General features: G+C 40.7%; 3 protein-coding genes and 2 pseudogenes across 4 annotated transcripts; 2 read left to right on the top strand and 3 right to left on the bottom strand.

The window, feature by feature from the left end:
- Positions 1-630: 630 nt before the first annotated feature.
- Positions 631-73,780, bottom strand: GTF2E2 (general transcription factor IIE subunit 2). Its single transcript, XM_045998089.1, has 8 exons — positions 73,528-73,780; positions 63,737-63,906; positions 44,925-45,016; positions 41,021-41,128; positions 39,265-39,447; positions 30,111-30,204; positions 6,188-6,303; positions 631-4,738 (listed from the first exon to the last, which is right to left on the bottom strand). The coding sequence occupies exons 2-8, from the start codon at positions 63,900-63,902 to the stop codon at positions 4,622-4,624; spliced, it is 876 nt and encodes a 291-aa protein (XP_045854045.1). The 5' UTR covers positions 63,903-63,906; positions 73,528-73,780; the 3' UTR covers positions 631-4,621.
- On the bottom strand, positions 8,500-9,677 carry LOC123932591 (annotated as a pseudogene).
- SMIM18 (small integral membrane protein 18) lies at positions 49,359-57,285 on the top strand. 2 transcript variants are annotated; one of them, XM_045998092.1, is made up of 3 exons: positions 49,359-49,407; positions 56,330-56,411; positions 56,808-57,285. In XM_045998092.1, exon 3 carries the CDS (start codon positions 56,845-56,847, stop codon positions 57,139-57,141), a length of 297 nt encoding a protein of 98 aa, XP_045854048.1. In that variant the 5' UTR covers positions 49,359-49,407; positions 56,330-56,411; positions 56,808-56,844; the 3' UTR covers positions 57,142-57,285. The 2 variants fall into 2 exon arrangements, with proteins under 2 accessions (XP_045854048.1, XP_045854047.1); XM_045998091.1 differs by having other exon boundaries at positions 49,377-49,407; positions 56,311-56,411.
- Positions 73,781-104,870: 31,090 nt separating the features above from the next.
- LOC123936725 (cytochrome P450 4V2) lies at positions 104,871-128,611 on the bottom strand. Its single transcript, XM_045997249.1, has 11 exons — positions 128,358-128,611; positions 123,373-123,485; positions 120,843-120,928; positions 119,856-120,046; positions 119,397-119,466; positions 117,368-117,494; positions 115,037-115,219; positions 112,153-112,255; positions 107,981-108,115; positions 107,709-107,888; positions 104,871-106,086 (listed from the first exon to the last, which is right to left on the bottom strand). The coding sequence occupies exons 1-11, from the start codon at positions 128,569-128,571 to the stop codon at positions 105,914-105,916; spliced, it is 1,575 nt and encodes a 524-aa protein (XP_045853205.1). The 5' UTR covers positions 128,572-128,611; the 3' UTR covers positions 104,871-105,913.
- On the top strand, positions 108,123-111,476 carry LOC123936726 (annotated as a pseudogene).
- Positions 128,612-135,568: the final 6,957 nt, after the last annotated feature.

Raw genomic sequence — 135,568 nt, forward strand, 5'->3', positions numbered from 1 at the left:
AGGAGATGGTTCTTTGAAAAGATAAAATTGACAAACATTTAGGTAGACTAACCAAGAAAAAGATTCCAAGTCAACAAAATTATAAATGAAAAACAAAACATTACAACTGATATCATGGGAGTACAAAGTATCCTAAGAGGCTACTATGAACAACTATACACCAAACTAGACAACCTAGAAGAAATAGAAAAAAACTTGTTTTGTTTTCTTTTTTCTAAATAAGCTCTATGCTCAACATGGGGCTTAAGTTAGGACACTAGTATCAAGAGTTTTGTGCTCTACTGAAACAGCCAGGCTTCCTGAAATGGGAAATTTTATTATAAAATACAACCTACTATGTCTGAATCGAGAGTAAGTAGAAAATCCAAAGAGACCAATTACTAGTTGGAAACTGAATCAGCAATCAAAAATCCCCCAACAGGGCGCCTGGGTGGCTCAGTGGGTTAAGCCGCTGCCTTCGGCTCAGGTCATGATCTCAGGGTCCTGGGATCGAGTCCCGCATCGGGCTCTCTGCTCAGCAGGGGGCCTGCTTCCCCCCCTCTCTCTGCCTGCCTCTCTGCCTACTTGTGATCTGTCAAATAAATAAATAAAATCTTAAAAAAAAAAAAAAAAATCCCCCAACAAAGAAAAGCCCAAGACCAGATGTCTTCAAAGATGCATTTTACCAAGCATTTCAAGAATTAATGCTAATCCTTCTCAAAATTTTCCAAAAACTCAAAGAGGAGAAAACACTCCCAAATTCATCTTATAAGACTAGCATTACAATGGTACCAAAGCCAAAAAAGGACATCACTAGAAAAAAAATAGAGGTCAATATCCCTCATGAACACAGATGCAAAAATTCTCAGTAAAATACTGGCAAACCAAATTTGGCAACACATTATAAAGATGTTTCAGAAGGATCAAGTGGGATTTTCCTTAGAATGCAAGGACGGTTTAATATATACAAATCAGCGTGATACATGACATTAATAAAATGAAAGAAAAATCATTATCTCAATAGATACAGAAAATGCATTTACAACAAAATTCAACATCTATTTATGATAAAAACTCAACAAATCAGATACAGAAGGAACATACCTCAACATAGTAAAGGCCATATATTGACAAGCCCACAGCTAACGTCATACTTAAGGGTAGAAGGTTAAAAGCTTTGCCTTGAAGATCAGGAATAAGAAAAAGGTGCCCAATCTTACCAATCCTATTTGACACAGTACTGGAAGTGCTAGCCACAGCAATCAAGAAAGAAAAATAAATAAGAAGCATCAGAACCAGAAAGGAAGTAAAATTGTCCCTACTTGCAGATGACATGATTTTATAGAAAGAAAATCCTAAAGACTTCACCAAAAAACTGCTGGATCTAATAAACAAATTCAATAAAGTTGGCAGAAAAACAAAATTAACATGCAAAAATCAGCAACCTTCCTACAAACTAACAACAAATCATCTGAAAAAGAAATAAGAAAATCCCATTTTCAAAAGCATCAAAAACAACATAAAGTACTTAGGAATAAAGTTAACCAAGGGGGTAAAAGAGCTCTAGGCTGAAAACTGTAAGACACTGATGAAAGAAATCAAGATAAATAATGTGAAAGTATCCTGTGTTCATGGCTGGAAGAATAAACGTTAAAATGTTCATACTATCCAAGCAATATACAGATTCGATGAAATCCTTATCAAGATTCCAATGTCATTTTCTACGACAGTAGAAAAAAAACACTCTTAAAATCTATAAGGAACCACAAAAGACCCAACAGCCAGAGCAATCCTGAGAAAGAACAAAATGGGAGGCATCACACTTCCAGATTTCAAGCTATATTATAATGCTGTAGTAATTGAAACAGTATCAAATATTATCAACAAATATCTGATAAGAGAGCCAAGAACTCTCAATAAAGAAAAGAGTCACTTCAATAAATAGTGCTGGAAAAACTGGGTATGCATACATAAAAGAATGAAACTAGACTTCTATCTTATGCCACCCCCAGAAATTAATTCAAAATGGATTAAAGACTTAAATATAAGAGTAGAAACCATTTAAGTCCTAGGAAAAAAAAACATGGGAAAAAAGCTCCTTGACATGGGTCTTAGCAATGATTTTTCAGATATCACACCTAAAGCACAAGCAACAAAATAAAAAATAAACAAGTGGCACTATATAAAACTAAAAAGCTTCTGCACAGCAAAGAAATAATCAACGAAATGAAAAAGCAGCATATGAATTGGGAAAAAAAAATGTTTGCAAACCATATATCTACTAAGAGGTTAACATTCAATAATATAAAAATTCCTACAATAGCAAAAAAAAAAAAAAAAAGAAAAGAAAAGAAAGAAATCCAACTAAAAACTGGGCAGAAGACCTGAAATAGACATTTTTCTAAAGAAAATATACAAATGGCCAACAGGCATGTGAAAAAAACGTTCGACATCACTAATCGTTAGGGGAATGCAAATTAAAATCACAATGAGGTATTCTGATACTATTAGAATGGTTAGCATCAAAAAGAAGTAACAAATGCAGGCAAGGATGTGGAGAAAATGGAACCCTTGTGCATTGATGGTGGGATTACAAACTGGTACAGCCACTATAGAAAATACAGAGTTTCCTCAAAAAAATTAAAAACAGAATTACCAAGTGATCTAGCCATCCCACTTCTGGGAATATATCTGAAGTAAATGAAAACAGTGTGTGTCAGAGCTATCTGTACCCCCATGGAAACAAGCTAAGCGTCTATTGGCAGATGAGTGGATAAAGATGTGGACGGAATAGACTATTACTCTATAATGGAATACTTCAGCTGTAATAAGGATGAAATCTGCCATTTCAAACAACATGGACTGACCTTGAGGGCATTACACTAAGTGAAATATGACAAAGGAAAAGACTATTTGATCTCACTTATATGTGAAACCAAAAATATAAGAACTCATAGCAGAAATGTGTTTGTGGTTACCAGAGGCAGGGGTGGGGCAGGGGAAATTGGGTGGAGGTGGCCAAATGGTACAGATTTCAGTTCCAAGGTAAGTAAGGACAGGGACAGGGATGGGACGTACAGAGGGATGGACAGTTAACCCTCCTCTGTGGCATATATCAAGAGTAAATTTTATGAGTTCACATGGAAAAAAATGTTTTTTTCTATTTTTTTGGACCTATAGGAGATGACGGGTGTTAACTAAACTTACTGCAGATATCATTTCCTAACATATGTAAGTCAAATTACGCTGTACACACACCTTAAACTGTGGTATGTCAACATACCTCAATATTACTGAAAAATAAAACAGAAAGATGTATAGACCACCAAAAGTAGGCACGCTTGGAGATAAGCTACCTTCAGAATTTTTACAAGAAAACTAGTTTTCTGTTATAAGACATTAAAAGTTCCTCCTTATTGACTAAACAAACAAAAAACAAACCCTGGTAACAAAGACCCATGAGTTTCCCAGTGTTCTCAATAACCCGACAAGAGCAAAGGAAAACAGGATCATGTAAATGGATGAGAACCAAATCAGAAGGATAAAAAGAACTAAAGCAGCAAAAGAGCTCATCATCTGCACAAAGTACTAACTGCTCTGGGTTACCATCACACCTTTCTTGAGAACACTGAACCTTATTTTTAAAATCCTCTGCAATCTCAGTTTACAATATGAGACTATAACAACCAACCCAAAGGACCACCATACCAAGTAACAAGCAGAGGTAAGGAAAACAGGTAGTCTGCCATCGAAGGCTAGAATAACCACACAGACTTCCTTCCTATATATCACCATGACTGCTAAGAACCCACATCTTTGATAATGGCTCTCCTGAGCTCACCCAGTGATGGAAAGACAGAGGGAGTCTCCCCCAGAAAAAATTCAGGGTCAAATCCCATGAGGATTGGGACAGGGTAAAGATGACGTTCAGGTTGGCAAGAAAACTCTTACCCATCTTTGTTGGAGATGGCATGAGCCCATGACTTGCAAAATCCAAGCAGCTCAATACTGATTTATGCTTTTAAAAAAACATTAAAAATTACATGTAGTGTATCTTTACTGTCACATTTGCTAACAAGGGGCACATGTTGTGTTCCAACTGTGGGATCCATATGCTCAGCACCACAGCACAAATCACAGTCTTCAACAACATCCTAAACATGCATCCTGTGGGAGTTAAAGACCGGAGCTGCCGTCTGCCATTGCCAAGGACAGAAAGAAACAAAGTGAACTCACTAACATCTTAGAGTTCCTTCTACAATGATTTTATTATAAATATGCTCTTTTGGAATAAACAAATATTGCATTCAAGACTATTTATCTGCAAACTTGTTTTAAAGTAATAAAGGAAGAGAAAAGGAACCAAGAACCACTTAGAAATAGAGATAAGTAGCAAAGACACTTGCACGTCATGCTAAGCGCCTTTCCCCCAGAAGTAACAGAAGGTTAACAGGGAATATCACATATCTCATTAGCCCATTCAATTAAAGTAAGCTTTGAGTTTGGTAATTTGCTCTTGTTCTGTAAACTGAACTGCTCCTCTCCTCAGCCCTAAGTAGTAGAATGGGAAGACAGTCTTCAGAGCCCAGCAACAAGAAAGATCTTGACTTTGTTAACTCTTTGCTCATGAACAAACTGTTCACTATTTGCCAGGAGCAATGTCAGAGTAGTCCTTCAACACTCCAGCCAGATGTTCGTTGTGGGTCTTAAACCGTCGCTTTTTCTGTGAAGCTGGCTTTTTCCTTCTCTGAATAGGAGCCTACAAGAAAAGGTAAAAACAGAAACAGCTACTCAGAAAGGCAGAATAGCAAGGATTTACAAATGATGTGTGGAAACCTTTCTTCCTGCTCAGTGGGCCCAGCTTCCTATGCCAACACCCAACCACAGCTCCCGACCACAGATGAGCGCTAGAGTCACAGTGACGTGCACACCTTCCCCGGCATAACAGGGCTGGCACAGAAAGCCCCCAGAACTATCTCAACACTAAGCAGATCAAAAAGAGAGGTAATAAAGCTCTTTTTCATTTCTATCTTTAGGTTTTAAAAAAGATCTGAAGTAAATATGGCAAAACACAGAGATACAGCAACTTGGCAATTGGCTATGCACACAAAGATTTAAGTATTATTCTCCTTTGTTTTCTGTGTCCTTGAAATTTAAAATCACATGAATTAAAAAATCAATAAACTAAGCAATGATAGGAAAAAATAGCTCATAAAGTGCCGCCATTACACTAATTCATGGAGAAAAATTCTTACCTTTTAGGGATGCTAAAAATTCACTGAATAAAACGCACACACACAAAATCATAAAAAAGGCAAGCTACAAATCTGATGGTAGACAAGGGAAAAGGCAAGGGGCAAAGCAGTTACAGTTAGGGTGTTGGTGAATTATTCCCCAAACTGGGTTTGTCCTTGGACAACAGAAACTGATTAAGCTGGTATAAGGCAATTCACAAGTCACCATTCCATTACAAATCCCTCCTTTGATCGGGCTTTGGGCCTATATAGTATCTGGTTCCTAAGGAATCTGAAAGTCAACAAGGACAACAATGTGATCAGGGCTACGGCGGAGTCAGGCACCAAGACCACAGGGGCTCATGGAACAAGGAGGAAGGAGGCACAATTGAGGTCTTAAAGGTCAAGATGACAAAGCAAGCTCCTTTGAGAAACTGGGAGGGCAACATGTGGGCACTAGAAAATGTTCGGTATGGGGGCTCCTGGGTGGCTCAGTGGGTCAAAGCCTCTGCCTTCAGCTCAGGTCATGATCCCAGCATCCTGGGATCAAGTCCCACATCGGGCTCTCTGCTCAGCAGGGAGTCTACTTCCCCCTCTCTCTCGACCAGCTTCTCTGTCTACTTGTGATCTGTGTCTGTCAAGTAAGTAATAAATAAAATCTTAAAAAAAAAAAAAAGAAGAAAATGCTCGGTATGACTTGACCTTAAGCGTAATCCCTACTAGTAGGACAGCCGGGGAAGGGATAATGAGGAAAGCTCTCACATGCCTGGGTCACAGCACCTGGGGGCAGAGATCCACTGGCGCCCAATAAATCAAGCATGATCTGGTTTGCATCTGACCAAGATCACTAATTACAACACCGAGAAAAAACTGGAAGAGAGAACTGACTACCCATTCTTCAGAGAGAACAGGAAGCAGGCTCACAGTTCAAAGAACAGAGATTACTTTTTTTGTTTCCTCAAGAGACTACATACCACTTTCTTTGGTCCGGATTCCTGCATGGAAGAAATACCCTGTCGCTTCAGATATTCTTCAATTTTCTCCTCATCCATTGAATCCACCGTGACGCTCCTCCAGAGCTTCTGAAACTCTGCCCACAAGATAGTAGGGATTTTACAACAGATGTTTACAAGCTATAGCATTGGATAGAAAATCCAGGCCTTGCTATTAACTCCTCTGGTCTAAAGTAGCACATCTAAGACTTCGTGATAAAATCAAAGGAAGTAAGACAAGAACACTCAAATGCTGGACCATGAGCAGCAGAAGGGGCTGGGAACAGCGGTGTTCTATTCTGAGTCCCATAATGAAGGGCCTCGCTGTGAGAACTCCCTGCTGCTGACAGTCTCCTTTTAGTCTGAGAAGCAGTTCTCTCCTGTGAAATAGTTCAAAATTCCTGTACACTCTCTGAACTCATTCTACAATGATTTTATTATAAATATGATAACCATCAGTAAAAAGAAACATGAAGGGAGGCAGGGAACCAAAATTTTATATGGGGATATAAGAAGCTGTAAGAGTTTATTAACAAGAAGACTTTTGAAACCAGAAAACCTGGAGATGGAGGACTAAGAGGTCATCAAGACTCTTATAGAGTTTGGGTCAGTTATTTTACAGAATGGTCTGCAATTTGGGGTTGTCCAGTATTTCTTCATGATTAAATTGAGGTTATACATTTTTGGCAAGAATATCACAGAAATGACGTTGCGCCTTTCTCGGTGCAAAGGGTACATGATGTCAATGTCTTATTATTGAGGCTGATAAACTGACTGCTGGTTAAGCTGGTATCTGTTGGATTTCTCCACCACGAATCTATTATTTTTCCCTCTGTAACTAATTAGGACCTTACAGGGAAATCTACTGAGACTAAGCAAATACTCCATTTCTCATCACACTTGTTGCTAACTTTAGCATCCACTGACAGCTCCTGCCTATAATTATTATTCGTGGGTTTGCCTAATGGCAAATTATTTCCATCACTCCTTCCAGATGCATAAATTAGAATTCTACTGTAAGGAAGGACTATTCATTCTCCATTTATTCAGCTATTTATTTGATATACTATAGACTCATGAATACTTATTTTACAGATTACAATCGACTACTATCATTATTACTCAAACATCCTGGCTATACTATAGACTCGTGAATACTTATTTTACAGATTACAATTGACTACTATCATTACTACTCAAACATCCTGGCTTTGGTCATTGAGAGCCCCTTCAGATTGTTGCTGTATCTTTTTTACTGCTTTCCTTTTTATTTTTTGTTTTGTTGAGCACTTATTTTCTGGTACCAAAAGATGTTCCAAGCTCATCTTATTAGTTCCCCAAACTTAGAATCAACCATTTTCATCAAGGAGTCCTGACTGCTTATATTGGAGAAGGTTATCTAGAAACCAAGACCTAGATGCTCTATGTTCTGTCAGTTCGATGTTTGTTTTCTGAAAATAGCAAATGAGGGGATATCAAATTTAAAGGCAGATGGATATATTCTGGCAGATCTAAGTATCATGAAAGTCAGGCATGCTCTTTATAAATTATAAAAGTAAATAAAATAGGAACAGCTTTAGAAATCTTGTAACAGAAAAGAAAATTTACAAATTCTCAAATTAACAAATTTGAATTTGTAGAATTTACAAATTTGGATTGGATCCTCTGAATTGACGAGATACCTGTCCCGCTTAAGCTAACAATGAAAGCTGTTTAACAAAGTATGCCAGAGAAGAAAGGGAAATAAACAAACTCATTAAAGAGGTTTTTCTTAAATTCCTAAATAACTCATTCACATTTTGGCTATGCCCAGATCCTTCCTGTGAAATGCAAAATTAGCAGACTCATACAGTACAGCCTGGGAACCAGATGGCCTAGGTGTGAATCCAGGCACTCCATTTACTATGTAACATGGGGCAAGTCACTTACCCCTCTGCCTCAGTTTCCTGAACTGCAAAACAGGGATAATAATACCTGCCTCACAGAGCTATAGACATTAGAGTTAATGTATGTGTCTCCCACAAAGAAAAAAAACTAAACCTGTTATAGTTATCACCATATAACTCTATCATCTTTTATTTCTGGATGCTAACCCTTCTAAGGAAAGCAGTATAAAATCCTTAAGAGAAAGGATTGGCTAACAGATACAGGGTCATCTCATTTATGTAAAATAGAAAAAACTAAAATTCTATAAATTTTCTTTTCATTTTAGAGAGCATGCACACACACATCAAAGCATGAGTGGGTGGGGTTGGGGAGAGGATGGGACAGAGGGAGAAGAAAAGGGAGAGAAGCAGAGTCCCTGCTGAACACGGAGCCACACACACACACACACACACACACTATCTTGGTGGGGGGGGCCAAGGTTAAGGTTTTGTTTATTTGAGTAGTTTCTAACCATCAACATGTTTGACCTGGAGAGGCAAGCAAGGGAGAGAAAATTCTTGGGCCCATTTTAGAGTCTAAGGCAGTGAGCCTGAAGTGGGCTCTGGGCAGGGTCAAGGTCACAGCTAGTAGAGAAGACAGCTCTGCAGCTGCTTCATGAAGCTGTGTTCCAGGCAACAGCAGGCCCCAAGCCTGCCTCACACAGCCATGCACAAAGAAATGTGTCCCAGTCTGGGTAGGGATATGGCAGACCCCTCCCACCCCATCTGGCCCGCACCCTCTCAGCTGTACCTTTCCCAATCCCCTTGGGAGCCCACGACCCAGCAGGAATCGGAATGGGGGCTCCCTGTATACCAGTGTGGCAGCCTCACTGGCTGGCCTTCACTACCCTGATGGCATTCACAAGGTTCTGGGCCAGGCAGATACCAGATCTGAAGGAGGGCGATGCCCACAAAGACCCCAGTAACAACAGTAAGGCTGTCTTGCAGCCACTTCTCAAACTGGCCTTTGTATGGACTGGCCTTTAGTATGGAGAGAGTGCTGCCGCTCCAGCTCCAGCGTGAGCTGGCTATTGTAGCCGTACACCAAGGACATCTTCTGCTGGGTCCCTGATGTACCAGGAGAAGGGGGCCTGTCAGCGCTCCTGGTTCAGGTTCAAGTTAGTGCAGCTGAAATACAGATGAAGGTGCCATCAGGCCCTCGGGCTCTACGGCAAAACCAATATTCCCGAGCAAAGAGATTCTTGCCATTGTTACTGATGGAATAAAGCGAGCTGCTCACGAATCCCATACAAAAACTAGGATCCCTGATGCCAGCTCCAGGAAGAAAATGTAGCTGAGAAACATGGAAAAACAAGGAGCAGGAAGGTGTTCTCCCAGAGAGTCCCAATGCCACCACCAAAGCCCAGCACCAACACACTTCCAACCACTACAAACAGCCACACAAGGTCAAGGCGTCCCAGATCCGTCGGCGCTGAGATGTTGGAAAGAACACCCTTCTCACCCCAGTTCCAGAGGCAAGTGGCCACGTACAGGGCTCCCAGCACCCATAAGACAATGTTGAAGAGGAGAGGAGTCAAGATGGTGGAGAAGCAGCAGGCTAAGACTACATCAGGTAGCAGGAGATCAGCTCGATAGCTTATCTAAACATTGCAAACACCTACAAATCCAACGGGAGAGCGAAGAGAAGAAGAACAGAGATTCTAGAAACAGAAAATCGACCACTTTCTGAAAGGTAGGACTGGCGGAGAAGTGAATCCAAAACGACGGGAAGATAGACCGCGGGGGAGAGGGGCCAGCTCCCGGCAAGTAGCAGAACAACCGAGCACAAAATCAGGACTTTTGAAAGTCTGTTCCACTGAGGGACATTGCTCCAGAGGCTAAACCAGGGTGAAGTCCACGCGGGGTCAGCGTGGCCCCAGGTCCCGCAGGGTCACAGAAGGATCGGGGGTGTTGGAGTGTCGCAGAGCTCGCAGGTATTAGAACGGGGAAGCCAGCTACAGAGACAGCCGAGGACTGAGCTCTCAGCTCGGGGTTACCTTGAACCAGTCGCAGGCTGGGTGAGCTCAGAGCGCGGCTGGAAGCCGGGGATGCGGGAGTCATTGGGCGCTGTTCTCTGGAGGCGCCCTGAGGAGTGGGGCCCCAGGCTCTTGGCTCCTCCAGGCCGGAGACTGGGAGGCCGCCATTTTCATTCCCGTCCTCCAGAACTCTACGGAAAGTGTTCAGGGAACAAAAGCTCCCCAAGCCAACCAGAGCGGATTACTTAGTCCAATCCCGGTAAGGGTGGTGCAATTCCGCCTTGGGCAAAGACACTTGAGAGTAACTACAACAGGCCCCTCCCCCAGAAGATCAACAGAAAATCCAGCCAGGACGAAGTTCATCTATCAAGGAAAGCAGGTTCAATACCTAGGACAGCAGCTGAATTCCAGAGGAGGAGAAAGCAATGCACGGAACTCATGGCTTTCTCCCCATGATTCTTTAGTTTTGCGGTTAATTTTTTTTTTCAATTTTTTTTTTCTTCTTCTGCTAAATTTTTCTAAATTCTTACCCTTTTCTTTTTTAACGTTTTTAAACTAGTTTAGCTAATATATATACTTTTTGTTTTTTATATTTTTTGTTTTCTTTTTTAATTTTTTTCTTTTTTTTTCTGAACCTCTTTTTATCCCCCCCCCCCCCCCCCCAAGATTTGGGGTCTCTTCTGATTCAGTTAAAGCGCATTTTTCTGGGGTCTTTGCCACCCTTTTAGTATTTTACTTGCTCCTTCATATACTCTTATCTGGACAAAATGACAAGGCAGAAAAATTCACCACAAAAAAAAGAACAAGAGGCAGTACCGAAGGCTAGGGACCTAATCAATACAGACATTGGTAATATGTCAGATCTAGAGTTCAGAATGACAATTCTAAAGGTTCTAGCCGGGCTTGAAAAAGGCATGGAAGGTATTAGAGAAACCCTCTCTAGAGATATAAAAGCCCTTTCTGGAGAAATAAAAGAACTAAAATCTAACCAAGTTGAAATCAAAAAAGCTATTAATGAGGTGCAATCAAAAATGGAGGCTCTCACTGTTAGGATAAATGAGGCAGAAGAAAGAATTACTGATATAGAAGACCAAATGACAGAGAATAAAGAATCTGAGCAAAAGAGGGACAAATAGCTACTGGACCATGAGGGGAGAATTCGAGAGATAAGTGACAGCATAAGATGAAACAACATTAGAATAATTGGGATTCCAGAAGAAGAAGAAAGAGAGAGGGGAGCAGAAGGTCTACTGGAGAGAATTCTTGGAGAGAATTTCCCTAATATGGCAAAGGGAACAAGCATCAAAATCCAGGAGATGCAGAGAACCCCCCTCAAAATCAATAAGAACAGGTCCACAGCCCGTCACCTAATAGTAAAATTTACAAGTCTTAGTGACAAAGAGAAACTCCTGAAAGCAGCCCGGAAAAAGAAGTCTGTAACATACAATGGTAAAAATATTAGATTGGCAGCAGACTTATCCACAGAGACCTGGCAGGCCAGAAAGAGCTGGCATGATATTCAGAGCACTAAATGAGAAAAACATGCAGCCAAGAATACTCTATCCAGCTAGGCTATCATTGAAAATAGAAGGAGAGATAAAAAGCTTCCAGGACAAACAAAAACTGAAAGAATTTGCAGACACCAAACCAGCTCTACAAGAAATATTGAAAGAGGTCCTCTAAGGAAAGAGAGAGCCTAAAATTAGTAGATCAGAAAGGAACAGAGACAATATACAGGAACAGTCACCTTACAGGCAATACAATGGCACTAAATTCATATCTCTCACTAGTTACCCTGAATGTAAATGGGCTAAATGCCCCAATCGAAAGACACAGGGTATCAGAATGGATAAAAAAACAAACCCATCAATATGTTGCCTACAGGAAACTCATTTTAGACCCGAAGACACCCCCATATTTAAAGTGAGGGGGTGGAAAATAATTTACCATGCTAATGGACATCAGAAGAAAGCTGGGGTGGCAATTCTTACATCAGATCAATTAGATTTAAGCCAAAGACTATAATAAGAGATGAGGAAGGACACTATATCATACTCAAAGGGTCTGTCCAACAAGAAGATTTAACAATTTTAAATATCTATGCCCCTAACATGGGAGCAGCCAACTATATAAACCAATTAATAACAAAATCAAAGAAACACATCAATAATTATACAATAATAGTAGGGGACTTTGTGAAACACTCCCCTCACTGAAATGGACAGATCATCCAAGCAAAAGATCAACAAGGAAATAAAGGCCTTAAATGACACACTGGACCAGATGGACATCACAGATATAGTCAGAACATTTCATCCCAAAGCAACAGAATACACATTCTTCTCTCGTGCACATGGAACATTCTCCAGAATAGATCACATCCTGGGTCCTAAATCAGGTCTCAACCGGTATCAAAAGATTGGGATCATTCCCTGCATATTTTCAGACCACAATGCTCTGAAGCTAGAACTAAATCACAAGAGGAAATTTGGAAAGAACCCAAATACATGGAGAATAAACAGCATCCTTCTAAAGAATTAATGAGTCAACCAGGAAATTAAAAAAGAATTGAAAAAATTCATGGAAACAAATGATAATGAAAACACAATGGTTCAAAATCTGTGGGACGCAACAAAGGCAGTCCTGAGAGGAAAATATATAGTGGTACAAGACTTTCTCAAGAAACAAGAAAGGTCTCAAGTACAAAACCTAACCCTACACCTAAAGAAACTGGAGAAAGAAACCCTAAACCCAGCAGGAGAAGAGAAATCATAAAGATTAGAGCAGAAATCAATGAAATAGAAACCAAAAAAACAATAGAACAAATCAACGAAACTAGGAGCTGGTTCTTTGAAAGAATTAATAAGATTGATAAACCCCTGGCCAGACTTATCAAAAAGAAAAGAGAAAGGACCCAAATAAACAAAATCATGAATGAAAGAGGAGAGATCACAACTAACACCAAAGAAATACAGATAATTATAAGAACATACTATGAGCAACTCTACGCCAACAAATCTGACAATCTGGAAGAAATGGATGCATTCCTAGAGACATATATACTACCACAACTGAACCAGGAAGAAATAGAAAACCTGAACAGGCCCATAACCACTAAGGAGATTGAAACAGTCATCAAAAATCTCCAAACAAATGCCCAGGGCCAGACGGCTTCCTAGGGGAATTCTACCAAACATTTAAAGAAGAACTAGGGGCGCCTGGGTGGCTCAGCGGTTTAAGCCTCTGCCTTCGGCTCAGGTCATGATCTCAGGGTCCTGGGATCGAGCCCCGCATTAGGCTCTCTGCTCAGTGAGGAGCCTGTTTCTCCCTCTCTCTCTGCCTGCCTCTCTGCCTAATTGTGACCTCTCTCTCTTATTATATATATATATATAATCTCTCTTATTATATATATATAAATAAATAATATTTGTTTATTTAAATAAATAAAATATTTTTAAAAAATAATAAAGAAGAACTAATTCCTATGCTCCTGAAACTGTTCCAAAAAATAGAAATGGAAGGAAAACTTCCAAACTCATTTTATGAGGCCAGCATCACCTTGATCCCAAAACCAGACAAGGATCCCACCAAAAAAGAGAACTACAGACCAATATCCTTGATGAACACAGATGCAAAAATTCTCACCAAAATACTAGCCAATAGGACTCAACAGTACATTAAAAGGATTATTCACCACGACCAAGTGGGATTTATTCCAGGGCTGCAAGGTTGGTTTAACATCCGCAAATCAATCAATGTGACACAACACATTAATAAAAGAAAGAACAAGAACCATATGATACTCTCAATAGATGCTAAAAAAGCATTTGACAAAGTAGAGCATCCCTTCCTGATCAAAACTCTTCAAAGTGTAGGGATAGAGGGCACATACCTCAATATTATCAAAGCCATCTATGAAAAATCCACCACAAATATCATTCTCAATGGAGAAAAACTGAGAGCTTTTCCGTTAAGGTCAGGAACACAGCAGGGATGTCCATTATCACCACTGCTATTCAACATAGTACTAGAAATCCTAGCCTCAGCAATCAGACAACAAAAAGAAATTAAAGGTATCCAAATCGGCAAAGAAGAAATCAAACTATCACTCTTCACAGACGATATGATACTATATGTGGAAAACCCAAAAGACTCCACTCCAAAACTGCTAGAACTTGTAGAGGAATTCAGTAAAGTGTCAGGATATAAAATCAATGCACAGAAATCAGTTGCATTTCTCTACACCAACAAGACAGAAGAAAGAGAAATGAAGGAGTCAATCCCATTTACAATTGTACCCAAAACTATCAGATACTTAGGAATAAACCTAACCAAAGAGGCTAAGAATCTATAGGCAGAAAACTATAAAGTACTCATGAAAGAAATTGAGGAAGACACAAAGAAATGGAAAAATGTGCCATGCTCCTGGATTGGAAGAACAAATATTGTGAAAATGTCTATGCTACCTAAAGCAATCTACACATTTAATGCAATCCCTATCAAAATTCCATCCTTTTTTTTTTTTTTTTTCAAAGAAATGGAACAAATAATCCTACAATTTACATGGAACCAGAAAAGACCTCGAATAGTCAAAGGAATATTGCAAAAGAAAGCCAAAGTTGGTGGCATCACAATTCCGGACTTCAAGCTCTATTACAAAGCTGTCATCATCAAGACAGCTGGTACTGGCACAAAAACAGACACATAGATCAATGGAACAGAATAGAAAGCCCAGAAATAGACGCTCAACCCTACGGTCAACTAATCTTCGACAAAGCAGGAAAGAATGTCCAATGGAAAAAAGACAGCCTCTTCAATAAATGGTGCTGGGAAAATTGGGCAGCCACATGCAGAAAAATGAAATTGGACCACTTCCTTACACCACACACAAAATAGACTCCAAATGGATGAAGGACCTCAATGTGAGAAAGGAATCCATCAAAATCCTTGAGGAGAACACAGGCAGCAACCTCTTCGACCTCAGCTGCAGCAACATCTTCCTAGAAACACTGGCAAAGGCAAGGGAAGCAAGGGCAAAAATGAACTATTGGGATTTCATCAAGATCAGAAGCTTCTGCACAGCAAAGGAAACAGTTAACAAAACCACAAGACAACTGACAGAATGGGAGAAGATATTTGCAAACGACATATCAGATAAAGGGCTAGTATCCAAAATCTATAAGGAAATTAGCAAACTCAACACCCAAAGAACAAACAATCCAATCAAGAAATGGGCAGAAGGGGCGCCTGGTTGGCTCAGTTGGTTGAGCGACTGCCTTCAGCTCAGGTCATGATCCCAGAGTGCTGGGATCGAGTCCCACATCGGGCTCCCAGCTCCATGGGGAGTCTGCTTCTCCCTCTGACCTCCCCTCTCATGTTCTCTCACCCTGTCTCTCTCTCAAATAAATAAATAAAATTTAAAAAAAAAAAAAAGAAAAAAAAAGAAATGGGCAGAAGACATGAATAGACATTTCTGCAAAGAAGACATCCAGATGGCCAGCAGACACATGAAAAAGTGCTCCACATCACTCGGCATCAGGGAAATACAAATCAAAACCACAATGAGATATCACCTCACACCAGTCAGAATGGCTAAAATTAATAAGTCAGGAAATGACAGATGCTGGCGAGGATGCGAAGAAAGGGGAACCCTCCTACACGATTGGTGGGAATGCAAGCTGGTGCAACCACTCTGGAAAAAAGCATGGAGGTTCCTAAAAATGGTGAAAATAGAACTACCCTATGACCCAGCAATTGCACTACTGGGTATTTACCCTAAAGATACAAACGTAGTGATCCGAAGGGGCACGTGAACCCGAATGTTTATAGCAGCAATGTCTACAATAGCCAAACTATGGAAAGAACCTAGATGTCCATCAACAAATGAATGGATAAAGAAGATGTGGTATATATACACAATGGAATACTATGCAGCCATCAAAAGAAATGAAATCTTGCCATTTGCGATGACATGGATGGAACTAGAGGGTATCATGCTTAGTGAAATAAGTCAATCGGAGAAAGACAACTATCATATGATCTCCCTGATATGAGGACGTGGAGATGCAATATGGGGGGTCAGGGGGATAGGAGAAGAATAAATGAAACAAGATGGGATTGGGAGGGAGACAAACCATAAGTGACTCTTAATCTCACAAAACAAACTGAGGGTTGCTGAGGGGAGGGGGGGGTTGGGAGAGGGGGAGGGGGTTTATGGACATTGGGGAGGGTATGTGCTATGGTGAGTGCTGTGAAGTGTGTAAACCTGGCGATTCACAGACCTGTACCCCTGGGGATAAAACTACATTATATGTTTATAAAAAAATAAGAAATTAAAAAATTAAAAAAAAAAAAAGACAATGTTGAAGCCAAAAAGGCAGTATTTTCCCCAGACATAACTGACACTTAACACTGAATGAGGTTTAGATGCAGAACACAATGATTTGATACATGCATCTATAACAAAATTACCAAAGTAATATAACACTCATCACCACACAATTACAATTTTTTTTAAAAGATTTTATTTACTTATTTGAGAGAGGGGGGAGAGCATAGAGGGAGAAGCAGACTCCCTACTGAGCAGGGAGCCCAATGTGGTGCTCAATTCCAGGACCCTTGGATCATAACCTACAGTGAAGGCAGATGCTTAACTGACCGTGCCACACAGGTGCCCCTACTATTACCATTTTTGTCCTTATGATAAGAACTTTTAAGATCTACTCTCTTTCAAATGTATAATACAGTATTTTTAACTACAGTTACTTCTTCAAAACAATGGTTTTAGTGGTCATCCTAGGGTTTATAATACACGTTTAATCAATCAGAGCTTAGGTGCAAGTGAATTACACCAGTTCACATATAATATAAAGATGCTTAATAATGGGGCACCTCAGTGGCTCAGTTGGTTAAGCATGTGATTCTTGATTTTGGCTCAGGGTCATGAGACTGAGGCCCATGTTGGGCTCCATGCTCGGCAGGTGCGTAGTCTGCTTGAGATTCTCTCCCTCCCCACCCTGCCCCACTCCCATCCATTCTAAAATAAATAAATCTTTAAAAATAAAAATTTTTAAAAAGATGTTATAATACGATCCTTCCCTCTGATCTTTGAGCTGTCATAAATTTTACTTTTAAATTTGTTGTAAATATTTCCTTTGTAATCAGTTTTTTTCTTTTCTAAGATTTTATTTCAGAGAGAGAAAGCAAGAGAGAACACAAGAGGGAGGGGGCACAAAGGGAGAAGCAGAACTCCCCGCTGAGCAGAGAGCCCGAAGTAGGACTCAATCCCAGGACCTGAGCTGAAGGCAGATGGTTAACCAACTTTCTTTTTTCTTAAGTAGGCTCCATACATGGAGCCCAACACAAGACTTGAACTCACAACCCTAAGATAAAGACCTAAGTTGAGATCAAGAATCAGAAACTTAATTGACTGAACCACCCAGGTGCCCCTTGAGCTCAAAGTAATTAGTAAGAAAAAAATTGTAAGTTTTAATTTTTAATAGACATTTTAAAATATTTTAATTAGAAAAACATGAATTTTTTATTAACCTTCTATTTATCGGTATAGGTCAAAGTTAGTATCTAGTATCACATCCCTTTTGTCTGAATTTCCTTAGTGAATCTAGGAATGCAGGTCTTATGACAATGACTTATCTCAGTTTCTGTGATACCATGAGACTATTACCCTGAAAAGAGATCCTTCGTTTTTAAAAGATTGGTTTTAGGGCGCCTGGGTGGTTCAGTCAGTTAAGCGTCTGCCTTGGCTCAGGTCATGATCTCAGGGTCCTGGATGAGAGCCCTGCATTCCAACTCCCTGCTCAGTGGGAAGTCTGCTTGTCCCTCTTCCTCTGCCCCTCCCCCCACTCTCCCATTCTCTCTCTCAAATAAATAAAATAACAAAAGAAAACCCTTAATAAAAGAAAAAAGATTGGTTTTGTTGGGTACAGAATTCTAGGTTGAAAATTTTTCCCTTTTGGGCACATGGGTGGCTAAGATGGTTAAGCATCTACCTTCAGCTCGGGTCACAATCTCATGGTCCCCTAGGAGCAGGTCCTGCATCAGGTTCCCTGCTCAATGGGGAGCCTGCTTCTCCCTCTCCCTCTGCTTTTGCGTTCTCTCTCTGCCAAAGAAATAAAATCTTTAAGGGGAAAAAAAAAAGTTTTTCCCTTTCAATCCGTGAAAGATGTCACTGCATCGTCTTTTGGTTTCCACAAGTTCAAATGACAAGTCTGCAGCTCTTCTTTTTCCCTTTAACTGCCTTCAGTATTTTCTCATCATCATCAATTTTCAGCAGTTTGAATATAAACGCCTGGGTGCTTTTCTTGTCACTTGCTTTGGGGGATTATCTTGCCTCACTCTCTGAGCTTCCTGGGATCTTTGGTGTGGTGTCTACTGTTAGTTTTTCAAAATCTTTGGCCATTATTTCTTCTGTCCTATTCTCTTCTCTTGAGGTTTGAATTACACATTCAGACCGTGTGAAATAATCTCATAGCTAATGGATGTTCTACTTTTTCAGTTTTCCCTTTGCATTTTATATAATTTATATAATTTATAATTTATATAATTTATATATTTATAATATATATTTAATTATATATATAATTTAATATTTATATATATTTATATATAAATTTATAATTTATATAATTTATATAATTTATAATTTATATAATTTATAAAATACATAATTTGCATGGGCCTATGTTCAAGTTTATTGATTCCTCCTTTGGTTATACTAGGTATACTGATGAGCTGATTGAAAGCATTTTTAGTCTGTTACTGTGTTTTTCACTTCTAAAATTTTCATTTGCAGGCACCTGGGTGGCTCACTCAGTTAAGCATCTGCCTTCAGCTCAGGTCATGGTCTCAAGGTCCTGGGATCAAGCCCCACATTGGGCTCCCTGCTCAGCAGGGAGTCTGCTTTTCCCTCTCTGTGTTTTCTTCTCTTTCAAATAAATAAAAATCTTTAAAAATAAAAGAACAAAAAATTTTCATTTGATTTTCTTACACTATCTACCTTTGAAATATCCTACCTGATTGTGCATGTTGTCTGCCTTTTCTACCAGAGGCCTTAACCTATAAATCAGTTAATCTTAAATTCCATGTCTAACAGTTTCCAGCACCTGTGTCTCAAGAATTTTATTAATTCCCTTGTCTCAATACTGTATCACTTTTCTCATCTTTATCACACACACACACACACACACACACACACACACTAAAAGCAGGATACCCTCTGTAGAACAGCTGAAACTGAGATAAACAGTCTTTGTGTCTGGATATGATCCTGTATTTCCTTATGCTAGGCCTTTACAGTGTGAATGTAGTCATTCTGTTGTCAGAACAGGAGCTTGGTTTAGAATATGTTGCTGCTATGGATACCTGTACTGCATGCACCACAGGCTTCAAATTGCTCTAGCCATACCTTGTGTTTAGGGTAGAGGCTTGTTTGCTAGAGAGTGTTTCTCAGCGTCTACTCAACCTACAGTTCTAGGTCTTCCATTTAAACTGCATCTCATATGGTCTCTCTGCCTCCAAGCTCCTGCAACGCTCACAGAATTCCACTGTTACCAATTACTCTATTTCTCTTAGCCTCATATGGAGTGGGAGTTCTCTGAAATTCTGATTAAGCCTTGGTCACAGTCAAGTACTATGTGCCTGGTATCAGGAATGTGGCCTTCTCAATGTTCCTGCCCATCCCCCTGTGCTAAAGCACATGTTCCTGCCCCTTCCCCAGGGGTGGAAGGTTTCTTACTGTTCCATTTCCACTGCAATTTGAGGCTTTTGTCTCACAGCAGAGAGGCAGGAAGAAGGACCCAGACAGGGCTTCATGTCTTTTCTGTAGATACCCAATGAGGACAGTACCTACCTTATCCAGGGAAGTCTATGGAAGAAAGTCTGCAAGTAGGTATGAATTCACTTCCCATGTGTTCTCAGCCCCGAAGGATTCTGTATCTTCTTGCTAGTCCAATTTAAGCCTTTAGCAGTTCATTAAAATGTTTAACTGCATTCTTCTGAGTGGTGTTCATTTTGTCTGTCCCAGGTAAACAAATACTTGCATCCCATCTTTTCTTGGAGGCGCCTGTCTTTCCTTAGATATCAGGTTAGCTGGCTGTCCTACAACCTCAGCTCTCTGATGGATTCAAGAAAACTATAAATTTGCGCTGTCTAGGATTTATTATTATTGCTGAAAGAGTGCAACAATGCTCTCTCCAGCTTTCTTCATTTTAAGTGGAAGCCAGAAGTTCCCAACTATCCACTTTTTTGGCTAAAGGAGGATATGATTAATGCAACTCTCTCTGCCCAGCTTATGTGAGAGAAAATGCCTTCAGGTCAAACTTCCAACTCAGCAATGAAAACATCATTCTAATTCCAAGAAAGCATACAATATTGTTGTTGTTGTTTAAGATTTTATGTATTTATTTGAGAGAGAGAGAGATCATGAGCAGGGGGGAGAGATAAAGGGAGAACCAGACTCCCCATTGAGCAAGGAGCCTGATGCAGGACTTGATCCCAGGACTGCAGGATCAAGACCTGAGCTGAAGGCAGATGCTTAACCAACTGAGCCACCCAGGCACCCACAACATTGTTTCAGAATATATACCAAAGGTGCCTGGGTAGCTCAGCTGGTTAAGCATCTGACTTCATTTCAGCTCAGGTCATGATCTTAGGGTCGTGAGATCCAGCCCTGTGTCAGGCTCTACCCTCAGTGGGGAGTCTGCTGGAGATTCTTCTTTCCCTTTCCTCTGCCCCTCCCCCTACTCTAAGATAAAATCTTTAAACATAAATAAATAAATACCAAGCCAGAATTTCATGTCAAATTTACCACAGCTGCTGAAGTATGTCACCCAAAAGAGAATAGTTCGGGCACTTTAATCCATGACTTGTTAAATTCTAACTATTAATATGTAAAACTGTCTTTTATCTAGAATGAATATTACATAACTGTATAACAAACTGTATACTTTTCTCTGCATGAAAAAAAGATAAAGAGAATAAAAGTACATATATGATATATATGTGCTGCCGAAGCGAGCACAAAAGTACATATATGATAAAAACATCGTTTACACAATGGTAATTTTCCGTCAATACACTCTTAACCAAGCATCTATATTAGCAGCATTGTCAAGTTTCAGTTCCTTGAAGACTGAAACTACTTTCTACTTGATATGTATAGAGCTTACAGACTTCAGGCCTCTTATGACACAATCATTGAGGCAGTAATATCTAATAGAACAGTGATAGCAATGGTCTAGAAAGCTAGAAAGCTAACAGTGACAGTAGTGGTCTAGAAAGCTAATTAATGCACCACCAAAAAAAAATACACAATATAAACTTTAATGGCACAATGAAACTGAAAGTACATTAAAACAAAATTTAACTACTTTCTTTGATAAAAAACGTGTTGCTTGGGCTATTTTCAGAGGAAAATCCTGAATAAAAAAACTCTTCAATGGAGGCACGTGAGTGTCTCAGTTGATTAAGCACCTGACTCTTGATTTCATTTCATGATCTCAGGGTCATGAGACTGAGCCCCATGGAGGGCTCTGCACTAGGCATGAAGCCTGCTTAAGATCCTCTCCCCCCTTCAATATCTTTTTTCAGTGTCTTTGGGTTTTTTGATCAAACATTTCTATATTAATTCCTGCCTTTCCTTAGCTCAGTGCTGTTTCAGTATTTAAATATTACATGTATTGTGTGAATGTACCAGAGCTGCATAAATACTTAAGATGAACAATGGAAAGCAAGGCCTTTTTTTTTTTAAAAGACTTTATTTATTTATTTGATAGAGAGAGACAGAGTACAAGCAGAGGGAGCCGGAGAGGCAGGCTCCCCACCGAGCATGAAGCCAGATGTGGGGCTCGATCCCAGGACCCTGGAATCATGACCTGAGCCAAAGGCAGACACTAACTGACTGAGCCACCCAGGTGAACAGCACCTAATTTTAAAGGCAAGATATCAGCATCCCAAATTTAATTACATTTTAATGTATGCAAGGACAAAAAATGTATAGTTGACAGAAGTACAAAGAAAAATCATGTTTTTCTCTAATTTCATAAAGTCATTGCAAGAAAATACAAATCCAAGATAATCCATATTTTCTATGAGGCTGGAAAAGTCAAATAAAAACATCTAGTACTGGAGAGGGTACAGAATTGGGTATCTTTTTATATACTGCTGTGAAGGGTAAATGAGTCCCAAAAAATTGGTGCAAACTTTACAGAAGGCAGTACAGGCAAGGTGTTGACAATTTTTAAAATATGCCTTATCTTCTGATCTTGCAATTCTACTTAAAGAAAACTACAGTAAGGAAATAATCAGGCAAGTGCACATGTATTTATGTGCAAATACTACTTATAATAGCATACAGCAGAACAAAAAACAAAAATTACATCTCTATCTGTGGAGCATCAGAAAAACTGCTTTAAAGTACATCCATAAAAAGGAAGGACTTCAAAAAATAATGAGCTAAAACAGCATAAGAGCCCCCAGGAAAAAAGCTTCTGGGAGAAGCCCTGTATTCTAAGGATAAAACTGAAAAGAACAAGTTAGCAGAAATGGAAGAAAATCAGACTGTCACTGGACTTCTCACCGGGAACACCAACAAACATTCTATAACTGCAAAAGATCTTTGCAAATGTGACCTCAGTCTGCTAAACTGGCTCTGATTCTTTATTATCCATTTAACAAAACACAAGACTACAGATCCACTTAGTCAATAACCACACAGCTAAGTAAACATGAATAAATAACCAGTTAAGATTTAAACATCTAGTATTCTGGTACTATTTGGTACTTCCAACTCTTCTGATAATAGCTAATATTACTGTTACTATTAAGTCTTACTACATGCCAGGCTCTGTTCCAAGCTCTATGCACATTTATTTTTAACTCATTCAATTCTCATAAGGACCATGAGACAGATACCATTATTTCTATTTTATAAATGAGAAATCTCAGAAGTACCTTGCCCAAGCTAATAAGGAGCAGAGCTAAGATATAAACCTACAGGTTAACTATTCAATCATCTTGACCACGGCATTTATACTGCCTCTAAATGAATAAGATCCTGAAAAAAGGAAATAAATGCCTTTGTGAAATAAGACAAGTATCTAAGTTCAATTACTCTGTGTTCACGTATCTATTTGATTTTCTAAATTACTACAAATAAGCTCTGTACTTACTTGTATTATACCTTATTTAAGACATTTCCTTCTATTACATATAAAACGAAGGGTGAGTCTTCAAACGTTGACTAAAAGCTTCATCAATCAGTATTTCTTCTTTAGCTAAGACTGCCACCTACTGGGCTAACACAAAAATCTCCATCAAGGGGTGCCTGGGTGGCTCAGTGGTTATTAAAGTCTCTGCCTTCTGCTCAGGTCATGGTCCCCGGAGTCCTGGGATCGAGCCCCATGTCGGGCTCTCTGCTTGGTGGAAAGCCTGCTTCCCCTGCCCCGCCTGCCTTTCTGCCTACTTGTAATCTCTGTCAAATAAATAAATAAAATCTTAAAAAAAAAATCTCCATCAATACAATCAGGACAGCGCATTTTGAGTAAAATATGAACAAAGAGAAAGAGACAGAGAGGAAGACAAATGTTAAGATATGCATCAATTTTCAGTGGATCTTCTCTGGAATCACACAACTTAAATCCTTAGGAAAAAACTTGTGTCTTGAAAATCAGTGATTTATGTCATAATGAGAATTTCAACTCCAAGAACAGTGTCCCAATCCTGAAATTCCTGTGGATCGTGACTTATTCCCCCAGTGTCTACAGTGCTATATGAACCTCACAATGACAGTATGCAAGAACCTCCATCTGTGTTCCCATGTCAATGTTCCCTCAGCTTTGGGAAAGCTTGAGAACAGAGACCTTACTCACTGGGTGACATCCCTCTATAACTGAATGCGCTGAATGAAAGAATTCAAGAAAAGTCTGAAGACAATTTATCTTAATTATAAACATAAACTATACCTTTAATATAATGTTCAACCCAGACATGTTTGCTTCCTGGGGAACATTTCTTTGGTAACGTCTGGATACATTTTTGGTTGTCACACTGGGGAAAAGTATGCTACAGGCATCTAAAGAAGCCTGGGATTCTGGTAATCATCTAAACTGCACAGCAACAACCCCAAGACCAAAAAGTTTACTCAGCTCCAAATTATCAACACCATCGTTGTTAGAAAACCTTTCTTCCTTCCAGCCATCTTTCTTAGAAAGTATAGATATTAATGAAAAACACCAGTTGATAAGAATCAAATTCTGTTTACATATATAAACAAAATATTTCTTACATTGGTTTAACACACATGATTTTCTAGGAACATACAAAGTACAATAAATAGAGAATATGGTATGATTAACCTTTGAAGATCTCAGGAAAACTTCATTTTGTATTTTGCAGACCTTTGCCACGAATTCTTTATCACTTAAGGGAAACACTAATTATGGTGACAGGTTGCACTGCATCACACCTGTACTGGTCTATTTGCGGCCATCACATTCAATGGTGATTATAAATGTAAACAACTGTATTATTTATATCCCTTTTATAATCTAATATAAATACGCTTGAGTAATTACAAACATTAAAATACATTTATAAAATATAAACCAATTTCCATCCCTCCTTTCTGTTACAGTTAGGGTATCATACTTTTTTTTTAGTGGGGGCAGCAGAAGGAGAGAGAGAAAAAGAATCAGGCAGGCTCCACCCCCAGTGCAGAGCCAGATGCGGGGCTCCATCTCAAAGCCCTGAGATCATGACCTGAGCTGAAATCAAGAGCTGGAAACTTAACCAACTGAGCCATCCAGGAGCCCCTATGTTTTTTAAGTAAGCTCTGCACCCAATGTGGGGGCTTCCACTCACCACCCTGAGATCAAGAGTCACTTTCTCTACTGACTGAGGCAGCCAAGCATCCCTATATTATACTAACTTTAAAGAAATTATGTCTCAAAGTAGGCTGTATCATCTGGAAATTTTATTTTACAAGAGCAAAGAACATGTTAGAAAATATTTGTTCCTCAGGCTTCACTGAATCAGACTTAAGGATTAAAAACCACAGGCCTACGAAAAAAATCAAAGTCTTTACTACAGCCTTTGCCTTTATTATACTCTGCTTGAGCCCCGCTTCTTCCACAAGGGTACCCATATCAAGGCTATCTCCATCTCATTCTTTCACAGCCTTCTTCACTGAGTTCCACCCCTCCTAGTGCTTTACCAACTTGCATATACTTCATTTGTCTCTTTTCTAGAATTTGATACAATCTGTCATCATGTTTTATTTTTATATTGTTTATGCTATCCTTTAGAATGTGAACTCTACAAAGGCAGAGACTTGTCTACCTTGTTCACTACTGTATCTCCGGCATTTAGCAACATGACTGGGGCATATAATACAACATCAGTAAATATTTGTTGAGTAAGTGAAATCTTGTTGAATATGTGAATTCATGAATACACAATAACAGATTGCTACCCAAATCCCAGAAAGTGTCAACTAGGAAATAAAAACAAAGAACAAAGTTGATAAAATGATACTTATAGGTTTTTTTTTTAAAGATTTTATTTATTTATTTGAAAGACAGAGATTACAAGTAATCAGAGAGGCAGGCAGGGAGAGAGGAGGAAGCAGGCTCCCCGCTGAGCAGAGAGCCCGATGTGGGGTTCAATCCCAGGACCCTGATATCATGACCTGAGCCAAAGGCAGAGGCTTTAACCCACTGAGCCACCCAAGCACCCCACGATACCTATAGTTTAAGCAAATGAGAGATACAAAGAATCAATATATGACAACCTCCCAAAATTATACTTTCCAAACAAATAATGGGACAATATACCTTGTAAAAAAAAGATAATATAAAATGACACTTCAAGAAGTTAAATCCAACTACATGCCAACTACAAAGGAAATATTTAAACAAAAGAAGACAATGTATATCTTAAAAGGATGGGCAAAAATGTATCAGTCCAAAAAAAGGGAAGGGATTAAAAGAATATAAGATAAAGCCAGACTTCAAAGTAAAAGAACATTAAATACGACCAAGAGAGATGCTCTACAATGATTATAATACAACGCTTAAACTAAAACTGTAAAGAATGTTTATAAACCAAGAATTCTGCAGGAAAACCACCAGGAAGTAACAGCAAAATTAAAACAACAAAAAAAATTGGCAGATTTTAAATGTTTGCTCAGTCACCACTCATAGAAAGTAGTCAAAAACTAGTATGCAAAGAAAGGGTGATCTGACAGATTTTTTTCTTTAAAACAAAAATACAACAACAAAAGTATAATTGATATTCCAACACAGCATAATAAGAAAGTAAGAGGAACATGCAAATACAAGAAGTTGGCAATAAAAAGGGAAAATTACAGATAAAAATTAAATTCTGCAGCTATACTCTGCAAAAAGTATATACTATTAAATCTGAAAGTTAACAATGGATGATTTTAGGAAAGCAGAGATTATCAACATTAATTTATGAGGTGGGAAACTTAATGATGGACATAATCAAAGAAGATACAAAGAATACTGTCCAAGAAGCAACAAGACAGAGACACTCATGGGTGTTTGTGTTCAAATCTTCAAGGAATCGAATATTCTCACAAGGAAAGAATGGAAAGAAAAAGGAAAACTATACTTCCCTTTTGATGTATCCAGCATTACACACAAACCAAACCCTGAGAAAGTGAACAAAAAAAGAAAACTGGATACTAAAGCAAAAACCCTTCAAATACATAGAAAAAGAGTCCAGAAATATATAGTTAAAAAAGGGTTATTTATTCTAGGAGTATAAGGACAGTCAATATTAGGAAACCTAGTAATACACTTCAACACCTATCAAAGAAGTCTACAACAACAAATACTTAGTAGATGCAAAAATAATTTATCAATTTCCCCTCCTATACCTTCTGATATATATGCCTATTTCATTAATAAAAAAACCATACACATCTCCAGCATGTAAAGGGTGTAAGAAAATTTGCTGCAGCATTATTAAGTACTTAAAAAATTCATTCATCGGGTACACTTACATAATGGAATACTAAATAGCCATACAGTCTTAGAGATTATCTGAGGAAAAGTAAACTAGAAAAATAAACATGAAGCAATTTATACAACTTATTTCCAGATAAGTGGGATTTTACTAACAAGCATATATGGTTACTTTTTTAATCTGAGCCTGGGTGGCTCAGTCAGTTAAGCGTTTGACTCTTGGGTTTTGACTCAGGTCACGATCTCAGGTTCGTGAGACTGAACCCTGCATCGGGCTCCGTGCTCAGCATCTTCTTAAGACTCTCTCTTCCTCTCCTTCTGCCCACCCCCTCAAATAAAGGAAGGAAGGGAGGGAGAAAATCCTCATCTTGTCCTTATAAGTCAAGTAATAAGGAGATAGGAAGAGTTTAAACCAACAAAGGCCATACAAAATGGCAAATGAAAACAGGGTAATGTTAAGAAACAGAAATACAGAAAAGGGTACACAAACAGGAAAAGGCTGAGCAAAGTTAAAACAGTGATATCTACAGAAAAATCGCACTGGGGACAGAAAATACCAATGACTTAGTATAACAATTAGTGTGAGGATATAGAGGAACAGAAAGTATTCTCTTAAAATTTCTCCAAAGAATTATTATCAAGAAATCGGAGAGTTTTATCCTGTTGCTAGAGAGCAACCTCTAGCAACCTCAAGAGATGCAACCTCATCTGGCAAGCTGAGCGTCTACAGCTAGGCTGCACCCTACTGCCATCTGCAGAGCACACAATATTAAAATTGCCCTGGAAACATTCAGTTATTTTGATTTTAAAGGTACCAAGAAAATGGGAGAGAAACTTAAACTAGTACTCTACTATATTAGAAAGTGAAGAAGAGAGACAGCAAGTATAATCAGCAACATAAGAATAAGTCATAATACTTCAAGCTGAAAAATCAAGAAATAAAAATATAAGTCTATTATTTAATACAGTAAGGGAACAACCACCCAAAGAATTAAAATAAAACAAGTAGTGCCACAAATCAAAGGGACTCAAATTAGTGAAAGGAAAACATACCTGTTTTTCACTGTAAGATCTTCCTACTTGAACATGTGATACTTATGTTTTTTTAATATTGCACGTTTTTTTAAATGGATTAACTATGCCAAAGAATAAAGGAATCAGCTATTTTTTTAAAACTTATAAGTATCTTAAAGATCAAGTCCACCTCTACATTTTTTTGAAGGGTCAAGTCAATTTGAAAAGTATGAAAGTTTCCATAAAAGTGTAACTGTAAGTAAAGGAGATTCAAGCAACACAAAAATTCCTAAGCCAAACCTTTCTTAAATGAGCACCTATCATTAAAATGTACAAAAGAAGTTCACTACTCCCTTACTTACATACAGAAGCTTACCTGATTTATTACAAAATACAATACAGAATAACTGGAATACTCTGAAAACAATTTTTTAAAGTTACAAATTTACTATTACAGTAAAGTTATTTACTGAGAACCAACTGCATACAAGGTACTCTCAATCACAATTTTCCACCAAAACACAACATTCTATTTCCTAAGATAAATCATGGTCATCTAAGTAACCTCAGGTTGACTGAACTCCTATCTACTAGCACCATAAGCCTGAATATCTACAGCCAAATAACATATGAAAGAAAAAATTACATAGTACAAATTACAAAATCATAATAAAAACTGTGTGGGCTACTAAAGGGACAAGAATTATATGGGCAGGGGCACCTGGGTGGCTCAGTGGTTAAAGCCTCTGCCTTCAGCTCAGGTCATGATCTCAGGGTCCTGAGATCGAGCCCCGCATCGGGCTCTCTGCTTGGCAGGGAGCCTGCTTCCCCCCTCCCTGCCTGCTTCTCTGCCTACTTGTGATCTTTGTCTGTCAAATAAATAAATAAAATCTTTGAAAAAAAAAATTATATGGGCATTTTTTATACAAAATCATTTCTTCAACAGAATCTCTTTTATTCAATACAATAAAGAACAGTCACTAGGACTACCAAGCAGGAATAGCAAGATTTCACTATTTGGAATCTAACATTACTTTTTTATCTTATGTAATTCTATATTATTAGAATTTTTTGATATCTGTTTTACTTCTCAAATTTTATAATTAAGATGGTGTTTAATTAGGTTCAAAATTAATACAAATACGAATACAAATTTACAGTAAAACAGATTTGTCTAAATGAGAATTTCTACTTGTATAGTAGAGATTTCCCATGACTAAACCCTTGTTTATTTTACCTGTCAAATACTGATGAAATTTTTTTTTAAAGATTATATTTACTTGAAAGACAAAGCCCACACCAAATCGAGGTGGGGTGGGTGGTGGACAAAAGGAGAGGAAGAGAGAGCATCTCAAGGAGATGCCCAACCAAGTGGGGAGCCCAATGCAAGGCTCAATTCCACAACCCTGAGATCATGACCTGAGCCAAAATCAAGTCAGAAACTCACCAACTGAGCCACCCACGTGCCCTTGAAATGAAATACCTAAAATTCAAAATATAGGCATCACACATTTAGTACAAGATTCAACAGAAGCTTAGCATCTGACTCTACAATAGTCAGAAAAAAGTAATCTTGCCTCTCCAATCTGATAACCAAAAGACTCACAAGTTATTTAAGAGTATCAGTCGCCAACAAAAGTTTGTTTTTTCCCATTCTGCATCAAGCTTTCATATCAAGATATGAAGTAATATTTGTAAAATAATAGAACTAAAGAAATAAACTATTTGGTACAGCTGAGCTATAAGCATAAGATATCACAACCTACTGATACTATGATTACAAGTAAAATCAAAAATCTTTCAAATGACATATTTCAAACGGCATTCTGAGAAACAATGTTAGTGCTAAGATTATTAGTTGTTCTCCAAGCAGTGATACAGCTAAAAAGCACTACTACAAAATTTAAGTTATAACTGGATTATAAATATAAATTTTGTCACCCTATATTTCTAGCATACTTGAAAATTAAACAGAAAGGCTCACCTTCATCCACAGAAAACTGACAGCTCTTATCATTGAAGAAAAGAATTTTCTTCTTATCAGGACGATTTACAAATAGTATCTGGTCCCCTAAAGCCTTAAAAGATTAAAAAAAAATTTTTTTTCAGTTAACTCCAAATTACCTCACCCCAAAAGATTTTTTTTTAAACAACAAAGGATTCCCATTTATTTTAACCTTCAGTTATAGCATTAGTGTCTAATGTACCTAATTTTAGTTCTTAAGTTTCTATCATGAGCAGTTCTAACTATTTTACATATTGGTATTTTAGAACTTTTATTCTTAGAGATCTTCCAAAGTACAAAAAGAAGTTACTTATTTTGGGGGGGGGACCAAAAAACTCAATTTATGTTTCAGTTATGATTTGGGTCTACTGGATTTTTTTTTTTTAATAATATGAAGGACGTTTTCAATAGAGGTATCTGGATGTTGAAACCATGAATTGATTAGAGGGTATTAACTTTCTAATATGGTGTCCTCAAGCACATCTTCGTTTATATAGGTTATCAATCTATGAATCTGTTGTTACACAGATATTCCTTTTTTTTTTTTTTAAGATTTTATTTATTTATTTGTCAGAGAGTGAGCACAAGCAGGCAGAGTGGCAGGCAGAGGCAGAGAGAGAAGCAGGCCCCCTGCTAGACAAGGACCCCGATGTGGGACTCGATCCCAAGACCCTGGGATCATGACCTGAACCGAAGGCATAGGCTTAACCAAATGAGCCACCCAGGCGTCCCTGAAGTCTTTTTATTAATCTAAGAAAAACTGTGGGGGGGCCCTCCATCATGCTCTCTGCTCAGCAGGGAGCCTGCTTCCCCTTCTCTCTCTGCCTGCCTCTCTGCCTACTTGTGATCTCTTTCTCTGTCAAATAAACAAATAAAATCTTTAAAAAAAAAAAGAAAAACTGTGGGATCTTAGTGTTCTTACTTTTCCTCTACCTTAAAATATTTTGTTACTCATTCATCACTACCAATCAGTTATTTCCAATTATGTTTTAAAAAGCTACAACGGGGCGCCTGTTGTAGCTTTTTAGAGGCAGGCAGAGAGAGGGGGGAAGCAGACTCCCTGCTGAGCAGAGAGCCTGATGTGGGGCTCGATCCCGAGACCCTGAGATGATGAACTGAGCCGAAGGCAGAGGCTTTAACCCACTGAGCCACCCAGGCGCCCCTTTCTGAAATAAATTTTAAAAAATATTAAAAAGAAAAAAGGAACTGACAAAAAGGATTGAGTGAACAAATCCTAAGAGACCTCTGGGGCACCAACAAGCAGACCAAAATATGCACTGTGGGAGTTCCAGAGGAAGAGAGAGAAAAAGTGGCAGAGAGCATATCTCAAAAAATAATGACTGAAAACTTCCCTAAGTTAAAGAAATATATGAACATAATAAACATTCAAGAAGCTCAATGAACTCCAAAGAATATGAACTCAAAGAGACCCACACAGAGACACATTATAAATAAACTTTCCAAAGACAATCTCGAAAGCAGCAAGAGAGAAGCAAACCAGCACATACAAAGAAGGATCCTAAAAAAAATTGTATTTCTCATCAGAAACTTTAGAGGCAAGAACCTCTGGTGGCTCAGTCAGTCTTCAACTCTTGGTTTTGGCTCAGGTCATGATCTAAGGGTCACGAGTTCGAGCCCTGTGTCAGGCTTTATGCTCAGCACTGAGTCTGCTTAAGATGCTTCCCCCTTCACCTCTCTCCCTCCTGCTCTTCCCACCAACTCACACTCGCCCACTCTTTAAAATAAATAGAATCTTTAAAAAAAAAAAAAGAAAGAAAGAAAGAAAGAAACTTTAGAGGCCAGAAAGTAGCAGGCTGCTATATACAAAATGCTAGAAGAAAAATCTGTGAGCCCAGAATCTTCTATCCAGCAAACCTACCCTTCAAAGGTAAGAAAAAATTAAGATATTCCCAAATAAAAAAGCTTTTTTAAATAGTAAAAAAAAAAAAAAAAAAAAAGGCAGAGGGATTTCATTACCACTAGGATCTACCAGGCAAGAAATGTACAAGGGAGCCCTACAAGAGAACATGAAAGAATCAGTAACTCAAAGTTAATATGAAGAAATAAAGATCTCACTGAAGATAAATACTAAACACATGGGCAATTATAAAGCTAGTATCACTGCAGCAAAAGTTTCTAACTATACTTTTTGTTCTCTACAGATTTAAGAGACTAATACATTTTTAAAAAGCAATTATCAGTCTAATAGCTAGTATCACTGTAACTGTTTTGTATCTCCAAATTTTGTCTTCTACATAATTTAAGAGACTAATAGATTTAAAAGAATTATTAGGGGGTGACTGGGTGGCTTAGTTGGTTAAGCAACTGCCTTCGGCTCAGGTCATGATCCTGGAGTCCTGGGACTGAGTACCATGTTGGGCTCCCTGCTCCGTGGGGAGGTTGCTTCTCCCTCTGATCTCTCCCCTCACACGCTCTCTCTAAGAAATAAATAAAAACTTTTTAAAAAGATATTAAAAAATAAAATAATAAAAGTATTATTAGTTTATGGCAATGTGTGGAGATGTAATTTTGTGACCTTTACAACAAAAAGAGGTGGGAATGGAGCTGTAAAGGAGTAGATTTTTAATATGCTACTTAAGTTAGGCTAATATAAATACAAACCAGTACAAATGCTGTAACTTTAGGATGTTAAATATAATCCCCATGGTAACCACAAGGAAAATAGCTACAGAACATGAAGGAAATGAGATAGGAATCTAAACATTTCAATATTAAAAAATCAAGGAGGGGCACCTGGGTGGCTCAGTCAATTAAGTATCCAACTCTTGATTTTGGCTCAGGTCATGATCTTGGGGTTGTGAGATGGAGCCACACAACAGTCTCCATGCTGGGTATGGAGGCTGCTTAAGATTCTCCCTCTCCTTCTGCCCTTCCCCCAACTCTCTCCAAAAATAAAAATAAAAAAATGAAAATACAAATAAATCAGCTAAACACAAAATAGTAATGCAGTAAAAGAAGAACAAAAATGCAAGGAGGCATACAGAAAACTAAACAAAATAATATTCCCTTGTAAGTAATTAAAAAGTAAAACAATTAGGGACTCCTGGGTGGCTCAGTCAGTTAGGCGCCTTCAGCTCAGGTCATAATCCCAGGTCCTGGAATCGAGTCCCATATCGGGCTTCTTGCTCGGCAGGGAGCCTGGTTCTCCCTCTACCTCTGCTCATGTGCATTTTCTCCCCCCCCCCATCAAATAAATAAATAAAATTTTAAAAAGAAAGATTAAAATCTGCAATCAAAAGAAGGAGATTCCAGGCAGCCTAGGCAAGCATCTGAGCCCCTCTAAAACACATCCCTGCACCACCCAGTGGGCAGCTTCCAAAGGCACCAGCAATCTATCCCCAAGTGGCCCCTACTCTGGAGAGGCTAGCCATGCACACTAGAGTGCCTGCAGCCGTTGCAGCTGGGCCTCTCAGCCAGATGTGTCAGAGCCAGCCCCATTCACCAGTGTACCACCAGCAGCTCCTGCTGGGCCTCACAGCCACAAAGGAAGACAGTCCTGAACATCAACATGTTCACACCAATTGTGGCCCAGACACAAATCAGACTGCCCCACAAAGGGGATACCCCTGGGGTACTTGCCTCAGGTGATGAGGGGGGTTTGCAGTGCTGAGGCTCAAAGGACACCTTTTACGTAAAGCCACTCCTTCAAAACAGGGAAACATAACTGATCTAACTAGTATATAGAAACTCACACAGCTAGGCAAAGTACAGAGGCAGAGGAATATATTCCAGAAGAATAAAACAAAGCCTCAAACAAAAAACCCTAAATGAAATGGAGGTAAGTAATCTACCAAATAAGAAGTCCAATGTCATGACCAAAAAAATACTCACCGAACTCAGAAGCAAACCAGGGGAAGACAGTGAAAACCTCAACAAAGAGATAATTTAAAGAGAGCTGAGGGCACCTGGGTGGCTCAGTTGGTTAAGCAACTGCCTTCAGCTCAGGTCATGATCTCAGAGTTCGGGGATCGAGTCCCACATCGGGCTCCCAGCTCCATGGGGAGTTTGCTTCTCTCTCTGACCTTCTACCCTCTCATGCTCTCTCTCTCTCAAATGAATAAAAAAAATGTTTAAAAAAAAAAAAAGAGCTGAAAAATCAGAACTAAAGAATACAATAACTAAAATGAAAAACACAGTATAGGGAATCAATTGCAGATCAGGTGATACAGAAGAATGGATCACTGATGCATAAGACAGGGTAGCAGAAATCACCCAATCAGAACAGTAAAAAGAAAAACAAATCACGTATCTGATTAGAGGTTACTATTCTACATATATAAGGAACTCATGGAACTTAATACCAAAAAACAATCTAATTCAAAAATTGGTAGAGGACTGCAAAACACATGTTTCCAAAGATGGCTTACACATGGTCACCAACGTGCTCAACATCATGACTAGGAAAATGCAAAACCACAGTGAGGTATCTCATCTCATACCTGTCAGGATAGCCACTATTAAAAAGATAAGATATAACTGTTGGAGGAAATATGGAGAAAAGGGAAATCTCAGGTACTGTTAGTGGCAATGTACACTGGAAATTTACTATGAAAATAGAACCACCATATGCTCCAGTTACTTATCCAAAGAAACCAAAAACACTAACTCAAAAAAATATATGCACTCCTTTGTAAACAGCATTATTCACAATAGCCAAGATACAAAAACCTAAGTGTCCACTGATGGATAATCAGATAAGGAAAATATGATATACACACATCTTATGTAGCCATAAAAGAAGAAATCTGCCATCTGTAATAAAAATGAATGGACCTTGAGGGCGTTATGCTAAGTGAAATAAGTGAGACAAAGGAAGACAAATTTGTATTATCTCACCTTTATGTGGAATCTAAAAAAAAGAAAAAAAAACCTTGGTGGTTGCCAGACACAGCAGGTGCAGATGGGGAAAATGCATGAAGTAGTCAAAATGTGCACACTATCAAGTTATAAAATAAGTCATGGGGATGTAATGTACAGCATGGTAACTACTGTTAATAATACTGTATTACATATTTAAAAGCTGTTGAGAGATTAAATCTTAAAAAGTTCTCATCATTAAAAAAAAAATTTGGTGCTGGGGCGCCTTAGTGGCTCAGTGGGTTAAAGCCTCTGCCTTCAGCTCAGGTCATGATCTCAGGATCCTGGAACTGAGCCCGCATTGGGCTCTCTGCTCAGCAGGGAGCCTGCTTCCCCACCCCCTCTCTGCCTGCCTCTCTGCCCACTTGTGATCTCTGTCAAATAAATAAATAAAATCTTAAAAAAAAAATTGGTGTTACATATGGTGACAGATGTTAATCAGACTTACTGTGGTGATATAATTTCACAATATATACAAATATTGAACCATTATGTTATACATCCGAAATATGATGTATGTTTCAAAATTATTAGAATAAAAGAATTCATCAAAGTGGCAAGAAAAACAGGTACAAAGTCAACACACAAAAGTCAACTACATTGCTATATACTAACAATGAACAATCTGAAAAGAAATTACAAAAACAATTCCATTCACAAAAGCATCTAAAATAAAATACTTAGGAATTAATTTAAAGAGGTGAAGGACTTTGCACCATGAAAACTATAAACACTGCTGAAAGGGTGCACCTGGGTGGCTCAGTAGGTTAAGTGCCTGCCTTTGGCTCAGGTCATGATCCTGGGGTCCTGAGACAGAGGCCCAAGTGAGATCCCTGCTCAGCAGATAGTTTGCTTCTCCCTCTTCCTCTGCCCCTCTCCCTGCTCATACACTCTTTCTCAAGTAAATAAAATTTCTAAAAAGAAATAAAAATAAAATACTGCTGAAAGAAATTAGACAACATAAATGCAAATACATCCCAGGTTTACAGATTAAGATGTAGATACTATCCAAAGTGATCTACAGATTCAGTGCAATCCTTATCAAAAGCCCAATGATGTTTTTTGCAGAAACAGAAAAACCCATCCTAAAATTCATATGGAATCTCAAGGGACTCCGAATAATCAATCTTGAAAAGGAAAAACTAAGCTGGAGGATTTACTTCCTAATTTCAAAATTTCCTACAAATCTACAGTAATTGAAAGTGTAGTATTGACATAAAAACTGTGGAAGAGAGAACCCAGAAATAAATCATCCCATGTATGCTCAAACGACTTATGACAAGGGTGCCAGGACATTCAATAGGGAAAGGACAACCTTTTCAACAAAAGGTGCTAGAAAACTCAATATGCACATACATAAAAATGACACTTGACCCTTATCTAACACTATATATGAAAATTAACTTGAAATGGATTAGAGACCGGGGCGCCTGGGTGGCTCAGTGGGTTAAAGCCTCTGCCTTCGGCTCAGGTTATGATCCCAGGGTCCTGGGATCGAGCCCCGCATCGGGCTCTCTGCTCCGCAGGGAGCCTGCTTCCTCCTCTCTCTCTGCCTGCCTCTCTGCCTAGTTGTGATTTCTCTCTGTCAAATAAATAAAATATTAAAAAAAGGATTAGAGACCTAAATATAAGATCTAAAACTATAAAACTCTTAGAAGAAAACTTAGGGCAAAAAACTTCTAATCATTTCCTGGAAATGCCACCAAAGGCAACAGAAGAAAAAAAAAGACACATATGACTACACAAAAATATTGGCATCTGTACATTAAGAGATAGTATCAATGAAGTAAAAAGGCAGCTCACAAAATGGGAGAAAATACTTGCAAATCGTTTATCTAATAAGTAATTAATATCCAGAATACATACATACAAGGAGAAGTAAAACAACTCAATTCAAAAAATAGGCAAAAGATTTGACATTTCTCCAAATAATGTATACAAATAGAAAATAAGCACATGAAAAATATATCCTCAGTATCACTAATTACTAGGGAAATACAAATCAAAACTACAATGAGATAAACCTCACATCCATTAAAATGGCTACTATTAAAAAAAAAACAACAGAAAATAAGTGTTGGTAAGGACACAAAGAAATCTGAACCCTTGTGCACTGCTGGCAAGAATATAAAATGGTAAACCCACTGTGGAAAACAATATGGTGGTTCCTCAAAAAACTAAAAACAGAATTACCATATTATCCAGCAATTCTACTTCTGGTTACATACTCTAAATGGAAAGCAGAGCAGCACCTGGGTGGCTCAGTTAAGCATCTGCGTCTTGATTTCAACTAAGGTTGAGATCTCAAGGTCATGAGATCTGGCCCACCCATCAGGCTCCACACTCGGCATGGAGTCTACTTGTCCCTTTCCCTCCTCCCACTTGTGTGCATATTCTCTCTAAAATAAATAATAAATAAATACTCTTGAAAAATATATTAAAAAAAAAATCAAAAGCAAAGTCTTGAAGAGAGATTTTTTATGAACATGTTAATAGTAGCATTATTCCCAACAGTTAAATAATGGAAGCAACCAAATGGATAAGCAAACTGGTCAATGCAGTACTATCAGCCTTAAAAAGGAAGGAAATCCTGATACAAGCTGCAACATGGAGGAACCTTGAGGATGGATACTGTGCTAAGTGAAATACGACAATCACAAAACAAGAATGTATAATTCTACTTGTCTGAGTTACTTAGAGAAGCCAAATTCACAAAAAGAATGTTGCTTGCTAGGGACTGGAGAAGTGGGATAAGGGAAGCTGTTTAGTGGACTGAGTTTCAGCTTTACAAAATGTAAAACTTCTGGATTATCTCTTGTACAACTGAATATACTTTACACTAATGAACTGTACTCTTAGACATGCTTAATATGTCAAACTCTACTTCATGTGACAGTTTTTACTACAATTTGTTAAAAATTTAACTAAAAAAAAAACCACCTGAGGAGTAGCCCATTCCATACATACCTTAAAAATAAATCCTATTTCAAATCTGAAGAGGGCTCTGCTTCGGGTAATGGCCAAGTCCCTCCTAAGGTAACTTTTTTTTTAATAGAAAACTTACTATACACTCTGGATATTTTCCAAAAGAGTTCAAAGAACAAAAAAGATGTATTATTTGCCACCCACTGCAAAAAAGACAAAGGTGAGAGTTTGAGTCTAGCCAAGATAACTGCCCGTTTATACACAAAAACCAACAAAAACACTCTGGAGGAATCTAACAGAATCTTGAGTCTTTATTACACATATAATTCACAAAATTTAAGACTCAACAGAAATTTATTAGACATACAAAGAAACAGGAAACATGACCCATACTCAAGAAACAAAGTGCAGACCAGCCCCCAAAATGACCCAACTGTTAAATTAGAATAGGAAGATTTTAAAGCAGTTGCAAGAAATTTACTCAAGAATGTACTGGAAAAAAGGCTTATAATGAATGAAAAAAAAAAATCTCAGCAAAGAAACAGAAAACATAAAGAATGAAAAGCCCAGAACTGAAAAATACTATCTCTAAAAAAATTCACCATTGGGAATTCATGACAAATTAGAGGTAAAGAGGAGAAGTCCACTAACTTAACAACAGATCAAAACAAAACAAAAAAAATTAAAAAAATAAATAAATAAAAAGAGCCTCGATGACTTGTAAGATAACAGATGTCACTTAATTACAAGAAGTACGAGAGAAAGAAGTAAGTTTTACTCCAGAGGTAGCAAGACAAATGAACCATCAACAACTAGCATCAATCATTAGCAACCGTGCAGAACAGAGACTAGCAGCCTTTCCAACTGAGTTCCAACTTTAAACTGGAAATGTTATCTGTACGGCTTTCTCTGATAGACTTTTAGGAATTAAAACAGCGAGGTTAGTAGTCGATGCTTTCGTGTTTAATACCTCTGGTTCCTCAGGTTAGCAGTGTCTACAAGCATTGTTGAAGCAGCTCTTGTCTACAAACATAACAACTTCTGAGAAAAACTCTGAGATGTCTTTGAGAAAAACTTTCCAGAACTATTCTGAAGACACAATCATACCCAAAACAACACAAAAGGGAGATGTCAAATTTACACAAAAATGGCTGCGCTCTGCCCTGCTCTGTAGAACAGGACCCAAATTTCAAATCTTCGACTGGTTCACAGCAACCCCAAGTATATATAAAGGAAGCTATAAAAATAAAAATTTAAATTACCTGTTTTCTTAAAACAAGACATTATTAATTCAAATTATACTAAGGGATAGAAAGAAAAGAGAGGTTACCTTGACAGCTTTCTGAGAATTGGGGAGTCCTTCCTCTATGTCTTCTAAAAGAATTCCTCCTAAGCCTCGCTGGTCATGCTTATCTAACAGCCTAAGGAGGGCTTTCTTATCTTTCAAGTTGTATTTGGGCTTGAAGGCATACTTCCCATCTATTACTTCAATTTTGGGATTATTGACTAATGCCTGTAACAGTGACATAATTTGGATATATTAACAAAAGGAAACCCCATATACACGTTCTTAAATTCTACTAATTATTTTAAAAATATTGATACCAAATATAATCATAAATTAAAAGTTATCTTGTGAATATCAACTAGCAGATCTAAAATACTGGACATCCAAGATCCAAAAACCAACAGGTAGAGATCAGCAAGTTGCTCACTTTTTATAAAAGAAACTTTTTATTATTATGTTAATTCTTTAGATGAGTAAAACCATTTTATCACAACTGACTGAAACTGCACCCATATTCTTTTGAAAATAAAAGATAAAAAAGAATAAATGCCAATTAACATTAATATACAAAGTGAACTGGGTATTGCTTATCCCACCCTCAAAGTATAGCTTATCACATATAGACATTTTGTGTGAAACATAACCCTGGGATGAATATACCAACAGTCTGCCCCACCTGGTATCACCAACAGGTGTAGAAGGAACTGAAAAGCACCAGACTAGTGCATATAAGAAATTTACCTATAGTGGCAGCTTGAGAATGAAACTGAGTAGGAATGCAGGAATTACTGAATATAATTATATTCCTAGTCAGTTCTGCTGTACAGCTACTACTAGAAGGAAAGCTCTTCAAGGAAGAGCTACCCTATTTATTTTCTTCTGCAGCTGCCAGCCTGACCCTGGAAAGGAGAAAGAGAAGAACATAGAAGAAAGGAGGGAGAACAGAATAGTAATAAAAGTCATTTTTAACTAATGTTGGTAGTCTATGAAATTTGAAGATTAGGTAAAGCAACAGGATTTTTATGACTATATATCATTAAGACGATGTGCTATAATGTTACTAATTAACTGTTGATTTTATATTCTAAAAATCAAGAACAATATTTTGCTCAGTAAAATAAATTACTGAATTACATTTGGGAATTTTACATTTGCTCTTTAGACTACAACACTGGTCACAGAACGTATTGTTCTTAATTGTCATTTCATACTCAAATAGAAAAGATGAAAATGCTATCTTAAATGCTATTCATTTCCAAATTAGCAGGGTCAGTGATTATTGTGGGGTTTCTTTTCCTCCAACGATGTGTGTACAAACACAGTGTAAGGATTAGTTTTCCAAGTAATCTGTCAGAGGCAGTAACATCACCATCAAGTCATAACAGTAGTGTGAGTATAACAAATATCTCACTATCCCTACACTACCTCATGATTTAAAAGTTCAAAAACATATACAAAAACAATACAATTCTAAATATAGCAATTAAAGTATCAATTATTCTGTAAAAACTTAAATGAAACTGGTATAATGACTGAATTCTTTATAATTTTTGTGGTATAATGACTGAATTCTTTATAATTTTTGTGCTAAGTCTTTGCCATTTTAAATAGATACATAAGTTTTTAAGAAAAACCAACAAATCAAACCACCTCAAAAAATGTGTATGTTAAAAACAAAGAATCTATACTGGTTCTTTTAAGAAAAAGTAAAAATAATTATCAGATTAAAAACCTTAGTTACATAACAAATATCTCATGGTAACTAATTTTTTTAACTCCATTTTAAGGCTATTCTTACCTCAGTCATTAGCCATTGTTTCTGCTTGAGTCCTATATCTAAATGTTGTGTTTCATCCAAAATTTCTTCTAAAGTGAGAGGATGTGTATCTCCTCGCTGATGCCGTGTCTATTGAGGGAAGAAACGGTTATTAGAGATAGTTTTAAAATGCTAGATGCATAAGTAATAGATACAAGTAAGTGAATCTTTCAGGAATGGAGAACATGTATTATTTGACGCAATACAATTATAGTGATGAAGAGAATGGACTGTAAAATCAGAATCAGGTTCAAACTCGTAGTTCTATAAATCAAATGATAAACTGAGAAAAAGTATTTTTAACTCATATCACAAAGAGCTTGTCTTCCTAATATTTTAACAGCCCCGAAAACCTAACAGGAAAATGACCCAAAGACAGGAACACATAAATCACAGAAATCATACAAAGGTGGCTGGGTGGCTCAGTCAGTTAAGCTTCCAACTCTTGACGGCAGTTCAGGTCATGGTCTCAAGGTCTTAATATCAAGCCCCAGGTCAGCCTTTGCGCTCAGCAGGAGTCTGCTTGAGATTCTCTCTCCTGAGAATCTTGAGATTCTTCTCCCTGCTCATGTACTTTCTCTCTAAAATAAGTAAATAGGGGTGCCTAGGTGCCTCAGTCGATTGGGCATCTGCCCAATTGGCAGGACCAATTCCAGGGTCCTGGGATCAAGCCCCGCATAGGGCTTCCTGCTTAGCCGGGGAGCCTGCTTCTCCCTCTCCCTCTGCTGCTCCCTTTGCTTGTGATCTCTCGCTTTCTGTCAAATAAGTAAATAAAATCTTTGAAAGATAAGAATAAAAAATATAAAATGAAAAAATAAATCTTTTAAGAACAAAATCAAAGAGGGGCGCCTCGGTGGCTCAGTCAGTTAAGTGTTCAACTCCTGGTTTCAGCTTAGATCATGATCTCATGGTTCATAGGATCAGCCTCATGTGGGGCTCTGTGCTTGGTAGGGAGTAGGCTGGAAGAGTCTCTCCCTCTGCCCCTCCCCCTGCTCATGCACTCTCTTTCAAAATAATCAATCTTTTGGGGGCGCCTGGGTGGCTCAGTGGGTTAAAGCTTCTGCCTTCAGCTCAGGTCATGATCCCAGGGTCCTGGGATCGAGCCCCACATCAGGCTCTCTGCTCAGCGGGAAGCCTGTTTCCTCCTCTCTCTCTCTCTGCTTGCCTCTCCGCCTACTTGTGATCTCTGTCAAATAAATAAATAAAATCTTAAAAAAAAAAATCAATCTTTTTAAAAAAATGAATAAAAATGGAACTCTATTGCGTATTATATACAGAGTGAATTTTATCAATATTTTAATATACATGAGTTATCTAATCAACTGTGTGCCAATAATAATAGCTGTGATAGTACTCAGAACTTATGGTCACAAGAAAAACATTTCTAACATATATACTATTGCGGCAAAAAGTCTGACAGATGATGACTGAAGTATTTTCAGGGATAAGGGCGCCTGTGTGACTCAGTCAGTTAAGTGACTGCCTTCAGCTCAGGTCATGATCACCGGGTCCTTATCTCCCTCTACTCCTCCCCCTTGCTTGTGCACATGCTCTATCAAATAAACAAATAAAATCCTTAAAAATATAAATACTTCGGGCGCCTGGGTGGCTCAGTCGTTAAGCGTCTGCCTTTGGGTCAGATCATGATCCCAGGGTCCTGGGATGGAGGCCCACATCGGGTTCCCTGCTCAGCGGGAAGCCTGCTTCTCCCTCTGCCCCTTCCCCTGCTTGTGTTCCCTCTCTCTCTGTGTCTCTGTCAAATAAATAAATAGAATCTTTAAAATATATATATATATATATATATATATATATACACACACACATATTTCAAGCATAAAAATACACAACATTAGGCTAAAATGCAGTGGGAGTAACAAAACAGATTTACAAGTTCAAAAGGAAAATAATTAAAATATCCAACCATATGTTTGTTTTTACAATTTCTTTTAAAAAGATTTATTTATTCTAGAGAGAGAGTGCATGCACGTGGGGGGAGGGAAGAGGGAAAGAGAGTCTTTTTTTTTTTTTTTTTTTTTTAAAGATCTTTATTTGAGAGAGAGAAAGCACAAGCAGGGGGGAACGGGAACGGCAGAGGGAGGAAACTCCCTGCTGAGCAGAGAGCCCAACATGGGGCTGCTGAGCCAAAGGCAGATGCTTAACCAACTGAGCCACCAAGTGCCCCGGGGAGAGAGAGTCTTAAGCAGACTCTGCGCTGGGCACAAAGCCCAACGTGGGGCTCGATCTCACACCCCTGAGATCATGACCTAAGCCAAAACCAAGAGCACGTTGCCCAACTGACTGCACCACCAAGGAGGAGTTTTTTGGTTTGTTTGTTTTTGGGTTGTTTTTTAAGATTTTATTTATTTATTTTACAGAGAAAGAGTGAGAAACAGCGAGAGAGGGAATACAAGCGGGGGAGCGGGAGAGGCACAAACAGGCTTACTGCTAAGCAGGCAGCCCAATGCGGGGCTCAATCCCAGAACCCTGGGATCATGACCTGAGCCAAAGGCAGACGCTTAACAGCTAAACCACCCAGGCGCCCCCCGGAGAAGTTTTTATATTTTTAATTAATAATGGGATTTAGATCCCCTTAGATAAATGTAAAAGAGGTATTCTGTTGAAATATTATGATATGTCAGAAATTCCATCCTTTGTCACTATTTCAACTTTTGCTGAAAAACTAATGGTCAATTTAAATATGTGCAGAGAGATACATAATTTCTCAAAATTGTTTCAGGAAATAACTGAGCACAAAAATCGAAGGTTACAGTCCTAAAGAAAGTTATGAAAGTTAAGGATCATCCAGATTAGTGACGACTGTATTAGAAGAGTAGCAATAACATGACATTTGAATGTCAATCTCCCTCAACAGACTAACAGCCATGGGGGAGTACTTTTTTCCAAGTAGTCCCAGTAATAGTGCTATAAATAGCATACAGTAATTGTTTATCACCATGGGGGAATGGGTGGATGGAATTAATAAATAGGGAATGTGTATCAAATGTATTATTTGATAATAGGAAATTATGGATTTCTACCACAAATCAAATATAAACTACAGATTTCAGACCCGGTCAGACATTAAGTCTCTAAAAGCCCTAACATAAAAACTCGATTTACATTTTAAGCAATCTGTAGCTGAAATCTGAAGTAACACATGCAGTACTTTCACTTTTTTCAAGGGATACAACCAGTAACTAAACAGGAATGAGTGTGGCAGAGGAAGGGGGCAAATCTGAAATCATTTAGCCATTTAGTAACAAATGAAATTTCACTTTAGTAAGTTAGGATTCAGTCTCTGGTAAAGCCAAAATGCCATATCATCAAAACTTCAAAACTTACTTCAAAAAATAGTAAATCTTCCATCGTATCTTAAATTCTAAGGTCTTCTGTAAATCAATGTTTTCCTAAGACCCTCAGTAATTCTCTAGTTTTCTCCTCCAGAGATGCAAAAAAACCATCACCACCGTAAGTCTCAACTATGTAGTTTTCACTTTTCACCTCAGTGGAAGTAACAACCTGCAAATTGTTCACCTCTTCCTAGTGGTTTTGACAGCAAGTATTGAGTAATTAAGAAGTAACTGTAATCTACTGCCTGGGCATAATTTGTAAGTGAAATGGTGGGCTTAAATTGGATACTTGAATTAATGTAAATTAAATATACATAGGTGACTCACTGCAGTACTAATCTGATATAATGTAAGAGGCTTGAAGCATTACTTTTTTTTTAGTTTTACTGAGATGTAATAGGGATACAACATACCACACATACTGAAACAAGCAATTTGATAAATTTTGACATGTACATACAAATTAACTTCTGAAACCCCAATCCTCTTCCTCTGCCAAAAACTTAAATAGGATGCGTGTTGAGAAAAGTACTTACCTTCATGTAATTCACAATCTTAGCAAGAACACCAAACTTATATCCAGAGCTTCCTGAAAGAGCTTTCAAGTTAAATGATCCATTGCTATGATCTGGAAATGAGGTTCAAAAAAGAATGATAACATTGTCATAACAGATTTAATTTTGACTTTTAAGCAACTAAGATGATTTTTAACTCTAGCAAAATATTTGTTTTGCATTTTTCCATCTAGTGAATTCTACCCTGTAAAACTTTGGTAAAAATTCAAATCTATGAATATATAATAAGCTTATTAATTTTCCCACCAAAGATAGAAACAAAGGATTAAGAATTTAAAAGCATTAAAATACATTTCCTCTGGGGTGTTTGGGTGGCTCAGTTGGTGAAGTATCCGACTTCATCCCAGGGTTCCTGAGTCCCACATTGGCAGGGCGCCTACTTTAAAAAAAGTAAAATGCAGTTCTTCCATAAGTACCTGTGTCTCACTGTTCCCTTAATTATGATTAGATTTATCCCCAAGATTAGAAGCATGGCTTTTTAAACAAGAGGACAACACAAATCTCAAACTGATCCAAAATGCTTTTCTAACAGACTTAAAACCATGAGAAATGAGTCAATTACTTCCAAGGGATAAAAAGTTCCACTTATCACCTATTACATCAATTTCTGCTTCTCAACTTAAAACAAATGGGAACTAATGGGGATTAATAAAAGAAATGATACCATAACTAATTAAACTTTAGAGATTAATTAGGGAAAAATATTTTTAAAAAGGAAAAAATTCATAGGCAATGACCTTGCATAAACATGGATGCTTAAAAAAGGGCGATAGCATGAAACAAGGAGCAATCTGTATTGGCGACAATTTATTTCAGAACTTGTATCATTCTGTTGCATTTTATAGGCAGAAATCCTTATGCTACCATGAATCACAAGCTCATTCCATTAGTCATAAGGAGGAACAGTTAAAAAAAAAAACCTCATAATTACTAGAAAAACATTCAGAAGTACACATTCTATTAACAAACCATCAATTCAGATATAGTACGTTCTCTTGTGGCTGTTGATCCACAAAGGAAGAGGTTAAATACAAGGTGGGGCGGGGGTAACTCTGGCACCCGTTTGGTGGTAATAATTAAAAAAAAAAAAAAAAAAAAAAAAGGAATGCATTAGAACAATGCAAGTCATATGTAACAATTGTCAGAGAGCCAAAAAAATAGCTTTTAGATGGCAACATAATACTTCTTTGAGATTAGTTTGTGAAAAGACTTTATTAAATACACTTTTTGAGACTAAAATGAGGCTTGATATGTAATTTTCCTTTAAAAAAAATTACTGTCATAATTTGACAACTTAATTGGCACATGATATCCTACTATGTTTCCAAAAGTGGTATCATGGATGCCTTACAGGTATGCTTTCACATTCATTATTTCAATTATGAAATACTACCTACATGGTTCATTTTCCCAAGGTGTTCAGAGCACTTTAACAATAAAAGTAACCTTAAGGGGCACCTGGGTGGCTTAGTGGGTTAAGCCTCTGCCTTCAGCTCAGGTCATGATCTCAGGGTCCTGGGATTGAGCCCCCCATCGGGCTCTCTGCACAGCAGGGAGCTTGCTTCCCCCTCTCTCTCTGCCTGCCTCTCTGCCTACTTGTGATCTCTCTCTCTCTGTTACATAAAGAAATAAAAAATCTTAAAAAAAAAATTAAAAATACATAAATAAATAAAAGTAACATTTACTGAGAGCACTTATTATTTGCCACGTGGCATGCTAAATATTTGACTTTTTCATTTAATCCCTCTGAAAAACTCCCATTTAGGAGGTACTGTCCCCTTTCAAACATAAGAAAAGTAAGAGTACTAAGCAGAAGAATGCAGATTCAAATTCAGTAGTAAACACTGTGATACTGCCTTGTTTAAGAATCATTAACTAGTCTTTAATATAGACTATGCCATCTGAAACTAGCTATTATTTTGTCAGTATAGAAATTCATAAATGCAGATGTTTTCTTATTTAACTTTGATAAGATATTAAGTTTATCCTATATAAACTAACTGGGAACACTGTGAAGAGCAGAGGACAACTATGCTAAGGACAGGCACTATACAAGTGCCCAATCATGAACTACATGCACTTTTATGTATCACGGAGTCCTGAACATTCAGCTCAATGACAAGCAGAGTAAACAGTAAATATTAGCTGAATGAATGAAGATAATAAGAGTATTTTTATGTACCCCTTTATGGTCCTAGAAACGAATATGCTAATTTATCTGTAATTTTACAATATAATGTGGTGACACCTGGGTGGCTCAGTCAGTTGAGTGTATGACTCTTAATTTTGGCTCAGGTCATGATCCCAGGGTCACGGGATTGATCCCCACATTGGGCTCTGCACTCAGTGTGGAGTCCGCTTAAGATTCTTCATGCCCCCCCGCCCCACTCCTCCCCCTGCTCACACTCTCTACCTTTATAAATAAAATCTTTTTTCCCCAAAGATTTTATTTATTTATTTGACAGAGAGACAGAGAAATCACAAGTAGGCAGAGAGGCAGGCAGAGAGAAGGAGGGAAGCAGGCACCCCGCTGGGCAGAGAGCCTGATGCGGTATCGATCCCAGGACCCTGAGATCATGACCTGAGCTGAAGGCAGAGGTTCAACCCACTGAGCCACCCAGGTGTCCCTAAATAAAATCTTTAAAAAAAATAATGTGGGTCACCTGGGTGACTCTGTGGGTTAAAGCCTCTGCCTTCAGCTCAGGTCATGATCCCAGGGTCAGGGAAGGGAGTCCCACATAGGGTTCTCTGCTCAGCAGGGAGACTGCTTCTCCCCTCGCTCTCTCTGCCTGCCTCTCTGCCTACTTGTGATCTCTGTCAAATAAATAAAATCTTTTTTTAAAAATGTAAACTATAAAATAAAGTCTGCACAGCAAGCATTTACTCAGTCTGCTGTTGCTATAATAGCCACTCCATTATTTATTTATGTATTTATTTATTTTTAAAGATTTTATTTATTACAGCGAGAGAGGGAACACAAGGAGAGGGAGTGGGAGAGAGAGAGAAGCAGGCTCCCTTCCAGGCAGGGAGGGAGCCTGATGCTGGGCTCGATCCCAGGACCCCGGGACCATGACCTGAGCCAGAGGCAGGCACCTAATGACTGAGCCTCCCAGGCGCCCCTAGTCCATTATTTAAAACCCTGATTCTGTTATGCCTGGACCACACACAACTTTAAATAATACACCTTAAATAAAAATATTCAATCTTCAAACATTCCCATTTGAAGATTCTTTCACCATTTTTAAAAAAAAATTTTGAGGGGTGCCTGAGTGGAACAGTCAATTGAGTGCTGATCCTTGGTTTTGGCCCAGGTCAGGGTCTCAGGATCAGGGATCAAGCCCTGCCTCAGGCTCCATGTGGAGTCTACCTGACATCATCTCTCCTTCTCCTTCTGTCCTTCTCACTCATGCTTTCAGTCTCTCTAAAGTAAATAAATAAATTTTGAAAGAAATTAAAATTCAGGGGCGCCTTGGTGGCTCAGCGTGTTAAAGCCTCTGCCTTTGGCTCAGGTCATGATCTCAGGGTCCTGCGATCCACCCTGCATCAGGCTCTCTGCTCAGCAGGGAGCCTGCTTCCTCCTCTCTCTGCCTACTCGTGATCTCCATCTGTCAAATAAATAAAATAAGTAATCTTTTAAAAAAATTTTTTGTTGTTGCTGAAAACAGCTGACAAAAAAAGCTACATTAGTTTCAGGTGTACAGCATAAGTCACTGCTTCTCTATAGATTATGCTATGCTCACCACAAGTATAGCTGCCACCATAAAACACTATTATATCATTAACTATATTCCCTATGCTGTGCCTTCTACTCCTTTTTGACCATTTAAATTTCACAGACTGCTTTTTTAATATCGGTGGTATACCTACCAAAACTAACCCTCTCCCAATGAGTAGAGCTGAAATCTTTCTTTTCCCTTAGAATTTCTCCTAATTCAAACCACCACATGGAAATAATCACTTCCAGATGACAAAATTTATATGTATCACAAGTATGAAAAGAAAATATCATGAGATTTCATGCCCACTTCCTAGAGGAAATATCAAGCTGGTAAACCTGGACTGTTTGTTTCCTAGGTTACTACCTCTCTCAACATTTCCTTTTAGCTCCAGCAGAGAAATACTCACTGAAGGATCTGAAATTTTATGGTTAAATACTAAGAAATCATCAGTTTGTTACTAACTCAAATTCCTCTGCAGAAATTTAGCTTAAGGACAAAAAAATAGGCAAGAAAAAGAGGTGTCAGTTGATATCCCAGACAGCTCTATTCAAGTTTATGAATGATTTACACTTAAGGGTGGCAGGACTTAATGCAAATGAACGAGGAGGAAACTGTCAGCTGCATTGTGGTTCAACCAATAGAAGCACAGCTCCATCTTGGATGTGCACTGGACTGCATTACAAACAGACGATACCATCGCTTCAACAGCAGCCTTCAGACAAGAGGTAGGTTTATACGATCTCTTTCATTTAGTAATACATGTTCTTGTGATGAAATATAAAAATATTTTACTATAAAAACTAAGCAGAAAGCTTTGTTCCTACGAAAGGCCAAAAAAAGCAATGTATTCATTTCACTGCTTGGTAGGATTTTATTATGAAAATGTGAAGACTGCCTTGTGCTATTTGATAAGCACCCTTACCATCTGTGCCTTATGGAAAATTCATGAGATTTTCTATGAACCTGATCTATATCCAGACCTTAGAGTAAACCATAAACATTTAATGTTAAGTGGTTACTTGCGAATTTATTTTTTCTGAGTTATTTCCTTTCAGCAGTTTGGTCTGCCTTAACAAAGGATTTTTCTTAAAGAAAAATCTAGACTCAAAGCGAATCCTGGACTAAAGCTTTCTGATTGTATGTGGAAATTGTATTGGTTGGTAAAAAGCGGTTACTTACGGGAAAGTTTGTTATATTTTAACAAATATGAGAAAATAGTTTAAAACTGTTCATTTGACTTTGAGAGTAGATGCAGTGAATGCCAAGAAATTTTAAGGATTGTGATTTTTACATAAAATTAATAAGACCGTAAAGGTATCATTAAATAGGCTGCATTATACTACAGCCAAAGAGATCATTTGTAGAGCTTCAGACTTTCCTAACATTTTAACTAAAATAGTTCTTTATGGTTAAATTTTAAAATCTATATTACTGTAATACACAAGTCATTCTATTATTAAATAATAACCTTTTTAAATAGCCTTTCACTTTTTATATGCCACAAAAATATTCATAACCATATTTCAATATAATGTTGAAATTATTCTTCAACTGATTCCTCAAAAGAAACAGAGACCAATTCTTTCTGATAAACTACATATAAAAATAAAAATATGTTTTAAGAAGAACTGGTTAAGGGAGGAAGGTATGGTACCTTTCAAGGGTAGGTAATAAGATTACTTTGATGACCCAGAGTAACTATTCATGTCTACTAAAAATTGGTATCAACTACTGACCAAATTTCTAATTTTACAATAGTCGAGCATGAAAAATATTATTTAGCAGATGCCAGAGTTCCAGGATATTACCCACACATACCAACCTAAAGATCCAACTTCTGCCTTTTCTTTGCTGATAAATCTATTTAAATATTAAAAGACTATTTTCATAATTTTTATTCCTTCTATTTCTTATTCAGCATTCAGTCAGCATGAGTAAACCATTCCTTAAAAACCTAAAGATTGCTGTAAGAAGAAATTAAATTTCTCCAGGTTCAGAACAATAGGGTTAATTACCTAGAAAATATTCCTGCTTGCTGTACAAAGTATATGGGAGCCAAAAGAAGTCTCAGATAAATAAACACATCTTGCCAAATAAAAGAGTTAACTTGTAACTGAAATTTCAGGTAAACTGTAAACAGAAACAGCTCTACCACCACCACCACCAATTATTAGCACTATAACCAGCCCACATTTGCTGGTGATGTATTTATAGTTAGCAGAGATGTAGGGTTATTGCTCTTTCACCAAACTGACTAGACGCATGGCCTATCTCAGAGAGCTCCAGGGCTGGGTGAGCTGCTCTATATTTAAAGGCCAATATGATAAATTGATCATATTTCAAAGTTATATGTTTAAAGACACTAGAGAATTCAACACAAGGGCTTTTACCATAATTAGAGCAAAAGCATAATCTTGTTCTGATCTGACAATTCAAGGTTCCAGAACAGTTTGAAGTCCTATCCCTATAAATATTTCACTAGGATCTTCTGAAAATAGGAGGAAAAATAGGTGAAGAGAATATATAAAAAAAAACAAAAATACGGTATTTACTTTAACTCTCCCCATTTCTGTAATGAAATTTTAAAGGGGTGGGGATCTAAAAAAAGTACACAAATGATTTTTTTTTTACCATTTCGTCTTATTTTTCATAAAGCATGTTTATAGCAGGTACTTGATATAAATGTGTATTTTAATTCCAAAAACAGTGTTAGAATATGAGAAAAATCCTAATAATACCATCTTTCTGCATGTCTAATTATGTCTATTCCATTAAAGTAAGTTTTAGATTTTACTCTAAATTTAGCACAAAAAATTGCTAGAGCTCTACTGTACTTAAAAAGAATGAACCACATTAAATTTAAGGTACAAAATGACTCTGTATTTCACGGTTTACTTTTTTCAGATATGCCCAGAAGCTAACTAAAGATTGAATGTTTTGAATTGCTCATCAGTTATCAATACACTCACATAAGAGGCAAACTGTCATCATTTACAACATAAACTGTCATCATTTACAACACATGTATACTCTTCCTTAAACTGCTTAGACACTTCTAATCAAAATGAGTGTTTACTGATTCTACTTTTTTTTAGAAGTAATCCAAAAAACTCAGTAAGTGTATCAAATAGATAGAAAACACACACAAACACACACACACACACACATATATATATATACATATATATATATAACACAATGTAATGCAATAGATACATAAAACCAAAGGCAAGAAATATTTTTAAAGTATATTAGTTAGGGTTTTAGGTAAGTACTATATTCAAATGGTTCAAAAACTGAAATATTACAAGATGTACCTTGTGAAATCTCACACAGATCCCTGTTTCCCAGCTCTACTCTCCAACCAACCACCCAGGCAATCGTTGTTATTAATTTCTTACATAACTCCTTCCAAAACTTTTGTGCAGAATCAAGCAAATAAAAATGCATATTATTTCCCCCTCTTCTATACATACTGTTCTGCATCTTGGTCTTTTGACTTAACAGATCCTAGAAATCTTTCAGTATCACCACAGTTACCTCATTAACACACAATTATCAACTGTATGGATACACTAATTTTAACCGGAAGAACAGATCATCATCAAGTTAACTTCAAATACCAGAATTTGGTTTGTGTCTGTCTGCCTGCCCCACCTTCTCCCTTCTTTTTCCTCCCTCCACTTTGGTGGGGGGAGGCGCATGAGAGGGCTTGAAAAAATTTTAAACAGTTCACTTGTACCTCAAAAATAAATAGAATATAAAGTCCCTTAAACCAACTTTCCAGTAATTCTAAAATTTCGTTTTTTTAAAAAAGATTTTATTTATTTGACAGACAGAGGTCACAAGTAGGCAGAGAAGCAGGCAGAGAGAGAGGGAGAAGCAGGCTCCCCGCTGAGCAGAGAGCCTGATGCGGGGCTCGATCGCAGGACCCTGAGACCATGACCTAAGCTGAAGGCAGAGGCTTAACCCACTAAGCCACCCAGGCGCCCCTAAAATTTCATTTTGAAATAGAAACTTTTATTAGTCTTTAGAACTTCTCCTCAGTTTTAAAGTCAATACAAAAAAGAAATCCCTACTCATAAAGAGTTAAAATACAAAGTAATAACTGCAGTATAATTTCAACCAGGTATGAGTTACAGACTTAGACAGCCAACTTCTAGAAGAAACAAAAGTTTACGTTAGGGAGACAGGATTATTAGTGAAGCTTTTCACTTCTATTTAAAATTATTAAAATGTAAAAAAGGAGAATGACTATAAAATTTCTGAAATCAATAATGAAATGACATTTTAAGTTAACATTAATTAATAAGGTACATTAAACTGGGGTGCCTGGGTGGCTCAGTGGGTTAAAGCCTCTGCCTTCGGCTCAGGTCATGATCCCAGGGTTCTGGGATCGAGCCCCGCGTCGGGCTCTCGGCTCAACAGGAAGTGAGCGTGCTTCCTTCTCTCTCTGCCTGCCTCTCTGCCCGCTTGTGATCTCTGTCAAATAAATAAATAAAATCTTTAAGAAAAAAAAGGTATATTAAAGTAATTTTTTTAAGATTTATTTACTTGGGAGACAGAGAGAGAGAGAGAGAGAGAATGAATCCCAAGCAGACTCCCCACTGAGCGCAGAGCCCCACCCAGGGCTCATTCTCACAAATGGATATCATGACCTGAGCCTCAGGTGAACCCAAGAGTCGGACGCTCAACCCACTGAGCCACCCAGGTGCCCCTACATTAAACTAATTTTAGGGACATAATGTGGAAAGAAATTCCCAGATTTTAAAAAGTAATCAACCTGGGGCACCTGGCTGGCTCAGTCAGGCACGTGGCATGTGACTCTTAATCTCAGGCTTATGACTTCAAGCCTCACATTGGGTGTAGAGATTACTTAATAAAACGAAACAACGAAGGAATCAACCTGAAAGGCCTGAACAGACAAAGTCTAAGGAATATTTGCATCAATACTGAAGAGGTCCTAGGTTAGCCCAGGTAAAATTATCAGATAGACCCTCCAGTGATTTTTCCCCTGCTCTTTACCCATACAATAAATGGCACTGTTCTCTATTTCCTCAAGATCCTATTCTTCCTCTCCTCCTCTATATGCTGTTTTTTCAAAAGGACCTGAAACTTATTCACACTTAAGTAAAAAATAACAATGTGTGCTACCCCTCCCAGGAATGTCACATTGTAGTCATACTAAAAATTTTAAAGGAGTTCCAAAGCTAAATATTTTTTAGGCATTTGTGTGTGCGTACACACCCATCACTATGCTATTATAAAGACTAGGTCCAAAAAAGAACTAACATTCTCTCCATTTGAGTCAGTTTCTATGGGTTACTTGACTACTTATGGCCGTGGTGATTAGAATCAGAAGCAGCAACACTGCTGAAGTTGGCAGAAGTGGCCTATCAGGATATCCACATTAGACTCCACGGTGCACCATCTACAGCGTATTCTATGTGAATGGCACCCTACAGTACAGTATGAATGGTGTTCCCTGGAGGTGTGCAACATAGTAGCCCCATTTTCTGTAAGAATGCACTGAGTAAAAGAAAAACTTAAGGGATAAAAGAGGGTAACTCTAAAAGGCAGGGTCCCCAGACAGTTTGAAAATACTGTAATATACTGGGAAGTTCCTCATACACCAGCATTCCACACAATGTATTTTTGTACGTCCCCAAACTAATAAAAGCAACTGATTCAATTATTGTCCATTAGTCTGTTGTCCCTTGTTTCAAGATGAAGGATGACCACAAACCATGAAGCTGAAGGATTCTTAAATCCAAAAAGAACAAATAAATTTAAGCCTTTACTTCTGGCCTCAGATCATCGATTTAACGTTCAAAATACACAAAAGAAACCAAGTCCACCCAGAGAGGTGAAGTTATTGCCAAGCAAATGTGATTTAAGATAAAAACAATAACCTTTGGGGTGCCTGGGTGGCTCAGTCAGTAGAGCATGTGACCCCTGATCTCGGGATTGTGAGCTCAAGCCCCATGTTGGGCACAGAGTTTACTTAAAAATAGATAAAAACAAACAAAAACCTTAGAAAATATTAACTTATTAATGTCAAAGTTTTAAAATTACATTTATAAAGAAAAATTAATGATGGCTTTGGGTTTTTAAAGTCATGGAGTTGGGTTTTTTTAAGTCACCTTTTCATCTTTTTTTGGTGTGAAAATGATAATGTGGTTATGTTTAAAAACAGAATCCTCACCTTTCAAGGGATATACACTGAATATGTGTAGATGAAGTGACGATGTCTACAGTTTCCTTCAAAATTGTCTACACGTGGAAGCAAATGGGTATTGATGAAGTGATAATTGAAGCTATATTATGAGCACACAGGGGTTCATCATACTTTTCTTTTTTTAAAGATTTATTTATTTACGGGGCACCTGGGTGGCTCAATCAGTTAGAAGTCTGCCTTTGGCTCAGGTCATGGTCCTAGGGTCCTGGGATAGAGCCTGCATGGGGCTTCCTGCTCTGAGGGAAACCTGCTTTTCCCTCTCCCACTCCCCCTGCTGTGTTGTTCCCTCTCTCGCTGTCCCTTTCTGTCAATTAAATAAATAAACTATATTTTTTAAATATTTTATTTATTTGACAGAGAGAAATCACAACTAGGCAGAGAGGCAGGCAGAGAGAGAGGAGGAAGCAGGCTCCCCACGGAGCAGAGAGCCTGATGCGGGGCTCGATCCCAGGACCCTGCGATCATGACCTGAGCCGAAGGCAGAGGCTTTAACCCACTGAGCCACCCAGGGGCCCCAATAAATACAATATTTTTTAAAAAAGAAAGAAAGAAACGTACTCACACACACAAGTATCTCTAGCACTTAGAAAACTATTTGGTACACAGTAGGTAATCAATAAACATCTGTTTACAAGAATGAATGAAAATCTACTTACAACTATGTAGTAAGGAAAATCATGCAAACTAAGTCATTTCTTTAATAAAATAAAGCAAACTGACAATAGTCACTGAATTAACAAAGTGGAATTTTTTCCTCTTATTTCCAAAACTTTCTTAGTATAAAAGCATTGTATAATTTCTTAAAATAATTTTAAAGGAAACTTCTGAAGGATCAAGGTAATAAGATCTTCAATCCTTTGGTGCCATTTAAGGTCTAACAAGTATCAGGTCAACAAGAGCAAAACTTAATGCAAGATACTAAAACTTTGGGATGCCTGGGTGGCTCAGTTGGTTAAGAATCTGCCTTTGGCTCAGGTCAAGATCCCAGGGTCCTAGGATCAAGGCCCGCATCGGGCTCCTTGCTCGGCGGGGAGTCTGCTTCTCCCTCTGCCTGCTCTGCCTGTTCTCCCTGCAGCTCTCCATGCTTCTAATTTCTCTGACAAATAAATAAATTAAATTTTTTAAAAAAGAATACTAAAACTTTAATTTACTGGTTAATTTTGTGAAATGGAATAATAATTTATTAATCAATACATCTGGGATACTGTCTGTTTAAAATATTCATGTCCATAAACTGGCTATATGAAACAGTTAACACGATCAGATACACAACAAAAAGAAATCCTAAGATTAAGGTCTCCTCTTAGGCAACTTGAACCTAAAATTTTATTATCTTTATTCTGAAAATTGCCATTATTTAGCTTTTCTTTCTTTAATATTTTTCACTCAGCCACTATTTCCTGATTCAGGTCACCCGTCCTTGAAGTTTAAAAGACTGGAAATAGGAGAGAGAGATACACTGAGCCAACAACCTGAGAAGGAGCCACACAGGTAATGAGAAAAGCTCTTCAGGAGGCAGTTTGAAGACCACCATGTTAAAATGCTACAATTTTTTGTAGTTAACAGATCACTGACCACTGCTTTAGTCAAATTTTAAACCAATTCAGCTTCTTTTTTTCCACTTCTATTAGCAATTAACCTCTATATAGAAATCTTAAACATATTTGTCCAGTAAATGATACATGTAAATATACAGTACAGTTTACGGAATATATGGCCACAAAATACAGAAAAAATTCAAAAATATCATTTGGGCATTTAATTCTGGCAGAAAATAAGATGACTCATGTTACCTACAAAAATTTACTATCAAATATTAGTACTAAGACTTGAATTGACAAATCTTTAGAATTTGGTTACATATATTCATTTTTTACCTTTTCGCAGATTCAAAAGAGCAATACAAGAAGTAGAATTCCTAAGAATGGCCTCCCTGAGCTCCAGCCTCTGGAATGAAACCACTACGTCTGTTTATCAGTACCTTGGTTTTCAAGTTCAAAAAATTTACCCTTTTCATGATAACTGGAACACTGCCTGCTTTGTCATTCTGCTTTTATTTATATTTACAGTAGTATCTTTAGTGGTGTTGGCTTTCCTTTATGAAGTGCTTGACTGTTGCTGCTGTGTAAAAAACAAAACTGTGAAAGACTTGAAAAGTGAACCTAACCCTCTTAGAAGTATGATGGACAACATCAGAAAACGTGAAATTGAAGTGGTCTAGCACTCTACGAAAATGAACAAAATCTCTGAAAACAGCCTTCAACTACTGAGAAAAAAGGAAAATTTTCTGAGGCCAACTGTTATTATGAAAATTGACTCTGAATGATTAAAAGATTTCTAAAAGAAGGGAAAAACAAGTCAAATATGCACTTTGTGTGTGTGTGTATCCCTTTCATTAAATGTACAGTAAAACCTCACAAATGTAAGTTACCAATCTATTTAAAATGATAATTCAAAAACTGGGTAAAAGATTCCCAGATTTCAATATTAAGCAACAAAAGGTAAGCCAGAAAACATCAGCAAGATCAAATAACCCTGATCTAAACAAACCATGTGGACTAAAAAATAAACTTCCCTCCATATGTTTGGGTAATAAAAATGCTATTTAAAATGTTTACCTAAGTCCAAAGTAAATAATTCCACTTATACATAAAATCCCTACTTATTAAAAAGAAGTATATTCTAGGTTACTGAGGACAACTTATACAATTTTTAAAGACTTAAGTTTTATTTAGGGATTAGTGTGGGGAAAAGTCTCAAAATAGAAAGATCACAAGTGTACTTGCATAAAATTTTCATAAAACTACCTTACTGTTTAATAAGAAACATGTGGTTTAAGAACGGCCAGGCTATTTTCAAACTAAAACTTACTAGCATACCCTCTAAGTTGTACTTCCTGAGTTTATTCTTTCATTTTGCTGCTATATCCATATTCTCAAGGGCTAAGATACCCTATGCTGAAAAGGCTATCACCCCCCAAAGGTGGTGAAAAACAGGACCATGTAACACCTATTAAGAAACCCTGTAGTTTTATTTCTTAGAATTACAAGAGCTATACAGATATTGTATTTCATTGCCCAAAAACTACTTTGCCACGACCCATGAGCAAACCTAAGCACGCTCTTAACCACCACAACTGCACTTAGCAAGAAATACCATTCCTGGAAATTCACCCTGACAAATTCGTTCAAAAGGAAAAAGCTCAAGACACAAAGAGATTTCTAAAAGCATTACTCAAAGTAACAACAAAAAATGGAAATAACACCTTTAAATACGATAAATCAGCTTAGCTTATTAAGAAGCTACTGAAAATTAAGGCACAATTAAGGAAAGAGAAAATATTTGATACAGGAAATGAAAAATACACATCTGGGGGCGCATGAGTGGCTTAGTCAGTTGGGCGGCTGACTCTTTGGTTTCCGCCCAGGTCGTGATCTCAGGGGTCTAGGATGGAGTCCCACGTGGGGCTCGGCAGGGAGTCTCCTTGAAAGATTCTTTCCCTCTGCTCTTCCCCCAGCTCTCCCTCTCTCTTTTTCTCTCTCTCTCTGATAAATCTTAAAAAGAAAAATACTTATCTGTCATTTTCAACTTAGAGAACCCTGTCAGTTTGGAATCACTTTTCCACAAAATGTTTTTTCTATCATTAGAAATAAAAGCAAATAACGTAACCAACTTTCAAAGGACTTGCAAAAACTGGTATACAAAGTACTGTGGTAACCAGGAGATATTCTGAGCACCGTTAAAACCACATTTTCATAAACCACAAACTCTGGAGTCCTTGCCATAAATGGGAAGCATACAGATCTTTAATTGCTAAATTTCTTGATAATGGACACCATTAACTTTTCCTACCTTATGCTATAATGTATTTAAATTCCACAAACATGTATTGAGTGCCTCTATGTGTGACAGATTGGGTTACGATGGCAAACAAGTAATCATGCAATTACTATGACACACGATAGCTTTGTCAGAAATAATGAGTGCTTTGGGAATCAAAGGCTAAGCACTGAATTCAAATAGGAAAGTAGAAATAATATGACTTTTAAGCTGTAACCTAAAAGAGGAACAGGAGTTAACCAAAGGAAAGAGGGAAGGAGCTAAGAAAGAATATTCGAGGAAGAGGACATAATATGGGCAAAAGTCAAGAGGCAAAAGGGAGTAAAGCATGTTAAAGGAGTTACAGGACAGTATCACTAGGACAGAGTAGATGAAAAATAGTGAGCTATGGGTATAAAAGGTAATGGAGACCAGATCAGGTAGGGCATGTAGACAGCAGGAAAAGATGGGCTTCATCTGAAAAGCAATGATGATCAGCCTAAAGACAGTGATATCAACAGACTGATGGTTAGAAAAATCACTGACTGCCGTACAGAAAGAGTTGTCTAAAGAAGTTAAGCCAGGAAACCCTGTAAGCACCCAATCAGACAATCCACTGGTAGTGACCCAGTCTAGGATGGTAGTCTTCAGTGTTTACACCCAGTAATTCCTGCTCTCTCTTCTTAGAGCACTTGGGACCCCGTGTGTCTGGGTACAGCCCTGTGACTAGCTCTAGACAATGAGTTGTAAGAGAAAGTAAGGTCTTACCACCAGGAGAGAGAATTTTAACTGCCACGTAAGATATTCCAGAGTTCTTTCTCCCTCTGGCACTGAGACCAAAAACATCTGAAATATCAGCTATTCTATCAGCCTGGGTCCTTTGAGTGACTAAAGAGACAAGAGCCTTGCCAATGCATGATAAACGTGTGGTATGAAAGAGAAACAACAAATGTTTGTTGTTTTTAAGACACAGTTAGATTTGGTACTGTTTAAAAAAAAAAAAAAAGGTGGCCCAAATCAGTGTCACTTTGACCAAATTCCAAAACTGGTGTTTTATACATAGTTTAACCGCAGTTTCAAACTCCCTCAGAAATGTAGTCTTATCAGGTCAGTCAGGAATTTTTCAATCAATGCCAATGAGTATGCCACAAGGACCCTTCTCCATCCCCCAAAGAAAGATGAGGTCATCTGCATAAAACCCCTAGCTTTTCTCCCTAGAAAAGGCCTGGCCTAGAACAGTCCTTTTCTTTTGCTAATAACTTTCCTGCCTCCGCCCTCCTTCTATAAAAACCTTCCATTTTGCTGGGCACCTAGGTGGTTCAGTCCTTAACCCGCTGGCTTCCACTAAGGTCATGATTTCAGGGTCCTGGGATGGAGCCCTGTATCAGGTTCCATGCTTGGCGGGAAGCCTGCTTCTCCCTCCACCCACTCCCCCTGCTTATATTCCCTCTCTCACTGTCTGTCAAATAAATAAACAAAATTTTTAAAACAAAGGGAAGGGGCGCCTGGGTGGCTCAGTGGGTTAAAGCCTCTGCCTTCGGCTCGGGTCATGATCCTAGGGTCCTGGGATCGAGCCCCACATCGGGCTCTCTGCTCCGCGCAGAGCCTGCTTCCTCCTCTCTCTCTGCCTGCCTCTCTGCCTAGTTGTGATTTCTCTCTGTCAAATAAATAAAATATTTAAAAAAAAAAAAAAAAAAAAAGGGAAAAAACCTTCCATTTTGCAAAATTCCATGGACTGCCTATTTGTTAAATAGGATGCTGCTGATTCATAAATCATTTCATAAAGCCAATTAGATCTTTAATTATTTGGTTGAATTTTGTTATTTAGGAGGAGCAAAGATTGTGCATGTGTGTGCATGTGCCAAAAGGCAGTTTTATTAAAGCTTGAGAACAGGACCCTTGGGCAGAAAGAGCTACTGCCAGGAGCAAAGATATTCTTAAGCAGATCAAAGAGACTAGGTCTAAGACTGGGTCTGTGCTAATGTTTAAACAGTGTACTACTAATGTACTATGAATTAATTCAATGTACATTTCATTGGAATGAAGACAAAATCAACTTAATGTATGTATGTGTTAATAAGACTGACAGCCCTACCTGATAAAAAGATTACTTCTACTTTAACATCAACTAGTAAAACAGCTTGCAAAACATCTAACAAAATGACATCCACGAAGATTACTATTGCTGCATTTTTAGGTAGGTAAATAACTTCTTGCGAATTACAATGGACTGACCTTGTTGTTTTAAAGGTAATGGTCTTAAGACTAAACTAAACCCAAAATAAGTAGAAGAAAGAAAATAATGGTGAAGTAGAAAAAATAAAAAATAGAAAAACACAAGAGAAAAATAAATGAAACCAAAGTTGATCTTTTGAAAAGATCAACAAAATAAAACACAAATTCCTAAAATCAGAAATAAAAGAGGGAAGGTTATCACTACTGACCTTACAGAAATCAAAGGATTCCAAGGAAATACTTTGAAAAACTTTAGACAGTGTAGATAATGGAATGGAAAAACTCCTAAAAAGATACAAAGCACCAAAATTAACTTAAGCAGATAACAAATAATCTGAATATATCTGTAAGAATTTCTACAAGAGCTTCCCACAGAGGAAAGCTGGGTACAGCCCTGTGACTAGCTCTACAGCCCAAATGGCTTCACTAGTGAACTCTACCAAATATTTAAAGAGAAAAATGTATCAAACCTTCACAAACTCTTCCAGAAAACAGTGGAAAAAAGAACACTTCACCAATTATTTTATAAGGCCAGAAACACCCTGACAGGGATCACAAAAAATCTACAAACCCAACCCTCATGAATGCAAACACAAAACTCCTGTACAAAATACCAACAATCTGAAATTCCACAACAAATAAAAAGGATTATACATCATGACAAGTGGGATTTATTCTAAGATTGCCAGACTGGTTTAACATCTGAAAAATCAATGTATTATTAATAAAGAACAAGAACATGATCTTCTCAAAAGATGAAGAAAAAGCATTTGACAACCTCCAATACCCATTTAAGATTAAAACCTCTCAACAACTGGGGATGCCTGGGTGGCTCAGATGGTTAGGCATCTGCCTTCAGCTCAGGTCATGATCGCCAGGTCAGCGGGGAGTCTGCTTCTCCCTCTCCCCCTGCTTGTGCTCTCTAATAACTAAATCTTTTAAAAAAACAAACAAACAAAAAACAAAACTCTCAACAAACTAGTCTGCCCTGATAATGGGCATCTACAAAATCCATGTATCTAAGATCATGCGTTAAGGTGGAAGATTGACTGCCTTTCCCCTAAGATCAGGAACAAGGCAAAGATGTTCACTCTCACCACCTGTATTCAACATTCTATTAGCCAGTCCAGGGCAAAAAGGAGGGAAGGAAGGAAAGTAGAAAGGGCATTCACACTGGAAAGGACAAAGTAAGTCTGTCCTTACTCACATATGACATAATCTTGTATGTAAAAAAATCCTATGGAATTCATACACACACACACAAAAATAACCTGGAAAGAATGAATAAGTTCAGCAAGGTTGCAGAATACAAGATCAATGTACCAAAAACCACTGTATTTCTGAGGCACCTGGGTCACTCAGCTGATTAAGCATCTGCCTTCAGCTCAGATCATGATCTTGGGATCCTGGAATCAAGCTCCACCTCAGACTCCCTGCTCTGCCCAATACCCCCCCAACAGCTGGTGTGTACTCTCTCAAATAGAATATTAAAGCACACAATGATACCACTTTCCAACCACTAGAATAGCTATAATCAAAATGACAAGAAATAACAAGTCTTAATAAGAATGAAAAAAAAAAACAAAAACGGGGTGCCTGGGTGGCTCAGTGGGTTAAAGCCTCTGCCTTTGGCTCAGGTCATGATCTCAGGGTCCTGGGATCGAGCCCCGCATCAGGCTCCCTGCTTCCTCCTCTCTGCCTGCTTTTCTGCCTACTTGTGATCTCTGTCAAATAAATAAATAAAATCTTTAAAAAAAAAAATAAAAAAAACTAAAACCCTCATGTACTGATGGTGAGAATGTAAAACTGTATGGTCATTTTGATAGCTTCTTAAAAAGTTAAAAATAAATTTACCACATGACAAAGAAGTTCCACTCTTATGTTCTCTATCCAAGAGAAAAGAAAGTAAGTCCACACAAAAGCCTGTACATTACTGTTCATAGCAGTACTATTCATAATAGTCAAAAACTAGTAATAATCCAAATGTCTATTAACTGATGAATGGATAAACCAACTGTAGTATACCCATCCATGGATTACTCTTCAGCAATAAAGCAAAATAAAGTACTAACACATAGATGAATCCTGAACAAAATACCAGCTAACTGAATCCCATAACAAGTAAAAAGAATCATACACCACAACCAAATATGATCTATTCCAAGAAAGCAAGGGTTGGTTTAACATCTGAAAAATCAGCTAATGTGATATAACATGTTAACAGCATAAACAACAAAAAGATCACCTCAATAAATGCCAAGTAAAAGAAGCCACATACTAAAGACTACACATTATACAATTCCATTTATATGAAATGTCCAGAAAAAGCAAACATATAGAGACAGAAAGTAGACTACTCATTATCTGAGGCTGGGGTGGGAATAAGAAGTGATCGTAAATGAGCACAAAGCATCTTTCTGGGATGATGGAAATGTTCTACAATACAATTATATTAATAGGCGTACAATTCAGCAAATTTACTAAAATCTTTGAACTGTACACGTAAAACAAGTGAAATATATGGTATATAAAATAAACTTCAACAAAGTTATTTTCTGAAAAGAGAATAACCTAAATTCTAACTATAACACAAGACTATTAACATCTTAAGAACAATATATTCTCTTATCATCACATTCCCTTATACTTAACAAAGTGTCTACCAATAAATCCAACTGTTGAACTGAAAAATGAACTTGCTATGACTAAAAGGTTTCCTAAAAAAATAAAAACTGGACAGTCCTAAAGTCAATTTTACTAACCAGAATTCTGTTTAGAGCCTGATGATCCTCCATGTTCTAGCTTTGCTTTCTTCTTCTTTGATGAGGATGATGATGATTCAGAAGACACTGAACGTTTTTCTACTACAGGAGTGGAAAGAGCTCGTTTTTTGAACAGCTCCCGTTCTCTCAACAGGCTTGGATCCATAATTCTGCAAAGATATAAGTATTTTTAATACAGATTCTAACCACTCAAACCTATAGGCCAAATTCATAGTCCCAAGAATTACTTCCAAACAAAATTACCTTTACTATTAGCTCTCTATTAGAATTTGTATTCATTCACTTAAAAATCTTTACTTAGTACCTATTGTGTGCCAGGCATTGTGCTAGCCAGTAGTAAAGAGAAACAGAATTATTCTCTAAAGCTCTAGAACTGCACTGCCCAATATGAGAGCCACTAGTCACATGAGTCTATGGAACACCTGAAATGGGGCCAGAGCTGAGATGTACTTTAAGTGTAAAATATACACCAGATTTACAAGGCATAGTACAAAAAACTTTTAGAATTACTGATGAGATATTTTAGATTGTTTACATGTTGATGTGATAATAATTTGGATACACTAGGTTAAATAAAACATTAAAATTAATTTCCCCCAACAATATGATCATCTTAATACAGAAAAAGCATGTGAAAAAATAAAAATCTGTTTAGGATAAAAACTCTCAACAAAGTGGGTTTAGAGGGAACATACCTCAACATAATAAACACCAAATATGAAAAACTCAAAGCTAACATCACACTCAATGGTTAAAATGTAAAAGCTTTTCCTCTAAGATCAGAAATAAGACAAAGATATCCACTCTCCCCACTTTTATTCAACACAGTAGTGAAAGTACCAGAAGCAGCAATCAGACAAGAAAAATTAAAAAGCACCCAAACTTGTGGGGTGCCTGGGTGGCCCAGCCAGTTAAGTGTCTGCCTTCGGCTCAGGTCATATCTCAGGGTCATGGGATTAAGCCCCACACTGAGCTCCCCGCTTAGGAGGGAGTCTGTTTATCCATCTCCCTCTGCCCCCACCCCCATGTACACACTCACTCTCAAATAAAATCTTCTTTTAAAAGGATTATAAAAAAATAAGCATCCAAACTTGTAATGAACATGTGAAACTCACTATTTGCAGAAGACATGATACTACATATAGGAAACCCAAAGATTCCACAAAAAAATAAATAAATGAAGGAATTCAGTGAATTGCAGGATACAAAATTCATATACAGGAATCTGTTCTGTTCCTATACACTAAAAACAAAGCAGTAGAGACATTTTTTTAAAATCTCATTTACAATTGCACCAGAAAGAATAAAATACCCAGGAACAAATTTAGCCAAGGAGGTCAAAGACTTACTCTCTAAAAACTATTAAGACACTGATAAAAGAAACTGAAGATGACACAAACAAATGGAAAGATATTCCATGCTCATTATTAAAAGAATATCATTAAAATGTCCTTACTTCTCAAAGCAATCTTCATATTCAATGCAATCCCAATCAAAATACCAATAGCACTTTTCACAGAACTAGAACACATAATCCTAAAATTAGTATGAAACCACAAAAGACCCTGAATAGCCAAAGTAATTCTGAAAAAGCAGCACAAAGCTGGAGGTATCACTATCCCAGAGTTCAAGATATACACAAAGCTATAGTAACCGAACAGTATGGTTCTGGCACAAAAAGAGACACACAGATCAAAAGAACGGAGAGCCCAGAAATACACCCACACTGAAGTGTCAATGAATCCATGACAAAGGAGGCAAGAACATACAATGGGGGAAAAGACAGTCCCTTCAGGTGGAAAAACTGGACAGCTACACGCAAAAAAAAAAAAAACAAATGAAACCGGACCACTTTCTTACACCACACACATATATAAACTCAAAATGGATCCAAGACCAAATATGAGACCTGAAACCTTAAATATAGATAACAAAGACCGTAATCTTTTGGACATTGGCCTTAGCAATATTTTTCTAGATATATCTCCTCAGGCAAGGAAAACAAAACCAAAAATAAACTACTGAGACTTCATCAAAATAAAAAGCTTGTGCATAGCAAAAGAAACCATCAAAACAAAAAGAAACCCTACTGAATGAGAGAAGACATCTGTAAATGATATAACATATAAGGGGTTAATATCCAAAATACATAAAGAACTTACATAATTTAACACCAAAAAGAAAACAACCACTCAGAATAAAAAATGGGTAGAGGACCTGAATAGACATTTTTCCAAAGACATACAAATGGCCAACAGATACATGAAAAGATGCTTAATTTTACAAATCATTAGGGAAATGCAAATCAAAATCACAGTAAGATATCACCTCACAGTCAGAATGGCTGGTATCAAAGACAAGAAATAACAAGTGTTGACGAGGATATGAAGAAAAAGCAACCCTCATGCACTGTTGGTGGGAATACAAACTGGTGCAGCCACTGTGAAAACAGTATGGAGGTTCCAAAAAATTAAAAATACAAATACTATATGATCCAATACTTCCACTAGTGGCATTTATCCAAAGAAAACAAAAATACTACTTCTTTTTTTTTTTTAAGATTTTATTTATTTATCCAACAGAGAGAGTGAGAGAGAGAGAGAGAGAGAGAGAGAGTGAGAAAGGGAACACAAGCAGGGGGAGTGGGAGAGGCAGGCTCCCCACCGAGCAGGGAGCCCAATGCAGGGCTCGATCACAGGAGCCTGAGATCATGACCTCAGCCAAAGAGAGACACGTAACGACTAAGCCACCCAGGCGCCCCATAAAAACACTAATTCAAAGAGATATATGCAGCCCTATGTTTATTGCAGCATTTACAATAGCCAATATATGGAAGCAACTCAAGTGTCTATCAACAGATAAAGAAAATGTGATATACACACATACAATGGAATATTAGCCATTAAAAAAAGAGAGAAAGATCTTGCCATTTGAGACAACACTGGTGAACCTAGAGGGTATTATGCTAACTGAAATAAGCAGAGACAAATACTATATGATATTATTTATATGTATAATCTAAAAAAAAAAAAACAAAACGAACAAACAGATTCTTAAATACAGAGAACATACTGGTAGTTGCCAAAGGGGAGGTTGGTGAGGAGATGGGAAAAATTGGTAAAGGGGATTAAGAGGTATCACTTCAGTTATAAAATGCATAAGTCATGGAGATGAAAAGTACAGCATTACAGAATATACTCAATAATAATTTTATAATGTTTCATGGGAACAAAAGGTGAGCTTATGGTGAGCACTGAGTAATGTATTTGTTGAATCAATATGTTGTACACCTAAAAATAATATAACATTCTTTTTTTTAAGATTTTATTTATTCATTTGACAGAGAGAGATCACAAGTAGACAGAGAGGCAGGCAGAGAGAGAGAGAGGAAAGCAGGCTCCCCGCCGAGCAGAGAGCCCGATGTGGGACTCGATCCCAGGACACCGAGATCATGACCCGAGCCGAAGGCAGCGGCCCAACACACTGAGCCACCCAGGTGCCCCTAATATAATATTCTATGTCAATTATACCTTTTCTCCTTTTTTTAAATGTAGGCTTTTTTCAATGTAGGCTCCACTCCTTTTTTTAAATGTAGTCCAACACAGGACTTGAACCCATGCCCCGAGATCAAGACCTGTACTGAAATCATGAGTCAGACAATCAACTGAGGCACCCAAGGACCCCAGTCAATTATACTTCAATAATGAAAAATTTTAAATACAATTTTAAAAATGAAAACATTTTAAAAATTAATTCACCCTAATTTTTTCTGTTTTTTATTTTATTTATTTTTTAAGTTTTTTGGTTTTTTTTATTTTTTTTTTTAGATTATTTATTTATTTATTTATTTGACAGAGAGAGATCACAAGTAGACAGAGAGGCAGGCAGAGAGGGAAGCAGGCTCCCCGCCGAGCAGAGAGCCCAATGTGGGACTTGATCCCAGACCCTGAGATCATGACCTGAGCCAAAGGCAGAGGCTTAACCTACTGAGCCACCCAGGTGCCCTATTTTTTAAGATTTTATTTATTTATTAGACACAGTGAGAGAGGGAACCCAAGCAGGGGGGAGTAGAAGAAGCAGGCTTCCCACCAAGCAGGGAGCCCGATTTGGGGCTGGAATCATGACCTGAGCTGAGGGCAGATGCTTAACGACTGATCCACCCAGGCACCCCTTTTTCTAGTTTTTAAAAAAATATGGCTACTAGAAAATTTTGAATTACGTGCAAGGTTCACATTTGTAGCTCACATTGTATTTCTCCTGGACAATGCTACTCTAGAAATAATATCAGAACGACCACACAGAAATAAGGCAGATGTAGGCTCACTGCAAAAAAAAAAAAGAAAAAAAGAAAAAGAAAAAGAAAAAGAAAAAGAAAGAAAGAAAGAGAGAGAGAGAACTAACAGAATTACTTTTAATGAAAAGGCATGTTTTAGGGGCACCTGGGTGGCTCAACAGGTTAAGGCCTCTGCCTTTGGCTTGGTTTGTGATCCTGGAGTTCTGGTATCGAGCCCCGGTTGGGCTCTCTGCTCAACAGGAAGTCTGCTTCCCTTCCTCTCTCTCTCTGCCTGCCTCTCTGTCTACCTGTAATCTCTGTCTGTCAAATAAATATATAAAATCTAAAAAAAAAAAAAAAAAAGTCATGTTTTAAAACTGGTGAACTGTCAGGGCATCTGGGTGGCTCAGCTGGTTAGGCATCCACCTGTGGCTCGGGTCATGATCCTGGGGTCCTGGGATCAAGCCCCACATCAAGCTCCCTGCTTGGTGGGGAGCCTGCTTCTCCCACTGATGCTCTCCCTGCTTGTGCTCTCTCACTCACTCTCAAGTAAATATTTTTTAAAAAATAAAAATAAATAAAACCAGTGAACTATCATTAAGTGATATAAAGACTGGATTAAAATTTGTTAGAACTATGTACAGAATATTCCTGATTTAGAGGGAGGTGAGACTAGATAGACCTCTTTTGTTTTTTTCCCAGTTGGAAAACGCCACAGTTCTAAGCTACTTCAGTCAACGAGGGAAGCCACAGATCACTCAACAAGTATTTTATTTGTTTTTAAGTAGGGGCTTGAACTCAGGGCCATGATATTGGTACCTGAGCGTAGGTCAAAATGTTCCTCTCTTCTTTTACAATCCAATAATCACATTACTGGGTATTCAAACAAAGAATATAAAAACTTTGGGTGCCTGGGTGGCTCAGTGGGTTAAGCCTCTGCCTTCAGCTCAGGTCATTATCTCAGGGTCCTGGGATCGAGTCCCGCATCGGGCTCTCTGCTTGGCAGGGAGCCTGCTTCCTCCTCTCTCTCTCTCTGCCTGCCTCTCAGCCTACTTGTGATCTCTGTCAAATAAATAAATAAAAATCTTTTAAAAAAATTTAAAAAAAAAAGAATATAAAAACTTTAATTCCAGGGCGCCTGGGTGGCTCAGTGGGTTAAGCCGCTGCCTTCGGCTCAGGTCATGATCTCGGGGTCCTGGGATCGAGTCCCGCATCGGGCTCTCTGCTCAGCAAGGAGCCTGCTTCCCTCTCTCTCTCTCTCTCTGCCTACTTGTGATCTCTCTCTGTCAAATGAATAAATAAAATCTTAAAAAAAAAACTTTAATTCAAAAAGATATATTTACCCCCATGTTTACTGTAGCATTATTTACAACAGTCAAATTATGGAATCAGCCCAAGTGTCCATCAATAGATGAATGGATAAAGAAGGTGTGGTATAGGGGCACCTGGCTGGCTCAGTCATTAAGTGTTTGCCTTCGGCTCAGATCATGATCCTAGCATCCTGGGATGGAGCCCTACATCGGCTCCCTGCTCTGTAGGAGTCCTGCTTCTCCCTCTCCCACTTCCCCTGCTTGTGTTCCCTCATTGTGTCTCTCTCCATCAAATAAATAAATAAAAATCTTTAAAAAAAAAAAAAAAAAGATGTGATGTATATATATACACACATGCACATAACGGAGTATTATTCAGCCATAAAAAAGAATGAAATCTTGCCATTTGCAACAACATGGCTAGATCTAGAGAGTATAATTCTAAGCAAAATAAGCAGTCAGAGAAAGACAAATACCATATAATTTCATATGTGGCATTTAAGGAACAAAACAAAGGAGGGGCGGGGAGGCAAACCAAAAAACAAACTCTTAGCTATAGAGAACAAACTGATGGTTACAGAGGTGGGTGGGAGGGATGAGTGAAACAGGCGATGGAGATTCGGAGTACACTTGATGAGCAATGAGTAGTATGTGAAACTATATTATACTTCACTATAAGTCACTATATTATACACCTGAATCTAATATTAACACTGTATGTTAACTATGCTGAAATTTTTTTTAAAAGTTCCTCTCTTGAGATCCATAAGCACAGAATAAACTCATGGTTGCCAGAGAAGGGGGGATGAGTGGGATACGGGGATGGGTGAAATGGGTGAAAGGGACTGGGATATACCAGCCTCCAGTTAAGGAATAAGTCATGGGGACGAAAGGTTTAGTACAGGGAATACAGTCAATGGTATTGTAATAGCATTGTATGGGGATAAATGGTAAGCACAGCATACGGTATTGAGTTGTAAAATCACTATTTTGAGGGCACCTGAATGGCTCAGTTGTTAAGGGGCTGCCTTTGGCTCAGGTCATGATCCCAGGGTTCTGAGATCAAGCCTGGCATCAGGCTCCCCGCTCCGTGGGGAGTCTGCTTCTCCCTCTCCCTCAGCCTCCTGCTTCCCTTACTTGTGCTCATTCTCTATCAAATAAATAAATAAAATCTTTAAAATAAATAAATAATAAAATAAAATCACTATTTTGTATATCTGAAAACTGAAGTTAACACTGTATGTCAAATATCCTTCAATTAAGAAAAGAGTTCCTGGGGCACCGGGGTGGCTGTGATGGTTAAGCATCTACATCTGCCTTCCACTCATGATCTCTGGTCCTTCAATCAAGGCCCACGTTGGGTTCTCTGCTCCGCAGGGAAACTGCTTCTCTCCCCTCCCCACTTCTGCTCTCAATCGCTTGCATGCTTGCTCGCACGTGCACGCGCTCGCTCTCGCGCGCGCGCTCTCTCTCTCTCTCTCTCTCTCTCTCTCTCAAATGAATAAATAGGGCACCTGGGTGGCTCAGTGGGTTAAGCCTCTGCCTTCGGCTCAGGTCATGATCTCAGGGTCCTCGGATCGAGTCCTGCATCGGGCTCTCTGCTTGGCAGGGAGCTTGCTTCCTCCTCTCTCTCTCTCTCTCTGCCTGCCTCGCTACCTACTTGTGATCTCTCTGTCAAATAAATAAATAAAAATCTTAAAAAAAAATTTTTTTTTAAATGAATAAGTAAAATCTTTAAAAAAGAAAAAATTTCTCTCTTGTTTGAACTCTCCTAGAATACCATGGAAAGTCTAGGAAGCACAACAAGCCGACCATGTAAATGGTCTTTGCATTCTTCACAAGCAGGAAAGGAAGGTCTGGGAGGAAAAAGACTCTATCTTAACTTTTTCTTTTTTTACTTTATTTTGTTTTGCTTTGTTTTTAATAGGTTACATGCACAGCGTGGAGTCCAACACGGGCCTTGAACTCACAACTGAGCCACCCAGGCGCCCCTATCTTAACTGTGAAAGTCTTCATGCACTGTGTAGCTCAATAAATACTTGTCAAATGAATAATGAACACAAAAACATCTTTAAATTGCTTTAGCCTTATTATAGGTTTTACAAGCCTTTATTAAATGCCTTGTGTTTGTGACTCTAAACTTTGTGTACTTGTCTTGTGTTTTTGTACTCCAAGCTTTGAAGAATGCCAGAAGATAAACCCTTGCCTTCGAGCAGCTTACATTTGAGAATATTTAAGAAATGGGCAGTCTGCTTAAAAAGCAATGACTAAAATGTGACTTAGAGTGCTAAAAGTTAAAAATGTAAGCACTGATAAGAAATAATCAGAGTAAACTTTAGTTGAATGAGTAAGTCACTGGCACTAGTATCAAAGACCTGACTTCTGGAACCCTCAGTACTAACCTCTAACTGCAACATGACCCCAGGCAATCCACTAGACTTCTCTAAAACCAATTTTATCATAAGCAGAATGAAGACACTACCAATGCTTTCTACATCGAGCCCAACTTTAAAACGAGACAGTGTTTGTGAAAAACAATTTTTTAATTTTTTTGAAGATTTTATTTATTTATTTGACAGAGAAAGAGACAGTGACAGAGGAACACAGGCAGGGGAAGTAGAAGAGGGAGATCCAGGCCTCCAGCTGAGCAGGGAGCCCGATGCGGGCTTGATCCCAACACCCTGGGATCATGTTCAGAGCCAAAGGCAGACGCTTAACCACTCAGCCACGCAGGCACACTGAAAGCAATTTTTTAAATAATAAAGCTATACAAATATGTTATCTCACTGCTACTATTCTGAATTGGATCAGAAAAGTAACAAAAGGATTATGCTAGGGTGAGGAAGGTGGGGAGGGGGCGGGGGAGGGGGGGGAATCACCAGTGATAAAGTGGGGGCAACAAGCCAAAACCAGGAAACGTGTTTATTTCACCTTGTAAAGACAGGTAATTAAATCAGGCTGTTAATCAGAATTTTAACACAGACTTAAACAAAAGCCTTACAGTTTACAAAAACCTAAATGCTTACAGCACTTGAGCCTCACAACTCTAGAAGACAATAGGTATTAGTTTTATTCCTTATTTTAATGTGTGAAATCTGAAGTGAAGACGTACAGTTAAGGTCACACATTTGTAAGTATGTAAGTACTCAGGCCCAGGACACGAATCCCCTGCCTCCTGAATCAAATGCTTCCTTACTCCAGACCTGGAATGCTGGTCAAGGCCTCTAAAACAAAGGCGACCTGTGTGCTACGGGTAACGTTCAATGGCACCTCGAGCAGAAGGCTTAATAATCTCTCTCTCTCTCTTTCTCTCTCCCACCATCGCACGCTCCGCCTAACTTTTCCTCCTTTTTCTCACACTACTCAAAAAATCCGTAGAGCTTTACATATACTGACCATGCCCAGTTCCCATTTAAAAAAAAAAAAAAAAATCATCACAACTCTGGGAGTTAACGTGTTCCTCCACGGATGGTCCCTGAGAAGCCAAAAAAATTAAATCAAAATTTTCTGGCTCCAAAGCACACGTTCTTTCCACTCTACCATACGACTTTTTTTTTTTTTTCAACCTTTCTACTTTTGCTCTCTTTTGCCTTTCCCTGCGTAAGCCTCAGAGCGGCCACTGAGCACCCAAGAACACCGCAAAGAACAGCCAGCAAGGTAAGAAACGAGCCTGTTTTCCTCTTAAATCACAGGAATGGAGAAATGACGAGGTATCGTAGTGTTTTGATTTGGAACATGTCTCTAGACTTTGCAGACAAAACGACTATAATTCACTAAAGTTTAGGGATCATTACAAACCCAGTCTCCAAAAGACAGCTTAAAAAATAATAATAATAACCCGTAAAGGTGCATCTAAAATCACAGCCTTTAGTTAGACACTGTGGTTCCCTAAACTCCACACACGTCTCGCTCACCTACTGCTAATGTAAAGTCCGGGGCTAGGAAGAGACACAATGAGCTCTGACTGCGAATTTCCCCTCTTTCCAACCCAAAAGTTTGCTCCATAGACCTCAGGCCTAAAAGACAATGCTCCCAAGAAGTTGTTACTGTGTTTAGTGTTTCGCAAAGAGGACCGCAGCCCCGGCCTCCCCACAGCTGGAAGACGCGCTCGCCCCTCCGGAGGAGCCGGTCCGGAGGAACAACAGGCCGGGGCTCCGCTCCCCTCACCCGGCGGCCGCTGCCCCTACCTGAGCGAGGAGGGCCGCCCCACGCGACCGGCCGCCGCCTCCCTGCGCCTCCACCTGCACCCGCCGCCCACGCCCGCGTGGCCACCGCTTCCTGCTCCTCGTCAGCGCCCCCGCCTGCCCGCACGCACGCCCAGCGCAGCCCCGCCAGGTCGGGGTCTCGGCACTGGCGGCGGCGGCAGCAGCTGAGGCGGCTAAGGCGGCGGCGCGACTTGGCCGGGGGCTCCGCCCGCCACTTCCTGATCAGGCTACTAGGAGCTCCGTCCCGGCAGGCACCGCGGCGCCCCCGCCGCTGAGGACGCGCGTGCGTCGTCACGTGTCCCGCCAGGAGTACCGCGGGCGGGGAAATCAGCCCGTGGGGCGTCCGGGATTTCTATGACAACGGAGGGCGGGGAACCGGGGGGCCGGGGAGAGGAGGAAGGGCGGAGAATGAGACTTAGGTAGGAAAATAGTAGCTGTTGCTACAATGGAAAAAAAAAAAAAAAAAAAACAACCTTTCCTTTATGGAAGCTTAAAGCAGCCAAATCCTCCTCCAGGTGTTTGGTACTTTACTTCAAAGGCTAAGACAGCGGCACCTGAACTCCCAACAACGTCGATCCAGCTCTCTTTTTTACAAGTCAGGAAACAATAGGCCAGGTGACGCTCAATGACTTGCTCAAGACAGCTAGCAAAGGCAAATACGGACGTGCAGCCCAGCTCAAATTCCCAGCCACCACACCTGTGAACCCCCTTGGACAAGGATTTAGAATTCAGCAGCAGCATAAAGACAGGAATAAGGCCACGACAAAGATAACTGGCGTTGCCCACAGCCTTCAAGGTATTGGAGTGTGTCCATTCCCTGTGGCGCTCCTTCCTCACTCTTATAACCTGAGGTGGCAGCAAAGCCAGTGCTCAGCTGTTCTGTAGCTATTGTTTAATTACTTCGTACTGGTTAGTCAAGTTACTTGTGCCTCCGTTTTCTCATCTGAGAAATGGGAATAATAATTGTACTACTAAAAGACGGTACTTGAATTGGACTGTTGTGAAGACTAAATGAAATAGTACATAAATCTTTATTCAAAACTTGGAAATAAAGCCAAAAGATGATTGAGATATGGCTTTTCTTTTTAAATATTTTATTTATTTGACAGAGAGATCACAAGTAGGCAGAGAGGCAGGCAGAGAGAGAGGAGGAAGCAGGCTCCCTGCAGAGCAGAGAGCCCGTTGCAGGGGGCTCGATCCCAGGACCCTGGGATCATGACCTGAGCCAAAGGCAGAGGCTTTAACCCACTGAGCCACCCAGGTGCCCTGGCTTTTTGAAATTAGTTTCACTCTAGAGGATTTTTCCAAGAAACTCAATGTTCATCTGACATACTCAGGAAATGTAACTTTGCTGGAATATTACAACCCAGTAAACTCAGAGTTTGGTTTAAAAAAAAAACAAAACTGATGACGTGCAATGGAGAGAAGGAGCAGGCAAGTGAAAAAAATTATCCCCGCAGTTAAAATTACCTAGTCCTGAGGAACATGAGCCGTGTTTTGTATCAATATATTAATTTTTATTTCATTATTCTTTTCCCCAATTATTATATAAAGCCTAGTTTCTCATATCCTCTTGGAACCAGTTCCATCATTCTGCTGGCTTTTTTTTATTAATGAGTGAGAGATTTAATATATAAATAGGACAGTGACTAGACCATATGTAATAATAAAACTCTGACCCACATAAGAAACCACCTTCTGCAGCAATCAGCTCAAGATGGTCAAGATTTGCTCACAGGCTGCCAACTTCCCCTACCCCACACACACATACACACACACACATCATTGCTCACCCATATGAGGCCCAACTAGAGAAAAACAAATACATATGCTCCCCAAACCAATCACATTGATGGCCCTACTTCTAGTGGTTCCACCTCCAGATTCCCCTACCAACAACCTTTAATCAGAAACATGGGGTGCCTGGGTGGCTCAGTCGGTTAAGTGTCCCACTCTTGATTTCAGCTCAGTTCATGATGTCGGGGTCATGAGAGTGTGAGATGGAGCCCCACATCAGGATCCTCCCTCAGAAGGGAGTCTGCTTGAGACTTTCCCTCTCCCTCTGCCTTCCCCTATGTGTCACATGTTCTCTCTCTCAAATAAATAAATAAATCTAAAAAAACAAGAGCCTACCAGAAGCATTCCCCCTTTTTTTCATTAGAAAGTTCCAGCTCTACCTAACTGCCTTTGAATCTCCACCAAATACAAGTGATAATGGCGGACTCCAGTGTTATACAGTACACTCTGTAATCTCTTTCACTGGTGTAGCCTTCGTTTATTTCCACTTGTGTTAAGTAAAATTTTGACATCTGTCACTTTCTAGTTACTTGACAATTATGAGTTTAACAGTTAGAGAATCATGCTTTTATAGAACTAGATCTACCACAAGTAAAGAGCTCAGTGAACTGTTCAAAGATAACCTGAAGTACACTAAAATTTTGAAGCGTTTATTTGAGCAAACATTGATTCAAGTCAGACAGCCCCAAACAGAAAATGGTTAGAAGCATTCCACTCACAGGAGCTAGGGGAAAGGTTTTTATAAAGAAGATTCCGGAGCAAATCAAAAGAAGTATTTGAATAAGCAGTTACTCAACTTGGGAAAGCCTACTTGGTTTGTGATTAGTAGTTATTAAGTTTCATTTTCTCAGATTCAAGTTCATTGACTCAGGCTTAGGTTTCAGTTTGCTTATGTAGGTTACCAAGGCATTAGAGCATCCCTGGTCTTACAGCCTTCTTGTTAAATTTCTTTAACAAAATGTCCACTATTATTACTTTATTTCAATGTTTTCTCTCATTTCAGCCAACTGGGACGGATATTGGACAGGTAAGCTTTCTAACACCAATATTAGAATATGTCATTTACAATTCAAACCCTCAAATCTCAATTGCCCCTTCTTTACCCAAATATTACCTGTTATTATCACTGCCCAACTTAAAACACTCCCATACACATCCTGGCAAGTCAGTAACATATGTAAATGTTGAATCTGGCCAACCCGTGGTATTACTACTGTTTATACTGCCTATGACTAGGTCGTGACGCTGAAAACCATGACTGCATTCATTCAAGGCACTTTTGTGTGATATACTGTATTCTGACAGTACTCCTCAAGTGAAGACAAAAATCAGCTCCCTCTATGACCAATAACTAGGCTGTTTTTGTGTTGGAAGTACTTACACAAGAACACCACACTATAAATGAACTAAAAAAAAAAAAAAAAAAAAAAAAAAAGGATTCCATTTGTTTGCTGGTAATATTGACCATGACAAACTTAACTGTTTCCAAACGGATCAACCTAAATCAGCTTGAGTTCAGAGAATTCAAGATTCGGGAATAAACATACAGATTTTTATTCTACCTTCTCATCCTTATTACACCATGTAGATGCCATCTGGATTCATGACGACATGGAAAAACTATCCCATAATGAGGGGAGGGACTTAACTATAGAGACATGACTGTGCAATATGCTTGAAGTCTCCATGATGGATACTTAAATAACTCTTATAATAATTCAAATCACCTACGTATTGGCAACCTCAGTACTTCCAGATCAGAAAGGTGTAGCTAGTGTCAAATTATATGAACAATGATCCAAGCCACTAATACAATAGCCATTTATGTCTTATCTCATGAGTGATTATAATATCCTGCCTACTCTTTGGTAGAAATAATGGTGACTTCTTCAAGGAAACATAATTTGTATATTTTATAAAACACTCTCTGTCCTGACTTACCCAAGCCCTCCTAATCCAACTCAATATAACCACAGGATTCGAATATAATGGATTAATTTTTTTTACAATTATATTTGTGGTATATAACATAAAATTTGCCATTTCAACCATTTTATTTTTTTAAAGATTTTATTTATTTGACAGATAGAGATCACAAGTAGGCAGAGAGGCAGGCAGAGAGAGAGAGAGAGGAGGAAGCAGGCTCCCTGCTGAGCAGAGAGCCTGATGCAGGGCTTGATCTCAGGACCCTGGGATCATTACCTGAGCCGAAGGCAGAGGCTTTAACCCACTGAGCCACCCAGGTGTCCCTCAACCATTTTAAAGCTTACAACTTGGTAGCATTAATTACACTCACAATATAGTATAATTATCATCACTATTTCCAAAATTTTTCATCACTCCAAACAGAAACTCTATACTCATTAAGCAATAACTCCTCATATCCTCCTCTCCCCAGCTCAATAATTTCTAATCTACTTTCTATCTCTGTGAATTTGACCTAATTCTAGATATTTTATTTGAGTAGAATAATACAATATTTGTCTTTTAGTGTCTGGCTTATTTCACTTGATAGAATATTTTCTTTTTTTTTAAGTGAGTTTTTTTCTTTTTCTTTTTTTAAGATTATTTATTTATTTATTTGACACAGAGAGAGATCACAAGTAGGCAGAGAGGCAGGCAGAGAGAGAGGAGGAAGCAGGCTCCCGGCTGAGCAGAGAGCCCGATGTGGGGCTCAATCCCAGGACCCTGAGATCATGACCCGAGCTGAAGGCAGAGGCTTAACCCACTGAGCCACCCAGGTGCCCCCCAATTTTTTTTTCAATTAAAGTTTATTTTTTTATTTGAGAAAGGGAGAGAGTACACATGGTGGGGGGGGTAAAGGGAGGGGGAGACAAGCAGACTCCCCACTGAACCCCTGAGATCATGACCTGAGCAGAAATCAAGAGCTGGATGCTCAAGGGACCAAGCCATCCAGGCATCCCCTGATACAATGTTTTCAAGGCACATCCATGTTTTAACATGTATCAGAACTTCATTCTTTTTTATGTAGTAGTTTAATTTTAATTTTAATTTTTTATGCAATGTAATTGCTTGAAAGAGGAAAACTACAGTAAGGTAAATTAACTTACCTCATTCTGGAATCAAATTTTAACTGCTGTGGTTTTGTTTTGTTTTGTTTTGTTTTAGGAAAAATAACTGCCTTTCAACTCCCCTCGCCTATTCATCTATCTCAACAAATGAAATAGACACCTAAACTCTCATAATAGCCAAATTAACAAATTAGCTCAAAAAAGCAAATTAGCTCACATCCACACAAATCAAGAGCTAAAGTAAGGATTTTGCTTATTGCCTGTCCTGAAACTCCCAAGCATTGATGCTCCCTTAGAGCCTTTCCCCAGCCTTCTTAGGTAGCCTATCGAATTCTGTAAATATCTTTCCAGGACCCTGCTTCCTTCCCAAATCTTCATCCCATGAAGAAGGAAAGTCTCCCCTCCTACCACCACCCATCTAAGTTCTCAGGCAGGGTCCTGTAATTAGACTAACAAAAGAGAGATTAACGAAAGAAAAACAAACAGAAGTTTATAGTGACCATCACACATACCTATGGGAGTACCTGGAGATGAATAATTCAAAGGAGATGGGTAGAACTTGAGCTTATTCAGCTTTTTTTTTTTTTTTTAGGATTTTATTTTTAAGTAGTTGCTAATCCAACATGGGCCTTGAACTCACCACCCAGAGATCAAGAGTCCCAAGCTCCGTGAACTGAATCATCCAGGTGCCCCATTATTTAGCATCTTAACAAAAACAACAAGGGGATCCCTCCTGGCTCAGTCAGTAGAGCATGTGTCCCTTGATCTTGGGGTTGTAGGGTTTGAGCCCCACACATTGGGTATAGGGATTACTTAAAAATAAAATCTTTAAAATAGATTAGATAGATAGAAAGATAGATAGATATGTCTCCATAAATAAATTTGTCCTTCCTCGTAGGGAGAGTAGGGAGAACATCTTCCTACTTTTAAGCAAATAGAGGGGAGGGCAGGAAGCTTTCTTCTACCTGCCTCTCAGTTATCTCCAGTTCAAAATAATCTTTATGCTAAAGTTGCATATTTTGTGGTGGCATATTCTGCTACCCTACAATCCTTGCTCTCACAAATGTTCTCCAAAAAGAAAACATTTGCCCTTGCCTCCATCTAGGACCCTTTACTCTGCAGGAGTTCATACACTGGCCTTGGGGCCGGATAGAACTGGCCTGAATCTCTGCTCCACCACTTACTAGTCCTATGACCTTGACCCAGCACCTGATCTCTCTAGTCCTCATTTGTAATGGAAAGGATTGTCTCAGTCAGTTTGGGCCCCTATAACAAATTACCATAAACTGGGTGGCTTGGTTTAAGTAACAAACATTTATTTCTCAAAGTTCTGGAGGCTGGGAAGTCCAAGATCAAGGTACCAGCAGATTTGAGATCTGGTGAGATCCTGCTTCCTGGTTTGCTGATGGCTGTCTTCTTGCTGTGTCCTCACAAGGCAGAGAGTGGGGTGGGGGTGGTGAGAGAGAGAGACAGAAAGGAAAGAAGCAAGGAAGCTCTCGCCTGTCTTTTTTTTAAAGCACTAATCCCGTCCTGAGTGCTCCCTGCTCTCAACCTAATTGCCTCCCAAAAGCTCCACCTCCTAATATCATCCCATTGGGGGTTACATTTCAACATGCAAATTTGAGGAGGAGCACCTCACAAAGCTTAAAGTGAGATAATAAATATAAAGCATTCACCACGGTATGTAAACTATAGCAAGTAATCAGTACATTAGAGCCATTTTTATTATTACCCTACTCTCCCGTTAAACTCTTCAAAGGTCACCAAGGCTTTCCCAATTGCCAAATCCAATGGCATCTGTGGTAGCTTGTATAATTGTTCATAATTACTCACTTCCTCTTCCTCAAGGAGGATTACACCACCTACCGAGTTGAACATAGGAGTGGCATGTGACTTGCTTTGGCTAATGGAATGTGAACAGAATGACATGTGTGACATCCAAGGAGAAGATTTCACTTAAGAGCTATCTTTAGCAAAGCACTGTCTTGCTCTTCCTTCTTCCATAAGACCCTGCCATATTTCAGATTGGGACACTTTATCAGCGGGATCCTGGAGTGAAGAAGATATGAAGCATAGCTGTGGTCCATCCACAATAACCTGAGTGAGAAATAAACTTCATGAGTGAGAAATAAACTTCATGATTGGTTACCACTGAGTTCATCCCAGCCTGATAAAGTGTGAGTGCACGGACACTTTTTAGCTTCTGCTCCTTTAAAGCTAAGTACCAACCTGTGTCCTACTGACTTCATCAAGATTCCTCCTAAGAGGTCAACTGGTCTCCTAACACAATGTCTATCGTTAGTCTCTCTCTACTTTCAACACCATCCTTTTCTCACTTAGGGCCTCTTAATAAGCAGTCGGATATCCCAATACACCCTTACCTGACAGCATCCTCACTGTCTTTCTGATAAGAACACATAAAAATAATGCATCCCTCAGATCTAGCCAGTGACAATCTTTGCTTTCTTTTGACAAGATTGACTGGATTCATTCATTCTCATGCTTTGAATTCACTCCTTCTTCTGGAGCAATCTGTTGGATCTAATCCTTTTGGAGTTAAGGTACTGGCCTCTGGAGTCCTGATTAACCCTTTGGGAAAGAGCTTCCCACCTACCATGGTGCTCAGCGCTACCTAAAAATCTCATTCACAGATCCCTTACAGACCTTTTTCATCCAGTCCCTTCCTCTTCATCTGAGATTCAGGCTAGTCTCCTGAAACCCATCCACAAAGCTGGGAGAGAGCCACCACTCTCTCCAGGAATCTTTCTTTTTTCTTAAAGATTTTATTTATTTATTTGACAGACAGAGATCACAAGTAGGCAGAGAAGCAGGCAGAGAGAGAGAGAGGAGGAAGCAGGCTCCCCGCTGAGCAGAGAGCCCGATGCGGGGCTCGATCCCAGGACCCTGGGGTCATGACCTGAGCCGAAGGCAGAGGCTTTAACCCACTGAGCCAACCAGGCACCCCTCCAGGAATCTTTCCTACACAAAAATCATACCTTTCCTAGACATATATCTCTATTATAAAATCCTGTCTCCTCTGAAGGGCCTACATCCCAACCTGGCCTGCTTTCCAATATCATCTCCAATCCCTTTAATTCAGTACTCCAATCATCATGCCCATCACCCCATGCCATGTTCTCCCCATTCAACAAATGCTATGATCTAGGGTCTATTATTGTGTTATTTGGACACATAGATGAACAATACAAAGTTCCTATCCTAGTGGATCTGTTTTAGTGGGGAATATAGACACTCACAGATATACCTATATACCTATGTCCATATGTAGGCATATAAAATGTGTATTTGTATATATAAGTATATAAGCTATGTATTTGTTACTTTATATATTCATATACTTGAAAAACATGACATAATTTGGATAGTAATATGAAGACTATAGTAGGACCAGAGGATAGGGAGTGACAATATCATAGAAGGTACCTCTGATAAAGTGAGAACTGAGCAGAGAGCTGAGGCAAGAGGAAAGCTGAGCCATGGCAGGGATGGGGGTGGGGAGAGCTTGTTTAGGTAGAGAGAACTGCCCCCTTTTTTAGGAACTGAGAGGAGGCCATTGTGGCCCAGAGAAAATATTATAAAGCTTTGCAAGTCACTATAAGGACTTTCACTTAAAGAGTGAAGTCAATAAAAAATAAAAATAATAAATAAATAAAGAGTGAAGTCAGGGATGACTACAGATCTTGGCTTTGAGTAGCAGTGAGTGGTGATCCATTAAATGAGACAGGCTGTGCTAGGAAAGAAGCAAATTTGGAGGAGGATATTGTTCTGTTTGGCAATATCAAGCTCACAATGCCTACCAGATATCTTGGTGGAGTTGTTGGGTAGGGAGTTGGGTGTAGGAGTCAACTTAGAGATAGTATTTAAAACCACAGAACTGGATCAACTCATCTACTGAGCAAATGCAGATAGAGAAGAAAAGAAGGCCAGGGAATGAACTTTAGGTCATTCCACTCAGAGATTTAGGTCACACTCAAAGGAAGACCACCAACGGCACAGAGAATGTGTCAGTGAAGGAGAAAAAGAACCAAGGGGCGGGGACCGGTGGTGGCGGTATCCCAGAAGGCAGGTGAAGAAATTTGAAGAAAGAAAAGGTTGACAAAATGATAAATACTGGCAGGATGTCATGCAAGAGGAAACTTGAGAATTAACCATTAAGAGAATTAACCATTTCGAATCATGTAGCCATTAATGACCTTCACTAGGGCATAATGTGGTAGGGTGAATGCCAGAGAATTGAGGAATTAGACAGAAGGTCTAGATAATTCTTTTAAGGATTTTGCTAGAAATAGATGGCAAAGTAATGAAGCAAGAGAGGATACAAAATCAAGGAAAGATTTGGGTTCAATGGAAGCTAATTACAGAATTGTGTATGTTTATAGATCTGATCCAATAAAGAAAGAAAATGTATGATGCAGAGAGAAAAGGAAAGTCCTCAAGTCCAAAGCCTCCTTGGACCCCTCAGTGTGGGTTGCTTATGCTGCTGGTTTGCTCCACAGCTCCTGGCTGCTTCCCCAACACAGTTCTCACTAAACTTGTTCACTTGTCAGCTTTCCCTCCCATAATCAGCAATTTGGTGAATGGATAGGGCTACACTAAGGAAGAAAAAACAAATTTGTCTGAGGATAACACAGAGGATGTGTGCACTTTTAAAATAACAATTTAAAATTCAGGACACCTAGGTGACCAGCTGTTAGGCTTCTGCCTTCACCTCAGGTCATGATCCTGGAGTCCTGGGATCAAGTCCTGCATCAGGCTCCCTGCTCAGCATCAGGCTCTCAGCTCAGTGGAGAGTTTGCTTCTCCTTTTGACCCACCCCCAACTTGAGCTCTCTCTCTCTCCCCCTCAAATAAATAAATAAAACCTCTTTTTAAAATTTTTTTTTAAAGATTATTTATTTATTTATTTGACAGACAGAAATCACAAATAGGGAGAGAGGCAGGCAGAGAGGGGGAGGCAGGCCCCCTGCCGACCAGAGAGCCCGATGCGGGGCTTGATCCCAGGACTCTGAGATCATGACCTGAGCCGAAGGCAGAGTCTGTAACCCACTGAGCCACCCAGGTGCCCCTAAAATCTCTTTTTTTAAATATGAAATTGAGTAACTTTTAAGGCCTTCCCCTACCTTCCCCTCCTTTCCATTAACACAATAGGGCCTTTGCCCTGTATTAGATACACCTCTGGCAGCAGATGGCCTGACACAGAGCCAGAGAGCAAAGGTCAAAGACACAGAACCTGTCAGCTTCAAAGCACCTTTTGCCTCCTTCCCCTTTCTTCCCACCCCTCAGCTGGAGCTTCCAGCATTGAGTACAAGGTCTTTGCTTCTTTCCTGACCCAAAGCTTCTATCTGCTTTGGGGTCTGGCTAATAGAAGGAACATAGCAAATATTTTGAGAATATTAAACCTGTCCCATGGTTCCCTTAACTTCCCTTCCTCTGGTCTCTAGCATAACCCCATTCACCCTTCAAAGACATGTTCCAGTGAGGTACCATGCATGAAGATTTCACTGGCCTGACAAAAAGAATAGCCGTGGGTAAATACAGCTTAAATAATAAGTAGTTTTTCTTTTCTTTTCTTTTTCTCTCACAGAACAAATGTGGAGATGGTATTTGTAGGTCTCATAAATTCAACAAAATGGCATCATCGCAAACCCATCTTCCAGTCTACTAACTTCAGCATGATTTGCCCTTAGCCACAAGATGGTTGAAGCAGTTCCAGCTGCTAGATGCAGACAAGAAGAGAGATCATTCCTCGCTGGCATCATTTAAAAAATTTTTTTAATTGTGGGAAAATAGAAATAACATAAAATGTACAATTATAACCATTTTTAAGTCTATAATTCGTGGCACAAAATGATGGACCTTCACAATGCTATGCAACCATCACCACTATCCACTTCCAGAACTTTTTCATCATCCCAAATAGTACCCATTAAACATTCCCCATGTCCTCTATCCCTTAGCCCCTGACAATCTCTATTCTACATTGTATCTTTGAGTTTGCCTATTCTAGATACATCACGTAAGTAGAGTCGTACAATATTTGCCTTTTTGTGATGGACTTGTTTTACTCAGCATGATATCTTCAAAGTTACTCCATGTTGCAGTATGTGTCAGAACATTTCCTTTTTGAGGCAGAATAACATGTAAGTACAGAACTCTATCATGAGATACCACTTCACCTACTTCACCGTTGTTTTTTATTGTTGAGTTGCGGAAACTCTCCCTCATCGCTTTTTAATTGTACCAAAAAATGTAAGATTTACCATTTTAACCATGTTTAATTTCACATTTCAAAATGTTAAGTATATTATTGTTATAAGTGTATGTTGTTGGGCAACAGATCTCTACCTCTTTTTCATCTCTCAATACTAAAACTCTATGCCCACTAAACATTGATTTTTTCCTTCCTGTTGTTGGTAAACACTATCCTAATTTCTGTTTCTAGGATTTTGACCACTTTACATTCTTCATATGAGTGGAATCGTACAGTATTTGTCCCTTCGTGACTGGCCTAGCATCATGTCCTTAAGACTTATCCTTGTTCCAGCCTGTGACAGAATTCCTTCTTTTTAAGGCTGCATAATATTCCATTCTGTGGAGATGTACATTTTCTTTATGTATTCACCTATTGATGGACACTTAGATTGCTTCCTCCTTTTGGCTACTGTGGATAATGCTGCCATGAACATTGGTGTACAAGCATCTGAGTTCCTACGTTCAATTATTTTGGATATATACTGAGAAGTAGAATTGATGAATCATATAATTCTATGTTTAATTTTTTGAGGAACCACCATGCTGTTTTCCGCAGTGGTTGTAGCATGCTACATTCCTACCAATAGTGCACAAGGGTTCTATTTCTCCATATTGCCACCAACACATGTTTTCTTTTGTTTTTCATCTTGATAGGCATGAGGTGATACCTTATTGTGTTGTTGGGTTTTCTTTTTAAGATTTTATTTAGGGACACCTGGGTGACTCAGTGGGTTGAGCCTCTGCCTTTGGCTCGGGTCGTGGTCTTGGGTCCTGGAATCGAGCCCCATGTCAGGCTCTCTGCTCAGCGGGGAGCCTGCTTCCTCCTCTCTCTCTGCCTGCCTCTCTGCCTACTTGTGATCTCTCTCTGTGTCAAATAAATAAATAAATAAAATACCTTAAAAATTTTTAAGATTTTATTTATTTGAAAGAGAGAAAGAGAGAGAGAGATAGTGAGAGAGGGAGTACAAGCAGGGGGAGTGGGAGAGGGAGAAATAGGCTTCCCATTGAGCAGGGGGCCCAATGTGGGCTCCATCCCAGGACTTGGGGATCATGACCTGAGCTGAAGGCAGACGCTTAACTGACTGAGCCACACAGGTGCTCCTTTATTGTGGTTTTGATTTGCATTTCCTTGATGATTCATAATGTTATCTTTTCACGTGTTTATTGGCTATTTGTATATCTTCTTCAGAGAAATGTTGATTCAAGTCCTTTGCCCTTTTTAAAATTAGGTTGTTTTTTGTTGGTATTAGTTTTAGAAATTTCTTATATATTCTGGACATTCACTCCTTCTCAGATATATGACTTGCAATTAGTTTTTCCCATTCTGTAGGTTGCCTTTTTCGCTCTATTTCCTCTGACACACAGAAGTTTTGAAGTTTGATGTATCCCCATTTGTCTATACTTGATGTTGTTGCTTGTTCTCTGCATTACTTTTAATGGAAAAAGAAAACCTCTTTCAGAGCTCTGATCCCCCACCCCTATACACACAGACTTCTTCCTAGGTAGCTATTGGCTGGGATAAAGCCATAAGTCACTGCCTAAACCAATAAATCCCTGTTAAATGGAAATAAACCACTGTGATAACCTCAGACAGCCATGCCTCACCTGTGGGTAGGAAGGCAGGAGCCTTCTTTGAGCACTTGGGAGTGAAATCAGAACAAAATTCAGGCTTTTCAAACAGAAAGGAGAAGAGGGGTAATTACTGAGTAGACAACCAGTGATTTCCTGAGTTCTCATGGTATTTTAAATGAGTTCTCATGAGCTTTCTCAATCTAAATCTCATGAGATCTCAGCCCAAATCTCGTGATAAGTCAAGCTGGAGTGTCAATTACCACCACTGGAGGCAGTAGTGAGGTGCACAGTGAGAGGTGCTAGAAGATGTGACACTGCAGCTTGGCGCCACTGGAGGCAGTGGTGAGCTCCAGTGTAAGAGGCTGGAAGAAGTTACAATGCGCTTTCAAACCACTGCATGCATTGGTGATCTGCAGTGCACGACCTCGGAAGGTATAGCAGTGCAGGTTCCTGCCACTGGAGGCAGTGGTCACCTGCATGCAAGCAACGCCTGAAGGCTTTGCAGTGCTGCTTATAGCCACTAGAGGCAGTGTTGAGATGCAGTGCAAGACCATGGACAATGTGGCCATGCAGCTTGTTGCCACTGGAGGCAGTGCTGAGCTGCCATGCGAGATGTCAGAAGGAGTGACAGTGAAGTATCCCGTCACTAGAGGCAGTGTTGAGCTGCATTTTAAGACTTTGCAAGGAGTGGCAGTGCAGTTTCCTGCCACTGGAGGCAGTGATGAGCTGCAGGGCGAGATGCTGGAAGGAGAGTCAGTGTCTGTTCCTGCCACTGGAGGCAGTGGTCAACAGCAGTACAAGGGAAGCTGGAAGGATTTGCAGTGCTACTTACCACCATTAGAGGCAGTGTTGACATACAGTGCGAGACCATGTATGGTGTGACTTTGCAGCTTGTCACCACCACTGGAGACAGTGATGAACTACAATACGAGATGCTGAAAGGAGAGTGAGTGACGTATCCCCACACTGGAAGCAGTGGTGAACTGCATTGCAAGACGCTGGAAGGAGTGGCAGTGTCGGTTCCCTCCACTGGAGAAGTGATCACCTGCAGTGTGAGGGTTCCCTGAAGGCATTGCAGTGCCGTTTACTGCCACTAGAGGCAGTGTTGAGATGCAGTGCAAGGCCAGGTATGGTGGAGCTGTGCATGTTGCCACCACCAGAGACAGTGGGAAGCCTGACCCATGCCCCCAACTCAGCGCCACGGGGAACTCACATGAGCACTGGCAGATTGGGCCTGCAATGTCCCTAGGCCCTAACCCTACTTTGGGTTTTCCGGCTTTTGTCCTCAGAGGCTGGCACACCAGGTCTCCAGATTGGGGATACCTGAGCCATACCACAGGACTCCACCTGCCACCCAGAAGGAAACTGTGCTTTTTGGAACTCCACAATGGTTTCAGAGCTGGAGAAATATGCATGCCCACCTGAGGCCACTCCTACTTTCAGCAGCCCCCTGGACACAAACCCGGAGCCTGACACTCAGCCTGACATATGCCCTCAACTCAGCAACCCCCCCCCCCCCACCCCACCGCCCGGGGAGTTTTCCTCAGTGCCGGCAGATTTGGCCTTCCATGCCCCTATGTTCCAAATAGGAACCCTTCCAAAACCCTAGTTTGGGTTTTCAGGCTTCTGTTACCAGAGGCCTGGCACCCAAGCCCTCCAGATTGGGGACACCTGAGCCAGACTGGAGGACTCAGCCTGTTCCCCAGAAAGAAACTGTGCCATTTGAAACTCCAGAAAAGATTCAGAGCAGGAGAATTCTGATGGAAATAATCAACAAATCCCTGTTTATGTCTATGTTTGTTACCATACTGAACACAAACCCTGAGCCTAATACTCTCCCTACCTATAACCCTCAAATCGGTCCTCTGTGATATTCTCCTGACGTCAGCAGATCACACCTTCTATGTTCCTGGACCTTAACCCTAACCCTAGCTGAAGACATCGGTGAAAACCTGAACAAGCATTCCCTGTAGACCACATACAAGTGACTAACAGACACAGGGAGGAGTGCTCAACATCACCAGCCATCAGGGAAATACAAATCAAAACCATGAGATACCACTTGACACATTAGAATGGCTAAATTGATAAGTCATGGAATAACAAACGTTGTGGAGGATGCATAGAAAGGGGAACCCTCTTCCACTGCTAGTGAGAATGCAAGCTCGTACAGCCAATCTGTACAGTGGTACTGAGTTTCTTCTAGAAGGTAAAAATAGAGCTATCCTATGAGCCAGCAACTGCACTATTGGGTACCTACCCCAAAGATACAGATTGAGTGAAAAGTAGTGGCACCTGTGACCCAGTGTTCATTGCAGCAATATCCACTATAACCAAACTATGAAAAGAGCCCAGATGTGCACGGACAGATGAATGCATAAATACAATGGAATATTACTCAACCATCATAAAGGATGTATACTTACCTAGATCACACTGGAAGGTATTATGATGAGCAGAATGAGTCTATCAGAAAGGAAATTGTCATAGGGTTTCACTCATACATGAAATAGAAGAAACAGCACACAGAGTCATAGGGAAGGGAGGGAAACTGAATGGGAAGTCATCAGAGAAGGAGAAAAACCATGAAAGACTCTTAACTACAGAAACAAACTGAGGGTTGCAGGAACGGAGGTAGATGGGGGATGGAGTAACTGGGTGATGGGCATTGAGGAGGGCACGTGATGCAATGAGCACTGGGTGTTATACACAACCGATCTATTATTGAATACTACATCTAAAACTAATGATGTCCTCTAAGTTGGCTCATTGAATTTAAATTTAAAAAAGCAAAGAGCTCAAACACCCCTAAAAATTGGTATGGAAAGATACTGAACAGCCAACGCAATCTTGAGAAACAAAAAGCTGGAGGAGTCAAAATTCCAGATTTCAAGTTGTACTACAAAGCTGTAGTCATCCTAACAGTATGGTCCTGGCACAGAAATACACACAGCAACCAAGAGAACAGGGTAGCAGCTCAGACATAAACTCATAATTCTGTGACCAATTAATCTTCCACAAAGCAGGCACGAATATCAAAAGGGAAAGGACATTCTACAAAAAAATGGTGTTGGGAAAACTGAACAGCTACACACAGAAGAATGAAATTAGACCACTTTCTTACATCATACAGACAAATAAACTCGAAACAGTTTCAAGACCTCAATGAAAGACCTGAAACCATAAAAATCCTACAAGAGGACACAGACAGTAACTTCTCCGACATGGACCATACCAACATTTTTCTGGACATGTTCCCGGAGGCCAAGGAAACAAAAGCAAAAAGAAACTACTGGGACTACATCAAAATAAAAAGTTTCCAGACAGCAGAAGAACAACGAAAAAGTAATACTCATAAGTCAACCTACTGAAAGGGAGAAGATATTTGCAAATATCCTATGGAATTAAAGGATAATGTCCAAAATATATAGAATTGATAAAACTCAACACCTGAAGAACAGAATCCAGTTAAAAAAATAGATGATATGAACAGACATTTCTCCCAAGAAGAAATACAGATGGCCAAATGTCCAGAAAAGTTGTTCACCATCACCCATCGTCAGGAAAATGCAAATCCAAAGTACAAAGTGATATTACTTCACACCTATCAGAATGGCTCACATCAACAGCACAAGAAACAACGGGTGTTGGGCGGATATGGAGAAAGGGAAACCCTCGTGCACTCTTGGTAGGAATGCAATCTGTTGCAATCACCATGAAAACAGTATGGATGTCCCTCAAAAAATTAGAGAAGTACCCTAAGATCCAGCCGTCACATGACTGGTGTTTACCCAAAGAATAGGAGAACAATAACTGAAAAGGATATATGCAACCCTGTGTCTTGAAACATAATTTACAATATAACAATAGCAAAGAAATCCAAATACCTATTTATAAATTGATAAATGAGGTGATAGATATGTACACACACACACACACACACACGATGGAATACTACTCAGCCATAAAAAGAATGAAATCTTGCCATTTGCAGACACATGGATGGAACTAGAGAGTGTGATCCTAAGTGAAATCAGTCAGAGAAAGATAATACCATAGGATGTCACTCTTATGTGGAATTTAAGAAAGAAAAAAAATAAAGGAGAAAAAAGAGACAAACCAAAATACAGAATTTTTTTCAAAAGATTTTATTTATGTATGTATTTATTTGACAGAGAGCTAGAGAAAGAGCACAAGTAGACAGGACATCAGGCAGAGGGAGAGGGAGTGGCAGGCTTGCTGCTGAGCAGGGAGCCCCGCAAGGGGCTGGATCCCAGGACCCTGGAATCATGACCTGAGCCAAAGGCAGAGGCTTCACTGACTGAGACACACAGGTGCCCCACAGATTCTTAACACTAGAGAACAAATTCGTGGTTACCAAAGGGGAGGTGGATGAAGGGATAAGTGAACTGGGTGAAGGGGATTTAGAGTCTGCTTTTCACGATGAGCATAGAGTAATATATCAAATTACTGAATCACTCTATTGTACATCTGAAATGAATATACCACTGTATGTTAAGTCAACTGGAATTAAAACAAAACCTAAAAAAAGATTTTTCTTTCAGTAACCTATTTGAAAAAGCTTTTGCTGTTCAATGTTCATAAGCCCTACTTGGGAGTATTTCCTTGACGATATTTATTTACTCTATGTCTCGAATTCAGATTTCACTAAGTTCTTACAGTTTGATTGTTAATCCTAGGAGACATGGTCCCTTTCTGTCCCGGCTCTGCACCTAGGCATTCAACAGTGTAAATAGAGACAGAGGCCACTTCACAGTCCAGAAAGCGATTCCTCTTTCTGTCTTAGTGTGAGATAGTCACGGAGTACGGGACAGGTTTCAGAGCAGGTTGGTTCTCTATCCTGGATCTCTAATTCAATGGTCGTTCCCTGGATCCATTTGGCTGATAGGTTCCCTGTGGGTGGGCTTCCTCCCAAGCACATCCATGGAGGATGCAAAGGTGGGTGGGCTTGGTTCAGGGCAGGAAGAGGTCAAAGTGCAGACAAGGGTATGATCCCTCCTCTGATCCAGGAACTGCCATGAGAGCGGGTATGGGAGGTATAGGGAACAGGAGACCACCGAGGTCACCAAATGAAGGCAGGAGGCACAGGTCATGCAATCTTGAGATGTGGGGCTTGAGGGCTGCTCTGAGCTACCTCTGGGCGGGGGTGGGGGGGGGGTGTGTGGTGGTGAAGGAATGAGAAAGAGAAACTGTCTGCCTCTGACCCATGCTAGCTGCTCATCGCTCCTGGCACACATCTGTCTCCACAGCTGACACAGAGCCTGGGCTCAGGAGGGGCTGGCTCAGGTCCCTCAGCTCTCAGTGGGACAGGTGGCTCCAGGGCTCAGGAACATGCTGAGGGAGGTGGGAGTGTAGGCTGCCCCTCCCAGGTCATCTCCTCTTTGAGCAGACAGCCCTGCAGGACTGCAGAAAACCCACTAACAGGTTTAAAAGACGTGCCGTGGATGAACTAAGGCATGGAGAAATAGAAAAAAAAAATATTGACTTTTAAGGTCAGAGCTGTTAGCTCGGGAAGTAGGGACAGCTTCCCTGAGGAAGACTGAGGGGAGGGCAGGCCAGGATGAAAAGGGAGATGTGACTCTCCTGTTTGGGGACCTGAAGCCCCCTTCCAGGGCAGGGCATCATCCTCACTCACAGGGGATCCATGGAAGTGTTCCATCAGGGGACAGACCTACCCTGGCATCGGCTTGCACAGGGCTTCAGGGAGGAGGGCCAGATGGAGGGAGGGCAAAACCCCAGGGGCCATGGGGAAGAGCAGAGGCTCATGACCATGAAGATGATGAAAAGAAGGAGGCAGCAGATGGGTGCCCACAGGTAGATTGGCCAGAAACCTCCAGCAAACTCACTTCTGATGGTGGGGCATCTCAGGGCAATCGTGCTGGCCGGGCCCGTAATCCTGCGAGGTCTCAGTGGGGTGGCTTCAGGGGGCATGTTGGTTTCTCCCCCCTGAGGGTTTAGCACAGCTCCAAATGGTGCAGTTTCCTTCTGGGGGGCAGGCGAAGTTCTGTGGTGTGGCTCAGGGTTCCCCAGTCTGGAGGGCTTGAGGGCCAGGCCTCTGGGGACGGAAGCCCTAAAACCCAACCTAGCATTAGGGTTAGGGCCTAGGAGCTTGGCAGACCCCATCTGCCCAGGCGGGAAGATCTGCATGGGCAAGCTGCCCGGGGGCTGAGTTGAGGACTGCGGTTTATGTCCGGGGGGCCACTGAGTGTGGGGGATTGAGTCAGGGCGGCATGCAGTTTTTTTCCCTCTCTGATGATTTTGCGCAGCTCCAAATGGTGCAGATTCCTTCTGGGGGGCAGGTGGGTTCCTGTGTGTGGCTCAGGGGTCCCCAATCTGGAGGAATTGGAGGCCAGGCCTCTCTGGATGGAAGACTGAAAACCCAATTTAGGATTAGAGTTAGAGCCAAGGGGCATAGCAGGTCCCATTTACCAGCCCTGAGGCGAGCTCCCCAGGGGGCTGAGTTGAGGGCAGGGGTCAGGCTGAGTGTCAGGCTGGGATTTGTGTCCAGGGCAGTCACTGAAGGGTGGCGGTGGCCTCAGGGGATCGTGCAGGTTTCTCCCGCTCTGAGGGTTTTTGTGCAGCTCCAAATGGTGCAGTTTCCTTCTGGGGGGCAGGCGGAGACCTATGGTGTCGCTCAGGGTTCCTCAATATGGAAGGATTAGGGGGCCAGACCTCTGGGGACGGAAGTCTGAAAAACTGAACCTAGGGTTAGGGTTAGGGCCTAGGGGTGTGGCAGACCTGATCTGCCAGCACAGAGAGGAGCTCCCGGGGTGGTGGTGGTGGGGGGGTTGAGTTGAAGGCAGGGGCCAGGATGACTGTGAGGCTTCACGTTTGTGTGCAGGGAGGCCGGGGGCATGCATGTTCCTCCCACTCTGCGGGTTTTGTGCTGTTCCAAATAGCACTGTCTCGTTCTTGGTGGTAGGTGGAGTCCTGTGTTGTGTCTCAGGGGTCTCCAATCTGGAGGGCTTGGGGGTCAAGACTATGGGGACAGAAGCCTGAAAACCCAACATAGGGTTAAGGGTTAGGGCCTAGGGGCATAGGAGATCCGATCTGCCAGCGCTGAGGCAAGCTTCCAAGGGGACTGAGTTGAAGGCAATGGTCAGGGTGAGGGTTTGTGTCCAGGGGTCCAATGAATGTGGCGGTGGCCTCAGCGGGGCATGCAAGTTTCTTCCGCTGTGCGGGTTTGTGCAGATCCAAATGGCGAGGTTTCCTTCTGGGGGGGGCAGGCGGGGTCCTGCAGTGTGGCTCAAGGGTCCCCAATCTGGAGGGCTTGTGGGCAGGGCTTCTGGGGATAGAAGCTTGAAAACCCAACTGAGGGTTAGGGTCAAAGGTCAAGGGAGGCTCGATCTGCTGCCGCTGAGCCACGCTCCCCAGGAGGCTGAGACGAGCACGAGGATCAGGGTGAATGTCAGGCTGCAGGTTTGTGTCCAGGGGGCCACCAAAGTTCTGTATGGCCTCTGGGGATCATGCAGGTTTCTCCCACTCTGAGGGATTTACGCAGCTCCAAATGGCGCAGTTTCTTTCTGGGGGGCAATCGGAGTCCTGTGGTGTGGCTCAGGGGTCCCATGGGCCTGGCCCAGATGGCTCCCCTAAGGGCCCCCACTGCCAGAAGCGTGTTCTCCAGGGGTTTCCAGCCAATTCTCATGATCTGTCTGCTCAGGAGACTTAGCCGGCATTCTGCGGGGATATGGGAAACCCGCGCACGGTGTTTGGAGCGGGTTCTCGGGAGGTTCAGGTCGTGACCGTGTGGGACCATGGGCCGGACACAGGAGGCTCTGCTTCCGCTGCCGGTATCGAGGTAACCAGGAGTTTCTGGCCAATTCTCTCAAGCTTTCTGCCCAAATCGATATTGATTTGGGGAGAAAACTCATGAGAATTGGCCAGCATTGTGCGGAGATTTGGGCCACATGCTCAAGCGGCGTTTGGAGCATGTTTTTGTGAGGTTCTGGCTGCGACTGTGGGGGACCACGGGCCAGGCACAGGAGGCTCCCCGGAGGGGCCCCACTGCTGGAAGTGAGTTCTCTGGGGGTTTCTGGCCAATCTACCTGTGGGCACAGTGTCCATGGTGCTTTCAAACTTTTTAATTCTTGCCACCTTTCTACCCAAATTGATATCGAGATTGGCCCTTGTCTGGCAATTCAGGCCACATGCACTCAGTGTTTGGACGTGTTTTTGCAAGGTTTGGGCTGAGACCTTGTGGGATTATGGGCTGAGCCCATGCAGTTCCCCTGAGGGCCCCTTGCCCTAATATTTTTAAAAAGATTTTCTTTATTAGAGAGAGAGAGAGAGCAGAAGCAGAGGGAGAGGGAGAAGCAGACTCCCCGTTGAGCAGGGAGCCTGATGCGGGGCTCAATCCCAGGACCTTGTGATCATGACCTGAGTCAAAGGCAGATGCTTAACCAACTGTGCTACTCAGGAACCCTGCTTTCCCCTCTTTCCAAGGATGGCCCTGTGAAACAGGGTCCCGTGGGGTCATGGCCCTGCAATGACTTTCTGTCACCCTACTGTCACCTTCCTGAGGTCAAGTCCTAAGCTATCTCCTGTAGTCACAGGGCCTGCTTGCTGCTCCTGGACCTACCTGGTATGTTCCTGTCCCAGGGCCTTTGCATATACTTTCTCTTCCGTTTAGAAGGTTCCTAATGTGACATCACTCACCTTCTTTAGAACTTGAATCAAGCATCACCTTCCTAGTGAAATCCCACCTGGCCACCTCCGAGCTGCCCTTCAAAAGGCAGGAACAGGTCCATTTAGGCAGACCAGCTGAGTGACTCTGTGTGTGCAAAACTCAGACAACATCCTCCGTGAACACTGACGCTTCCAAGTCCAAGCTTCAAAACCTCACTCACTGGGCACGGAGCACCACATCAACATGAACCCTGCTCTTTCAAATCTCTGGGCTCCCATTCCTTCAAATCAGACACGAAGCTCCAGTCACTACCCTATTTTCCCTTCAGAGAAGTAAGGAAAAGGATAGAATAAAGCACTGTGTGTACACAGCACACTTCTATCCAAACAGAATTTCCTGTTCTTTCTCATCCGGGCAGCCCTCCGTTGCCCATACTCATTCATGAGAGGCACCACAAGCGCAGCCCTCATGTATATATTGGACCTTATGTTGTTCTTTTTGATATTGGTATCCCGGAGTCAATGTTGGCTGCTTTCTTAAAATAACAAGAAATGTAGATTGCTTCCTTAAAATAACAAAAATAATAATGACATGATCACGTAAAGGTCTGGATCTCCATAAACAGAAGACATGGTTCAGATAAGGATGAACACACAGCCTCTTCCCGGGAAGCAAAGCCCATACCCTCAGGCATCCTGACATGCCTCACGGGTGATGGTTTCCTTTGCTCCATGGAGTTGTCTGAGTGCAAAGGATGCAGGCCCCCTCCAGGGCTCATTCTGTTTTCTTCATAAATTCCCCAGGTCAAGTCACAAGTGACTCACTGAGTCAGGTTTCAGAGCCCAGGATGGGCTACCAGGTGAGCAGCAACCCCACCCCGCAAGGAAGGCTAACCGGGGCTTGTGCTCCATTGGGAGCACAATGAACCACCCCCCAGGCTCCTAAACAACCTGCACTCCTTCTCTGTTTCTCCCCTCACAAAGGGCACTGCACCCTGTTACAGCTCTGAAGCTGTGCTTTAAAAAGTAATTTCTTTTTTTAGAAAAGATTTTATTTATTTATTTGACAGAGAAAGACACAGTGAGAGCGGGAACACAAGCAGGGGGAGTGGGAGAGGGAGAAGCAGGCTTCCTGCCGAGCAGGGAGCCTGATGTGGGACTCGATCCCACTGAGCCGAAGGCAGATGCTGAACAACTGAGCCATCCAGGAGCCCCTCAAAAATAATTTCAAAGATCAGAAAGTGGTTCATAGAAGAGAAAAACATGAACCCCCCAGAAAAGATTCTTTGACTATTTCAGAAGACTGTTTTCCCATTGTTTAATTAAAACAGGAAAAGGAAAACACACAGATCGCCCCTTCCACTTGCAGGTCTGATTCACTTCAGTGACTGGAAGAAGAGCAGGGAATGAAAGAGGAACAGATGTTCTGATGACCCGTCATTCCCACCATCTAACTTTTGAAACGTCAACCACATGCAGAGAACGAAGCACAAACCAACATCTCGGCCTGCCAATGTGGAGAGGTCGGAACTGGAGTGACAGGGACAGACGACGAGGTTGTGTGTGTTGGGGGAGGCTGGTGGCCCAGAAGCAGGTGCTCTGCCAGCTCTCCACCTGGGCCTCATCTCTCTGTCCTCAGCCAGGAAACTGCTCACAGCCCTGATCTGTCACAACTGTCACACGGGGGACACACAGCCACCCCTGGAGCCAGCCCTGCCCACACCCCCTCCTGCAGAATGCACTCTGCTCTCCCTTGGGACCCCTGTCAGCTCTGCCCAGCCCTGGAGTTCCCCTGTCTGCCGCAAAGCTCCAGGATCCACACCCCCGCTTCCAAAATTACACTGGCCCAAACTGCTAGAACTTGTACAGGAATTCAGTAAAGTGTCAGGATATAAAATCAATGCACAGAAATCAGTTGCGTTTCTGTACACCAACAACAAGACAGAAGAAAGAGAAATGAAGGAGTCAATCCCATTTACAATTGCACCCAAAACTATAAGATACTTAGGAATAAACCTAACCAAAGAGGCTAAGAATCTGTACTCAGAAAACTAGAAAGTACTCATGAAAGAAATTGAGGAAGACACAAAGAAATGGAAAAAATGTTCCATGCTCCTGGATTGGAAGAACAAATATTGTGAAAATGTCTATGCTACATAAAGCCATCTACACATTTAATGCAATCCCTAACAAAATCCCACCCATTTTTTTTCAAAGAAATGGAACAAATAATCCTAAAATTTATGTGGAACCAGAAAAGACCTCAAATAGCCAAAGGAATATTGAAAAAGAAAGCCAAAGTTGGTGGCATCACAATTCCAGACTTCAAGCTCTATTACAAAGCCGTCATCATCAAGACAGTATGGTACTGGCACAAAAACAGACACATAGATCAATGGAACAGAATAGAGAGCCCAGAAATAGACCCTCAACTCTATGGTCAACTAATCTTTGACAAAGCAGGAAAGAATGTCCAGTGGAAAAAAGACAGCCTCTTCAATAAATGGTGTTGGGAAAATTAGGCAGCCACATGCAGAAAAATGAAATTGGACCATTTCCTTACACCACACACGAAAATAGACTCAAAATCACACTGGTCCAAGGCTTTCATGAGAAAGGCAGGCTCCCTCCTGAACGGTTAACACCTTCTGTCCTCTTCTGTCCTATTTCTCTGCACTCATCTTCCTACCTGGGCAAACCATAAGTCACATAGCAATGGAACACGAATGTGCTCTGAGATCTGAATCTTTCATGGCAGCTGTCCGAGGACTCCTTATGCAATAAGAAACTAGTGTATCCTACCACAATGTGTTTGAAAGCTATCATCTACAGAATAGGAGAGTGAAAATCACTCCATTTTAGCCTCACTCTTCATGAAGCAGAACATGGTCTTTTTCTTTTCTTCGTTGACTTAAATTCCAGTTCGTTTCCATGCAGTGTTCATTCCTTTGCTTCAGGGGTAGGATTTCATGATTCCTCACCTGCGGACTGCAGCTGGGGCTCATCACAACACGTGCTTTCCCTAATAGCCGTCACCCATTTATCCTGTCCCTCCCATGTACCTGCCCTCCAGCCACCCTCGGCTTGTGCTCTAAGGTTGTTTCCTCATATTTCTATCTTCCTCCCCCCACTGTGTTCTTCCGTGTTCTTTCTGAAATGCCACAGGAGTGAAGTCAGTGGGGATTTGTCTTTCCTTACTGATTTTCCTTAGCTTAATCCACTCTAGATCCATCCACATCCTCGCAGATGGTAAGAATTCATTCTTTGTGATACTGGGTCCTATTGTATATATGTCCTATTGTATATATGTATATATGGGTCCATTGTATATATGTCTCCCACATCTTCTTCCTCCATTCATCAGTGAATGGACATTGGGACTCCCTCCATAGTTTTGCTGTTGTTGATAATGCTCCTATAAACATCCTGGTGCTTGTACCCCACTGAATGTGCAGTTTTGTGTCCTTTGGGTAAATGCCTAGGAGTGAAATTGCTGGATCCTAGGGTTGTTCAATTCTTAGGTTTTAGAGGAATCACCACACTCTGTTCCAGAGTGGCTGTAGTGGCTTGCATGCCCATAAACAGTTCAGGAGGGTTCCACCTTAAGCACAACATTACTTGCCAGCAATTTCCTAAGGAGGAAAAGGAAAACCTGTGGGATAACCTGACTGACCCAGCATCAGGCAAGCAGTTCCAGAAATTCACCCCAGGGTTCCTGAAGCCAGGCTCCTTGGAGCCACCAGCCTGCCTCTATCCAGGAAAATGCCCAAAGACTCTCCTTCTGACTTTACCACAAATGAAACTACAGAGAAAATATGGCGTGTCCAAGTATCTAGATGATCCATTTAGTGAAACAAGAAAGTCAAGCTTCACTTTTAAATTGTAAAGGACTCCTTGGAATCATTCTGAATTTTGCTCCACCCTCAATGTAAATCTTTGGATGAAAAGATGAATCAATTATGAACATCACCTTTGACAAATGACAAGACATCATCCAAGTCTCTATCTGACCACAAACAGCCACCTAACTCTAGATGCCGGCCATTCCACCACAACCTCGGCCCAATGGAATAAACACTGTTAGAGAAGAAACAAATTATATATTAAAAATACACACAGAGTGGGTGCCTGGGTGGCTCAGTGGGTTAAGCCGCTGCCTTCGGCTCAGGTCATGATCTCAGGGTCCTGGGATCAAGTCCCGCATCGGGCTCTCTGCTCAGCAGCAAGCCTGATTTCCTCTCTCTCTCTCTGCCTGCCTCTCTGTCTACTTGTGATCTCTCTCTGTCAAATAAATAGATAAAATCTTTAAAAAAAAAAATACACACAGAGTAAATCTCATCTTCCCCTTCGAATCAAAGTGATTGCCCAGGAAAGAGATGTTCTAAATACCTTCAGAGCCAGAAATGAACAGAGAAAATGGGATCCCCTGCCACATTCTCCCTGCAGGGAAACTAAGGAACTCTTGCACCCACTCTAGATTGCTGACAGCTGCTTCAGTTTGACTTTGTGGCTCCACTAGAGACAAGAGAAAAGCCCAGGAGGTTTGGAATTAAAGAGAAGTTTTTACCTCCTGTCCTGACATGGATGTGACATTGCACTCAATGTACCTGCTTCTTCCTTTGAATGCTGACGTCCTGGGACAAGCTGCATGACTGACTCAGATGTTGATTTCAAGACTTTGGGTCTTGTGGAGCCAGAGTGGAGAAGTGCTGTCAGGTGGGGATAAGAAGGCACCTCTGGGGGCACCTGGGTGGCTCAGTGGGTTAAAGCCTCTGCCTTCAGCTCAGGTCATGATCCCAGAGTCCTGGGATTGAGCCCCGTGTCGGGCTCTCTGCTCAGGGGGGAGCCTGCTTCCTCCTCTCTCTCTGCCTGCCTCTCTGCCTAGTTGTGATTTCTCTCTGTCAAATAAATAAAATATTAAAAAAAAAAAAAAAAGAAGAAGGCACCTCCAACCTAAGGCCTACACACCTGCTCCAGTTCCTGGGAGAAGGGGAGATACATGCTTGTTTCTGAAGTAGTAATTAGCTTCATTCTAAAGTTGACCAATGCCACTGTCCTTTTTGGAGAAGCAAAGTTACTCTTTCAAAAACAAAACACGCTCAACTCATCGGTTCCAAATGCAACATGAGTCGGGTCGGATTTCCTCCAGGCTTCAGACCCCCACCAGGAGGTCCCTCCTGCACCATTCTACAGCCCATTACCACCAAACCTGGGGACACGGGGCAGAATGCTGAGTTGGTGGACGGCTCCAGAGGTTGTTACTACCACTCTGGAACCTGGGGTAATAGAGGCTATAAAGCTCACTACTGCCTCCTGGAGAAACAAGCTGCAGTGAGTTGCCTCTCAGGGTCTCTCACCCAGCACCTTGCCACTGCCCTCATTGCCAATAGGCTGCACAGACTCATCTTCCAGCGTCTTTCACACTGCAGCTCGCCACTGCCTCTGGTGGTGGCAAACAGCATTACCATGCCTTTCAGTGACTCTCCCACTGCAGCTCACCACTCCTTCCAGTGACGTGAACCTGTACTGCCCTGCCTTCCAGTGTCTGACAATTCAGCTCACAACTGCCTCCACTGGTCTCAAGCTGCACTGGCACGTCTTCCACCATCACTCAGACTGCAACTCAGCACTGCCTCTAGTGGCAGAAAGCCACACTACCTCTCCTTTCCATGCCTTGCACTGTATCTGTCCACTGCATCCATTGTCGGGAAGCTCCAGCAGCACATCTTCCAGTGTCTCACATGCTGCAGCTCTTGGAGGCAAGCTGAGCTGCCCCATCTTTCAGCATCTGTTTCCCTGGAGCTCAGCATTCCCTCCAGTGGTGGAAAGCTGAATGATGAGAGCTACTTGATGGCTTGGCAGTGCAGAAGTCTTTTACTGGAGGCAATGCTGAGCTGCACTGTGAGAGCTGCTGAGAGATGTGCCAGTGTAGCTTGCAGTCACTGGAGGCAATAGAGATGTGCATTGTGAGACCCTAGAAGAAATGGAAATGTTGTTTCCCACCACTGGAGGCAGTGGTCAACTGCAGTGCAAGGGATGCCAGAAGGTTTTGCAGTGCTCCTTACTGCCTTTAGAGGCAGTGGTGAGAGACAGTGTGAGACCATGGGCATTGTGGCTTTGCAGCTTGTTGCCACTAGAGGCAGTGTAGAGCTTCAATGCAAGACTGCAAGAGTGGCCATGCAGGTTCCTACCGCTAGAGGCTGTGGGGAGCTGCAGTGGGAGACTCTAGAAAAAGTGGCAGTGTCAGTTCCCGCTATTGGAGGCAGTGATAAGCTGCAATTCGAGATGCTGCAAGGAGTGGCAATCTAGTTACCTAGCCCTGGAAGCAGTGGTGAGCTGCATAGTGCAATGTTGGAAGATGAAGTCATGTCGATTCTTGCCACTGGCGGCGGTGGTCAGCTGCTGTGTGAGGGATGCCTAAAGATTTTGCAGTTCTGCTTATGGCCACTAGAGGCACTGTTCTGCTCCAGTGCAAGTCCATGGCAACTTGTCTCCACTGGAGGCAGTGGTAAGCTGCAGGGCAGGATGCTGCAAGGAGTGGCAGTGCAGTTTCCTACCCCTGGAGTTAGTGGTGAGCTGCAGGGTGAGACACTGGTAGAAGAGGCTGTATCCATTCCTACCACTGGAGACTGTGGTCAGCTGCAGTGTGTGGGATTCCTAAAACCTTTGGATTGCTGCTTATGGCCACTGGAGGCAGTGTTAAGATGCAGTGCAAGAACATGGGCGGCATGGCTGTGCTGCCTATTGACACTGGAGGCAGTCCTTAGCTGCCATGCGAGAAGCTGGAAGGAGTGCTGGGGATCTATCTTGCCACTGGAGGTAGTGGAGAGCTGCAATTTGAGATGCTGCAAGAGTGGCAGACTACCTACCTATCAGTGGAAGCAGGGTGGGCTGCAGAGCAAGACACTGGAAGAAGCTGTGTTGATTCTTGTCACTGCAGGTAGCAGTCAGCTGTAGTATGAGGGATGCTGGAATGCTTTGCAGTGCTGCTTACCACTAATACCACTAATACTAATACCGCCACTAGAGGCAGTATTGAACTGCAGAGCAAGACAATGGATTCCATCAGTGTGCAGCTTACCGCCACTGGAGGCAGTGAAGTGCTGCAGTGCGAGATGGTGAAAGAAGTTGGAGTGCTGTTTACCACCACTGAAGGCAGTGGTGAGCTGTGCAGTAAGTGGCGCTGGAGACAGGACACTGCAGCTTTCTGTTACTAGAGGCAGTGGCGAGCTCCAGTGCGAGACTCTGGAAGAAATTGCAATGCACTTTCAAATCACTGGATGCAGTGGAGAGCTACAGTGCAAGACCCTGGGAGAAGAGGCAATGTCGGTTCATGCCACTGGAGGCAAGGGTCAGCTGCTGGGCGAGGGCAGCCAGAAGGTTTTGCAGTGCTCTTTACTGCCACTAGAGGCAGTGTTGAGCTGCAGGGCGGGACCACGGATTGTGTGGCTGTGCAGCTTCTCTCCACTGGAGGCAGTGGTGAGATGCAGTGTGAGACGCTGGAAGGAGTGGAACTGTCAGTTCCCACCCCTGGACATATGAGATCTCAGTCCCAAATCTCATGAGAACTCAGACAGTTCTCTGAGATTTTTGCCTAAATATCATGAAAATGCATTCCAAATATCGTGAGATGAGAACTTATTCCAAATCTCGAGATATCTCAGTCTCTCTACCAAGTGGGTAGAAATCTCATGAGAACTCATTTCAAATATCTTGAGAACTCAGGGAAATCACATGATCTGGGTCCAAATCTCTTGAAATCCCAGTTCAAATCTCATGAGAACCTTTTCCAAACTCAAGAGACCTCAGTGCAAATCTGAGAACTTGAGCAATTCTCATGAGATTTCTACCCACCTGGAATGGGTAGCATCACCTGGAACATGGAATGTGGACCCTCCAAGAGTCTATTTCTTTCCTCTGCTTCTCCTTTATCCATCACCTTCTTCCTATCTCCTAGTCTCTGCTCCAGCAGCTCAACTGCCAATTGATGCCCAGTCTCACAACTTGAAACCTCCACCAATTCCCAGGGGGAGAACACTGAATTGGCCCCTGCTTGGATCATTCAATGTAAGTCAAGAGAACAAGATTGCTTAAGAACATGGCATCACCAATTAGAACTGTGTATTTACAGTGTGCGTATGTTGGGGAAGCAAAAAGGTGAGAAAAAAAGGAAAAGGGGGGAGGTATTTATCATTGGATAGTTCCAAAGATACAGAGGGTGCTGTTCCTTAAAAAAGAAAGGGGGAGGTTTCCGGATAGACTAAAAAATTTTCATGTGCTTACAGCATCTTATTAGATGCTGGAAAGAAAAACATTTTGGTCTTCCAGATACATTCCAGGGTAAAAATTGACACCCCCCCCCCCCCAAGCCTCTCTTTCATTGTGAGATGGGTCACTTGGTTGAGAAATTGACATTCTTTAGTTGTCTGTGACAATGAATAGAGCATCACTTGGTTTGCTAGTCCATCGCCTGGGAAGGTTCCCAGACTATAAATGCCTGAGATCCAGTGATGCTGATAGTTTTGCTGATTCCCAGGCCTCTATGGGGGATTTCACTTTTTGCTATCAGCCGAGGGAAATGTGTTGGTATTTCTATTTCTCCTCTGGTTCATTCTTCAGAGTCAGGAAAACTCAAAATCAGTCTATGACAAGGGCACAAAGAACATTTTGTTAGAAAATCTCAGTAGCACTGTTGACATCAGCTCAAATGTGCTATTTCTTTTATTACTCGTTATGAATTAGTCACCCACTAATTTGCCTTTAAACCTATCTATATTTAACTTATTTTTCTTGAGATACCTCTTTTGAGCAGTAGTAAGACAGGTAGTAGGGTCATAGATATTAGATCGTCCTCTTATTAAAAAAAAAAAAAAAAAGCCAGCACCTGCATTTTGATATCACAGACCATAACATAATTTCTCAATTCTACCTCTAATGCGGTTAAGAGAATTTCTAATTAAAACACGAATAACAAATTATTCCAAGGCTACTTGAAGATCTTGGGCCAAAAGGTAACATTAAACAGTGTTTGATTTTAAATTTAATTTCACATCCAATGTAGGGTCACTAAGAAAAGAAAAAAGAGAAAAGAACAACAACAACAAAAGCAAGGTTTATATCTAAACACATAAAATTGAGAAGTAATATTAATTTCCAAGAATAAAACTTTGATTATCTATAGTCATCTGGGAATAAGATTTTCTGCCTATATCCACTTTCTAGATAATAAAGTTAAGCATACAATGGGAATCTTTCCCAATTGTATCATATACTTCCTTGACTTTTTCTCATCAATTTAGCAACTAGGTTGTCTGCACTAGGGATTGTCTACTTGGGATTGCAGCGTGGGTAGAACTTCTGACCCTGCCCTAAATGACTCAGCCTGAAGTGCTTGCAAATGGCTTTGGTTTTGTAATCACTTCCTCTGATATCAATTGAAGAATAGAAATTCCATCCTCTTAATTTTTTGCTTCTATCTGCTATTGCCTTGGGAGTATTGAAGAAAAAATCTTGTTTTTTTTTTTAAATTTTTTTTGACAGAGAGAGATCACAAGTAGGCAGAGAGGCAGGCAGAGAGAGAGAGGGGGAAGCAGGATCCCTGCTGAGCAGAGAGCCCGATGTGGGGATTCGATCCCAAGACCCTGAGATCATGACCTGGGCCGAAGGCAGCGGCTTAACCCACTGAGCCACCCGGGTGCCCCTCTTATTAAGTTTATTAAAAGTTGTTTTTTAAAGTCACTGAGGGAGTAGAGATACTAACTATGGAATTAAAATTCAGAGAATTTATGTCAGTTATCATATTGATAGTTGTGCTCTGGAGGACTGAATTTACTCAAAGTCTGACCTGGTTACTAAATATAGATGAATGGCTTCTCTTTTCCTTTAGTGATGGAAAAATTCTAGAAGAAATATTCAAAATCAGAGGCAGAAAACCTGTGTTCTTTTTTTTTTTTTTTAAAGATTTTATTTATTTATTTGACTGACAGAGATCACAAGCAGGCAGAAAGGCAGGCAGCGAGAGAGGGAAGCAGGCTCCCTGCAGAGCAAAGAGCCCGATGCGGGACTCGATCCCAGGACCCGAGCCGAAGGCAGAGACTTTAACCCACTGAGCCACCTAGGTGCCCTGAAAACCTGTATTCTAATGACAAACCTAGTTACAGACCTGAGTTCCATAAAGTAAAAGTAGACATAGTGAAGTCTATTGCATTGGGCCTGGTGAGATATAGAATACGGATCTCTGTTTCCAGCCCTATCGTCCACTAGTGGCATGGCTCTGGGTAGAAACTTGCCTTCTCATTGATCTCATTCCCTTCTTCTAATGAAAGGGAGTGCAACAAGATAAGCAATAAGGACCTTCCCGCCCCAAAAGCCATTATTTAACCTGGATGCAATGTGCAGGATTGGATATTACCAAGAGGAATCTTTCCCAACTGTATATGATACATACGGGTAGCTGTGATACTATGAAAAATGAAGTCATGGCTACAAGCACGTAGTCAAAAGGGAAGTAGGAACAGAATCTATGAATCAACTGAAAAATTATTTACTCTAGGTGATAGAATCCCAAAAGTGCTGTAATAATAATTCTTCTCATAATTGATGTCACTTAAATAATTTAAAAACTTAAGCTTCTTATGCCTAAGTACTTAATTACTCACCGTTTTCAAATTAAATGCATATGTATACGTGCATATATATGTTCCACAGTCAATAAGAATACCTTTAAAAAACTCTGGAACTTTAAATTATATCTTTTGGATCTGCCAATTGAAATTGAGTTGGTCGTGGATCCCTCTGCTGAGAAACTTGTCCTATGTTTATTTGGGTGCCATCATCAGTTAACTCTACTTTTGGGATCAAAACCAAGGATAAGATCTATGGTGGTGATGAAAATATAAAACTCTTTGGTGGACTTGACCGCAAGGCAAGCAGGACAAGAAAGAAAGAGGTCTAGGGACTAAGAGTATTGATCTCCAACCTAGAAATTGCAAATCCAGTTTCCTTCAAGAAAGACCTTTTACATGACAAAGGCACAGTCCAATTACACGGTTAGGATTCATTTGCATTTCTCCTCTTCAACTTGATCCAGATGCCATTAGTTGGACGAAGAATCAGCTCTCCTGCTAGACCAAGTTCTTCTCTTTTCTGGTTGGATTCTACCCAAAAATGCCTCAGGATGCAGGAAAGAATGCTCTTTTCTTCCATTATGGCGAATTTCTGACCTTCAAATTAATGTAAATAACATTACTTTAATTACACATTTATTTCAAATCTGAGAAATCATAGGTCCTATTAGAGGAAGCAAGCAATTTCATATTTTCACAGTAAGGACAATCAAAATCACTGGGGATGTTTATTAAAAAGGAAGATTCTTCTGGGGCGCCTGGGTGGCTCAGTGGGTTAAGTCTGTGCCTTCGGCTCAGGTCATGATCTCAGGTGCTGGGATCAAGCCCCACATGGGGCTCTCTGCTCAGCAGGGAGCCTACTTCCTCCTGTCTCTCTACCTGCCTCTCTGCCTACTTGTGATCTCTCTCTGTCAAATAAATAAATAAAATCTTAAAAAAAAAAAAAAAAGGAAGATTCTTCAGTTCCCTTCCCTGCTCCTACCCAGTGCATCCGAATAGGTTGGATGAGGTAGGTATCTGTATTTGAGCAATCTCCCAGATAAATTCTGGGGTCACTGAAGCATGAGAATCACTACTTTAGATGGCTTTCTTATTGGGCCTTTAATTTAATTTACTATAGAGTCACCATATATGCTTCAGATTCGTCATTTAAATCTGACCTCATTTTACTAACACCTGCGTTTACATGGATGATAAAATGCTAGAGATCCTAAAGAGAACCATAATACATAGTGATATGCATTATGTTGGTTAAGTAATTCAGCCGGCCATATGGTAAGCATTCTTTGTTTTCATCTTGCATGATGCAATTCTTAAAGCAACAACCACAGATATTAGGTTAAATACAGCTAATCATTACAAATAAATTTTCCACCATATAAAATACATTCTTCTTTGGTCCAAAATCGACATTTCAAAACTCTACCATGTAACTGATTGTGTTTATGTTATGGGCTGAACTGTGTTCCCCCCAAATTCCTTTGTTGAAGCCCTAACCCTGTACCTTGGAATGTGGCTGGTTTTGCAGATAGGGCTTTTACAGAGGTTAATTAACTTAAAATGAGGTCATATGGATGGATCTTAATCCAATCTGAATGGTGTTTTTATAAAAAGAAAAAATCAGAGTGCATGGGTGGCTCAGTTGGTTAAGCATCTGCCTTTAGCTCAGGTCATGATCCCAGGGTCCTGGAATCAAGTCCCGCATCAGATTCCCCTCTCACTGGGAATCTGCTTCTCCCTCTACCCTTCCCCCCTACTCATGATCTCTCTCTCTCACTCTATCTCAAATAAATAAAATCTTTTAAAAAATAAAATTAAAAAAAAAAAGACGAAATCAGGACACAATACACACAGGAAAGACCCTGGGGAGATACAGGGAGAAGACAACCGTCTACAAGCCAAACTTTAGAAAGGGCCCAGAAAAGACCCACCGTACTGACACCTCGATTTCAGACTTCCAGCTTCCACAATATGAGAAAATGATTATCTGTTGTTTAAGCCACCCAGTTGGTAATATTTTGTTATAGCAGGCCTAGCAAATTAATCTACCTTATGATAGTCTTTTGTGAGAACAATAACGTATAGCAAGGGGGAGGAGAAAAGAAACCAGTTTTTTAAAAGACTGTTGCCTATGAGACACTACATCTCAAAGAAATTACTGTGAGAAACGCACTACCATGTGGGCTGGAAAGGTGAAACCAATTCTGATGGATACAAACCTATACAGTTTCTGGGTCCCGCAGAGAAGGGCACGTATGCATACGGATGGCGTCCTTGTGAATTCTCAGGAAAGAACCTCTCAGGCTGGAACTCCTCAGGATTTGGGAAGTATCTTGGATCTCTATGCAGTGCATAGGGAACAATGATGACTTGAGAGCCTTTCACAATTTTGTAGCCCCCTGCCAAGAGGTAGGCAATATGCCATAAGAATGGAGTAAGACGGACATTTAAGAATCCATTCTACCTACTCTCCTGATCACAGAGTTCTTACCAACTTCACAATCTTCATTAAGATTACGAGCGAATAAAGGAACAGAAGGAAAAAGGCGAAGGCTTTCCTTAATGACACATTCCAGGTATTTGAGTTTCTTCAGGTCCTCTAAGGTGGCAGGACGATCAGACTTCCCTGGTTAAAGGAAACACATGAGATGACAATGAAGGAACTCTATGGGCTTGGGGAATGGGACATCCAAGAAGAATTAATCAAAGCACCAAATGTTAAATACTTACAGCCAAAGTAGGATTTCTATCATACATCATCAAAACAAAATGAGATGTGTTAAGTGAAAGAAAGAAAGACATGAAAGGTCATGTATTGTATGATTCTATTCATAGGAGGGGCTCAGAACAAGCAAATCTGTAGAGACTGAAAGTAAATTAGTGGTTGCCAAGGGCTGGAGGAAGAGGGAATGGGGTATGGCTGATTAACAGTACAGGGTTACCTTTCGGGGTACTGCAAATGTCCTGGAATTAGATGGAGTAATGGCTGCACAACATTGTGAATGCACTAAATCATACACTTTAAAATGGTTAGTTTTGAGTTCTCAGAGAATCCAGATATGCATCTTCTCTTGGGTCAGATTCTTGGACTCTCTCCCTAACATGGCCCCTCAAAGCCTTTTGTTCCTGGGTCAAACAAAGACAGGGAGATTGCCTCCTGCCTCCAGGCCAGAGGAGACATCAACCTCTCTGGGCTTGCCACAGGAAGAAGAGGAGCAAGGAGCAAATGAACACACTGATGAGGTACAAAATGAAATAGACGGACTTGAGGAAAAAGCCAGCGAAGGATTTTGAAGGGATAACAGAAATATAACAAACACCCCAATCGTGTTTCCAAAGGAGGATGGAATTGATCACCCGAATCCCAAATTCTGGGGTAATAGCATCTGTCAACCACTCACAAATCTGCTGTTACTTGGAGAGGAAGACAAAAAGGCACTGCATTATCTGACCGGAGTCGATGTGACTGAATTTGAAGATATTAAATCATTATAGAATAGGTGTTCATTTTGATAAAAACCCTTCCTTCAAAACTAAAGTTCTCTCCACAGAATTTCATCTGGATCAGAGTGTGATTCATCTTCAAAGCCTACTGAAGTCAGATGGAAATCGGAAAGGATTTGAAGAGATGCTCCAGTCAAATGCAAAATAAAGCCAGTGGGAAAGGGAGCATGGGAAACCAGAGAGCTTCTTTTTCTGGTTTACTGACCATCTGGATGCAGGCCCAGATGAGTTAGGAGAGGACATCCAAGATGGTATTTGGCCAAATCCATGACAGTACTTCTTGGTTCCCGACATGGATGATGAAGAACGGGATGGAGGAGAGGAATATACTCATGAAGACAGGAATGGGAATGAAGGAGAAGATGAGGAAGTGGGGGAGGGAGGAGATGGAGGAGATGAAAAACGGAAGACTGATGGAGTCCAATCTTCTTGTTTTAATTTTCTCCAGTCCCCTTGCGCTCAGTCATGCTATTCTTGAAATCTCTCTTCTCTCTCCTTTACACCCTGGGTCTCAACCTATTTTGGGGGGGCAATCTGAGCACAATACACTGGGAAGAGAAACTCTACCCTTTTTGATTCCAAATTTATTCTTATCCCTTTCTGTCTCAACCAAAACTTCATATAAACAACACTACTGTGCTCTCTGGGGGACAATAAAACAAAACAAACAAAACACCCCATCTGCTCCCTTAGCTTTGCTAGAAGATGGAGAGTGCTTGGTTCCCATGTGTTGGTGCATAGATTCTAGCTTTTCTCCTTTTCCTATTGGGCTCGGATATTACATCATGTCTTTATGTGAATATGGACAGTTAGCATTTACCAACATGTATATGTCTACTTTCTTGTGTTTTTATTTACTTCTTTTTAAATGGGTTTCTAGAAGATCAGAGAAGGGTGGGTTAGAGATGCTTGGGAAGGTGAAATGGGCATCTTTACAGCATAGTTTCTCCTTTGGCATGTTTAATTGTGATGTTTAATGGGCATCCTTGAAGTTTAGGATGACACTTTAGAAATAAAATCCTCTCCTCATGACTTGAGCCCTACCACTGGAGAGGAGACTCAGCGAGCCTATAAGACTTTATCTGGAATTGACATTCTCTAGTGCAATTTTGTTCCTGTTTATTTTTAAATTTTCGTTTTGTTTCACTGGGTGGGGGGGGGGGGATGGTCAGTTTTAAACACTAACAGTGTATACGTTGCTTTGTTATAAAACAACTAAACATACACAAATAAATGTTAATTTTATGCGTAACAAGAGGAATTAAAACTTGCAACTTAATACCCAAAGATTAGTTGCTCATGGAATTTTAGAGCTAATACTGGGGAGAGAAGAAAAACTGAGGCACCATCACAGAAAAAAAGGAGAAGCACCAGAATAAAGTGTCTAGAATAACGGCATTTTTATTATGTGATACCAAAAAGTATTTGTGAGACCAGCAACGAGCTAGACATTGTAGAGGATACAAAATGTGAACGTATCCACAAATAAGGTGTGAGTTTTTCAAAGACCAGATTAACGCACTGTAAGCAATATGAGAGAAATTAAAATCAATACAGAAAAAAATAAAGTGACTACAAAAGCAGAGCGAACAAGTTTAGATTGTCTCCGTTCGACAAAATAAAAGTCTTCCCTCTTGGCATAAAATTCCAGTTCTGACATCATATGAACACAAAACTACTTGTCCAACCTCATCTCTCAATATGTTCTACTATAGGTTCTAAATTCTAGCTGCCCCTCACTAGTCACTACTGTCTTCCAAATGTTTCCATTTCCGTGCCATTGTCCATCTGTTCTCCTCATTCTAGAATGCCTGACCTCTCCTCCTTTTACCTTTGTTTTTCCCTTCCTACTTCTTTTTTCTATGCACCTGTATCAGGTACCACTGTTTTGGTTGGCTGGACCAATCTTTTATTTCCTTCTCCCAGCTTTGGGAGCCACGTGATGTGTGATTAAACAAAGGATAAAATTGATGGCATGATGCATGGCCTCTTTGTGGTCGGCCAGCAATGGCCTCTGTATGTGTCAAGTACTAATCCCAGGACCTATAAATGTTCCCTTACTTAGGAAAAAGGTATCAGTGCATATCTGATTTAGTTAATGATCAAAAAATGGGGAGATTATCCTGGATTAATCAGGTGGGCTCTGAATGCCACCACAAATATCTTTATAAGAAAGAGGAAGATCTCTCTCTCTCTCTCTCTCTCTCTCTCACACACACACACACAGAAGAGCAGGTAGTGTAAAACATAGAGGCAGAGGTTTGATGGACCATAAACCAAGGAATGCTGCCAAGCACCAGAAGTGAGAAGGAACAGAGTGCCTGCTGGGCTTCCAGAAGAACAACCTGTCAGCACATCGATTTAGGCTCAGCAATACTGATTCTGGATCTCTGGAGTTCAGAACTGTGGAAGAATACATTTCTGTTGTTTAAGCCATCCCCACCCAGCCTATAGAATTTGTTATAGCAGCCCCAGGAAACCAATACACCCTTCATTACCCCTCTCCCTTTCCTCTTGTCTTGAAGACAAACACGAGACCTAGAACAACAATCAAGAAGACAAAAGCCACGATGGTGAAGAACAGAGAAAAAAAGAGCAAGACTAACAACATCCCTGTTGGCTTCTGCCTGGGACTCTTTACTTATACTCTTACACCTTGTATACCCAGCTGAACAAGCAGATTGCTGGATGTGTAACAGAAATGATGTCCACCAGTTTAACCCACCTTTCCTCTATTTGTGGCCAGATGCAATCCAATATGGAACAGCTTTCCTGGATGCCCTCTAATATCACCTGTTCCTTGCTGCTCCCAAAGAGCATCTTCTTCCTATCACTCAAGTGCAAAGTCAGGATTCCATGCACAACGGCTGGTTCATCTATTAAGCAGTGAGGTCCTCAGAGACAACAGCATTTATCTGTGCGTCCCCAGCACCCAGCCCAAAGCAGTCACATGCCAGGCAGTTACGAAATGCCTGTAAGTCAGCAGAAGAGGCCCTGCAAAGGAGACAGTACTGGAAGGGATCCCACAGGCGGGCTTTCCTGCTTATGATGGTGTCTTTACAACAGGCCCTACTGCACATCCTTGATGAGTGCTTTCAGTGGCATTTGTTTCAGGGGACTTGGGACTCACGGAGCAGCTAAGGATGGGGCCAAACCTACCAAACACTTCCTCCAGTTCACTGTCCACTTGTTTCTGGACTTCTGGGTAAGAACCCAATAGATACAAGGACCAGTTTATTGCCGCCGCTGTTGTATCATGGCCCTACAAATGTGAGAAGAAACATGGCTTAAAAAGCAGAGTTATATCAAGAAGATCAGGAAAGAAGACTCTGTTCTGAGTTGTCTCTGGATCTAACAGCTGCAATGTGACTCCAGAACATAACAAATTCATTCCACACAGCATCTCACCTTGGTGAGAAGCAAACAGATAAAATAATCCCTTCAAGGCGGAGGTTCATGCTTAGAGAGACATTTCTCTGCTACGTGGAGCTGTCTACCTGGTGAGAAGTGGTTCGCTGTGCTGATAAGGGGCATTCCCAGGAATGGGGCACACCAGGCAGTTTTGAAGAGGTAAAATTCCAGGGGTGCCTGGGTGGCTCAGTCAGTTAAACATCTGCCTTCAGCTCAGGTCGTGATCCTGGCGTCCTGGGATCAAGTCCCACATCAGGCTCCCAGCTCAGTGGGGAGTCAGCTTCTCCCTCTGCCCCCCCCTCCCAGCTTGTGCTCTCTTTCTCTCTCTCTGAAATAAATACAATCTTTAAAAAAAATAAAGGGGGGAAATGTGTGATTTTTATAAGCCAGCTTTGCCAGATCTGTACTTCTCTACTTTCCCCCACTTGCAAGGTAGGTTTTTACCTGTCCATGTGCACACGAGGCAGTATCGATGCAGTCTGAATATTCTCCATGCAAGAAATTGATCAATAGCTTCATTTAACATGTGCTGAGTTCCAGGCAAAACACTAAGTACTTTGCAGAAACCAACACAACTGTTCTTCACAAAAACATCATGAAATACTTGATACTGTTATTCACATTTTTGAGATCAAATACTGGAGGCCATAAGTCCTATTTCATTTTGTCTGCTACCCAGAGAAAGCAGGATGAAACGAAACAAAGCACAGAATTCACCGGAGTACACTGCTGGGCTAGGGCAGTGGCAAAAACCTTCCCATCCAGTGCCTGGCAGCCAGGCAATGGAAGGCCAGGCACTGAGAACCTGCAGCTCCCTTAGGGAGGAGGTCTCACTATTACAGTCTGGGGCATGTCTCCTTTTCCATGCAAAGAAGAAAAAAAAACTTAGGATTTCAAAGAATGTTAAAACTGGAAGAAAGACAGCATTCACTGGTCTGGTTGTTTTCATGGTGTGCAAGGTCACTGGCGGGAGACGGGTGTGTGTGTGCCATATACAGGTACATATGTGTAGGGATAGGTGCGTGGATGACTGTGTGTGTGTGTGTACACGTATGTGTAAGTGCATGCGTACGTACATATGTGTGCAATTAGGGTGGTGATGGGAGGAGGTCTCTCCCCTTCGACATCAAGTAACAGCCAATATCTGCTACATACTTCCTACATGCCAGGCACAGTTCTTGGGACATTTTAAAAAATTATTGGTCTAATCTACAAGCCCTGTGCTCTGACAATGAGGATGCTGACACCCAGAAAGGCTGGATGAGGGGCCCGAGGTCACAACTCTAGGACGACGGGTTATGGCTGGGACTTGGCCCCAGAGCCCACATGCTGAAACCCTCTCCACTTTTTGGATAAGTAGATGTCCATTTTTCTGTATAATATTTCTTTTCAATAAAGTGCTCTACTTGAAGAAGTTTGAAATCACTGCTCTATCCCATCTCTCTATTTTATGCAGAAAAGCTGGGACAGAGATCGGGGATGACTGAAACCATCTCACAGGGCCAGTATGAACCAGAAGAAGCCAAGTCGACAGAAGCGTAATGCTACCTGCTTACTGCTCCAGGGCGCTGACTGTCCTCCCTCAGGAAAAACAGACAGACCGACAGACAAGTGCTAGCACCACATCCCGACGGCTGCAGGCAGAGCAGTGAACACACCATTGAGCTATGCTGAGGCATCGAAAACTACTGATGCCTTCTGCTTTCCTCCACTTCCAAAATATTACCACGTGGTGCTTAAAAAATATTTCCTTATTTGGCAAGCCACATATTGAGACTCACTCCTTGTAATATTTAATATAGTTAGAATTATCTCTGTAAAAAGTGCATCTTTTGGGCACCTGGGTGGCTCAGTGGGTTAAAGCCTCTGCCTTCGGCTCAGGTCATGATCTCAGGGTCCTGGGATCGAGCCCCACATCGGGCTCTCTGCTCAGCTGGGAGCCTGCTTCCTCCTCTCTCTCTCTACCTACTTGTAATTTCTGTCTTTCAAATAAATAAATAAAATCTTTAAAAAAAAAAGAAGCTAGTGAAGAAACAGACTCACGGGTTTTAGAGATGAAAAGGAAGCGTGAAGCGATATAGAGAATGGATAGTAATTTCTGGCTGCTCTTCTGCTCAGGAAAGTCTGATAGACCTTAGATTTTCTTGAGGGAAAAAAAATGTATCTACTCTGTAACCACCATGAATCAAAGATTTTCCGAACAAGGAAGTTGATCTGATACTTAATTATAAATTTAATTATACTGATACTTAATTATAAAATTAAATTTTATAATCTTTAATGCTAATCTAACGACTCTTCCTTAATTATATGAAGCTACTTTAAAATTCCATTAGGGGCACCTAAGTGGCACAGTCCATTAAACATCTGACTCTTGGCTTGGGCTCGGGTCAGGACCTCAGTGTCATGGGATCGGGACCCACATAGGCTCCATGCTCAGTGTGGAGTCTACTAGGATTCTCTCTCTCCCTCTGCCCCTCCACCCCCTCTAAAATAAATCTTAAAAAAATAATAAATCTTTGAAATAAATACATAAAATTTCATTAAACTTCTAAAAACAATGTTAAAGATTCTCCAAAAAACCTGAAATTTATTTAAAGGTATCGGAAAATAACATGATGATATAAAATACCTCAAACATGAAAGTGTCAACTTCTTCTCGAATATCTTCATGACTTAGCTTGTTCCCTTCATCATCAGTCACATTTAAAAGTAAGTCGAGGAAAGCCCTGCGTTTATTTTTGGAAGATGAAGAGTCCGTGTCGGCACTTCTGTGTTCGTCTCTCTTCATTTCACCGGTCCGCTCAGTGATGACCTATGATTTAAACAATCACATGCTTTTGTTTGGAATTTATTATAACCTAACCATACGCTTTCCTATGGAAATACACTAGCTTCTTTCACTTATTTTTTTCTAAGCCTTTCCTATCCTTGCTATCGCAGTAATAACTTAGGCTCTTGTAAAAATATAGTCAAGCTTCCTCTTCAATTTTAGAGCATTATTTGATAAGACTTCTAAAGATGAATTTAATGTCAGGCAACTTTGGAATTTTCGAGGGCTCTTTTTATAGTCTTTCTAATGGGGTACAGCCTAACCGTCTCCAGAGGTCTGAATGAGCCACGGAGATAAAAGTATAGGTGTGGAGAGAACACAGTTCTTGTATAGTAGATTCGGGACCCATCATTATAATTACATGTTGTACTGGAAAAAAGAAATAGCAAGTTGATGGTCAGTTCACCTGTTTGCTTGTAGTTCCTTCTGGCGAGACTACTCCTTCCTCCGCATGGCTGGCTCCCTCCTTTCTTTCAAGTCTCTGCGCATCATCACACTGTCAGAAAGACCTTCCCTGATCCCTGCGACACTAGTCCCTAGCACTGTCTTCCCAAGCCTGCTTTATTTTTTTCCCATTTCCCTGGCCATCTGGCATGATGTTACACTTTGTATTTGGTGTCTTTCTCTTCTAATTCAAATGTACGACCCACATGGAAGCAAGTTTGTCTTTGTTTACTGATGTATTTCTAAACTCTAGAACACGGCCTGGCATTTTGAGAACGCTCGTTATTTGCTGAGTGAATGGAAGCATGAAAGCCACCAACTCAACGTTTTTTTCTCCTATCAGGCAATTGACTAAACCAAGTGGTTTGAATGAATAGACCCCAAGTTCTTTGAGGGCAAGATGTCCTGATGGAACCCCTGGTGCTTCAGATTCAGTATGCGATTTTCAATATTTATTAACTGAATAATACTGTTCATCTGGTTTGGAATCCATTAATTATTGATACTGATATTCATGCATGAAATTTGAGGAAAAATTCAATTGTATCCATAAAAGACAAACTATTGGCCAGTCTCCAAAGCCAGGACTCGTCTTTAATGCAGACTGATATCCTATATCGGAACACAACATCACTATTCTCTTTGTTAGCTTTGAATTAGAAATAAAATGGTAATATCCAGTTAATTTTTATCTTTTCTGAGTTGAAATACTACCAAAAGGCCCTTTGCTTTTGAAAACTGTCTATTCCAGACATTTTCCCAGAAGACCCTTATAATCCTCATCTCTTTATTCTCGTAATACAGCGCCCTATTAATAACTATTCACAGTTCATACTGCATTTTGTCATTTTTTTAAAAAAAGATTTTATTTAGTTATTTGACAGAGAGAGAGATCACAAGTAGGGAGAGAGGCAGGCAGAGAGAGAGGGGGATGCAGACTCCCCACTGAGCAGAGAGCTCGATGCGGGGCTCGATCCCAGGACCCTGGTATCATGACCTGGGCCGAAGGCAGAGGCTTCACCCACTGAACCACCCAGGCGCCTGCATTTTGTCATTTTTTAATAGATAACCTCTGTTTCTAAACAGAACTTTTTAGGAGAGGGAACATACAGGTCCTACTCATTACTATATTTCTTTTTTTTTATCTTTTTTTTTAGGATTTTATTTATTTATTCGACAGACAGAGATCACAAGTAGGCAGAGAGGCAGGCAGAGAGAGAGGAAGGGAAGCAGGCTCTCCGCTGAGCAGAGAGCCCGATGTGGGGCTCAATCCCAGGACCCTGGGATCATGACCTGAGCTGAAGGCAGAGGCTTTAATCCACTGAGCCACCCAGGAGCCCCTCATTACTATATTTCTAACACTAGGTAAAGCATTTGGCACTTAGCAAGTGTTTAATTAATATTTACTAAATACAGAATTGAAATGTAATCATGTTGCCTACTTTTTTCTATTATTCCATTCAAGTTTTATAAGGCACAGGCTCCATGGTCCTGCACTGGTTATATTCACAAAACACAAAGATCATGGATTTTTAAAAAGTTCTAGAAATGGACAGTGGTGATGGCTGCACAGCACTGTGAATGTATTTACTCCCACCAAACGGGACCTTTCAAGCTTCAATGGCAAATTTTTATATTATGTATCTTTCACCACGACAAAAAAAAAAAAAAAAATAGAGGACTTACATTATTGGTAAAATTATGGAGGATCTCTAGGCTCCTTTTGTGTTCCCGCCCTTCTTTACACATGAGAAACAGAAAGTCAAGCCAGAGCCAGGGCATCTTCATTCTTCGATGTATCGAATCACTCATTCTATAAACAGGATAAAAAGACATCAGCTGATACATGAAAAACGTGTATTTCTTTAGCATCTCTTTGGTGCCTGCTCTCAACAAGAGTAGCATATGGAAATGAAGATGATTTGTCTTAGAGGCTACTAAGATCTTAGAGGCTACTAAGAGCTCCGTGCTTCACACTTAACATGAAGGCATGGGCTTTTTCATGCCCAGGGAAGCTTAAAATTTTAATGGTTTCCTTAGTGGAGGGAAGAATTCCTTACAGAACATCCTTACTAGATGGCCATCTGATGTCTGCTTTTGTTTCTTCAGAAAGAGTTCTTGACCTCCCAAGGCTGCTGTGGCTCTTGGATCGCACACTGGGATGAAATCTGCCTCTTTTTAATATCCTCTCATTAGCTTGATCATTCCTCTGGAGTGAGAGGACACAAGTGGTTGCCCTCTTCCAGAGAGAAGTGCTCACCAAGCACTCAGGTCACACAGCTGTCCCGAGGACCTCCCTCGTCATTTCCAGTGATAAAGAAGCAAGACCTCAACAGGTTCCCCTCCTTTGGGATGGACTTAGACACCTGTTCTTCAGAGAGGTGTTTCCTGAGAGTCATCCGTCAGACATATCCCTGTTCTCCTTTCCTTTCCTTTTCTTTTTTTTCTTTTTTCTTTCCTTTTCCTTTTCTTTTCATCTCTTCTTTCTTTCCTTCCTTCCTTCCTTCCTTCTTCCTTCCTTTCTTGAGAGAGAAACAGAGAGAGAGAAAGCTCGAGCAGAGAGCAGAGGGAGAGAAAGAATCCGAAGCAGGCTCCATACTCAGTGCAGAGCCCACGAGGGGCTTGATCTCACAACGCTGAGATCGTGACCTGAGCCAAAACCAAGAGTTGGACACTTAATGGACTGAGCCATCCAGGGGTCCCCACCCCCTATTTTTCCTTTCTCATGTCAACTCGATCTTTTCTTTCTAAGCAATTATTAGACTTTATGCTGGCACCCGTTACAGTGTGTGTCTCCCCGCTATTCTCCCTGTTTGTGTGCTGTGATAAAACTAGTCAGCACCTAGGGCCATTATGGCGGGTGACAGATGCTCAGTAAGTATTTATGAAAATAAAGTGAAATGAGCAGTGAACTTAAAGATAGGAAACATCAAATCAAATCCTGGCCCTGACTCTTACTCGTTGAATACCTCCAAGCCAGTTTTAAAGCAAAACTGATTATTTCAATTAAAAAATAATACGTGGGGCGCCTGGGTGGCTCAGTGGGTTAAAGCCTCTGCCTTCGGCTCAGGTCATGATCCCAGAGTCCTGGGATCGAGCCCCACATCGGGCTCTCTGCTCCGCGGAGAGCCTGCTTCCTCCTCTCTCTTTCTGCCTGCCTCTCTGCCTAATTGTGATCTCTGTCTGTCAAATAAATAAATAAAATCTTTAAAAAAAAATACATGCTCAGAGCAGAAAATATGGGAAAGGAGAATGAACAAAGGAACAACAAAAAAAACCCCAAAACATTGTAAGAAAGAGAAGCACACACACAAAACAATAATGACTGCAGATAATATTTTGGTATAGTATCTTCTAGGTTTTTCTTTCTATAAATATTTTTTATACCTACTGGTAATCCTACTAAAAAATTGTTTTTATCTTTCTCACTTACATCATAATGTAATTTTTCAATATATTATAAAATCATTTTAAATTATGGCATAATCTGGGTGTGTCATCATTTACAAAACCATTTCTCTCCTGGCCATATACGTGCTTAAATGACTAGTCCAATTTTAGTATCAAGTTTTATTTTGAAACAATGAAAAGATTAATAATTAATTAATAATTAATAATTATGAATAATTGCAGAAATTATTAACACTAATTTTTAAAAAATGTTTAAGCCCTAATCAGTACCCATTTTAAAGATAATTAAAAGGACTTCATTTACCTATAAACTGCTCGGACATACTCGGAATCATCATTACTTTGAGCACCAATACTCTTCCCCATAGCTGTTTCTGCAAAACAGGGGCAAGAAGCAACCGTTCAGTTCGAGCACATATCCTCTATTTTCCAAGGGCAAACACTTAAAAAAAAAGTCATAAGTCCTGTTCTGTTCTCATAGATTTTAAAATTGTTCTCTACCCCTTTTGCTTCTTGTATCTTCTCCTACTCCCTGTTCCTGCTCCTTCTTCCCTCTGCCCTTCTAGGCATGTTGGCTCTGTGACTGTCCTGCTCAGAGCCCTCACAGTGGCTGCTGCTTCTCAGGGGCCTGAGCCACAGGACCCCCTGAAAAATCCAGTATCCTTTCCGATGCCCTCATTCACCTTCCCACTGCTGTGTTAATTTCCGTTTGGGCCATTCTATCTCTACACCATAACTTTAGAAACAAATCAGTGAGACTTACCACAAATTATATCTAAGGCACAGAGGGTGATGTAAAAAAAGCAGTTAAATGCTCCTTGGTTAACATGCTTTTCAAGCTTATGGACCAATATATTTGCTTGTTCATTCATGACATCTAAGAAATCTTCCAGAATTGTAAAATGGAAAGTGGGTGTTAACATTTTTCTCCTAGATCGCCATTTGTTTCCAGTACTAGAAACACAATACACGGTCACGAACAAGAGAGGCAACATTGGAAACAAAGTATAAATTTAGCCAAGTCAACAAAACTCTCCTGAAAGAGATTAATCTATACATTGTCAAATGTTTTGGTCAGAAAGACAAAGATTCATAGATAACTACTGAATGTGCATCGTTTAGATATTATTCTATATTACTAATATTTAAAGGGGCACTCATAAGAATTGAAAAATTTAAGAATTTTTCTAAATTTCCAAGTTCCAGGTTTCTAAAAATTAGAATTTTTTTGTCCTCCCCTCTATTAAAAACCTCAGTCCTCCGATGATCCCTGTGGTCCGTGATTCTACTTTGATCTCTCCTATTTTCAAATTTTCCACAGACCCCACAAAGGTTTTTGCCTTTCCCTTGGCAGGCCTTCTCTCAGAGGATGGAGCCTGATGTCTGGACACGGTTCCCGGATGGAGATTTTGTGCTCCATAGTCTTCTCTGGGGCTGACTGATTTTTTTCACTGTATTTTCAAGATCTGCCTGCCCTGAACTCTCCGTCCCTTTCCTTTTCGTACACCAGCACCTGACTCTTCTTGAAACACTGGTCATCGTCATTATTGAGTCCCATGGATGGAGATTACCACACATGGACTCCTGTCAGAGCCCACTGTTCTCCACAACTTTCCTTCCAGTTCCCATACTTCCTGGTAGCACAGTCTTGCAGACAGGAGAACTACTTTGTGTCAATTCCTGATGTAACAAATTACCTATTGGAGTAACTGTTTCTGTGAGACAGCTTTACAGATCTACAATGACATACCTTGTAAGAAGTCCTAGGCCAAGCCATGGTTCCAGAAACTTGTACATATAAGATTTATCAATTTGCTTTGAACTAGTTAAAATTACCTTTGGAAAGAGAAAAAAAAATTGAGAGATATATAGACATCGAAACAATTTCAACTCAAAGTTGAATTCTACCTGGCTAGAACATTACTTTTTTTTTTTTTAAGATTTTATTTATTTATTTGACAGACAGAAATCACAAGTAGGCACGGGGTGGGCGGGGGGAGGCAGACTTCCCACTGAGCAGAGAGCCCAATGCGGGGTTTGATCCCAGGACCCTGAGATCATGACCTGAGCTGAAGGCAGAGGGCCACCCAGGCACCCTAGAACACTACTTTTTAAAGGTACATCTCATAGGGGCGGCTGGGTGGCTTGGTTGTTAAGCATCTGCCTTCGGCTCAGGTCATGATCCCAGAGTCCTGGGATAGAGCCCCGTATCGGGCTCCCTGCTCCACAGGAAGCCTGCTTCTCCCTCTCCTTCTGCTGCTCCCCTGTTTGTGTTCCCTGTCTCGCTGGTCTCTGTCAGATAAAAAATAAAGGAACATCTCATAGCTATTATTTCTCTGTGATTCATTTTTATTCCTGTGCTTTAAAGGAAGTCAAGTTGAGTTTTGAACATGTAACTGTCATTCAGTCTTGGGACGAAATGGAGTTGAGAAAAAGGAAAATGTCCAAGATAATGCTCTGGTTACTATAATGAACTAGGAACAAAGTGGAGTCATTTATAGAGCGTGGGAGGATAGGAGAGAGAAGATAAATGAATCCAAAGATGATCACGTCCAAGGAGATAAAAATCAGAAGTTCACTTCTGGGCATGATGACTTGGAGACATTCGAGTTGCTATGGTCTGAAATAGGAATGATGCTCAGGATAAGGACTTGACCTAGAGGTACACATTTGAGTATCTCCAGCAAGTGAGTAACACTGAAACCCATGAATGTGATCGGATCACCTGGAATCCAGGTGAAGTAGAAGGGACGAGCCTTTAGGTCTGAGCACAAAATCCTCGCCAGGCTCCTAACTCCAGTCACACACTCTAGATCTCTCACATACATACCAAACCTGCTCACACCAAGTCCGCTGTGGCTGAAATCCTACACCCGTCTCCTCACTACCTGTTCTGAACCAGGCTGGTACAGTGTGGTACAAGAGAAATCCAACATTTTCACCGTAGTAACTAAGAAAGACATATCCCAGGATTAATGCCTAGGAAGTTATATTTAACTGTGTTTCGAGAAGCTCTGTTTATATCATTCTTACTCTCTGACCCCAATGCTTTTCTCATCAAACCACAAGAAAATCTCCCGGGTATCATAATGATAAGTAAAAGGTATACAATCGTTTTGAGCAGTTATTTCAATAGCATGGACTAATGATATCTGCCCTATCAGTATCACAGGCACATTCTTTTTTTTTTTTTTTTTAAAGATTTAAAAAAAAATTTATTTGTTAGAGAGAGAGAGAGCACAGGCAAACAGAGTGGCAGGGAGAGGCAGAGGGAGAAGCAGGCTCCCCACCGAGCAAGGAGCCCAATGTGGGACTCGATCCCAGGATGCTGGGATCATGACCCAAGCCAAAGGCAGCCGCTTAACCAACTGAGCCACCCAGGTGTCCCAGGCACATTCTTTTTTAAGAAAATTAATGTGGAAGAGTAAACTTATAATGGATTGGAAACTCTAATCTCTTGAGAAAAACACTCATATTTTATTAGTCTTATATTTTTGAACTCTTGAAACAGAGCCTGACAGATAACATGTCCTCTTGCCTTCTGGAATAACCTACTTGTAGTTCTATAAAACTATATCCTTATGGGGTACCTGGTTGGCTCAGTTGGTTGGGCAGCTGCCTTTGGCTCAGGTCATGATCCTGGAGTCCTGGGATCGAGTCCCACATCAGGCTCCCTGGTCAGCAGGGAGTCTGCTTCTCCCGCTGACCTCTCTCCTCTCATACTCTCTCTCTCTCATCCTTTCTCTCAAATAAATAAATAAAATCTTAAACAAAACAAAAACTATACCCTTATGCAGACTTTCAAAAAAAAATTAATAATAGGGGCACCTGGGTGGCTCAGTGGGTTAAAGCCTCTGCTTTCGGCTCAGGTCATGATCCCAGGGTCCTGGGATCGAGCCCCACATCTGCCTCTCTGCTCAGCGGGGAGCCTGCTTCCCTTCCTCTCTCTCTGGCTGCCTTTCTGCCTACCTGTGATCTCCGTCTTTCAAATAAATAAATAAAAATATTTAAAAAAAATAATAATAAAGAAGACCAAATATCTTGGACCTGATAACAAATGTGTCCAGAGGCTTCTTTGTCCAGAGGTTGCCACCCTCCCCAGGATTTAGACAACATCTGGAAAGCATTAAATGGCACCTACAGAGCCGAAATATGTAATGAGCTGCTCAGTATGCTGAATTCCATTAAATATAAGAACATTGCTGCCATATTTATTCTGATGAGACTCTCACACAGTCGGACGTGAAGGGGAACAGAGGTCAGACTGACCACACACTCACCTCCACATTTTCTGCTTTATAAACGGCCACTATTGGCATGATCCCAAGCCAGAGTTTCAGTAGTGGCTGGTGTTGGTGTTTTTCGGTATAATAAATGAGCTGCTGAAAAAATTCTGGGAGAAAATATTTAATTTTCAATGAGTTTCTTCTGTCTTTGGGTTTGGGTTTTGTTGTTGTTGTTGTTGTTAATCTGTTTACTTTAGGCAAGTCACTTAATATTTCCCACATCTCTCACATCTTCAAGGTAAACCACACAGTTTCTATTAAGTGATGTAATAATTGCATGGTGAAGGTAATTTAATTATAACACCCAAGAAACGTGCACCTCCAAAGGACCCAATCCCTACTCTGAAGGAGCTTCTAAGCATGGGAGATGCTGACTTCTGTAGCACCAGAGAAAATGAAATGGTTGCTAAAATCGAAGTTTTAATCTGAGGAGTTACTGATTCTCATTGGGAGGAAGGGAAAAATTTCATGATGGAGATGGCATTTGAGCATTAAAAAATGAGTTGTATTTTTATAGGCAGAAAAGGGGGAAGTAGGGGTTGAGGCAGAATGTAAGCCAAGCAGCAGAAACAGCAGAGCAGAAGTGCAGAGGTCTGGAAATTCCCCGAAGGTGCAGCCAAAGCTAACATGGGGTGATGCCATTGGAAGAGGAGACTAGAGCATTGGAGGCTTTGATTTTCTTGTATATGCTCTGAGGAGTAACTGGAAGTTTCTGATGAGGACTAGCATGACTGGAGTCATAATTTAGGGCAGTAACACTAATGTAGTAAGATCTGAGAATCACCTCGGGCCACTGGAAGCCTCTGGGGGTGGGGAAAAGGCTGGGATTCAATGCTGCCAGGGTTAGGGGCATTGGCTGTGCCGTACAGTGGGTCTTGCATTAGGTGTGGGGAAATGGTGATCGTCAATCCCAACTAGCATCAAAGAAGTGTGGAAAACCTGGGAGTCAACACTTTTCCATGTTGCAATCCATGAGGCCCTTGTCTGGGGGAATGCAGTATGGCCTTACAAGAGATCAAGCCATGACAAAATTCTCTGTGAGTGTTTTCTGAATGTCATCTGGGTAGAAACAAACGACAGTAGCCAGGGACTAAAGAATTAAGTTACAGGGTCCAGACCTCAGAGAAAAGACATGACAAAGGTTAGACATGCTTTCGGAACACGAATCAAACAAGATGAGGTTAAGGGAGGATTTGAGTCCTAGCTGGGGAACTGATCACATGTCAGGAAATGGGGCAGAAACCTTTTTACACTGCTGGGAAAATCTAGGTAGGGAGGAGTGGGGGCGGGGCAGGCTAATTGGTAGGCATATGGGGATTATGGGCTTCTTTTGGGCCAAGGGAATGTCTGATTGACAATAGCAAGGCTAATTCCAACCCCACTGTGAGGCTACGAATAGGGTCCTTAAGATTTTTTTTTTTTAAAGATTTTATTTATTTATTTGACAGAGAGAGATACAAGTAGGCAGAGAGGCAGGCAGAGAGAGTGAGAGGGAAGCAGGCTCCCTGCCGAGCAGAGAGCCCGATGCGGGACTCGATCCCAGGACCCTGAGATCATGACCCGAGCCGAAGGCAGCGGCTTAAACCACTGAGCCACCCAGGCGCCCGGGTCCTTAAGATTTTGACAGAGCTATTTGACATGGGAATTTGGACACCAAGGACAAATGGACAAACGAACCATTCAACTTTCGGTTCTTTTTCAATGCCAATAAATGTGCGCATGCTCAGCCCATCTTTGCTCTTTATTCACCTGTAAGCTTCATCCATTCCCAGGCTTCAGGGCAAGCTGCGCAAAATGCAGTGGGAGAGGAGCTAAGGCTCACAGATGCCCGTTGTGTTGATGATAATTAAACACTAATGATTTTTTTTAAGTGTTTGCAGATTTCCTCACATAAAACTTAGTGATAGTTATCCCCAAATAGCTAAAATCCATTAAGTCGTGTTCATTTACTGCAGCAAGTTATTACATGTCGGACCTAGTGTTAGGATTTTTAGATGCATTGTTTTTTCTGCCTCGCCATAGTTAGAGGAAAGGCACTATTATTACTGTCCCTATGGGGGAAATTACGCACCGCTAAGTAACTTGCCCAATATCACAGAGCTGGTAAATTATAGAATCTGGCTTTGTACTTAAGGCAGTAAGACCATACAAGGTGCCATCTTAACCATTGCACCACATTGCTTGAAAATATCTCCTGGTCCAAACAGTTGTCAAAATTTCTGTGAAAAGAGCTGGGTCAAATCAACAGTGTCAAAAGACCATGCGTGGTGATACTAACTGCCTGCCTTGGCCTGATCTGACAGAGGAGACAGGGAAGTGTGAGCCTGTGGTTTGAAGGTATTGGATCCAATATCAGGGAACAGTTGGGAGAGGCAGGTGTTGACGTAATGAAGTACAGAGCAAGAGTTTGGTTTGCAAGACCAATGAAAAGCCAACTGCAGAACTCCCGGTGAGATTACTGAGGCCGGCCAGAACTGTGGCCACAGATCCAAAGCACAGCCTCCTGCCCAAGAGACAAGGTCACTGAGAACAGGGAATATATCTTCGAATGATCTGACATCAACCACTTTGTTTAGCTCAATGTTGGGGACAAGGAGGGGCTCCAAGTTTGATTGACACTTAAGGAACGTACTCTAAACAACTGCTAGACAGTGATCTAGAAACAGCATGCATTGAATTTAATCCTTAAAATAACTCTGTCATAGTTACTTTTACAAGTAAAGAATAAAAAGAATAAACAAACAAACAAAACCCAAAACCTTCTAACTTAGCTTTAATATTTGCTTTATATATTTTGGTGCTTGTTGGATATATATATATATATATACTCTATCTTCTTGTTGGATTGACCCCTCTGTCATTATGGAATACCCTCTTGGTCTTTCATTACAGTCTTTGTTTTAAAGTCTATTTTGTCTGGCATAAGTATAGCGTTCCAGCTTTCTCTTGGGTTTCCATTTGCATGAAACATCTTTTTCTATCCCTTCACATTCAGTCTGTGTGTGTCCTTATGTCTAAAGTGAGTCTCTTACATGGAGCATATAGGTGGGTCTTGTTTTTCTATCCATTCAGCCACATCATGTCTTTTGATTGGAGAATTCAGTCCATTTGTGTTTAAAGTAATTATTGATAGGGGCGTCTGGATGGCTCAGTGGATTAAGCCGGTGCCTTCGGCTCATGTCATGATCTCAGGGTCCTGGGATCGAGCCCCACCTCAGGCTCTCTGCTCAGCAGGGAGACTGGTTCCCCCTCTCTCTCTGCCTGCCTCTCTGTCTACTTGTGATCTCTCTCTGTCAAATAAATAAATAAAATCTTTTAAAAAAAGTAATTATTGATATTGCCATTTTGTTCAGTGTTTTCTGGCTATTGTTGTATTTCTTCTCTGTTCCTTTTTCTTCTCTTGCTTCCTTCCTTTTCGAGAGTTTGAAACAACTTCTCAAATTTAAACAACTTGGTAGCAAAGTTGGAAACTGAGCAGAGCTTTGTCTGATGCCAAAATCCAGTGCTTGCTGGATTAAAAAGTCCCTTTGTAAAAGCCAGTATATTGTCATTCTCTTCACTCATAAAGTAACTCCAAGGAGAATTACCTTAAATATTCTAATCAACTAACTCATCATGTATTTTGAAACACGTCTCATTCACTGGAGACTTCCATTCTTAGAAAAATTTCCCAAAAGAATATGATGAGATTTTTAAAGCATGTTATTTCTTATTGGGGGTGGGAAGTTAGTATTTCTACACAATTATTTTTTCATGCTATAAAGCCTCGGGGTAGAAGGAGAGATTAGCTCTGCTTTTAGTATTAACCAAGACAATTTTTACAAACATGGTTTTCACATATCTAAACACATTATTCAATCTCTTGCAACATTAGTCACATTGATGTTTAGGTGGTGAAAAGTTAACTTGGATTTCTTCTGCCTGGAAACATTTTCAATATTTTGATAAACACTCCTCCACGAGGCCTTACTTATTTCTGTGAAGTTGAAATGACAACATTTTGGGGGTGGGTGTGGGACAGAGCTGGAAAAGAATCCTTCAAGATCTGGAGTTAATGTTCACCTTGTAAAACTGTTACTTACAATTAATCTGAGGTGAAACTTGGTTGTGGTCCTAGGCTTATTTTGGAACACTTCATTTCAGGAAAAAATTTTCAATCCCAACTTACACAGCCATTAAAATGAAGTGAAGTGCTAAGATCTAATTCACTGTCCCCCACGGGAAACTGTAAATACCAAGTACTTTTTGGAAGCTTTCTAACTTAAAGTGTGTTTTTATTTTTATTTTTCTCATCAACAAAGCATAAATCAATCTCTTCAAAAAGCTATCGGTAGAAAACCCAGACGACCCTGCCCTCACAGTTTACTGTTATTATGTAACCTCCTTAAAATAACTAAAATAAGAAGGTCAAGAAAGAAAAATTTGTGGTCAAGTCTCGTGATGTGGGGAGGGAGGAAAGTCTCCAAACAGTCTCTAGTCCCTGATTTTGCGAAGGGCGGTGGGTGGGTGGGGGATGAGGGTACGGTTTGGAGGTACTCGCAGCAGTCCCAGGGAAGTTTCTGCCCTTAAGGCTTTAACAGCCCAGAGCCAAGACCTGCAGTGTTTTGAGATAGGAGTGGTTAGGAGTGGAAAACAAGAGAAAGCGCAGGAGGACAGGGTTTTGTTTTGTTTTGTTTTAGAAATACTGCGTTCTAGCCTGTACATAAAGGGAGCCCAAACAATTTTATCAGGTGTCACAGGGCAAAATGGATAGAACTGGGAATCCCCTCTCCAACGGTGACAGACTCTTCTTTCCCCTAACAAGCCAACCCCTCCAGGAGAGGTGGTCTCGGCTGCCGAGAAGGCGGGCGCGCGGGGAGCAGGCGCGGGGGCCTCTGCGGAGCTCTTGCGCCCTGGGGCTTCCTGCTAGTGGGCCCCGCAGGCAAGGAGCCCCACGGCCGCCGGGTGTGGGTGCGTCCGGCCTGGGCGTGGTCCCTTACCTCTCCCGTTCGACTTCACCATCAGCGAGTGTCCCACCAACGGAAAGGCGCCGGGTAACGTGGGGAGGGGCCTCATCTGCTGCCATTTCCGCGCGTAGCTCGTCAGCATCTGCAGAAGGTTCAGGATTAGGGTGGCGCCCGCCACCGAGAAGGCGCCCAGAGCGCCCCATACTAGCAGCTTCTGCCCCCAGTGCACCAGCCACAGCGCCAGCATCGTGCCCCCGTCCGCTCTGCAGCGGGACAGAGATTGCCTAGAGGGCAGGGGCGGGGCGTTGGACCCGCCCCCTGGAGTTCAAGTGCGCTGTCCTGGGAGGAGTTTCGGGACGCCGCAGGGATGCCAGTGCTCCCGGAGGGGGGAAGAGGTGGCGCCCGCCGGTTCATTTCTTCCTCCTCCCCCTACCCCCAACAAGGGCAGGCCTGCGCCTGGCCTCTCTGAAACCGGGACCCCGAGACCGAGGCTTCCCCGCTGCAGGGGCCGCCCCGGGCCTCGGGACAAGGCTCGAAGAAAAGCACCGCAGGGCTTGTTAACTGTGCTCCGCAAACACCTAGGTAATGCCCACGGGCCTCTTCATCTGGTCAAGCAGAAACCGAAAGACCGAAAAACGGCTTCGGGGTTCCATAGCGTGTTGCTGAACGTAAATAAAGACATTTGAGTGAAGTGGGAGGAGAATGTGGGTGAAATTTAAGACAGCCGCGTGTGGCCAGGGTGAGCTGAGTTTTGGGTTTGAGGTCCCCGCTGCTGCTCACAGCACTCCAGCCAGAGACAGCCATAGTTTAAAAATTGAAATAAAGAGGCATCCAGTTTGAAACCCAGCCTTTGGGTTTCAAACCCACCTCCCCGCCCCAGGGAGTCTTTAACCTTATGCTTCCCTGCTCAGCCCTGCAGTGTTCCACTGTCAGGACTGGCTGCCCGCCCCCAGGGTGGTGCCTGGCTTCAGCATCATTCGGAGCACGGTCTACCTTGATCGAGGGGAGTGTTAGGGTCAACAACCTCAGGAGCATCGGTTTTCAGTTTGTATCACATGCCTGCTTGAGACAAGGGAAAGCTGGTTTGCTGTAATCCAAATATTTCCCCAAAGATCCTTGGGACCACGTAAAGCCAGCACCCAAAAGCACAAGTCAGGGGGGAGGTCAAGGCCTTTGAAAGAAGCAGAAGTAAGAGAAGCTGGGAAAGGAGGGCCTGGTAAAGAGACAGTAGTTATGACGCAATCTCAAAAGGGAGAGAAGACCAACCACTGAGCCTGCAGAAGGAAAAGGACAGTGACTAGGACTCTGGAATTGTGCCCCCAGAGCTGTGTTCCTTAACTACGAAGTTCCCTCTCTTCGTCAGTCCTGCCTTAACCTTAAAAATAATGCTATCATAGGGGCGCCTGGGTGGGTTAAGCCTCTCTGCCTTCCGCTCAGGTCTTGATCCCAGAGTCGTAGGATCAAGCCTCACATCGGGCTCTCTGCTCAATAAAGAGCCTGCTTCCTTGCCTCTCTGCCTGCTTGTGATCTCTCTCTCTCTGTCAAATAAATAAATAAAAACTTTAAAAAAAAATAAAGCTATCAGTTATTTTACCAGCAAAATGGGTGTATTTGGGAGTAGCAGAGAACTGCAATTTGAGGTATAAGAAAGACAGAAAAACCATAAACAAGCCCAGAGAAGAAGAAAAAAACAAAAAACAAAAAACGTTGTTTTATAGAGGAAAGGTAATTGGCAGCACCTTAGAAGCAAAAAGTCCACTGGCTACTCTGGGAGTTCCAAGTGCAGTGGCTTTTCATGGGCTGAACTGTGACCATCTCTCATTGGCTGTGTTGTTGCCGGGGAGGAGAAAAACTTTCCTCCCTCCCTCCCTCCTGCGGTGGTAAAGTGGCATGACTTCCAAGTACCTCTCTGGACTTCAGGTCTGCAGTTGAGGAAGAATGGTGGGGTGTAAGAGTTCCCCTTGCTGGCCTCCCACTCCATTTCAGATGAGTTTTCCCTTTATTAATTTACAAAGGGCCTGGACTGGGAGTACGCCCCTCTCCTGGAAGCCTGGCCCTGAATTATGGCAAACTGGCAAGCAAGAAGGTTAAACAAAAATGCTCTGGAGTCCTACTTTGCTTAGTTAGATTAGTTTTCTCTCCAGCTATTGTATAGGTTTCACACAACCATTTACAGGGCCTCTTTGAAATAGAGAGAAACATTGCCTAAGGCTTTTCTCCAACTGATTTTTTTAAAAGTCATCTGGAAGTACCAATGTGGAAAGAGGCTCTCCATATACTAAGTAGAAAACTAATAATAAAACAGGTTGCAGAACTGAATAGATAATGCCATGTCATCTCTGGGAGAAAAACTTTTTTCTCTACAGCTAGACTAATGTTTGGAAAGAAAAATACCAATCAATTCTACGCAGTGGGAATGGAGAAGAACTTAAACTATAAGGGCCTACTTAGCCAGAGGGAGCCATTTTGTGTTTATGCAGTGAACTTAGATTGCCCCTGCCCCTCCCAGAGGAACTTACTTGCAAAGCCTAGATAGAAGGGCCAGTCAAGCCAGGTGGAGACATCCAATCAGTGCGGTGCACATGTATCTACTAGGGTAAATTGAAATTCAATTGGCCACCCGTGTGTGACCTAGCATGACTGTGCAGTTTTCTCTGTGTGTTGCAATCTCATTGGCCCACTGTGTATAGTCAGGCCCAACCACCTCTATAAAAGTTAGTCTGTGAGGCTGGGAGGGGTCGCCTCTTTGTAAGAGACAGCCTCGACCAGTCGGATTGATTCTCGATGCTTGGCCCGAAATGAAGCTTTGCTTGACCTTCGCTTTGTATCAGTCTCGTTCCTTTGATCACGCACCCTAACAAAACTATGAGTTGTCTTTCGTCTTTCTGTCTTTTGCTTCTGTATTCTTGTCTTTTATTCACTTCTATATTGTTTAATCACGTTAAGACCTTAAGAAAATATATTTACTTGACCTCTTTATGTGTACCTCATGATTTTTATTTTCTTTCTCTCTAAAGGATTGAGTCCACATGTCCTTTTAGATCCATTCCCCCACTCCCCGTTACAGAAAAATCCCTCAAAAGACTAGCCATGCCTGTTGGCTTCAATTCCTCTCCTCATACTCTCTCTTGAACCCTCTGCAGTCAGGCCTTGTCCATTCCACAAAGATCTTGTCAACGTCTCAGGTATCTTTCCTGTGGCTAAGTCTTTACATCATTTCTCCACCCTTATCAACAGCATTCAACATATTTCAGTCCTTGTCACCTCCTCGGAAAACCTTTTCCCCCCACTTGACTTTGAGCATTCCACATTCTTTAATGTTTGTTCTCCCTCATGAGTCATTCCATCTCACTCGGCTTAGCTAGTTTCTCATCACATCCCATCCCTCTAGATGTTAAGAGGCCCAGGGCCCAGAACTCTTGTTTTCCCTGCATATCTACACTTAGTTTCTTGGTTACTTCATCCACTTTGGCACTCAAATACCATCTAGATGTTGACAGTTGCCAAATACATCCTCCAGTCTGTAGTTCTTCTCTAAACCCATGTCCAGTTAACCAAATGTCTCAACATCCCCACTTAGGCATCTAATAGGCATCTCTCTTTAGAAAAAGAGCAGGATTTTATTTATTTATTTATTTGAGAGAAAGAGAGCATGAACAGGGGGTGGGAGGTAGAGGGAGAAGGAGAAGCAGACTCGCCAGTGAGCAGGAAGCCTGATGTGGGACTAGCTCCCAAGACCCTGGGATCATGACCTGAGCTGAAGGCAGATGCTCAAGTGACTGAGCCACCCAGGTGTCCCTCTAATAGGCACCTCAAACATGACATGTCATAGTATGCTCCCTAGTGTTACGCCAAAGCCTAGGAACCAATCTTGACTCCTTTCTGCACATTCAATGCAATGGCAAATCCTATTGGCTCAAATCTCAAAACATCTCCAATAGTCCTTGGCTCCTCACCGGCTGTGCTACTATCTTCTGATCCAGAACATCCTCTGGGGTCAGATTACATCACTCCTCCTGGAAACTCTCCAGTGGCTGCCTATTTCAGATAATTTACCATTTCCAAGGTCAAAAAGGATCTTAATCCTTTGGCTCCCAATTACTGCACCCATCTCATCTCCTATGATACAGCCCCTTGTTAATTCCAAGCCATGTCCCACTGGCCTCGTTTCTGTTCCTCAAACCTCCAGGATGCTCCTGTTTTAGGCATGTGTGTTTTTTCCTGTCTAGAATGCTTTTTCATATATACGTTTCTTTTCCCATCTTCAAGTCTTTGCTCAAATATTACCTCTGCAATAAAGCCTTTCCTGATTATTTGATCTAAGGCTGCAGCTCTTTCCACTGCTCCCTCACCCTGTCCTATGTTTCTTCACAGCACTACCACTGACCTTGCATTATGTTTGTATTGATTTGTTTATAATCATTCTCCTCTGCTAGAACTGAAATTCTATTAGGGCAAAGACTTTGGACTTTGTCTTGTTCAGTCCAATGCTTAGAACAGAATCTGATACAAAGAAGGTGCTTGGTGAATATTCGATGACATAATAAATCCATGATTATCACATAGGAATGTCATCTCCTGGAGCGGGGGAGAGCTTAAATTGGGGTATTCATACATGAGATAAACCCTCCCAAACACATATAGTTATATATTTTTAATTTACTGGGAAAAGTATGCTATCTGGTTAGAAATAAGTGAGTGAATAACCCGTGTATTAGAAACTGAAGAGGTACACAAATTATATAAAAATTGGGAAAGGAAAGAAGTCTTATATATATTTTTTAAAGATGAATCATCTTTTTTTAAAGATTTTATTTATTTGATAGAGAGAGAGATCACAAGTAGGCAGAGAGGCAGGCAGAGACAGAGGGGGAAGCAGGCTCCCCACTGAGCAGAGAGCCCGATGCGGGGCTTGATCCCAGGACCCTAAGATCATGACCTGAGCCAAAGGCAGAGGTTAACCCACTGAGCCACCCAGGTGCCCTGGAAAGATGTCTTATAGGTGTAATGAAGTCTTGAAAAATTTTCCAGTACTTTTATTAAAAATTAAAGAGCTAAAATTCCTGAGAAATGATCTGTGGTTATAGTGAAACAGGGACAATAAAAATATAATATCCACATATTTTATGACATTATAAAAATGTACCTCTTAATTGGCATAGAAATTCCATTCTAGTTCAGAATAACATCAGTATGGATACTACTGTTGGTATTAAATTTATAAAATTTAGCAGTTTTCTATGGTATTTTACATCTTTTTATTATTTTATTTTAAAAAAAGATTTTATTTATCTGTCAGCGAGTGAAAGAGAAGACAAGCAGGGGAAGCAACAGGCAGAGGGAGAGGGAGAGGGAGAAGCAGTCTCCCTATTGAGCAAGGAGCCTGATGTGGGGCTCGATCCCAGGACCCTGGGATCATGACATGAGCTGAAGACAGCCACTTAACTAAGCCATCCAGGTGTCCCTGTTTTTATATTATTTTAAAATTCCTTCATTCCTTCCTTGGTTTTGGATGAATTAACAGACATTTCCATTAATGTAGTTATTAACTTTCATTTAAAAATTGATCTCAGGAGTTATTTACTTTGCCTTTTTCAATTTTTAACAAAGAAATTCTAAGACTCATTTATCAAGGTAGATTATTATGAAAACACTGTCCCAATTTTTCCCAAATCAGTTCAGAAAGTACCATCCTTGATATAAACATTATATCCTTGATATAAACATTATTTACTCTATTACTCTAAAGTTCACTTAACGTATATATAAAAAATGTTACCTTTAATACAGGTGTAAAAATATATGCTATATGCAGGTCTTTTTAAATTCAGTGGCAGAGCCAAGTCTCTGCTATTTCTAAGATTGTACTTTATCCTACTGAAATGTGTAGAAGATATGAATCATGATCGCTGCACTGGGTTCTATTTCTGAAAGCATTTTTATCAATATGTACATCAATAACAGAGTCTCATTTACAAAACTCAGAAGCCACAACAAGTAAAGCTATCATAAATTATATTCTGTGCTTCTGCATGAACAAAATAATTTATCTTGGATACTCTATCTTAATGTCAGTTTAGAATGCATACCAGTCACTTTCCTTCTAAGAAGTCTGTGCTGATTAGGGAAGGAGTTGCAAGGTTCTTGGAAACGGACAGAAATGAGCCTGAGCAGTTCTATAAGAGCAGGGTGGATAGAAAGGGTACAGTTAGCCATAATTAGTGACCAGAGAAACCAAACTAGAGGCCCTTAGGAACTGGTACTCCAGACTGCTTCCATGTCAAGTAATTTCTCATATCTGGAGGCCACTAAATGGAGACTGATATTTTCTCTTGAAAGTTTCTATAGCTAATGTTGAGGGAGAGTTTATAAAACTCTCAAAATTCTCCAGTCTGCTTTGTGTGGTTAACTACGCATTCAAAATATTACAGAGCTGTGGCCATCCCTCTACTCCCTCCCATGCTGTGTTACTGTAAGAAATGAGTCAGGAATGTAAGGGAGAAATGATCAGTGAGAGGCAAGGTGACTCTAGCATCGTGTTTGTTCTGTCACTCCGTGACCAAGGACAACACTAATTCCAGTCCCAATGCACTTGTTAATTTCAGACATCTATAAATAGGCCAAGATTCTCTTTTCTTACAACCAGAAATATGTCGGAAAATAATTCATTACACATTTGTATGATGATGGATAAAGTTTCATTTTGGATTAATAAAAAAAGAGATTGATAAAATATAAGTATCTGATATAAAAAAAGAAATTATGGTGATTTGAGATCTGAAAGTGAGCCTGAGGATACGAGTCACTATAGAGGAAAACCATGGGGAGGGGGAATGAAAGAAAATGGCTCCAGAGCCTGACTTCTGATCGATCATTTCTTCTTTACATTCCCTATTCCATTTTCTATATGACCATCAGATAGCGACACATGCCCTGAAGGAAAACAAAGCAGGGCAAGGGGACAGAGAGGACAGAACCTCTACTTTAGACAGAGGGGTTGGGCTTTATGACAGAGATGACATCTGAGCAAAGGTCATACAGTGACAAGAAAGAAGCTGCTGAAACCTTCCCTCTAGTAGATGAACACTTTCACCTGCAAAACAATATGCAATATACTTTGTTTATATTCAGCTTTAAAAATCAGTAAGTTTGGGCTACGTTTGAATAGACTGTCTGAGTTTGAGCATGAAAACTAGTAAAACCTAACTGGCTCAAAAAATAGCCATTGACATTCCACGGAGAGG

The sequence above is a fragment of the Meles meles genome, chromosome 2, assembly GCF_922984935.1.
Source record: "Meles meles chromosome 2, mMelMel3.1 paternal haplotype, whole genome shotgun sequence".
NCBI classification, from domain to species: domain Eukaryota; kingdom Metazoa; phylum Chordata; class Mammalia; order Carnivora; family Mustelidae; genus Meles; species Meles meles.

Coding starts and splice junctions, on each gene's coding strand:
- SMIM18 (XM_045998092.1), top strand. CDS start 56,845: ATGGCCTCCCTGAGCTCCAGCCTCTGGAATGAAACCACTACGTCTGTT.
- GTF2E2 (XM_045998089.1), bottom strand. CDS start 63,902: ATGGATCCAAGCCTGTTGAGAGAACGGGAGCTGTTCAAAAAACGAGCT. Junction 41,129..44,924: donor AGATTGTGAATTACATGAAG/GTAAGTACTTTT, acceptor TTCCCTCAATAG/ACACGGCATCAGCGAGGAGA. Junction 6,304..30,110: donor TCAGTTTTCTGTGGATGAAG/GTGAGCCTTTCT, acceptor TCTTGTGGGCAG/AGTTTCAGAAGCTCTGGAGG.
- LOC123936725 (XM_045997249.1), bottom strand. CDS start 128,571: ATGCTGGCGCTGTGGCTGGTGCACTGGGGGCAGAAGCTGCTAGTATGG. Junction 117,495..119,396: donor TATGTCCGAGCAGTTTATAG/GTAAATGAAGTC, acceptor TCCTGTTTATAG/AATGAGTGATTCGATACATC. Junction 112,256..115,036: donor TTGACACTTTCATGTTTGAG/GTATTTTATATC, acceptor TCACATTTGTAG/GGCCATGATACAACAGCGGC.